This window comes from Podarcis muralis, chromosome 8 (assembly GCF_964188315.1).
Source record: "Podarcis muralis chromosome 8, rPodMur119.hap1.1, whole genome shotgun sequence".
In the NCBI taxonomy this organism is placed as follows: Eukaryota; Metazoa; Chordata; class Lepidosauria; order Squamata; family Lacertidae; genus Podarcis; species Podarcis muralis.
This window is the reverse complement of record NC_135662.1, coordinates 27,126,352-27,247,582: the sequence shown is the minus strand read 5'-3', so window position 1 is coordinate 27,247,582 and position 121,231 is coordinate 27,126,352. Positions and strand designations below refer to the sequence as shown.

General features: G+C 42.5%; 5 protein-coding genes across 15 annotated transcripts; 3 read left to right on the top strand and 2 right to left on the bottom strand.

Annotated features, from left to right (window-relative positions):
- Positions 1-12,463: 12,463 nt before the first annotated feature.
- Positions 12,464-31,642, top strand: LOC114600448 (Y+L amino acid transporter 2-like). 6 transcript variants are annotated; one of them, XM_028736572.2, is made up of 10 exons: positions 12,464-12,822; positions 17,985-18,509; positions 21,392-21,517; positions 21,900-22,044; positions 22,200-22,323; positions 24,649-24,752; positions 26,808-26,904; positions 27,958-28,107; positions 29,530-29,713; positions 30,163-31,642. In XM_028736572.2, exons 2-10 carry the CDS (start codon positions 18,005-18,007, stop codon positions 30,252-30,254), a joined length of 1,527 nt encoding a protein of 508 aa, XP_028592405.2. In that variant the 5' UTR covers positions 12,464-12,822; positions 17,985-18,004; the 3' UTR covers positions 30,255-31,642. The 6 variants fall into 6 exon arrangements, with proteins under 6 accessions (XP_028592405.2, XP_028592406.2, XP_028592404.2 ...); XM_028736571.2 differs by lacking the exon at positions 12,464-12,822 and adding an exon at positions 15,473-15,672; XM_077932868.1 differs by lacking the exon at positions 12,464-12,822 and adding an exon at positions 16,085-16,224.
- Positions 31,643-40,968: 9,326 nt separating this feature from the next.
- On the top strand, positions 40,969-54,037 carry OSGIN2 (oxidative stress induced growth inhibitor family member 2). 4 transcript variants are annotated; one of them, XM_028736567.2, is made up of 6 exons: positions 40,969-41,455; positions 45,015-45,169; positions 47,036-47,172; positions 48,223-48,414; positions 49,400-49,491; positions 50,929-54,037. In XM_028736567.2, the coding sequence occupies exons 1-6, from the start codon at positions 41,412-41,414 to the stop codon at positions 51,968-51,970; spliced, it is 1,662 nt and encodes a 553-aa protein (XP_028592400.1). In that variant the 5' UTR covers positions 40,969-41,411; the 3' UTR covers positions 51,971-54,037. The 4 variants fall into 4 exon arrangements, with proteins under 4 accessions (XP_028592400.1, XP_028592402.1, XP_028592399.1 ...); XM_028736569.2 differs by lacking the exon at positions 40,969-41,455 and adding an exon at positions 41,622-41,808; XM_028736566.2 differs by lacking the exon at positions 40,969-41,455 and adding an exon at positions 41,822-42,071.
- Positions 54,038-57,446: 3,409 nt separating this feature from the next.
- Positions 57,447-79,570, bottom strand: NBN (nibrin). The gene is made up of 16 exons (XM_028736564.2): positions 79,398-79,570; positions 78,784-78,917; positions 78,016-78,164; positions 76,914-77,073; positions 75,773-75,876; positions 72,083-72,200; positions 70,115-70,305; positions 69,245-69,342; positions 67,993-68,122; positions 64,736-65,023; positions 63,688-64,123; positions 62,041-62,124; positions 61,279-61,434; positions 60,263-60,376; positions 59,750-59,799; positions 57,447-58,473 (listed from the first exon to the last, which is right to left on the bottom strand). The coding sequence occupies exons 1-16, from the start codon at positions 79,432-79,434 to the stop codon at positions 58,446-58,448; spliced, it is 2,277 nt and encodes a 758-aa protein (XP_028592397.2). The 5' UTR covers positions 79,435-79,570; the 3' UTR covers positions 57,447-58,445.
- Positions 79,571-80,465: 895 nt separating this feature from the next.
- Positions 80,466-90,956, top strand: DECR1 (2,4-dienoyl-CoA reductase 1). 3 transcript variants are annotated; one of them, XM_028736562.2, is made up of 10 exons: positions 80,466-80,589; positions 82,751-82,938; positions 84,795-84,852; positions 84,986-85,072; positions 86,200-86,347; positions 86,600-86,699; positions 88,116-88,188; positions 89,683-89,829; positions 90,236-90,298; positions 90,737-90,956. In XM_028736562.2, exons 1-10 carry the CDS (start codon positions 80,518-80,520, stop codon positions 90,794-90,796), a joined length of 996 nt encoding a protein of 331 aa, XP_028592395.2. In that variant the 5' UTR covers positions 80,466-80,517; the 3' UTR covers positions 90,797-90,956. The 3 variants fall into 3 exon arrangements, with proteins under 3 accessions (XP_028592395.2, XP_028592396.2, XP_077788992.1); XM_077932866.1 differs by lacking the exon at positions 80,466-80,589 and adding an exon at positions 80,591-80,698; XM_028736563.2 differs by lacking the exon at positions 89,683-89,829.
- A 5,346-nt stretch (positions 90,957-96,302) lies between these two features.
- CALB1 (calbindin 1) lies at positions 96,303-118,406 on the bottom strand. The gene is made up of 11 exons (XM_028736561.2): positions 118,191-118,406; positions 117,541-117,617; positions 112,120-112,191; positions 104,702-104,785; positions 104,539-104,595; positions 101,641-101,718; positions 100,283-100,338; positions 99,474-99,513; positions 99,308-99,361; positions 99,097-99,168; positions 96,303-97,703 (listed from the first exon to the last, which is right to left on the bottom strand). Exons 1-11 carry the CDS (start codon positions 118,270-118,272, stop codon positions 97,590-97,592), a joined length of 786 nt encoding a protein of 261 aa, XP_028592394.1. The 5' UTR covers positions 118,273-118,406; the 3' UTR covers positions 96,303-97,589.
- Between the last annotated feature and the right edge of the window lie 2,825 nt (positions 118,407-121,231).

The window sequence follows — 121,231 nt, the reverse complement described above, 5'->3', positions numbered from 1 at the left end:
AAGTCAGAGTGGATCAGGCATAGGCAAACTTGGCCCTCCAGATGTTTTTGGCCAACAACTCCCATGATCCCTAGCTAACAGGTCCAGTGGTCAGGGATGATGGGAATTGTAGTCCCAAAACATCTGGAGGGCTGAGTTTGCCTATGCCTGGAGTGGATAATACTGGGCTAGATAGATAAAACAGACTGATTTGACATATGTCCTATTGACTGAAAGTGGGTCCCTACAGGGTGTAGTTTTACCAGCACTTTAATCAGAGCAAGTCTTTTCAATGAAGCACTGGAAATTCAGTCTATGTGCTTGGTTTTTTCTTCTTCTAATGTGTTATGATCTGCTGTGAAACATTTTACAACTGCATCTATCAATAGCATTAGCTGACTTGGTGAGATAGTGGAAGCAACATAAACTTGAATGAGTTCTTGGAATTGGTAAGTACTCCGCAGAAAATCATCTGGCGCAGATGAATAAATATCACATGTGGTAAGTTGTGTTAAACCCATTATGGTATTCCCTGCCCAAACTATGAGGGTTTAACTGTGGTGCTTGTCTGACAGGAAGACTGTTTTTGCTTTAATTTTATTTAACAAGAATAAGACAGAGATTGCAGGGCCTTTTACTGTACACTTTTTAGCACCAGCTAATGGCATTTTTGTTTAGGCAAGCCTATCTAGATATGTACAACGTCGGCATCTGCTTTGCAGCGTATTGTTGATTTTAACTAATTTTTATTTAAATGGTTGCTTTAAACTTGTTTCTGCTGTTGGTTTTCTTGTTTTGTTAGTTTTGTAAACCACTTCAAGGTTCCATTGCAACCAGAGGGGATATAAACCTTGTAAAATAAATACCACACAAATATTAGTGGCATGCAGCATGAGTCGTGCATGCTAGCTGAGGATAATGGCAGTTGTAGTCCAAAGTACCTATAGGACATCAAGTTAGAGGGGAGGCTGCTCTGCAGACATCTGGTCTCCCAGCCCAGACTTCATTATTTCACTGCCTTGAGAGTTGCAGCTTCTCGTCTGCCAATGCTACTTCCTTGTTTCCTACTCCTGTTGTTGGGCCAAATTTGACCCAGAGCTGCCTTCCTCAACCTGCTCACTTCCTCCCAATCTTTGTGAGGGCAGAGCGCTTTCCTTGCACACTGGCCTTGAGCCAAAACAGCTGCTTTACCCCATCATCCCAGCACTGAAGAGACCCTGGAAACCCCCAGAGGCTAGGTGAAGTTAAGCGGGGGGGGGGGGCACATCTGATTAAAAATATATGAATAAGGACAAAATATTCCTCTCTTGTGCCCTGTCGGTCTACTATGATGTCAGGCATGCCAGCTTCTGTGACACCAATATATGGGAGCTCTGATCACTACACACATTCCAGATACAGTGGTAACTTGGAAGTCAAACAGAATCCGTTCCGGAAGTCCGTTTGACTTCCAAAACATTCAGGAACCAAGGCACGGCTTCTGATTGGCTGCAGGAAGCTCCTGCAGCCAATCGGAAGCCACAGAAGTCGTATCAGATGTTTGGGTTCCAAAGAACATTCGGAAACCAGAACAATCACTTCCAGTTTTTGTTAAAACATTCGACTCCCTAGGCTTTTGAAAACCAAGGTACGGCTGTACCCTTTTTTTGCACTCCTCTGTAGAACCACAGAAGGCTGTATGTTTAAAGCAACACTTCCCACTAAAACAGGGGCAAGGAAACTCTGGTCCTCCACATGTCAACGAACTTTCATTCCCACCAGCCCCAGGCAGCATAGCACATGGTTAAGGATAATGGAAGTTGTCATCCATCGACACCTGGAGGGCCACCAAAGTAAACTAACAAATCATCTGTCATGAACTGGCAGGACAATGGAGAGGAGGCAGAGGATCCTTGCGAGGGGTGTAACTTGGACTGGGGACACACCGGGGCAGGCAGGGGATGGGGAAGGAAGTACTCACAGGGTGACGGAGGATGGAGAGGGGATGGGGGGCAGTGCACATGAACCAGAGCAGCAGGACCTATCATCAGAACCAGAGGAACCGTCTCCACAAACATGGAAGGCTCTGAGGTATAGGGAGCAGCGGGCGGGGTGCTCTAGGATGTAGGCAACAACCCACAGCCCAGCTCACTAGCTAGCCAAGAGGGGTTTGCTAGCTCTGGAAGGAGATATGTGATTCCTTAGCTGGAGTAGGCTTGGAGCAGGTGAGAGTCACATACCTCATCAAGCCCAGATGCTGCAATCAACGGGCAAAGCGCAAAAGGAAAGCAGAGCTGAGGGGCTGTGTCTGCTCAGCTGCCCATGTTGAAGGACCTCAGCTTGGATGCTCCAGGATTTCGGTGGCACTGGGCTTTGGTTTGGACATGTGGATTGACCCTGGACTGAGGACTTGGCATGCTGGCTTGCTGCCAGGTAGGTCCAGGGGTGTTGCTGAACTACAATTCCCACTAACCCCAGCAAGCTTGGCCCAGAAGGTGGCAGCTTAAGTTCAGCAACATCTGGAGAGCCGGAGGTCCTCCACTTGACATAAGCTGGCTGTCGACCAACATGTGGCTGCCTCTTCCATGGAAGGGCTATGTTCCATGGAACATAAAAAGGTAAAGGTACCCCTGCCCGTACGGGCCAGTCTTGAGAGACTCTAGGGTTGTGCGCCCATCTCACTCAAGAGGCCGGGGGCCAGTGCTGTCCGGAGACACTTCCAGGTCACGTGGCCAGCGTGACATCGCTGCTCTGGCGAGCCAGAGCCGCACACGGAAACGCCGTTTACCTTCCCGCTAGTAAGCGGTCCCTATTTATCTACTTGCACTCAAAGGTGCTTTCGAACTGCTAGGTTGGCAGGCACTGGGACCGGGCAACGGGAGCGCACCCCGCCACGGGGATTCGAACCGCCAACCTTTCGATCGGCAAGCCCTAGGCGCTGAGGCTTTTACCCACAGCACCACCCGCGTCCCTCCATGGAACATAGATAGTCAACAAAGCTAGTGGTTTAAGAATGACATATTTTCACAGGAAAGTGATTCATCTACCAAGAAGCTCCTGCTCATTACTGAGGAGCGTCCTGAGCTGCATGCTCAGATCATGTGTGATGGGGCTCCCTATCACCCCACATGAACTGAGAGTGCACTTACAAAAACCCATCACTTCCTTATAGCTGTGGGTTACAGGGAAAGATGTATTTATTTAGCCACGCAGGCATTTAAATACTGCCTATTCAACAAAGTTCTCTCTGCGGTGGGAGGTGTGCAAGTGTAGCCTGACTGCGCAGAAACCCATTCCTTCACAAGTTGTATTTCAGAAAAGGTTATCGGTCAAAGCTGTCAGTCAGAGCCTCTGATTATTTTCTAAAGAACCTAAGGCTCCCCTGAACTACTGTTTCAAAATCACATATCATGGAAACATAAAATTTAAATACAGGAATGGGCACTCCACTCTGGATCCTGGTAAAACTACCAGAGACATACTTGTACAATTCATATATGGCTAACACAACAAATGTTTTAACAACATTTCACAAACCATTAAAACTGGAATGAATGCTTGATAAAAAATTTTAGTTACCTTGATCTCGTAGATGTCAGTGAAACCAAAGTGCATGAATCTGAGAAATCTGGTTTATCCGGTTTGTGTACTTTCCTCCTAAAGTTCTGGGATATTTTTCCTTGATCACAGCCTCCAGTTACATTCTTTTCTAAATTAGATTTTGATTCTTTCTGATGTCTTTCTACTGTGGCGATGGTATAGAAATAATACAGGGCTTCTTATTTACAATTGGTTGAAAATATGTAATAAGTAAAAAGTACGTTTTCAGGAAAAAATAAGCCATAGTGCTTCTCCCCCCCCCGCCCCCCGCAAGACAACAGGGTCATGATCCAAAACTTCTAAATGCAGGAGCTTCCTGTCCTCTTCCATGCCCTGTGTGCGTACATGCACATAAAATTTATTTTCCCATGGGAAGATTTTTTCCCCCATTAAAGGAACAAAAATGCTTTTGCATGAGCATACTGAACATGCGCATGACTGCCTAGATTTCCACGTCTAGGCTGCAAATGAAACATATTAATGTACATTAATTCCACATCCATGATAGGAACATAAGGAGCTCCCTTATCCGGAGTCATCTTGGATAGCCACAGGCATCATTGGCAAGTGGAGCAGAAATTTACAATTCTTTCAGCAGCTGGCTCAGTTTAGGGAGCCACACTTTGGGGATGGGGAAACAAGGAGAGGCGTGAGCACTTCCAAAACGGCCTTGGTGCTCAGGTGCTTGAGGGTTTCCCAAAGCATCTAGATGGTCCTTATGAGAACAGGATGCTGGCCCTGGATAGCTCAGTTGGTTAGAGCATGGTCTGATAATGCCCAGGTTGCAGGTTCGATCCCTGTATGGGACAGCTGCATATTCCTGCAATGCAGAGGGTTGGATTAGATGATCCTCAGGATCATCTAACTCAGGATCCTCAGGATCATCTAACTCAGGATCATCTAACTCATCATTCCAACTCTACAATTCTGTAATTCTCTAATCCTAAGACTAGATGGGCCAGCTGGCTCTTGTTATGTACTTGGTAAGCCTGCCAACATTTGGTCTGGCTAATTTAAGGATAGATTTATTACAGGACCAGGTCACGACGAAGAGGCCAAAATGAGCAACGGTAGCAGATTCAGTGTCAGTGTCAACTGCTTTGGGTCATGACAAGTGCCAGCGTGAAGTCAGATGAAAATGTATTTACTGTTAGCGTTTTTTACTGTTGGGCTATTTTGAAGGGAGAGAATGCACCAGAATGCCCATTCAGATCTAAAGCTAAGGCCATTGAGTCCCCTTTTGTGAATGGGGCAGAGGGCCCTATATAGTGTACTGGGCTCTGGAAATCTTCCCAGGACCTCTATGTTACAAACAAGGAGTGAATGATCTTTTGAAGTAAGGTTTTGGCCTTCTTCATTAGAAGATGGTAGACTGCAGTGCTTCCTGAAGGCATGAAGAGAATTGTGAAGCACAGCTCAGCCAGTGTCCTGGGTTGTTGATGTTTTTGCATGCCTAAAAGTCAGGGAAGTTGTCTGCCTTCACAACTGCCTGTCTGCTCTGAGAGAATTCTGAAATGAACAGTTATAGTTGTGGGGCGGGGGGGGGGGGTGAAGGTATGAAACGCTAGTTTGATTTCCTCACCATTTTGTTTCTCCATTCTCCCCCATTCCATTGCCGTACAATTTAGGGTGCACACATAGGAAAATTCCTTGAGAGAAATGACACTTTATTTTGGCACACAGAACAATCTCTCAAAATGACCTCAAATATTCCTCTGCAGTTGGGGGAAGGAAATGGGGAGAGCTTCCCTCTTGTCTTTTCACTTGCAAATCCCGTTAATAAAACTGCCTGGGATGTTTGGGCTTACCCCTCCCTGCAAACCCAGTCTGGCAAGTTTCTGTTAAGCTGTCAATAGATATTAGTTTGTAAATAAAGAATTTAGAAACTAAAAGCAATGCCCTGGCTGCCCAGGAAATGCAATATCAGATATCCTGGCTGACAGGAGAGAAGCCTCAAATTTCTGTGGGACACCACCTCCTGTGATGTATGTATGATGCTTTTGAAGTGGTCTTGGGCTATGGAGTGGGCAATTTCAAAAGTCTTTATAGGGGCTTGCACACCATTGTTCTGGGCCTCTCCTACCTCCTTGCAATGAGGGGAGGGAACTCTGAACAGAGAAATAAAGATCTGCCTTGCTTTCCACTGGATCCTGCCTCCATCCATTCTGCTCTGACCCATCATGGACTTAGGGAACTCAGAGTCCCACGGGGAGTTGAGCAGCAAAAGCCAAACCCCAATTTTTACATCACCATATACTTCATCACTTTTCCTTTTTCCATTAGTATTCTTTATCGCTTTCATTTGTGTTCTCTATTCCTTGAAATAATGTAACAGAATAAATCTAGCAGCAGCAACAGCAGCAGCAGCAGGATTTATAAGGAGTTTTGGAAGGTTTGGTGAGTCACAACCGTGGCAGGCCTGACGTACAGTGCAAGAATGCAGGAAGCTGTAGAGGGCAAAGGTTTTGACAACAGCAGTCTCTTGTGACGTAAATGGAATACAGAGTTTGGCTGAGGGAAGTGAGGCTTTGGCTCAATTATGGGGTCACCAAAGTGTGGTTCCCATGATACAATGTATCCTGGAACTCACTGCTAGACGAAGAACTCAAACTCCCAGCTTGGTTTCTGCCCAAGACTTTAGTGCATAAATCAGGTCAGTACATAGGCAAAGCACCAGAGACGGAGCTAACTGCTCCGGCACCCAGAGCAGCGTGCACCCGGGGGTGGGGCTAGTGTCCCAGGGGGCGGGGCTAGTGTCCCAAGGGGTGGGGTGAATGTCCCAGGGGGGCGGGGCGAGTCTCGGGGGGGCGCAGCCGTCCATATTCCACGTGACAGTCCTTCTCTTCTCTTTACCAGGCTAAACATACCCAACTCTCTCAATTGTTCCTCATAAGGCTTGGTTTCCAGACCCTGGTAATCTTGTTCACTCTCCCCTGCAAACATTCTTGTCCATATCATTCTCAAATGGTAGTGCCCAGAGCAGGACACAGTACTCCAGATGTGGTCTGACCAAGGAAGAAAATAGCAATGCTATTACCGTATTTTTCGCTCTACAAGACGCACCAGACCACAAGACGCACCTACCGTATTTTTCGCTCGATAACACGCACCTGACCATAACACGCATGTAGTTTTTAGAGGAGGAAAACAAGAAAAAAAATATTCTAAACGAAACAGTAGATGTATGATTTTTGTGGTTCATGCTGTGGCCACAGACATGTGATCTGATGGTGAGTTTGGGGTGACCCAGTGCAAAAATCCTGAGGATCCATGTGGAACCGTGCTTTGTAACCACGTTTTAAGAGGGGAGGGAAGGAAAAGCACTCAATGGACAAGGAGCACGCGTGGGGGGTGTGGAGAAGGAGCTTTTCTGTGAGCTGAGCGGGGAGGGAAAGAACACTGTTGCTTTAAAGGTATACTTAAGGTATTTGCCCTGTGCCTGGGGTTTTTTCCATTTAACAGTTTGCAGCCTTTTCCTTCTGCTCCTTGTTTTGAGGCAGAATAGATTTGAGCAAGTGAGGAGGACTTGGATTGCAGGGGATTCGCCATTAGCTGTGTAAAAGCGCTCCTCCTTGCAGCCTGAGTGATAAGCAGCCACCAGCAGCAATAGAATGGAGCACAAAAAAGCGGTAGGGGCACTAGGACCCAGACAATGCTCAAATCTATCCTGCCTGAAAGCAGCTGAGAACCGGGGGATAGCCTTTTTTTTTACTTCCTGGTTTTCACTGCGCTCGTGGCTCAGAGCTCCAGGTTGGTTTTTTGTTGTTGTTGTTTGCTGCTGGTTGCTTAAATTTTATCCTTCCTGATCCAAGCCCTCCTGTCCCTCTGCAGCCTCATTGCTCCGTTTAGAGAGCGCGCGGACCTTTGCTAGCTGAGGCTGCAGCAGCTGTTGCTGGCTACTTTAAAAGCGCTTGCTGGTTTTGAACCGCCTGCCTTCTCCCGGCTCGCTATGGCTCCGTCTGTCCCTCCTCCCGTGTAAGCGGCTGCTGCCCGCTTTGCTGCCATGGCTCTCCTTCCCTCCCTCCTCCCCGGCTCCTCCGTAGGTAGCTTTAAAGCAAGCAAAGGAGCCCCTCCTCCTGGCTATAAGGCTATAAAGCAAGCAAAGCTAGAGCCGTGCAAAGCCCTGCAAGCGGCTCCCGCTTTGCTTGACTGACGGCAGCCACGGCTCCGATCCAGTGCATTCGCTCCTTAACACGCACAGGCATTTTCCCTTACTTTCTAGGAGCAAAAAAGTGCGTGTTATGGAGCGAAAATTACGGTAGTTTTTGGAGGAGGAAAACAAGGGGGGGAAATATTCTGAATCCCAGAAGCCAGAACAGCAAGAGAGATTGCTGCGCAGTGAAAGCAGCAATCCCTCTTGCTGTTCTGGCTTCTGGGATAGCAGCGCAGCCTGCATTCGCTCCATAAGACGCCCACACATTTCCCCTTACTTTTTAGGAGGGAAAAAGTGAGTGTTATAGAGCAAAAAATACGGTAATTCCCTTGATTGGGACACTATACTTCGATTGTTGCAGCCTAGAATAGCATTAGCATTTTTTGTTTGCTACATCACATTGTTGACTTAAGCTGGTGGTCTACTAAGACTCCTTTTATATGCCTGTTGTCTTTGTCCGTGGAGTTTTCTTGGCAGGGATACAGGATTGGCTTGCCGGTTCCTGCTCCAGGTGGATCACGTTTAGTCAAAACTCTCCACTATGACTTGTCCATCTTGGGTGGCCCTGCACAGCATAGCTCATAGCTTCTCTGAGTTGTTCAAGCCCCTTCACCACAACAAGGCAGTGATCCATGAAGGAGATCCTGAAGCTGAGGCTCCAATACTTTGGCCACCTCATGAGAAGAGAAGACTCCCTGGAAAAGACCCTGATATTGGGAAAGATTGAGGACACAAGGAGAAGGGGATGACAGAGGACAAGATGGTTGGACAGTGTTCTTGAAGTTACCAACATGAGTTTAACCAAACTGCGGGAGGCAGTGGAAGACAGGAGTGCCTGGCGTGCTCTGGTCCATGGGGTCACGAAGAGTCGGACACAACTAAACAACTATACAACAACTAAGACTCCTAGATCATTTTCACATGTGTCTCCCATCTCATATTTGTGCGGCAGATTTTTCCTGCCTAAGTGCAGAACCTTACATTTGTTCTGATTGAAATTCATTTTGTTAGCTTTGGCCCAGTTTTCCAACCTCTTAAGGTCATATTGAACCCCAATTTTTTTGTCAGGAGCATTGGCTGCTGTTTTCAAGAGGACCAGGAATGAGCTTTTATATTTAAAAGAAGTAACAGACGCACTGTATGTAAGAAGAGAATGGTGGTCAGCTGCAAGAATGGACTTACAACAAGTGAAGGGTCAAGTGGATATTAAAGAAGAGATGATGTGGCTACAGGAGGAAATGATTATTTTTAAGAAATTGTATTAAATTAAAGTAATTTGGTTTGATTTGCAATAATTTTGAAAACTAATAAAAAATATATATTTTTTTTTTAAAAGGGAATGAGCTAGATGGCTGGACTGTAGGAACGAGAGAAAATAACTGGAAAAGTGCACATGTATTATGCTTAGTAAACCAGGGTTGTTGTTGTTGTTTAGTCGTTTAGTCGTGTCCGACTCTTCGTGACCCCATGGACCAGAGCACGCCAGGCACCTCTGTCCTCCACTACCTCCCGCAGTTTGGTCAAACTCATGCTGGTAACCTCGAAAACATGCTGGTAAAACTCGAAAACTCATGCTGGTAACCTCGAAAACCAGGGTTACCATATTTCAAAAAGTGAAAATCCGGACACAAAAGTTGCTGAGCTCTTTTTGGCAAAGTTGTTGAGCTTTTGTTTTGTTTTGTTTTGTTTTTTGCAAATAATGCAATCTTTAAGCTATTTATAAAATAAGGAAAATCACCCAAGAAATCAGTACTTCCAATACTTCCAATATGGGCACCCACCTATGTCTGGGTCTTAGATATATCTAAGTCACCTCCAGACTGACAGAATTCAGTCACAAACATTCAGACACAACCAATCCACTTCTTCTTCTTTTTACAAAATGACTTTTGTGGTTAAGAAAGCAATGGGGAAATGCACTACAATGTGTGGGATAAACATTTAATTAACAGGAAGTGTGAACCAGTGTGAAAGCAAATCAAGGTGGAATCAGGTTGGATGCTCCCTGCCATGTGACAGTCCCACAAACAAATCAGAATGAGCATTGGAGCCAACACCTAGGGGCCGAGGTCTCTTCAGCCCCCCAATAAAATATTTGATGGGGCCTCCCCCCCACAAGTTGATGAACATTGCCATTCAGATGGGGTGTGCACACCACATCATATGATTGATTATGCAGGGTGGGGCTTACCTGCCCCTCCAATATTTTATTCAAGTTGGCACCCCTGAGAACTAGTGCTGTATAAAGACTAGGCATCCTCTAACCTCCAGGTAAGCTTTGTGCAGCAAATCAGGATGAACTGTATAATAAGTTCACAGACTTCAGCAAAAAAAACCCAGCCAGCTTCCTTGTTATATGCAGGGAAGGATGGTGATCAGACATCCATCTGCTGATCACCATGCAGAGAGAAACATAGCTAGAGTAACTCTCCCCTGCAATGCTTGAAGATGAGAAGATCACCACTGCTTTCTGCTGGGCCAGCAGCATCATATGTGAGGTGTTTTGCAGCTCACACTTAGCAAGAAGTGCCCCCACAGGCAAGCAGGATTCACAGTTTCTTTTCCTGCTCAATACATGTCTGTGTAGATGGGGGACACCCTGTTTTTTGGGTGGGAAAAGCTTTCTGAAACTTGAATCCTAGCACACATTTGCCAACCAAAGCAGGTGCAATACATGGTATCATTTTACTTTCATTCTTTCCCCCTCCCCCTTCTTGCTTAAAATAGGACAGCCATTATGGTGATACAGGAGGAATAGAATTTCTCAGGCCTAGAAATAGGTTTACAGCAATGAGCCCTCTCAAATTACTATTTTGCAATTGCCTTCTTTTTCCTTTTAATTTTTTCTAAGTATTCCACATTATTCTCTCTCTCTCTCTCTCTCTCTCTCTCTCTCCATATATATATATTCTCTTGTAATTTTGTCACTGAAGCTTTGCAGTCCATTCAAACTAGTATGTGACCCAGGTATTTAAAATAAAAAGGCATGTGTGGTAATAAACATTTGGAAAGACCACCAAACTCATATCCCAAATTCTTCTCTGAGAACTTGAGGCCATTTTGAATGCAAGAACATTCCCGTCAGTTGTTAGATTCAGATATTTCATGCAAATTTCTGAGATATGACTACTTTCGAGGCTTATTCAGACCTCTGCTGCTTTCCCCTGGGGAAAACCTGAGGTTTAGTGCTGAATCAGAACAAGCGGCAATTGGGTTTTTCTCATATTGCCATTTGTTCCAATCAAGCACTAAAGAGCAGGTTTTCTGGGGGAAAGCAGGGCAGAGGCAAAACCACTTGAACCCATGTCAAGAAAGCATGGGACAAGTGGAAAACTGCATGCACCTGTGGTTTCTAGGCATTGGGACAAGCAGAAGTGTGAGTGAGCCCTTAGTTTAGCTAAACAAATAGATATTTCTGATTTTCCAATATGGCAGCTTTTCTCCAACACGGAGTTTTTGGAACTTTCAGGATGGTTATCATGACTCTGAGATTTTCAGCATTTACTCTAAATCAGTGTTTCCCAATCTTGGGTCTCCAGTTGCTTTTGGACTACAGTTCCCATCATCCCTGAGCACTGGTCCTGCTAGCTAGGGGTGATGGGAGTTGTAGTCCTAAAACCGCTGGGAAACTGTGCTTTAAATGGCTGGGCTGTGTTGGTTCAGTTATTTATTTTTGCAAATTGCACTGTATACACAGCAGGTCCAGTGCACCCATGAGGCATGAAGAAATGGTTGTCTCAGGACCACAGACTCTGGACAGGTGAGAGGGGTGACGGCAGGCATTGGCGCCACATTTTTGCATACCCTCACGCCCATCCCTGGCCTCCTTTCTTTTCCCGCAAGGCCACCTCCCAGCAACTGCAGAGAAAGAGGAGGCAGGGTTGGCATTTTCCATTGTGCCTGGAGTGGCTCGATTTCTCTCTTGACTCATAGGCTATTAAAAGTTGGGCGTGATGCAAGAGTTGGCTAGACAATAGCTGAAATCATCTCAGTAAAAGCACACCAGCAAGGGCACAGAGGAAGCCGCCTTAAACTGAGACAGATCATTGGTCCATCTAGTTCAGTACTGTCTGCCCTGACTGGAAGCAACTCTCCAGTCGCACACACAGGCTAGCCCCTCCCTAACTCTGCCACTGAATTATGGCCATGCACACCAAACTAGAGAGCCATGGCTGACGGCTGTTACCTCTGGGAACCAGCAGGGGTGGGAGGAGAGCAGCCTGGGATGTGGTAAAAGGTAAAGGTACCCCTGCCCGTACGGGCCAGTCGTGACCGACTCTAGGGTTGTGCGCTCATCTCACTTAAGAGGTCAGGAGCCGGCGCAGTCCAGAGACACTTCCGGGTCACGTGGCCAGCATGACGAAGCTGCACTGGTGAGCCAGCACCAGTGCCACACACGGAAACGCCGTTTACCTTCCTGCTATAAAGCGGTACCTATTTATCTACTTGCATTTAGGGGTGCTTTCAAACTGCTAGGTGGGCAGGAGCTGGGACCGAACGGCGGGAGCTCACCCCGCCACAGGGATTCGAACCGCCGATCTTACGATCAGCAAGTCCTAGGCACTGAGGTTTTACCCACAGCGCCACCTGCGTCCCTGGGATGTGGTACCTAGTGGGAATTAGAAGCACCAACAAAGCATGACTTTATATCCGAGCCGTCTTATCTGTCCTTGGTTACTGCTGGGTTGATGATAAATCCTGGCAGCCAGTATGCATGAAGGAGAAGGTGGAAGTTGGGGAGGGAGAGCAAAAAGCGCTGGGAAAATAACCAACAGACGCTTGGGGAAAAAATAACCAAGGCAGGGCCTGACTGGCCTGGGTCATATCCCCATGGCTACAGGCTGCTCAGTAAGCTCCTTCCAGCTGCTCTTTGACTTTAGGAACACAAATGCATTCCTTGACCCTGGCCCCTTTGTTTTGACTGCCTCATAGCTCTCCTACACTCATTAACTTCCTAAGCTGCTGCTCAGAAGACACTGGCCAGGGCTGTTTTTCTGTTCGGTTTCTTCGACTGCATTGCACTTTGCTTCATTCTGGGCCTTGGCTTCCATCACATCAGTTCCAAAGAGGAGCCTTTATCGTTTTGGAGGACAACAGGTCAGGAAACCTTGGTAAGTCTCTCTTTCTTTTGTGTGCATGTGTGTGTTTAAAAAAATCATAGAGCATTAAAAAGAAAATTGTAGGATTTCTCTGGTGGAGCATCTGTTTTGCGGGCAGAAGGTCTCAGAGCTGGTCCTTGGAGTGTCCCCTGCCTGAAACCCTGGAGAGTTACTGTCATTCAGTGTAGACAATACTGAGCAAGGTAGACCATTGATCTGCAGCTTTCTGTGTTCCTGTGCTCAGATACCAGTGTTGAAATGTAACATGCACCTAGAAGTGTTCCAACAAAAGGGAGAGAAAAGGAAGCTTTCAGTACTGCAAAGTTTGCATGGGATTTTTGTCCTGGAGCAACAGACCATGAGGAAAAGTTGTGGCATTTGAAACTTCTTAGTTTAGAGAGAAGTAGAGTAAGAGGTGACATGATAGATGCTTATAAAATGATGTGTTGCATGGAGAAAGCAGATAGAGAAATCCCCCCTCCCTCTTTCATAACGCAAGAGTTTGTGGGCATCCAGCAAAGCTGAATATTGATGAATTCAGGAAAGATAAAATTAAGTACTAATTCACAAAGTGCATAACTAAACTGTAGAGCCCACTCGCACAAGAGGCAGCGATGGCCACCAACTTGGGTGGCTTTTAAAGAGGATTGGACAAATTCATGGAGAAGACTTTGCAATGGCTATGTTCTACCTCCACTGTTGGGGGCAGTGATGCTTCTGAATACCACTTGCTGGAAGCCGCAACAGGAGAGAGTACTCTTGTGCCTGAATGCTGCTTGCTGGTTTCCCAGTGGCCTCTGGTTGGCCACTGTGAGAACAAGATGCTGGAGCAGATGAGCCATTGGTGTGATCGACAGGCTCTTCTTGCATTCTTATGTCATCTATGTGGACCAACCAGGGATAGAGATCTTCTCCCAATGCCCCAGTTTTTTTCCTCCCATCTGCTTGTCTTCAGATGAGGACACGGTGAACATTGGGAAGGGGGTGCAGTGACCATTCCACCACTGTTCCACACCATATTTGAGGGTCTGCATGTTGCGGATCAAATTGACCCAAGAGAAGAGGGAGGTTCCACCAGCTTAATTTAGGCACATTGAGCGGGCTTCCCCATTTGTCACTTCTTGCTAAAAAAAATATTGTGCCCCTCTATTGTGGAACTCCATGTTTTCAACCTGTAAAGAAGATTAGTCTGAGTGAAACTGACTTCCCCAAGGTTACTGAGCAAGCTTCATACTTGAGCAGGGATTTGAACCTAGATTCCCTACTGGGAACAACATTTTATGCAGCCGCCAGCAACCTAGCAACCAATTTAACCCATCCTAGGGCCAAGTCTTGTGTTCCTTTTTCTTTTGACTCGGGGATAAAAAGTACCCAAATTTATATCAATTCCCATGCAATTCCACTGGAACTGGAACGTTTTACCCCCATTACAACCTTACTCTACGATCTCTGACTTAGAAAGAAAATATCCAAGTACCTGTGCACATTTCAATGGCTGGATTTCCCTGCAATAAGAACTGAAGTGGAGGGGACAGAGATTTTGCCCATTGCCATTTCTATTTTTATTGCAAGGGAACATGGACACTTGAACCAGTGCACCATATTCACAATTGATGGGGCTGCTCATCTTGTAGCTGACTATAAACAATTAAGTGGGAAGCAGGCTTTAGTGTAATCTCCCTGGAGTCCACAGGAGTGCTCCAAGTTTCCTCTGGAATGGGCTGACTTCTGCCAGCCTTCACCACCCTGGTACAGCCGGACTTAAATATATAAAATGTACACAGTAAAAGAAGCATATATCCTTTTGCTGAGCAAGTTGTTATGAGCATGTCGGGACATTCTCACACATGTTGTTCAGGCTTGGTGTGAGATCCTTTTCTTTATCATCTCTCAAGCGACTCATTTTGACCCATTCTTTTTAGACCTCTCCTTTATTTTGCTTGAATCTTGTCCCTGTAGTCATGTAGTTCTTTCCTCCTGAATTTGCCTACAGCTGTGTCTGTGGTCACCCCCCCAAAGACATCACAATATATTTCAGGTTGTTTTGTTTTCCCTAGGCTGTGTGCTGTCCTTAGGAAGTTTCAGGATGTTCCTTTGTGATGGAATAGACACCTATAGATCAATAAAGCAGCTGGAAAGTATACTTGAATGTGAAAGTGGCTCTGAAAATGGATCATGATTCTGTTCACGGAACTGAATCCCATTGATTTAAATGGGGTTTTCCATGTGATATATTTTGAATTAGTGTCACATTTCCATTGTAACCTGGTTTACTGTGCTACAAAATAAGCCAATTCCTGGCCTCTCCACCTAATTCTGCTGATTTGAGTCTGAAGTAAGGACACACAAACGCTTTTCTGCCTCCTGCCCACACATAGTCTTACTTCCACTTGCTCTGGAAATTGATGTTTACACCAGCACCCTCTGCAAAATACAATGTGCCACAGTACCATCAAAGGTGGTCATGAAAAAAGATTCTAAGAATGTAGAGGAGGGGAAACATAATCGACTTGGCAGTTTCCTTTGTCTTCAGCAAACATCAGTGAATTTCCTAGAAATTCTGGGGGGAAAGGACTTGGCTATAGCCCTGGCAGTTGTTGTTCATTAGCGAACTTGAGCTGCTTGGGGGAAAGCAGTTTCCTTGATACGCTGCTGCTGCTGCTGCTGCTGCTGCTGCTGATTTTGGTTACCCTGCTGTGGGGATACAAATAGCAGCACACAGAGAAGGGGGCATTCATATTCATATCACTTACCCTTCCTGCCAGGCAGCTGCTTGCTTACTTTCAGTCTTAGCTCACTCTTGAGTTCCTGAAGTTACAGCCATCTTCTTGTTAAACAGGGCAGGACATCAGTGATCCATGGGTAAGCATTAACCGTCCTCTGATATTTATTTACCAGCTGTAGATCAGAACAATAGCTTCCTTTTGATATCGGAGATGGGGTGTTTGAAGGGTAGAGCATGTGTCGATTTAGAGTTTACTTCTAAAAATTGTAGACAAGCTGAAAAACCAGGTCTTTTTATTTTCCTATCGTGGAGGGGGGTGTTCAGCTTTTTACACTGGATAATAAACGTAAGTCCAAACTGCAATGTGCTTTTTGGATGAGCGGCTTATGATATGTCTTTGGGAGGGGGTTATCTCTTTATGACACCAAGCCTTGTTTTGCACACTTGGCTTCTTCCCAGCTTGGCCTGTGTCCATACAAGAAACACTATTCTTCCCAGCTTGCTTTTGGACATGCTCAATAGCTGTGTTTTGAAGTTTGATACAAGCAAGCACAACTGGCTTTCCCGCACGAGGGCTGACGCCATGCCTGGCTCACAACAGCTGTTTTTAACAAACATTTACCAATCAATTACTGTATTGCATCAATGATTAATGGCATTGAAAACAAAACAAAAACCAGAAACCCAAGGTAAGTTAATCTAGAGTACTTTCTTCTGCTTTGGATGCACAGTCATTGGCATGAATGAGGTGGAAAGAATCCCTAGTTGATGATTCAACTTCCCTTGATCTTAAAGTAAGGGATGTGCTATAAGTGGGAAAAGCAGCAGTTACCTCAGATGAACTAAAACTTGGCACTGCCAATTTGTGGAAAGCACACAGCGTGTCTGGCAGACATTTGTGGCAGCAGAAAACTGCTCCCTGTTCAGTCCATGACAGTTCAGTTGAAATAACAAGTCTGATTCACATGAGCAACCTTGGGGGCAACCATCTGGAAACAACCTGGGATCACCTCTGATTGTGTGAACAAGCCCTATGTAATATTGTGCTATGGGGTTTCTTTCAAAATTATATTTTGATACAAGATAGAACAGTGATCAGTAACCAGATTGGTCAGTGAGCCATTCCTCTACAACACCCCTAAGTTTACAAGGCTATAAACAAACTCTAGGGGCAGGGATAGTCTTTTTCCTTGCTCCACATGGCTGTGTTAAATTATGACGTGGTTGATGGCAGCTGCACAACTTTCCAGTTACATTCACACCAACTGGAGTAATGGAGGATTTTGCAGGAGAAAGGGGAGGGTGAGATAGTAAGTGAACAAATCTAGCTGATATGGTTCTGCAATGGCTGAAATGTTATCCAGGCAGAGCCCACTGTTGCAGGCAACACCAAGAGGAGGTGTTTAATTAGAGGTGAGCAACATAGCTGTCAACGTTTTCCTTCTTTAAGGGAAAGTCCCTTATTCTGAATAGGATTCCTCACAAGAAAAGGGAAAGGTTGACAGCTATGGTGAGCAACCTCGAGCACAGGGACTGTTTGCGGCCCTCTAGGCCTCCATACCTGGCCCTCAGAACTCTCCCCAGACCACACCCTTCACTGGTCTTGCTTCCTGTCTTGAGTGGCTTTGCCTTACAGGAAATTTATCCTTGAGTTCCGATAATGCCTCTTGATCACATGGAGCAAGGACAGAGTGTTGTGTGTGTAGAAACTAGTTTATGGTACGAAAGTAAATTTTTCATTAGTTGATTTGCCCACATTTGCCTGTGGCCCCATCCACCACAGGTATGTGGCCCTCAGAAGGCTGTTCAGGTGGGAATGTGGCCCTCTGCAAACAGTTTTATCATCCCTGGATTTGATGAAGTCAACAGTAGTAGCTGGTGGCCATTGGGAGTGGTGGGGCAGAAGGCAGGGAGTTCAAACAGCACAAGGAACCATAGCCAATGAGAGGCAGAGCCAAGTAGTTCTGGCTTTGCTCCCATCCCCATTCCAGCTCTGTTTGACAAGGACAACACTGAGATGAAGGAGGAAGCTGAAAGGCAGTACGACTTCTGAACTGGTGGTGAGTAAGAAGGCAAGGCATTTGGGGTCTGCTTGAGGGCAGACTGAGGTAGGTGGTGCACTGCCCCATTGGGCCAAGCACTCTTTAGATCAGGGTTGCCAGCCTTTTTCGACCAACAGCATTTCTGTATGCTAATTTCACTAATATTATATATATTTTCATGCAAACTTTCCCCAAATATATGCATTTTTTATGTGCATGATATGAGTAGAGAACTGTGTCGCAAAATTTGGATAGAACAGCTGTATTTCGGTTCGCGTTAAAATGCGACTCAAATCCAATTTCCCCTTACACCACTATGCGGTTAAAACAGCGACAATACGATTCCTGGTTCTCTATGTCCTGCCAGCTTTCCAGACAAAACATTCTCTTCTTCTCCTCACTTCCAGGTAATGATTAACTGAAGATCATGACAGGCTCCTGGACGACGTGCTGCACTAAAAAGAGCAGACCCAAGAATGGATTGCATGAATTGGATTCAGTGGCCGAGAACAAGAAGGAAAAAATGCAGATGAAGCAGGAGATCACCTTGCTGAATGGCATTTCTTTGATAGTAGGGAACATGATCGGCTCGGGGATTTTTGTGGCTCCCAAGGGGGTTTTGATGTACAGTGGCTCGTACGGACTCTCGCTCCTCCTCTGGGCCCTTGGTGGGATCTTTTCACTGTTTGGGGCACTCTGTTATGCTGAACTGGGGACATCCATTATTAAATCAGGAGCAAGCTATGCCTACATTCTAGAAGCTTTCGGAGGCTTTATAGCCTTTATCAGACTATGGTCTTCCTTGCTCATTATTGAGCCAACAACTCAGGCCGTCATTGCCATCACTTTTGCGAATTATATTGTTCAGCCGATATTTCCCTTCTGTGAGCCACCCTATGGAGCAGTTAGGTTGATTGCAGCTGCCTGCATCTGTAAGTAAAATTCTAGCCCGTCAATGCAACCATTTATTTTGATTAATGCAAGTTCAGGCCACGAACTGACAGTTTCACGTGTCTTCCGAGGGAAGGTTGCATACTAAACGCCTAGGCTCCTGCCACTGAATCAGAAGGAAAAGTCTGGATTCCAATAGACTTGATAGGAAAATGGGATGTGTGTGTGTATGTTAAATATTAAAGCAGTTTAGTAGCCATCTATTAATTACAGGGCTACGAAAGAAACAAAGATTTTTGCCCCAGACCCTGGAGAGTCATACATTGTAGGCAGCATGGGTCAGAAAGCACCTGGTTTTCCAGGGTTTTTCTAGTGCTTCTCAGATATTAGAGATAAAGAACAACAGTATTCACCACCTTTTTCTGAGGAATGAACATCTATTGTTAATAACAGAATGCTGGGATAGAGAAGTCAGGAATGGGGAGCCTATGGCCCTCAAGATGTTAGTGGACCACAACTCCCATGATCCTTGACCCCACTGAACAGGCTAGCTGAGGCTGAGGACATCTGGAGCAAAACCATCTGTTTCCCCATCCCTGAGACAGACAGCAGTGTGATCCAGCAAGACATCATTTTGAGGTGATGGTGGGAGGATGATATTATTATACTGGGTTTGTAGTCTAAATGCTTACTCTGGGAACTGCAGCTTTGGGAGGAGAATAAAGATCTCCTAAAAAAAAAAGCTCAGCACCCTAAACAAACTACAGCTCCCAGAATTCATTGGAAGAAGCCATGCTGCTTAAAATGGTATCACCGTTCTTTAAATGTGGCCCTAAGACATGCTAAGGCATTCAGGTTGAACAGTTCCCATAGCATTAGCCCAAAAATGCTATTTGGGAAGGATATATTTTTTGTCATCGGATATGACAGTTCTGGAATCTGTTTTCATTGTTCCTTTTATTCTTTTACCAATTATGAAAAACTTGAAATTTTATTCTTAAAAGCTTTTTAAGAGCCCCATCATCATCTGAGGCCAGAATTTCCCAGACATATCTGGAATACTGCTGTCTCTAGCAGTGTCCGGGCAGAAATCAGTAAAAAGCTCGACTTTTCTGTCTTTTTCATAGCAAACTGCAACTTCGTCTCTGAATGCTAGAGGGCACTAAAAGAATGTTCTCATCATGCTCTTATCTTGTTAGTGAAATAATTGGAATTGTAAAAATAACACTTGCCCCCACCTGAAAACAGTTTCGGGTTATTTGTTTTGCACTCATATGGACAGCACTGTTTGGTGTTTTAAAATTTTACTTGGATTGCCAACCAAAAACTAACCATGCATCAATCTTAGCTTTCTGAAAAGTATACCTACAAAATTTGTGGGTTTTCAGATGACTGTTTGTCATACCCTTAATTTATATTTTTAGGCATACTTTTTTTAAAAAATGTGAATAAACCCTTTGTTCATCTTCATAACAGTCTTTTAAGGTAGGTCATTTATTATGTCTATTTTAAAGATTGGGAACTGAGGCTGAGTGACTTGTCCAAAACCAAGTCAGTGTCACAAGTAGGACTTAAACCCAGCCAGCACAATCCTATGCATGTTTATTGCCAAAGAACTTCCACTGTGCTCACTGTGTGGCACAAGTTCTCCACAACCAGCTCTATCAACTGGGGCTGTATTGGGTGTCTGTGCATTGACATCTTGGCACAGGAGGGAAGCCAAGATGATCAAGGGTCTGGAAATGAAGACCTATGAGGAACAGTTGAAGGAGCTGGGTATGTTTAGCCTGGAAAAGAGGAGGCTAAGAAGAGATATGATGGCCATCTTCAAATATCTAAAGGGCTGTCACATGGAAGATGGAGCAAGCTTGTTTTCTCCTTTTCCAGAGGGTAGGACCCAAACCAATGGATTCAAGTTACAAGAAAGGAGATTCCGACTAAACATCAGAAACAACTTTCTGACAGTAAGAGCTGTTCAGCAGTGGAACAGAGATGGTGGACTTTCCTTCCTTGGAAGTTTTTAAGCAGAAGTTGGATAGCCATATGTCATGCACAGTGGTGCCTCGCAAGACGAAATTAATTCGTTCCGCGAGTTTTGTCGTCTTGCGATTTTTTCGTCTTGTGAAGCACGGTGTCGGGAAAGTTTTGGAAAAGCTTCAAAAATCACCAAAGTCTTTAAAAACCTCAAAAAAGGCTACCACACCGCGTTCTATGAGTTGCTCCCCGAAGTCAAGTCGCAACTGTATTAACAGTGTTAAGAAAAAGGAAACAAACTTGCAAGACGTTTCCGTCTTGCAAAGCAAGCCCATAGGGAAAATCGTCTTGCGAAGCAGCTCAAAAAACAAAAAACCCTTTCATCTAGTGAGTTTTTGGTTTTGCGAGGCATTCGTCTTGCGAGGTACCACTGTGTTATCTAGTTGAGATTCCTGCATTAGCGGGGGTTACACTAGATGACCCTCAGGGTCCCTTCCAACGCAACAATTCTATGATTCTATTATTTTTCTTTTCTTTAAATTTTCTTTTCTCCCTATTCTTGTTGAGTCTGTTGAGGCATGCTTAGAAAATGCAACACTATAAAACAGATAATATGCAGATCCATTGTTTCCTTACTGAAAAACTGACTTCATTCCAATGTCTCTCCAATCCTGCCTTCCATCTGGGAGGCTACAGTGATTAATCAGTGGCTGTCCAAGTATTATTAACTCCTATCCGGCCCAGCATAGCTCATGGTCAGATCCTGATTCAAATGACTGTTTGTTTCAGGTCCCCACCCCACATTTAAGTCCTTATCATAGCCAGTTGATCTCTTCTGCCGTTCCAAAAAAAAAAAGGTTATGTTAATTGAAAAATGTCCAAGTCATCAGTATTCTAATGAAGTACAGCTAACTGGGTTTATCTAATTTGTATCCTGTTCTCTTATTAGGCTCCCTGACCTTTATTAACTGTGTCAATGTGAAGTGGGGAACCAGAGTGCAAGACCTTTTCACATATGCCAAAGTCATGGCCCTTATTGTGGTAATAGCTGTGGGTCTTTATAAAATCACCCAAGGTAAGAACTTACTTTCTGTGTGTAAATATGATAGCAAAACTGAACAGCATATAGACTCTGGGCTGGCTCATACTTTAATTCTGGGCTATTATTATTATTACTATTACTATTACTATTATGTTCTTCACACATGAACCAAGTATCCCAAGTATCAAGTGAGAAGTTGTTACGTGAAGCAGGAATATTCACAGACACACCCTATAGTCAATGCTGGCAGGTTTGTGGATGCCATGACACATGGTAAAGGCGATATGAAGCTACTTTCGTTCAGCATTTTCATGTAGGGAACATTCTGATTCTCCCCCTGTTTCCTATAAGCTACATATTGGTTGTGTGTAGGCATGTAGATGTAAATAACCGCAGGCTTCTGATGTTTTCACAGGAGAAACTGATAACCTCAAGGAGCCATTTGAAGGCTCCACTGCAGATGCAGGATTCATTGCACTTGCCCTTTACTCAGCTCTTTTCTCCTACTCTGGATGGGATACACTGAATTTCGTCACGGAAGAAATGAAAAACCCAGAAAGGTATAGATGCCTGTCTTGGGTCATACCATTCTTGCATTAGGTGCCGAAGTTTTATGGCTATTTCAAGCAGGCCATTGTTATTGTTTTTCTAATGTGCCTCCCCTTTGGTTTACCCTTCAGTTGGTTGCAAATAACTGTTTTGTTTCCTTTTGCAGGAACTTGCCCCTCTCCATTGCAATCTCAATGCCCATCGTGACTATCATTTACCTGCTGACGAATGTGGCCTACTATGTTGTACTGGACATGCCTGCCCTCTTAGGGAGTGATGCTGTGGCCGTGGTACGTTGCAAGTCATGAGTTCATAGAATCGTAGAGTGGGAAGGGATCTCAAAGGACATCTTGTTCAGCCCCTGCCAATACGGGAGATTCACTGCTATAACATCCTTGATAGGTGGCCATCCAGCCTCTGCTTTAAAACCTCTAACGAAAGAAAGTCCACCATAGGCTCACCATGGACTCAAGGCTCAAGAAGTTGTAGTTCACATCATCTGCAGGGTCCAGGTTGTGGAAGGCTGGTTCTTGTCTTCCACTGTGTCATGTAATTCTGCTCAATATTGATCCAGGGCAGATTCCAACGTATAGTTAGCAGAGTAAAAACATAAAAACTCATCGCAGGATTCCCAAAAAATAGACCAGAGGCAATTAATGTTCCATCCAGCAGAGCTTTGCTGCTACTGAAGGCAAATGAGCAGACTGGTCACAAATCCAATACATTCAGGGTTGGCACTGTCCATAAGAAATCCAGTTGCATCAAACTTAACTTAAACTTTAAAAAGGTAAAGGACTCCTGACAGTTAAGTCCAGTCGCAGATGACTCTGGGGTTGCGGCGCTCATCTCACTTTACTGGCTGAAGGAGCCGACGTTTGTCCGCAGACAGTTTTTCCGGGTCATGTGGCCAGCATGACTAAGCCACTTCTGGTGAAACCAGAGCAGCGCACAGAAATGATGTTTACCTTCCCGCCGGAGCTGTACCTATTTATCTACTTGCACTCTGACATGCTTTTGAACTGCTAGGTTGGCAGGAGCAGGGACCGAGCAATGGGAGCTCACCCTGTCGCGGGGATTCGAACCTCCAAACTTCTGATCAGCAAGCCCAAGACTCAGTGGTTTACACCACAGTGCCACCTTCGTTTCCCAACTTAAACTTACAATAACTTATTATAAGTCTAAATCTTAACACTAAGCATACTATGTACAGAACACCGCACCAGAAGGAAAAGAGAAAGTGAATCCAAGACTCCTCCTTGCCTATTATTATAGTCAGCATAACTATGACAGAAAAAGATAACAGAACCAGTTTAAGCCACCTGTACTCAGCTTCTGTGAAGGAATAACCCAAACATCCGGAACCTTCTGCCTGTTTCTTTCACACACAGAAGCTTCCAGAACCCTCTTGAATTAATTAGAATGGGAAAGATCTCTACTCATCAGATCAATACTTTCTGTACTAAGAAATGCAACTGACACACTGCCCACCAGTACCTGACAAAAATGTCAAATTCTGCCCAAACTTACTTCCTTCCTTCCTTCCTTCCTTCCTTCCTTCCTTCCTTCCTTCCTTTCTCTATCTATCTATCTATCTATCTATCTATCTATCTATCTATCTATCATCTATCTATCATTCTCTCTCATGTGCACTCAAACTTCAACAGCCAGGAAAACATGTCTTATTAGCATAACTGACTCCATTAGTGCAAACTGGCAATTTTAGTTGAAAATCATAATCACAAATTACATATCTTGAAAGCATGCATTGGCATAGGCATTAAACTGTCATTCCAAGTGTACTAGGCTTTAGGAAAGCATCTCTTAACCAAATTAGATTACTGTACATTTTATGCCCAGTTCTTAAAACTATTATAGGATTTAAGGAGTCAATGGGGGCCAACACAACAATATTTTTGTGTTCAGCCGTTGTCTGAAACCCATAACTGTTGATCCATCAGATCCAGTCTGTTACCTAATATCCTGGATTGTGTGGCCAGCTCATATCCAGTTCTTGAAATAGTGGGAGACTTCAAAATATTCATGCAATTATACATGGAAGGTATGGTACATGAAGATTTGGTTGCAAGCGAGCCTAATATGCAAGGCTGTTGCAGAATAATAAATCTGGGCCCATACATCTGTACTTGTTGACTGAATGCACGTGTAGCTGATTTTCCCTGTTGTCTGCTTCCAGAGGGGTGAAGAAGGAACCCTTCCTTGCATCTTATAAATATATTGCAGAGCATACTGCAGAATGTACAGTTTATGTAATAATCTCCTCTGCTCTCTTGTACACAATTTAGGAGTTCACAAAATCCCACAGTGGTGATTAAATCCCACCACTGGGTTGTGATCAATCTTTTAAATACATATTAGTTTCACTTTCTCATGTTGTTTAACCATCCACTCACTGGCAATTTAGCTGTGTGTGACAGATAACTGAAATATTATTAGTGTGGCTTTTAAAAAGCTGTTCCAAGATTATGGTGGGGCATTGTTGTCAAAAATGAGCTCGCCCGACTTTGTGCTTGAGCTGTAAATTTCCATGAGAGTTGGCTGGCATTGGGAAACTAGCTGAGTGAGCCTGTTTTCTTTTCTTCTTTTTTCTTTTGCAGACTTTTGGTAATGAGACTCTTAGCCATGCTAAGTGGATCATCCCGATTGCAGTGGCGATGTCTTGTTATGGAGGATTAAACTCATCAATTATTGCGGCTTCCAGGTAGGTGACATTCAGAAACTAGGACTGTGCAGATGGAGCCAGTACCATTCTGCCAGAAATGATTTTACTGAATAGAGTATCATACTGCTGCAACTTAGCGAAGCTTCTGTCACTTTTTCTCTTATAAGCTAAATGGATCGTGCTCCCGCCCCAAGAAAAATCCAGCAGTAAAATGGCTGTAAAATACAATTGAATGTCAGTTCACATAGTCAGCTCTTACATCTGAAATTCTGCTGTGTAGAGCTAGTCAGTTTTAGGCATTTAATAACAAGGATTAATTGGCTTTAATTCAATTGCACAATAATTATAAGAGGATACATAGCAGTGTGTATTCTGTTTATCTTTTTGAATTTCCTATGTGAATTTTTAAAAAAGCTGTTCAAAACTCCAGATCCTCATTCCACTGAAAGCTGAAGAGCTTAGAATACTGTTCATTGCATATTATTAAAAAAATAATAATACAAATTAATGGTAATTCTGCATACACTGGTAACTCCGCAACATGGAAATGACATGAGACTGAAAAGGACCTCAAAAGCACACTGCCACCTGGTGGTCTACTTTAGGAATGCAGAAACCTTTTACAGTGGTACCTTGGGTTACATACGCTTCAGGTTACATACGCTTCAGGTTACAGAATCCACTAACCCAGAAATAGTGCTTCAGGTTAAGAACTTTGCTTCAGGATAAGAACAGAAATCGTGCTCCGGTGGTGCAGCAGCAGCAGGAGGCCCCATTAGCTAAAGTGGTGCTTCAGGTTAAGAACAGTTTCAGGTTAAGAATGGACCTCTGGAACGAATTAAGTACTTAACCCGAGGTACCACTGTATTGCCATGCCTAATTCCACTTAGGCCAAGCATACAGCACCAAGCAAATATTCTCTCATAAGCCGTATAAACTCTTGCCTTTTCATCACTCTCTGTGACAAATAATTCAGGAGTTCTGCAAATAGTTCTGCTGGCGTAACAAGCTGTGGGATGCGAGTCCCCCTTGTCACCTGGCAGCAGGTATGGAGAACCTTTGGCCCTTTTCTGAACTACAATTCCCATCATCCCTGGCCATTGACCATGCTTGCTGCGGCTCACAGGAGTTGAAGTCCAGCATCATCTGGAGGCCCAAGGGTTCCTCACAGCTGCCTTGTAATACTGATACCAGGGCTGGTGCAAGGCATTTTGCCGCCTGAGGCAAAGGAAAAGATGGCCAGTTCCACCTGGAGACGGGCAACTGAATTTCCCTTCAACACTGCCAACAGAGCAACACCCTCTGGCGTATCTGAAGACAGCAGCTTAGCTGGGGAGGGAGAGTGTAGGACACACACAGAGAACTCTACCATCCAACACCTTGCCACCAATTCCTGCCCTCTGCATTTTCTGCCTCCTACAGTCTAACAGCAGGGCCGGCCTGGACTGAGACACATGAACATGTACCATTATGCCCATGTTACACTGGTGCAATGAGATCCTACACTGATTTTTAGGGCACATTTAGCCATTCCTTGCTGATAACAGTGACTATGGGCTGATTCAGAAGTAGTGAGTCTGGTGCAGTTATCATTTCCCCATGACCGGGTCCAGTAACAGGAATTACATGGAACGGATGACATGGGATCTCTCACCTTAGCACAGCAATTGTGGAGTAACCACTTTCCAACAGAGGAAAGTGTCTGGCACCAGAGGCGGTTTTAGGGTGGCACAGCCGGTGAGGTGGCACTGGGTGCCCATGCTGCAGGGGACGCCACAACAATGTTATAGACTGGAGCATGAGGGGTGGGGGGACAGATTTTAGAGTTGCATGGGGTGCTGCTTAAATTTGAGAGCCCAAAGTCTGCCACTGCTGGCACCTTCATCACACGGCTTTTGGCAAATGCTTAAGACGCGCCTCTTTATTGAGATGTATATTTTTAGGACCTACCTCACTTCTGTAAATTTTATTTTGAACTGTTCCTAATATTGTGTAATATTGTTTTTTAGTATTTCTTTAGAGAGCCATGTCACATGTCACCTTAGAATATAATAAGACTGTGCACTGATAAGCCTTTTTTAAACCTTGCGGCAGGCTTTTCTACGTTGGAGCCAGAGAAGGACAACTCCCAGATAGCCTGAGCTTGATTCATATAAAATGTTTCACACCTGTTCCTGCCCTCGTTTTTAATGTAAGTGATTACAAAGTGTAAGAAAGAAAAACTCATTTTCATTTACAGTGGTACCTCAGTTTTTGGACATCTCCGTTGCCGAACATTTCGATTTTTGAACGCGCCTCAGAAGTCAAATGGCTTCCATTGCATGTTTCTCAATTTTCTCAATGAAATTTGCAGACCACCCTTTGTACCTTGGTTTTTGAACATTTTGGAAGTCGAATGGTCTTCTGGAGTGGATTACGTTTGAAAACCGAGGTACCACTGTATATTTGTTTCGTTCTGAAATCTACATTCAGTGCATTCTCAATCCTACCGGTACTGCATGAACTCAGCCAAGCAAACTCACTCTGTTCTTACCAGGCCAGTTCCTTGTTGTCATCCTCACAATTAAGAACACACTCATAGTAATAGCTAAGTACAGTGACTTTTGGATATTCCCATCCCTATTATACAATTCCAAAGGGGATCACATCATCGGTTGTATATGCAGATCCTGATCACTCTGCGCGCAGTCTTGTTTGCTGGATGCAAGCATCTGGCCAAGGGATCTCTTTATGCAGTGATCAGATGTGCAGGAGGACTCTGATCTGCTTTCTTGTTGGATCAGGGCACCTGTGACCATATCCAGGGCTCTTTTTCTAAAAAAAATGTTTAGGGGTACTCTCATTTTGACTCAAGAAAATCACCATTTTATAGTTCAAATCGGGGAAAATACAGTAAATGGACAAAAGTACAAAGATTCACAAAATGTTTAGTGGTATGCATCCCCCTATGTCCCCCCCCCCCAGAAAAAAGCACTGCCAACATCACAAAATATCATGCAACCATAAAAAAAGAAAACAAACTGTCAAATGATTTAAAAATAATCAAGGACAAACCCTTGGAAGAATTTAAAAAACTGCATGTGCTTTTGCAGAAGATTCCCAAAATCTCAAAAAGGTTGCAAAATGTTTTTGTCAGGCTTTAAGCAAAGAACATTGTGTGTAGCGTGTTATCAAGTCTGTGTTTAGAATGTGGTGTTTAGGAAATTATATATCTCTCTCTTTTCTTTTTGTTATCTCTTTGTAGGGTTTAATGACTTTGATTTATCTCCTTGTGGAAGATGTCTTTCTGCTGATTAATTACTATTGCTTCAGCTATTGGTTCTTTGTTGGGTTATCCATTGCAGGGTTAATATACTTAAGATATACCCAGCCAGACAGGCCAAGACCCATTAAAGTAAGTAAATAGCAGAGCAGAAGCTTCAAAATGTGTGCATAGGTGTGAATGCGTTGCAGCTTTGCTATCAAGAACGTGTAGAGTCACATTTTCTCCTGCTTAAAACCCCTTTAAATTTGTGGTGCAAACTAAATTGGTGCTTGATACCCATCTTCTCCTGATAGCATTGAGGTGAGAGAAAAATTTCCTGGTCAGACCATGACCTAGAAATATTCTGAGCATCAAGTGCAGTTATTTATCTTTTGGAAGCTGCTCTGAAAATAGTGCTGCCAGCATCTCATGGAGGAAAAGGCTATCGATGGCTTCTAGGCATGATGGCTACAGTCTACTTCCACTATCAGAGGCAAAAGTGCTTCTGAATACCAGTAACTAGAAATGGTAGGAGGGGAGAATGCTCTTTCGCTCTTCTGCTTGCAGGATTCCCTCTGGCATCTGGTTGGCTATTGTGAAAACAGGATGCTGGGCAAGAATGACCATTGGCCTGATCCAGCAGGTTCTTCTTATGTTCAGCAGTGACACAGTTGTGATCAGGCATGCTATGGAGATTCCATTTTTAGTTATCATCGCTACTCTCCTGAGTTATCCTGCCTGAGTATTCATACCCCAGGACAGCCTCCCTCAACCTGGTTCCCTATGTACTGGGGGAAGCTGAGGGAAGCCATAGTCCCAAACATCAGGCTGATCGCTCTAGACAACTGTATCCTTAACTCAACAGTATTTCATGTGTATACTAGAACTTAGTGTCAGGAGTTCAGTCTACACTCGAGTAGGACTCTGGCAGAGACACATGCACGACTGGCATGTTCCCTCCCTCCTCGTCAATCATTCGGGAGCTTCATAAGCTTTCTTCAGCCCAAACATTGCAGTGACCGATGTCAATCGACACTGGCACACTTAGGGATCCGCAGAGTTTGCGCATTTCGCGTGACAGAACTCAGCATTTTGGCTAATCTACTTTACATATAACACACACACAGAGCGCTGCAACATGGCTCCCTCTCTAGCATCAGACAGCAAAGAGAAAAAGAACAATGGACAATAGCTCCACTTCACGGAACACAGTAGCACAAACATCCTGTCTCCGTCACTTCCCACTCTGTGGAGTCAAAGCATATACTGTCATGTGAAAGACAACAATCCTATGACTGCAATCACGGAGCAGGAATTCTAACACCTAGTATATTGCAATGTTACCAGCTATAGAAATGCTTACATAAAACGGCGAGGTTGTTGTCAGTTGCTGGGAATCACTGGCGGAGAGAGTGCTGTTGCAGTCATCCAGCTTGCAGGATTACAGGCATCTGGTTGGCCACTGTGAGAACAGGATGATGAATCAGATGATGTTATTATATGATGTGGTGTCATGCTGCAATTTCCCCACAGCCTTTCCTATAACTTGCATTCCTCTTTTTGTACCTGCAGCTCAGCCTCTTCTTCCCCATTGTGTATTGCCTGTGCACCCTTTTCCTAGTCATAGTCCCACTCTTCAGCGACACAATCAATTCCATTATTGGAATTGGTATAGCACTCTCTGGAATTCCCGCTTACCTTTTGGGAGTCTATTTACCCGTAGAAAAGAGACCTTGGTACCTGCGAAGGCTTTCAGGTGAGAAACGTTTATTGTATTTAAAATGGGGGGTTTTGTTATGTAATTGGAAGTACTCCGATGCATGCTGAACTGCTATTTAGGCAGCAATGCATTATGGCTTTTAGTGGATTTTAAAGTATTTATGTCAACTGTTATCTAATAGTCATATCACTCATTATCCCAGGGGTAGCAGACCTGGTTTTCTCCTGATGTATTTGGACTGCAGTTCCCATATGACCCAGCCAACATGGCCAATGTTCAAGAATGATGGGAGTTGTAGTTCAACAGTATCTGGAGGGCACTACATTGGCTATCCCTACAATATCGTAGCCCCCTTTGCAATGGCCAGATTGTCCTAATGATGGAAAGGACTGCCATGCTCACTAGGTTTTTGATATTAGGCAGAAACACCCTATATCATTGAAGTTCTAAATTTCATAATTTCATATAATTGTTTTATCTTGTAGCTACAGCCACTAAGTATGCCCAGATGCTGTTTTGTTGTTGTCTGACTGACCTGGATATTGAAACGGAGACATCGGAAACCAAAGCCAAGTAGAACAAATTGGACTGTTTTCTCCATCTGAAGACTCCGGCGTCACTGGGACATGTTCCCTTTGTCTTCCTGTGCCATGCCAAGCCATGCACAACTGTATTGTGCATCATTTTGATGTTCCTTAATCTGTGCTGCACTCTTAGTCTTTCCTTTGTCTGATTACCAGTTCATGAGGATGTCTCCATGCTGATTCAATAGCTGGTAATTATACACTATTTGAAAAATAGAAGGTACATTATATAGGAACAAGCAATAAGTGCTAGGATTTCTTTAAGAAGCTCATTATAGATGTCTTCAGGTTGCCAATTGAAAGTAGAAGTCTGGGAAGGAAAACGTAAAATGTTGTGAAGAGGAGGAACTAAAAATAAATGCATTTCCAACCTCAACCTTTTCCCCAAAAGGGCATAGGAAAAAGCACCCATGTATTAAATTTTTAGTTCTAAGGTGCTGCAGGGCTGCAAACCTATGCCCAGGAGCCCAACTGAACTCAATGGGACTTCTGAACAGAGCTGCTCAGGATTTTGCTGTAAGACTTTTATACAGAGAACGTGCAAATTCATTTCATTCAGCGCTGGTTAAATCAAAGTAGTAACACTGCAGTCTGAATCTGTGGGGAACTACATTGCGGCAATGGACTATCAAAATCGGTGGAAGGCTATCAATGATACAGCAAGGAGTTGCCCTGTGCTCTTGAACTGATCTTTGTACACCTGATCTTCAGATTCAGCACCAGTGCAGCACCTGCCATTGGCTGTGTTGCACCCAGTACATTGCCTTACTGCAGCAGTAGACAATGTGGTGGCCCCCATCAAGTCCCATCAGCCCCACATCCCTTATGGTCCATGGTCAGGGCTCTCGTCAGGCAACGACTGGAGGCCACCACGCTGGTGACTTCTGCCTTAACCCCTTGCAGGACACCATTGTGCTACAAAGGAAGGCATGTTCAGCGACGATCCAGGCAGTGTCTTCAGCAGAATGGAAAGCATTGTTGGAGAAGCACAGGTGTTCTGTTATGGATACAATTCTGTACTCAGGATTTATAATCCTCCTTGACATTTTTTTTATTCCGAGTGTGGCTGAGCTGAGCTTGATGTCTTTATCCCACATGCCATGCTTAGGATTCTTCTTTTGCTAGATGTCTCTATACTACCACAGCTAAAGGAGCAAATTGTGCTGCCACTGATAATTATCTGTGCCGAACAACTACCGCTTTTTCCTTCTGAATATGCAATTGACTGAATAGAATGAACACAAAGCATAAACTGATCAACATTTCCCCCCCTTCCAACCAAAGCATTTTTTATTACAAGCAACGCATGTGGTATTTACAGCAGAGGGTGACTGCCTGTTAAATATGCTTCTGTTTTGAATAAACTTGGGTTAAAAAATGATGTGAATGTTGTCTAGAGATACTTGTGCCAAAGCACGTGTGATCTTTGTGTTGTATCTTTTTTTCCCTTAAAGAATCAAAATTTGTAAGTAAAAGTAATTTATTTCCCCATCCCACCAAAAACACAACCACCCCAACTCACTTCAAAATTATAACTATCTTGATGAATGTTCCTTGAATATCTGCATGTTCAGAGAATATTTGCTATTTGACATCAATATGACATCCAGTCGTATTTGATATGTATGCAATCCTAGCTCGTCCACTAAGCTTCAGAAGGGTACTTTGGTACCTGTGGTTCATAGATCAGGTTAGATCATAGAGAATTTCAGTGCCTCGGGTTCATAATGAATGGTGCAATCCTTCCAAGCCAATTGCTTCTGTACCTCCCAACCAGAGGCTAAAATAAATCAGTAGAGTATGGAGTCTCACAGTAACTAAACCAGTCTCAGCAGGAACCTACTTAAAACAATCACTACTAGATATAGTGTCAGTCTTCGTGGGAACAATATAGACTGGACTCCAGATTAAGGTAAAGGTAAAGGTACCCCTGCCCGTACGGGCCAGTCTTGACAGACTCTAGGGTTGTGCGCCCATCTCACTCAAGAGGCCGGGGGCCAGCACTGTCCGGAGACACTTCCGGGTCACGTGGCCAGCGTGACATCGCTGCTCTGGCGAGCCAGAGTCGCACACGGAAACACCGTTTACCTTCCCGCTAGTAAGCGGTCCCTATTTATCTACTTGCACCCGGGGGTGCTTTCGAACTGCTAGGTTGGCAGGCGCTGGGACCGAACGACGGGAGCGCACCCCGCCACGGGGATTCGAACCGCCGACCTTTCGATCGGCAAGCCCTAGGCGCTGAGGCTTTTACCCACAGCGCCACCCGCGTCCCTGGACTCCAGATTAGTTCTCATCTAATAGCATATTTGACTGACTTCTTAAGAAAGCTCACTGCTTTTTCCCCCTCCCAAAATCCCCCCCCTTGAAGCTGCTTTAGCCCCCACCCCCCATTATTCTTGTACTGACTGAATGCCCTGAAGCTACTTAACTCCACACTTTTTCCTCTGGCAAAGGATGAGGGAGAGAAGGGTTGACAACGGCATCATTTGTTTTTTGTCCTCAGGTTTTAAAGAACAAATAGGCCTTGCTTATGTGGCTAGGGGATATGTGAAATCTAGATAAAATTAGCACTGTTGTTCTTTACCTAGTGCCAAACATTTTACAATGGGGGAAGGTGTTAAAACAAATAACCGCTGCTGAAAAGTTTACTTTAGTTGTTCTCAGAGTAACACCAGGGTGTGGGAATAGGGAACTTTGAGTCATTCTTAGAGAAAGCGTTCTCTCAGAATGTTGGCAAACACGGAGAACATTTCATTTCCTTTGTAATAGAAGTTAAGTTGACTTTTGGGAAAAGATGAAAGGCAAATGTTGGCAGGGTAATAACTGACAGTGGCAGCCAAGACAGTGGCAGAATCAAATGCAGAGCGGCACAAGTTCGGATTAGTGACACTGTGGAGTAGAACTGGGAGCTCATTTTGTTGAAAAAAAGAGGGTTCAGAAATGACTTGCATCCAATGGTGACTGACTGGTAAGCAATTGTATATGCGGGTGGCGCTGTGGGTTAAACCACAGAGCCTAGGACTTGCCGATCAGAAGGTTGGTGGTTCAAATCCCCGCAACGGGGTGAGCTCCTGTTGCTCGGTCCCAGCTCCTGCCAATCTAGCAGTTCGAAAGCACGTCAAAGTGCAAGTAGATAAATAGGTACCGCTCTGGCGGGAAGGTAAACAGCGTTTCTGTGTGCTGCTCTGGTTCACCAGAAGCGGCTTAGTCATGCTGGCCACATGACCTGGAAGATCCCTCGGCCAATAAAGCGAGATGAGCGCCACAACCCCAGAGTCGGCCATGACTAGACCTAATGGTCAGGGGTCCCTTTACCTTTACCTTACTTACACAAAAGATAGTTAGCATTCATTCATTCATTCATTTATTGCATATGTGCAATATGAGCTTAAAAGGAGAGTCCACTACCTTCCAAGGGAATCAGTTCCACTGTCAAACAGCTCTTACTGATGTTTAGTCAGAATCTCCTTTCTTTTAACTGGAGGGAAGCCATTGGTTTGGGTCCAATCTTTTACAGCAGGAGAAATCAAGCTTGCTCCATCTTTCACATGACAGCCTTTTAGATACAGTATTTGAAGATGGCTATTCTCTTTACCGGGACGCGGGTGGCGCTGTGGGTAAAAGCCTCAGCGCCTAGGGCTTGCCGATCGAAAGGTCGGCGGTTCGAATCCCCACGGCGGGGTGTGCTCCCGTTGCTCGGTCCCAGCGCCTGCCAACCTAGCAGTTTGAAAGCACCCCCGGGTGCAAGTAGATAAATAGGGACCGCTTACTAGCGGGAAGGTAAACGGCGTTTCCGTGTGCAGCTCTGGCTCGCCAGAGCAGCGATGTCACGCTGGCCACGTGACCCGGAAGTGTCTCCGGACAGCGCTGGCCCCCGGCCTCTTGAGTGAGATGGGCGCACAACCCTAGAGTCTGTCAAGACTGGCCCGTACGAGCAGGGGTACCTTTACCTTTATTCTCTTTACCAGGTTAAACAAACCCAGCTCACTCAACCATTCCTCACAGGGCTTGATTTCCAGACCCTTGATCATCTTGGTCACCCTCCTCTGCACATGTTCCAGCTTGTCAATATCCTTAAATTGTTGTGCCACAAACTGGACACAGTATTCCAGGTGTAGCCTGACCAAGGCAGAATAGACTGGTACTATTACTTCCCTTGATCAGGGCACTATACTTCTGTGATTGCAGCCTAGAATAGCATTAGCCTTTTTTGGTGCTGCATCACACTATTGACTCATGGTAAGCTTATGGTCTACTAAGACCCCTAGATCCTTTTCACATATACTACTAGCAAGCCAGGTGTCCCCCATCTTATATTTGTGCAGCTTGTTCTTCCTACCTAAGTGCAGAACCTGACATTTGCCCCTCTTGAAATTAGTTTGGGCCCAGTTCTCCAAACTGTAAAGGTAATATTGAGTCCCAATTCTGTCTTGAGAGCCAGTGTGGTGTAGTGGTTAAGAGTGATAGACTCGTAATCTGGAGAACCGGGTTCACGTCTCTGCTCCTCCACATGCAGCTGCTGGGTGACCTTGGGCCAGTCACACTTCTTGAAGTCTCTCAGCCCCACTCCTTCAGGTAGTGATAAAGCGGGATATCAAATCCAAACTCCTCCTCCTCCTCTTCTTCTTCTTCTGCAGCATTAGCTACCCCTCCTAGTTTGGTATCATCTGCAGATTTGATGAGCATCCTCTCAATTCCTTCATCCAAGTCATTTATAAAAATCTTGAACAACAACAGGCCCAGGAAAGGAGAGGTGTGAAAATGTCTTATTATCCATTACCACCCATTTCCCGCTTGTAATAAAAAGTCCATTTGCAAAAGACGGCTATCTACTATTCTAGCTGGGTAGCTGCAGACAGAAAATAGCAGTTAAAAAAACAACAATCAAGGTTGAATTTCTTTTTATTGTAACCTATTAAACACCCTTTGATGCACATAAATGTTCTTTGCTATATTTAGTGGGCCAGATCACCAATTTGCTTCTTCTAATGGTGTCGGTGGATGAAAACCTAGCAACAGGGCATACAAGGTCAAACTGCTATTGGAATAAAACCTGCCACCACTGGAATGAAACTACTTTCATTAGGGGGAAATGCATATTACGCTTTTATGAGCTGTCCCTTATCTCTTGCAGAAAGCTTTCATATTGCTTATAAAAAATATGTAATGCCAAAGGAGTATTCTGAGTTTGAGGAAACCTCCTCAGCAGCAGAAGTAATTGCTAGGTGGAGAAATTATTTCTCCTCCTCCTCCTCTTCTTCTTCCAGAATCTTATTAATCTAGATTTTCAAGATAGCCTGCAAAAGAAAATGAAAAAAAATGAAACAGATCAAAAACATCAGAAACAATGGCAATTATCGTAGCAACAGTAAAAATACAAAAAGCAGTAGATATAAAATCAGTTAAAATCATGGGGATTTTTTTTTAAAAAAAATGTCTATAATGTGGCTCTCCAGGCACCCTGTCACATAGCAGCTTGTAAATAATATTCATTATTATTAAGAAAGCCTACAGAGTGGCAGGGATATACAGAGAGAATGACCTCTGGTGGCAGACTTAACAAACAGGTAGGTTCCTTTTTTTGAAAAGGGGACAAAGCTAACATTTTCAATGAATATATCCCCTCCACAGACACCTCTGTGATGATGACGGTATTAAAATATCCTGTTGTTCTTCAATGAAAGAGAAAAGGGGAGACCAGATAGTATCAAAGCTATCTTTTTTGGAGATACAGATAGGTAGCCGTGTTGGTCTGCCATAGTCAAAACAAAAAAAATTCCTTCCAGTAGCACCTTAAAGACCAACTAAGTTAGTTCTTGGTATGAGCTTTCGTGTGCATGCATGTATCTGAAGAAGTGTGCATGCACACGAAAGCTCATACCAAGAACTAACTTAGTTGGTCTTTAAGGTGCTACTGGAAGGAATTTTTTTTTTTTTTTTTTTGGAGATGCGCTTGATTAGTCACCAGTGGTATGTGTGGCATTCTGATAGAGCAATACTCCAGATATTATTAACCCAAGCCTCTATTGGTATATTAGAGGTTTCCTTCCATTGTTGGGAAAAGGAAAAGTGGAGGAAAGAAAGTGGCAGTGATGAGGAAAAGAAAGTGGCAGTGATTTATGCAAGGGCCGCTGAATTCGTGCCTGGCTTGGAGCAACGCAAACACAAAACCAACACACAATAATGCAAGTGGTGTACTAAAAGCTGAACCCGCTAGAAGCTGTTCAGTGAAGCTTACTCCCTAAGTAAATGTGTTTGGGACTGCAGGCTTAGCTGCATAGGTTTTCGCTCATGGTGGTTTTCGATTAACAGACCTTTGATCCTTAGGAAGATGCAATTATTCAGCCATTTATATTGTGTTAATCAATTTAATAGAAAGTGATCCTTGGGGGGGGGGAATCAAAAGTGCTTACCAATTAAAAATAGTGTCTATGGAAAGAAAGCAATGGTTTTGACCTTTCTACTGTTATTGAATGGTAAATAAAGGCATCTATTGTTGGAGCTACAAAAATGTCTCGTCTGTAGTGGAAGGGATTTGTTTATGGAATGACAGACTGTGTTCATTTCTATTTTTAACCAGGCTGCTTGTTTTTATGTAACTAAAGGGCCAATTCCTGCAATTGCTTTGGGGATTATTTATTTATTTATTTGTAAACATGAAGCCTTGCCACACAACCATATTATTTACACAATAAATCTGCTTTGTTAGTGCAAGATACAAGTATTAACACCTTTCCTTAGCAGCAAATCTACAATACTATGTTATTGTGCAATCTCTACTCCACAAACCAATTTACTGCAGAAGAGCCTAGACTACTTAATTAACTTTTCACATTGTTATCAGTCACTTTTTACATTATTGAATGTAATACAACCTCTGCATCACTTTTGAACTACCCATATTGGGTCTGGCTTCCCACTTGCGAAGTGGGAGCCTTGAAGCCAAGTTATTTAAACATTAGCCCGATCCAAAAGTCCAGTGCAAAGAGCTGGTGCTGACACTGACAAGGCTCTCTATGCTGGCTATCAAATGTATTCTCCCAGAGCCAAAGCATTGGTAGCCAAAACAGACTGTTGGCTCACTATTGGAGAGAAGGAAGAGGCCAGGAAATAGGGGATAGAATAGAATGCCCTGGAAAATGGCATGGCTTGAACACAGAAGAACTCCACTGTGTCAACATTTTATTACAGGTCCAACTTGTTGAACCCTATTCGCCAATCTAAAATATGTGTGAAGATGACCCTATTAACCCTTAGACTTGAACAGGAAGCTGTAAGAGCAAACTAGTTTTTCATAAATTGCTCAATTAAAATTCTATTAGGATTCATTCAATCCAAATTATTATCTTGAAACAAAACTTACAAGAAAATGTGTTAAAGGTTCTGTTTTTTAGGACTGATCAACCATAGTATTTGACTATTTGTGCTAGCATTTGTGTTTAAAGAGTAGGCTACAAATTTTACTGAAAAACAGTAATGGATAACGTTCATAGCCCTTTAGGGTTTTTTTATTTTAATGCCCTAATCTTAATACTTTTAAGTCCCATCGCTTTGTCGCTTATATTCCGTGTGATATAAAGATGAACAAATGCAGAGGAATTCACTGAACACAGCATATTGCTCAGGAACTTGCATGGCAGACTAAAACACTGCTGTTCTGTTTACAGCATTGGGAAAGGAACAATTAGACATTGAATCTAATAATCCCCCAGTACATGTGCCAGGAAATCAAATACACAGAGAATTTTAGAAAAAAGGATAAACTGTACTACAAGGGATAGTAGAATAATGGAATTATTCTTCACCAGGGAAGCATTTATATTCCCATGACTTATTTGCATTTAATCTTCCTGAATATAGGTCTGTAAAAACTCTTTTAATTCCATCAATCTTTATTTTTTTAAATAAAACAGGTTATGGTCATTTCCATTGTGCAGCTGTGGTTCATTCAGCTACCATCCTATGCTGGTCACTACAACATACAACTTTTGGTTACCTTGGCCTCCTTGCCCTGCTGCCGAAATCACACAACTGCCTAACTTGCTTTTTACCTTATTTGCCACTGCAGCTGATGTCAGGAGTGAGCCAGCAGTAATCAGAATAAGTGAAGTCAGCTCTTTATGAGAGAAAAAACAGGATCTTTCACAGGGGTGCCAGGCCTAATGAGCACAGCAACTCTGTCTAAGTCCCCTCCTCTCCAGCGTTTTCCCCAAGCAATCTGAGACTGTGCCTGTGTGCCTTTGCTCCTTTCACTTCATGCCTTTCTTGGTCCTGGGAGCCTGGGGGAGGAGGGGAGCATGGTACAGGAGGGAGAGACGTGAGCTTCTATACCAGCCTGACTTATCTCTACCTCTTGGCCTCCCTCCTCTCCTGCTTCTTCTGGACTTCTCTCTGACACAAGACTTTCCCAGCTCAGTTACCTCTTCAGCTTCCGACACCTTCTTCTCCCAGTCTTCTTCCTCTGACCACTCATTGCCATCCCACCACCACTCCCTAGGCTTTGAGCCTTCTTCCCTTGGAGGTTCCTCAGCTGGTTCCTCCCACCATTCTTCTGCCTCCAACCAGTCCATGACATCTGAGATGCTTTGTCAGGCAGGGCTACCCTCTTGCTTGTAAAATGCTAGTATAATTGGTTCGTTATTTTGTCACTGATATCCAGATGATCCAGGGAAGATGCAAATGTGATATTCTTCGGTGGTGCTAATCAGGGGCGCTGACTTATAAAAAATATTGGGGGGGCCCATACCGGGGTCCATACTGGCGGCAGGATGGCAGTGGTGCTTTTGCATGCAAGAACCGGCCTGCCCTCCCCAGGCTTCGCGCCGGGAGGTGGCCACCCCCTCCTACCAACGTCACCTTAGCCGAACCCAGAAAAAAAGCCCCGCTCCGGCGGCGGGAACTCCCGTCCCCTCCATTCTCCCCTCACCCCGGTCCCTCGCCGGCGACGAATACGCCGTTCCTCGGCCCCGCGGCTCCATTCCTTTCTAAAGTCCCGCCGCTGGGGGTCTTCCTCTGACTGACCGACCTGCCCGCCCCTTCTCAGGAGCTCCCGGTCACTTTGGGAGGCGCGTGCCGGAGTCCCCTGCGCGGTTTTTGGCAAGGTGCCTAATAATTTTCTTAAATTATTGGGGGGGCAGAGCCCCCCCAAACGAATTTTTGAGGGGGCTCGGGCCCCCTCAGGACCCATGGAGTCGGCGCCTATGGTGCTAATAGTTTTGGTCAAGAACTGGTCTGGTTCCTAAATAATTGTGCATCTAACAGATTTTTTCCCTCACTAGGATACAATTTATTTAAAAAGCTCACAATCAATGCTAAATTTTACACAACCACCTTGTGATTGGGTGATTGCATCACTCCGAGAAAGAAAAGTTGGGGAGATCAGGATTAAAATGGGGGGGGGGGAGCCATTACCAGCAGTGGGATGTTCTAGAAGTTCTCTGATCATTGGTTTGGCACTTGGCAGAACAGTTAGAGCTTCTGTAATGGGTATACTTTTGTGATTATCTCTGCACTAATATGTACAAGACAGCTGAAGAACTCGCAGCAGCCCAGTGTCTTTGACCCACACATCCTGCAGGAAGTGGTGGAGTCAGAAATGGTGAGAGTTGGTGGGGAACACAACCTTCACCTTAAATACTGTTTCCTCTCTCAAAGGTTCCACTAAGTATCATCTGACACATGTAGGACGAAGCCCCACTGAAAACCCAAATTACCGTACTTAGTGGAAAAGCACTGACTGTTATCTGTTAATAATACTTCAGCTGATGCCCCCACCCCACCCCAGCACTTAATAGCTGGGAATGAGGCACAAGATGTCAGGCAGGGGACATTCAGGACCCAGAAGCCCAGGTGCTCTCTCATGGAGGCTTCCACCTGCCCAGGAGGACAATGGGAAAGAGATAAAGGTGCTTAAAAAGATCCTTTTGGGAATTACAGTATAGGGACAGCACTACTCAAACGGTATATAAATTTATTCATGTATGTGACTACAGCAGCAAGAATTTTACTTGCCCCAAAATGGAAAGAAGTCCCAGAGAAAGAAGAATGGATACAAAAAGCTTATGGAATATGCAGAAATGACGAAACTTACCGGAAAAATAAGAAATCAAGATAACAAACTTTTTATATAAGAATGGAAATGAACTGTAAACGGAAAAGAACACTGGCAGGATTACTGCAATAACCTGCAGTTTTTATAAGAGTATACATTTAAAGCAAATGAATAAATGAGGAAATGTTAATTTGGAATATGCGGGGGGGGGATTAAGAAACCGCAGAAAGAGGGGGAAGTCGAGTTTTGAAATGTCAAAATGACTGTAAAATTATTGACATGTATGAAACTGAAAATCATAAATAATAAGGACCACCATTTCAGCTGTAAAACTATAGCAGCAGAAGTATTTGCACCGGCTCCCTCAGGCTCCGCGTGCCTACACGTGAGAACGTTGTTCGGAAATGGGGAAGAGGGTGTTGAAAAGAAGAAGCGTGTAGAGAGACGGTGACATCCGGCCGAGTTTATTTTGGGAGGGGGTGGACAGAAACTAAGGAAACGGTGCCACTTATGGAAACCAACGAGGCGTCGATAAACCCCGATGCATTCCTCTCCCCCCCCCCCAACTTTCGACTCCCTCGCGACCTCGCTATGTGCGCGGCGTATCTACTGCGCAACCCCCATCATTTCCCGCTCGCCGCCGACTTTCATCTCTTATCACATGGTGTCGCCGTCAAGCAGCAGCGGCAGCGGCCGTTGTTGGGGAGAGCGGTGCTCCTTTCCCCGCCCCCCTCGGAGTAGCGGCTCCTCCGCGGAGGACCGCGAGGAAGGCGTTGGCGGGGGGCTGAGGCGCCTCCCTCCCCTTCCTCCGCCGCCGCCGCCGCCGGTGCCAGGCGGAGGCTCCTCCCTCGCTCCCGTGTGACTGGCCTAGTGCCGCATGTGAGGCAAGAAGGCGGGAGGGAGGAGGAGGAGAGGCGCCCGGCCGACAGCGGCCCCCAGTGCGGCGGCGGCGGCGGGAGGGAGAACAAGAGGCGGCGGCGGAGGAAGAGCAGCAGCAGCAGCAGCAGCAACTGCCACATCCCCCATCTGCCGCCGGGTGACCCGCCGCCTCGACGCTTCTTCTCTTCCCCCTCCCCCTCCCCACCCCCGTTAATCCCTCATGACGGTTTGGTGCTGCCGGTGTTCCCTGGCCGGTCACTTCAGGTAAAGCTTATTCGCCAGGCCGGCCGAGGGAAATAGGTTTGTGGGTCAAGGGGGGGGTGGGGGAGAGAACGGCGTGGAGGGGGGAGAGAGAGAGAGAGAGAGAGAGAAAGAAAAGGCTCCTTCCATCCTCCCCTTTCTCTTCCGGCTCCTCCCTCTCCTCTCAGAGCCGGCGGTTGACGCGATGTGGGAGTCCGCGCGGGATGCCTTCCTGCCCGCTGCTGCTGCTCCTCCTCAGCCGGCCGGCCTGCGCTTCACTGAGGAGGAGATGGAGGAGCAAAGGAGGAAGGTCACGGGGTCGGCCGGGGGCGCGCGCGTGCGCGTGCCCGCACTCTGTAAGCGGAGGAAGGGAGAAGGTGAGGTGCTTTGAAGAGCATCCTGGAGGCGCGACTTGGGTGGTGGTGCTGAGGAGGGAGTTAGAAGGGAAGGTGCATGGTAAGGTGTGTTGCTGGCTGATGCTCCTAAAGACAGAGGGAAGGGAGGAAGCAAAGCAAAGGCCCACCCAGACGAGCCACACAAAAAGGAACATCGCCTTTCCGTAGATGATGATGGCGGCGGCGGCAGATTTCTGAATGGCCAAGATGGGTCGTGATTTGAAATGTTGTTGCATGACAAGCAGGTAGGCTTGGAAATCGCCTCTCTGCAGCACACATGGCATTTATGTGCACACGTGGTTTTGTGTGTGTGTGTGTATACACATAGTGGGGTGTGGGTGGCACTGTGGTCTAAACCACTGAGCCTCTTGGGCTTGCCATTCGGAAGGTCGGTGGTTCGAATCCACACAATGGGGCGAGCTCCTGTTGCTCTGTCCCAGCTCCTGCCAAACTAGCAGTTCAAAAGCACACCATTTCAAGTAGATAAATAAGTAGCGCAGCGGTGGGAAGGTAAACGGTGTTTTCGTGCACTCTGGCACTCGTCATGGTGTCCCGTTGCGCTAGAAGCGGTTTAGTCATGCTGGCCACATGACCCACAAAGCTGTCTGGGCAAACGCTGGCTCCCTCGGCCTGAAAGCAAGATGAGCGCCGCAACCCCATAGTCGCCTTGGACTGAACTTAACCGTCCAGGGGTCTTTTATATAAACACTCACATGCCACCTCACTTGTTTGTGTATACAGTATATTTGTATTCTATCTTTCTTCCATGAATAAAACAGCAAAAGAGGCTTTGGGCACTTTAAAATACTTAACACGTTCAGTATGGTGTAAGCTTTTAGAGACGAAGGTACGCTTCACTTCTGGAGATTCTTCCATGATGAAACTAGTTGTAGGTAAGATACTTTGCAGGTCTACCATTTTTTAGGCACTGATCATCCCCATTGCTGCTTCACTTTAGTCTTTTAGTTCTTGAGACCATTCCATGAAACAGTATATGGACTGGGAATTTCTGTAGGCATGTCTTTAATGTTGGGTGGAAGAGAAGAGAAAAATTCCTTTCTATTCTTGGATTTTGATTAAATATTACAGTTGCAGGCTAAATTTATGGATATAGAATGGAGCAAAATGATACTTTCTGGTAGTCAACTGGTAAAAGAATGTCTTCAGAAAGTTAGGCTATCCTAGACTTCAAGTCCCAGACTATCGTAGAGCCATAAATAATTTTACCCAATGCCCATAACTCATAGCCTGTATCTCTGGAAATTTAAATTGATGGGTAAATAGTAGGTCAACTGTGAAAGGGTGTTGAATACCTCATCATGGTTTTCTGATTTTTGACAAATTTCATAGGGATCTTTCAGATGTTACTTATAGTAGCTGACACCACCCAAAAAGGGTATGCAGTCATTTGTTTTGTAGGTTACAGTGCAAACAATACAGTTGCATTTTAGTTTCTGCTGTAATTTCTGGTGGTGTTTGGTGTAAGGTGGCTGGCTAGAATATTTGCTAGTGCTATCGTTCTAATTGTCTTGGCATAAGCAAGCATAACTTAACTGCCATATATTTAACAAACTCTTTTAAACAGATGTTGTGTTATGTCATATCCTGTACTTTAAATATCTGAAGATATTTCCTGTGAAGATGGATGTGTAACTGTAATAGACTGGTATAGTGTAGAAAAGGTGTTATTGATGCTGGTTTTTACTGGTGTATGAACAGAATGAGAGTCCTGCTGGAGCAGACCTGGGGCCCATCTAGTTGTGCATCCTTTTGTCCACAGATGCCTGTAAAAAGCCCATAAATACTTTTTTCCTTTAGCCTTTAATGTAAAACTCCATAGATTACAAGGGAGGACAGCAGAAAAAGGTACACTTGTCAGCGTGCAGACATTGTGGTTTTGCAAAACAACATAGCTTCCTTTAGTTTGTAGCCACAACAGAGATGTGGGGAACCTATTAAGCTTTATTGAGATATATTCTGCAGTAGAGTACCGTAGGTGCCTATATTTAAGCCATTTAAATGACCTGATGGTTGACAGCAAGCATAGAATTGGTTCCATTTATCCATGGTTTCTATTATTTTAACCATGAATTTGCCACATGTATGGCACTGCAGGGTTTGTCCTAAGCTTAATCTGTATCTTTAGCTGCATATAAGTATGTTTGCATGCATGAATGTCCTGTGTGATTTTTGGTTCCAGGGAGGCAGACAACTGTATTCTGGATGAGGTTATATGAGCTTTACCAAGGAAAGGAAAATGCTTGAGGCTGACATGTGCCGACTGTAGGACTGTGCAAAAGCAGTCCTAGAGCCAGCAGTGCCTGCTTAAATATTAGCTTAGAGGTGGATTTGATGGGAAATACAATTAGTGTCAGAGTTGGCAGATTCCTGGATTGTAGGAGGAGGGAGGGAACCAATTGCAGAACTGTACATTTCCATTTAAATTCTTGAGAAAGCGCTTGCATTGCACTTAGATTATGCAATGATTTATTCTTAGAAGCTATTTTGGAACCAATTCATACATTCTTCTTAATAAATATTTTGGTTTTGATCCAAAGATCCATTGAGTGGCACTCAGTTCATGGGATACTCTCTCTGGTGGTAGGGAGAAGGCAATTGTTTCCTGATTCCCCTTGCAGGTGCCCCACCAAAATGTGCCCTGGAGGATTCAGGAACCATTTGGAAGGTGGGGGGGAAGGGGAAGTCAGCAAAAAACACCTCCTCCATTCTACCAATGGGTGTGTCCTCTGGGTTCAAAACACAAATAGAAGGAGCCTTCTGTAGAAGAGAAAATAAGGATCCAAGTCACAAACATTAGTTAATATATCAAAAAAATAATATAGCTTCGTAGACATTTAAATGTATGACCAGTTACCCCTGATTATTAGTTATAGAAATTGTATCAGACAATTTATTGTAAAAGAAATGTGTGTCACTCAACATGCACACTCGTCTGTCCTTTTGTAAACGTATATGGGTAAAACCCCCTACTTTTTCCCTGTAGGATTCCAAAATAGCAGTATCAGTTTAGGAAAAGGCAAAGTGGATTTGCAACTCTGAAATTTTCCTAAATGCTGACAGACTTCCTTTTGCTTATATATAATCAGGCCAATGACTTTATATTAACTTAAGTTTATTTTATTAAGAATGTGTTGGAGTGATGAACTGATTTTTTTCCTTTTAAATAGAAACTACTGTAGCCCTGAAACCGAAGGACACTTTTTGAATTCCTTAGTGCAGTATTTTGGTGACAGCTTTGGGACGAATGTTAAAACAATGCCCTTACTAGAAGAAGCTACTCTACCTGTGGACCCACCACTGAGTTTGCCAGTGGTAGTAATAGGTGAGTTATTCTCAGAATTTCAGTATATGATTAAGAATCTAAAAAATTGAATGTGTTTGAAATTTATTAATTATAACTTAACAACCTTGCCTTATCATGGACTGCTTATTAAGTTGTGATATAATTGAGCATTGTAGTTATCATGTTATACAGGTATAGTGTGATTTGATGCTGTTGGAAAAATATTTGAGCTATAATGGTTTCCTTCATAACTGGGAAAAAGGTAATGTTGTATAGTAGAATAGGAATTGCCAAAGTGTACCTCCTTGTCACTGAATCTAGCTCTTTGGGGCCCTATATACCCATTACATGCAACCTGGTCATGTCTGTAAAGGAGCAGCTGCTCTAATGCTCGCTTTCCTCTCCCAGCCCCATTTCTTTTTCCTTTTGTATCATGTCTATTTGATTATGAGTCTAGCAGTTCAAAAGCACACCAGTGCAAATAGATAAATAGGTACTCCTGTGGCAGGAAGGTAAACAGTGTTTCCATGTGCTCTGGTTTCTGTCACATTGTGCCAGAAGCGGTTTAGTCATGCTGGCCACATGATCCGGAAAGCTGTCTGCGGACAAATGCCAGCTCCCCCGGCCTGAAAGCGAGATGAGCGCCACAACCCCATAGTCGCCTTTGACTGGACTTAACTGTCCAGGGGTCCTTTACCTTTACCTGTGCTTTATCTTTTTGTATCTGAACAGCACTTCAACAAAAATTAAGCACTTTTTAAAAAGTATCTAACAAGAACATAGAAACTCATGTAATCAAAATGAGAGGACTCAAGCACCTCCACTTTTTAGGGAGAGTAGAGTGTTTCATCCTTAGCTGTTTTTCTGTTTCCAGTTGGCTGCCCCTCCTACTTCGGGTTGGGGAGGAAACAACTTGGGAGGCCAGTTTTTGAATGGCAAAATAGCTTTGTCTCCATATTTGGCGACTGGGAGAGTATCTGTAATTGGGACTTATTAAAACCATGAAACAGTGAAACAAATTCCTTGCTATACAGTAATTGGAATAAAATATGTAGCCTGCAAAGATGTAGGATGTTTTATATTAGATGTTAACCTAGAAGTGAAAGTGGTTTGGATTATACTGTTGAAGGAGGAAGTACTATTATTTTATGATATCTGAGGTTCTATGCTGCCCTAGGATCAGTTTCGGTGACATGATGCTATGCAAATATTATTCCAAAGTGCTGCAGATGGTTTTTCTGCCTTTTCACAACACAAGGTATCTCATTGCTAGGAAAAGAGTCTTCCCCACCCACCCATGACACTCCTTCAATTTACAATAGCAACAAACTTGTTTTGTAAAAAGTAACAAAATAAATAGTAACACAGATTTGTAATCAAATACAGGTTCAAAGCAATTACATTATCAACAACTAATTACCTATAAACTAATTAAAACTATATTATATTGTGAAATAAATTTGTATATCAGCACAAAAAGCTGTCAAAAAGCAAAGAAACTTCACATTAAATGAAAAAGTAATCTGGTTCCACTTTAACAGTAAAAGTAAAATTTTATTTTACATGTCTGATTATCTAGCCAAATATGTGTGGACCCAAGGGACTTCTAGCTCTTCTGCCACTATTCAGAAAGTTAGTAACCAATAAGCAGATCAGTGTTGGTATAGTCAGAAATTCAATGATCAATATCAAGGTAATATACTTGGCAAATAATATTCTAGACTATATTTGCAAAAATACTAGGCATCCTATAGCAAAAGCTGAGCTCTCTTAAATTCCTTGATCACAATGAGGGGAAGATAAGCATGTCTTTCATGGATTAAAGTCATTATCTTGGTCATTATCTTGGTCCAGATTACAATTTTAAACTTTAGTAAATCTTATATCATTTTTAAAATACCATAGGTAATGGACCATCGGGAATTTGCCTCTCATACATGCTGTCTGGATACAGGCCATATTTGTCTCCTGCAACAGAACATCCAAATCCTATTTTGCATAATAAATTAAAAGAATCTAGTCATCTTTCTATTGTTGATCAGGTAAGCTACCACTTATGAAATTACACATTTAATTGCATATCAGGCCTGGAAGAAAAGTGCATTACATATATAATATACAATTACATACTCTTAGCTTGGAAAAATTAGTTCACATTTCTGTTGTGCATCATGGTAGAAGCAAAGTATTCTGCTTTTTTCAGGTTTTTCAGTGTCAAATAGGACTTGGGGATCCAAAATGCCAATTATTTTTTTATGACTGTGTATTTAAAATATAAGAACTGCCTCCAAAATATATCTTGTTTGGCACTCTGCCTCCGACAGCAAATGTTGCCAGGAAGTTCTCATTACCAAACCTGGTAATGAGAAATGTACTATATCTAAATACAGAGGCCCAATGTTTAGGCATTGTGTCAAATAACCATTAATATACCTGTGTTCCATGAACAACAGACTTGTATCACCTTAAAAACTAACAGATTTATTTTTGCAGGAGCCCAGAAAAGGGAGATCTGTGACCCTGCAGGTGTTGCTGGACTACAACTCCCATCATCCCTGACAATTGGCCATGCCAATTAAACTCTGACAAGAGTCCAATAACACCTGCAAGGCCATAGGCTGTGAACTTAGCTGATGGGGTTCAGTATACATCACTCTAATGAGTGATATGACAGGGATGAGCTATTGCTGAAAATGGTTTTAGGCATCATGAAGCCCACTTGGACTTCCCCAAATGTTTAGTCTCTTTTCATCAGCTAAAAAGAGACTAATCATATGACATACAGAAAACATACTATCAATTCCTTGTATCAATTGCAGCTCAAACTTGATTCCATTAAAATCATTCCCAAGGGTTTAAGTGTGTAATCCGTGGGGAGAAGCCAGATGACATAATGAAGCTTGTTTGCACTCATTGTGATCAGGAAACCAAGGGATAAAAGCAAACAATTAGTACAAGTTTGGTACATCTGATATCTATATATAGCCAGGCCTGAGAAACATGGTATAGAGAGTTAAAGCTCTTTTACTGCACATTATTTTATATTCTAAGGGAAAGTTACATTGCCATTTAAAACTGTCTTCTCACATTAGGAGTTGGAGTACTTGGCGGAAGGTCTAGAAGGACGCTCTTCGAATCCTGTTGCAGTTCTCTTTGACACACTGCTTCATCCTGATGCTGACTTTGGATTTAACTATCCACCTGTTCTTGACTGGAAACTGGAACCAGAGCACTATATCCCTCATATGGTGCTTGGCAAAGGACCACCTGGTGGTGCTTGGCATGTGAGAACTTTTTCCATTTTGCTGTTGGAACCACACTTGATCAGAGAACTTCAGCTTACATGTTGGCTATGGGAACAATGGGTACCTACCACACATTGTTCCTGATTGGTTGTAAGTCCTGTGGCATGTACCCATTTCAAGAGGTTCATGTTTTGGCGCTGCATCATGGGGAGTGTCTTAATATTTTAAATGAATAAACCAATGTGTAAAGAATTCCCAAAAACTTCACATACTACATACCTATTTTGTAAATGATCTTTGTTCTCACTTCCAAAGGCTTACATTTTTGTGCTTGCCTTTTGTAGAAAACTAGGTATACGTTACGCTCCTCGTATTAGATTTTATGGAGGTATATATGTTTCTAAAAGGATCAACACTTAGTTACACCCTGAGTGAAGTTACATCACTTGATTATTTGGGCCAATACAATGATAATATAGCACAGACCATTTATCACCTTCCCACCCCCCAAGGACTATCATCCTGCACAATTAACTGCGGGCATTTTTAGTAATATTTTTTTGTGAATATTGTGGGGCTGCATAGTTGGCAAAATAGACCATGGAAGGCTAGAAATGAAGCCAAAGGCTGTAGGCTACCTGCTGTAGGAGATTTCCTCCTGACTTTATTTCCTTAGCTGTAATGTCTAGTGTAATTTGCTGTCGGGATCCTCTGGATCACTCAGGGAGTTCTCATACCAGCAGCAGATGTTGGGAGTTGAAACTCCATGCTGTCCTGAAGATGTGCATGGCAAGCTGTCCCAAACATTACAACTGGAATAAGAAGAGTTGCCAAGTTGAAGCTTTCTGCAAAGCAGATAATATAGCACATAGGCTGGTCCTTTAGAACATGATTCATGGGATCTTTTTTCTGTTTGTTATGAAATGAAGCCTAACAATTTAACTTTGCTCCTAGGTAGGTGGAATGAGATGACCTTAAGCAATATTTTAAATATTTTGTCCTGGTATTATTTTCTTTTCCATAGAATATGGAAGGTTCCATGCTGACTATCAGTTTTGGAGATTGGATGGAATTACCTGGATACACATTTAAAGACTGGACTGCTACCAAGCGAAGGTGAGGACTGTAACATTCTTGTAATGACTGATGGAGGGGAAATTTGCCTCTGTCAGTGGATGGAGAATCAAAAGTTCCAATGTTTCTGTGATCTGTTTTTCAAAAGTACATTTTGTACATGTAATTTAATAATTCTAACAGCTTGTAAACAATGGGCTACCATTCTGACACTTAAGCTTAAGACATTTGATTTAATTTAATTTAATTCATAGATTAGATAACCAGGGCTGCTGGATGAGATGGGACACCGAAGAACTGACTGCCAAATTTTCTACCTCCCCTATTTTTGAAAAGCTCACATAGTCTCGGCATTGACCTCTGTGTTTTTGAGAATTCAGTGATCAACTTAGCCTAGCATGTTTTGGCTCAGTTTAAGTACTTCTCGTAGTTGTGAGCAAAGGAGTGCCAGTGGGTTCCGCTGAATGTGGTAAAAATCCATGATTTCAGAATTTAAATCTGAACTTAGCTGCTCATGATTTAAAAATTCCCTCTTGGGCAGCAAATTTAGGAATTTTTTTCTTCTTTGTTGAACATTCTATAGACTCTCATTTGTTGTTGTTTTTCTGGGAAAACTATATCATAATTTCCCTGAGACCAAATCTTCTGTTACTACATAATTCTTTAAATATGTTTGATGCCTGCATTCATAGCTAGATTGATTGCACTGCCAGTGGTTTTCAGACTTGTATGTTTAAAGAGCTAAGTAAAAATAATAAACTAGCTTTTGGGGGTTCCGGGGGATAGGACCTCAGGTATATGGCCTCACATTGTTATATATATTCCATATGATCTACAGCCCTTCCATTCAACACAGGGGCTGGAAATGTAAATACTAATTGAATTGCAATATGTGGTTGATTGACAGGTGCATATGCAAAAGTCAGAAAAGAGTTTGAGCCATCACTCACAAATGTCTGTGCCTTGCTTCAAACGTCATGCTTTGAGAGCCACTTTCTGCATCTGCACATAACAGAAAGCCAAGAATCTTTGCTTAACAACCCATACTATACTGAACTGAACATGGATGCAGGACCACCATTTCTCCTGCTTCACTCCTCCCCTGTGTGAGCAGGGAAACAAACCAGGAAGATGATGGTTTAGCATTATGTTCAAACTCGTGTTCATAGGTTTATTTTGCCCTAAAAAGCCAGGATTCATATCTCAACAACAAAGCATACATTAATGCTGGTTAACCATCCTGGCTTGTTGGGGCAAAACAAATCCAGTATAACCAGGGAAAACATTTCAAAAAATAAATCATGCCAAAAAGAAAGAACAAATGTACTGATCTAATACAAAAACTGAAAATTCTTTCTGTAGCAATCTGACCTGAATATGGCCGTACAGTCACATTACAAGTTTAAGGAGGTGTTCCTATGGTGAATGTGAACAGTAAACTAAATATGAATCATCAGATTTTATCTTTATCTTTTTCAGAAATATAAAGTGTGACAGAGTTCTGCCAGAGCAAATTGCTAGCTATTACAAGCACTATGTTAAAGTCATGGGCCTTCAAAAAAACTTCAGGGAAAACACGTACATAACGTCTGTCTCAAGGCTTTACCGAGAACAGGACCATGAAGATGAAAGTGAAGTGAGTGAAGATGTTTTGCCACAACATTTGCAACTGGAAGAGCAAGGTGGACAGACTATACTGATCAAGAGAAACTGGGAAATCAGAGGTTATCAGAGAGCAGCGGATGGCTCTCATGTGCCATTCTGTTTGTTTGCTGAGAATGTTGTTCTTGCCACTGGAACTTTTGATTCTCCTGGCAGACTCCAAGTAGAAGGTGAAGACTTTCCTTTCGTTCTGCATTCCATATCTGAGTTTGGTGCTGCTGTCGACAAAGGAATATTATGTGGGAAAGCGGATCCAGTCTTGATCATAGGTGGTGGACTTACAGCAGCTGATGCAGTTCTGTGTGCTTATAACAACAACATCCCTGTAATTCATGCATTCCGTAGGAGGGTTACTGATCCAAGTTTGATTTTCAAACAGTTGCCTAAAAAGCTTTACCCCGAATACCATAAGGTCTACCATATGATGTGCACTCAGTCAGTCACTACAGACTATAATTTGCACCATGCTTATACCAGTTTTCCAGAACATCGGGTCCTTTCATTTCAGCCAGATATGAAATGTGTCCTGCAGAGTGCCTCTGGATTGAAGAAGATCTTAAAGTTCTCTGTAGCCTTAGTGTTAATAGGTTCTCATCCTAACCTATGCTTCCTGAAGGGCCAAGGCCAGGGTATAGGCCATAACCCAAATGAACCAATTACGTGCAAGGGTAACCCTATTGAAATTGATCCATATACATATGAGTGCACAAAGGAACCCAATCTTTTTGCAGTAGGTCCACTGATTGGAGACAATTTTGTACGTTTTTTAAAAGGGGGGGCACTGGGCATTACACGGCATTTGGTCACGAAGCAGAAGCATCAACTCATAGCTGAAAGAGAAGGAGATGGAGTTCCCTAAACCAAACAGCCATAGACATCATCTAAGGAACTACAGGCATATGCTAATAACTGACCCATAACATCTAGTCATTGGCAGCCTTGTTTTTGTTATCCATAAGTGTTCTTCATACTTTCATTGCCTTGTAGAGAATGAGACTACAGTATTCCAGCCTGTAAAAAATTGTTTTTACTGGAATTGCTTCCAGTTAAAAGAAACAGTAAATGATTATAAGTCGTGCAGATTTTATTTGGTTTTGTACGCTGATGAGAAAATATTTACCACTCTAGAGAAAAATGGTTTCTACTCATGAACTAATAGTTTTGCTATATAAAACTAGACCATGGTTGAAATATAGAAGCTTTTCTTTAAGACAAAGTAAAAAAAAATATTCAGCAGTTGATTTGCAGCAAGTACTTTATTTTACCCTTGGTTGTTGTGGGAAGTATTTATAACTTTTGAAATGGCCTGTAAAATAAAGATAGTTGCGAACGGAAACAGTTAAATGATACTCCAGATTGATATTCCAGCACAGTTGGTAGTTGGAAGCAGTTGTCATAAGTACGCAGGCATGCCATATGAAATGTAGCACACTAGCCTCTTCTACAGTGGTGTAAAATGAAGTACTGCTTATGTAACATCGTTATGAGGGATCGCATAATGGATTTACTGCTGTAGTAAAAATATTAATGCCTTGGAAACAAAGTGTTTTATATGAATACCCTGCTCTGTCACAGGACTTTTATTTGTAAAAGGTATTTTCATAACAGCTCAGCATGGAAGTCTTGTTCAGATTGAGCATCACAGGATTCTCAACATTCAAGATGTGCCTGATCTCTCTGGTCTCAAACAGAACTAGTGTTGATTGGACGCACACAGCCCAGTCCAGAGATGACTAAACTCACCTTTAGGTCCCTTTGAAATTGCTTTTTACCGTGCACATCATGTTCCAATGTCGTATGTAAAGACAGGGAAACACCTGTAGTTTTCATTACTGCAGATCAACAATGATGAAATAAAAGTAGCTTGATTAAAAGAATTGCAGCAATAAAAACCACAAGAAAAAGGATGTGGTTCCTTACACACTACTAAATGATGTGAATTATGAATACCTTAAGTTCTAAAACTTTGATTTCAAAGGGTATTAAGCATACTTTCTTTGGATTTGCCTGTTAGCTGCATTCCCTGTGTATATGTGTCAGTTCTGCATGCAAGCAGTTTTCCCTCACCTTCAACACACAAATCACACCTGACTGCCTTCAGTAGTTTCCATAGTCAGCTCCCTGTGCATACTGTTTAACTGTTGGGGTTTGATTCATTAAAGAGAACTTTTAAACCTATGTTTGCTCACAATGGAGGAAACATGAAAAAAATGTGATCAAAATATAATTTAACAGTAATGTGTTTAATTTTGGGGACTAGGATTGCTCTACCACTATGAAGGTTATCAATCACTCCTAGCAAGGGAAAACATTTGCGGTAATTCAGATTATTCTCTTATGTGCTCTGCAGTATACGATAGTATTTCTGGGTTCATGTTGCACAAGGAGCCTAAACGGTTGTACAAAATTAAGTTCAAAGTTCCTTTTCCTTTTTTGCAAATCTGCCAGTTTACCATTTTGGGAGTTGAACAGTAAACTAAAATCCCAATGCATATGGAGAACTTCAGGGTTTTTGTTTTTTTAAAAAAATTAAGCTGCCTTTTCTCTCTTACACACACAAAGCCTACTAGCTTGGACTTGGAACTCAGGCTTTGAGGCCTCAGAGGCACATACAAGTTAAGTTACTGTAAGCCAAAGAGGCAACACACACTGTTCTTGATAGAGCTTGTGATTATACTGGGATAAATTGGGGGCATTTTGTTTTCTGCAGAGATCCCTTTCTGAGCAGCAAATCACTTTTTAAGCCTGGGCAGTTTAAAAAGCAGATTGGAGATTTGGTAGTTTGTTGTCTTACGTTCAAGGGAAAATGGGGCAATAAGCCCAAATGCATTTATGCATCTTAATGATAGCTGCTGTGTATTTTGTTACAAACTACCTTTGAAAAGAATTGTGAAATAATTCAATAAATGCAAAAGAATAAGGACTACCCAAAGCTAATTCATTGGAGTACTTATATCTGCTCGCTGTTCTGCCAGAATACAGCATTATACCAGTTAATATTCCCTCTTCCAAGCCTTTGGTAGTGCAGAAAGTTTTAGGATCTTGCAGATGTTTCTAAATCAAATAAACTAATAAAAATACTTAAATGAGGTTCCGCCCCCTGGAATAAAGCCTCCCCCCCCCCCAATAAATCCTGGCTGTGCCCATGACAATCTCCCTATAATATTGGTGTAATATTGTATGTGGTGTTGCACTCACACTGTAGTGTTCTCAGTTTATTATTGCCAGGAAGAGAAGGGCTCTTTGATAAAACCACAAGTAGAATGAAAAGGGTAAGATTCACTAATGAACGCAATATAAACAACCAAGCATGTGCTGTTTTGCAACACATGACGCAGCTGAACAAGTTACATGAGTCTGTTAGCCTCTTAAGTCGATAGTTCTCAACCACCCAGATACTAATGTTAAGCTTCTCTTTGCAAAGGTGCTTTGCTATGAAATTAAATACGGATTGCAGGTTGTTTAAATTGGTGGTAATTTTCAAAATAAGCCTCTAGATTGTGAATTTGTTTTATTGACTGAAGTGATACCAAGAAATTATGCAAGTGCTTTTATGTAAGTAGAAATTAACTTAGGGCAGGAAAAGCTGTCAGTTGCTGATATTTTTAGAAGGATTTGGTTTTGTAAATTGACAGTCCTTATTTTAAATCCTTGGAGGCAATAATTTATAATTAATTGAAAAATTGTAATAATGGAAGTCACATGTGTGACTCAAGACCCAATTAATGTAGAAGGACATGACATCTTTAAACTCCCTAGGTCAGAGTATTGTGAATGGAAAGCTATGTGTCTCTGGTAATGAAGGTTATTCCACTTACTTCTTTTAATAGAGAATTTAAAGGTTATCTAACTCAAAATGTGTCATGGTTGTATGTAATTTGCTTCTTTTTTCACAGAACATAGTATTTCCCATCCATGTGTGTACTAGTTCAAGAATACCCCACATCTGTAGTGTAGGAACAGTTTCTGAAATTGGACATACAGGTCTCAGAACTGAGGCAATGATCAGCACTTTCTCCCACATAGTATAGTACCACCAAATGGCCTGTTTTCGCCCAGGAATGAGGGAAGACTTTCTTTTACACCTGCTTAAGCGTCAGGCTCAACACCAAGAACAGCATCCTCAATAATGTTCTAATTTTCTAGTTCACTGTTCTACAGATTTTGTGTAGAGGTGGCTAAAGTAGTTTCACTATAATGGCTTGATCTGATTAAAAAGATGGAATCCTCTTTCCAGCTATTAGTGGCAGTTCTAATTCAAATATAAGAGGCATGATGACAGAACTGACTTTAGATCAACTTATTTCAAAACAAACTTGTTGCTAAAGCAGAAAAAAAAAATTTAGTTACAGGTTAATAAATTTAGACATCTTGCAAAACACAAAATCTAGACATAACATGCTTAGTGGAAAATTCTAATGTGTCAGTAGACACAATAGTACTTTGCTTTCACCAATCAATTACAGGGACTTACTAAGTAATTTGAGGGAACTTACTAAAATGGAGTAGGTAAATGTGTAAGCATTTGAGCTAGCAAGAACCAAGTCAAGCGTACAGGAAGTGTACACAGTTGCAGAGGGGACTGTCATATACTTCCTGATCAAATAGACTCAGACAAGTTGGATTGCTGGCTGTGGGTTTTCTGTTGCTGAGACCTGCTTTTAATAATTTATTTTCCAAATGTTTAAAATGTGCTAGCTGCCACAATATTTTGGAAATGGCCTAGTCATTCAACTGGCAAATGTAGCTTTTCTACACTTGGGTTATTAAGGCTAGCAACTTGCACACTGTGCTGGCCACAATTCAGTGTTGATCAATTGGAAGTGATTTAGCCACACCTGCAAGGAATGCTGTGCTAATAAAATATGCAACTCATTAAACTAATCTCCCTTGTTTTGTACAATGGTGGCAAGTGAGATAATGGCTGCCAAGGGGTGTGATAGAAATTGGGGTGGTGTAATATTTCTAAAGGCAATAGGGAGGGGGTGGTAAACACTGAACTCCAGTGCTTAGCAACTATAATTGTTATTGCCAGTGCCTATACTGTGTGTGTATTTCAGGTTATCTCCAAAACGAGGGCTAGACGTTGAAATTTATCTACAGTCATACCTCAGGTTGAAGTTGCTTCAGGTTGAGCGTTTTCGGGTTGCGCTCCGCAGCGACCCGGAAGTAACGGATGCCGTTCGTATCCAGAGGTACCGCTGTATTTATTTTTAATAGATTTTACTACATACAAAAATTTGCATGCACAGGATCTGGGAAACTATCAGTTATTACTTTAAGGCTAGAGAAATATAGATTGATAAACCCAGTTATTTTCATATGTGTCTATGGCTACAGACTTGATCTACTTGTACAAAACTTGGTAGCCACTTTAAGGGTACTGCTAAGAGTTACCCGGATGCAGGTGGCACTGTGGTCTAAACCACAGTCTAAACCACAGAGCCCTAGGGCTTGCCGATCAGAAGGGGGGGCTCGAAGTTCATGATTATGAAAGAAATTGACTAATAAATATTTGACATCATTAGCAGCCATATATCTTTTTCTACGGGTTGGTATATAGTCTGCAAACCAAGCAATTATGTGTGTACAGAATACTTTATTAGCATTTACCAGTCATTCTTACCTGTGTTTCTGGAAAGAGTTATTCTTAAGGGAAATCACCAAGCAGCTGCAACCCAAATAGATTTCTCTCCCCCACCCCTTCGATCCAAGGGAAAGTGCTCTGTATGGGTACTTAAGCACAAAAATTATCCCCAGAAAAGGCTTATTGCTTAGACTGCATGCATGGACTGACTGGAAGCATGGAGCAAATGTTTAGTCTTCATAAGCATTCTTTAGAAGAGCCTTCCCCAACCTGCTGTCTGCTAGATGCTTCAGACTTCAACTTCCATCATTCCAGACCATTGGCCATGCTGGCTGAGGCAGATAGGTATAGTAGTCCAAAACATCTGGACAGCATTGGGTGGAGAGATGCCTGCTTTAGACTCTTAAAAGGCATTACCTGTTTCAACCAGCTTGGCTAAGCCATGCATGGGAGCAGACATGTGGATGTGGTATATGCTAAAGATGGTCAAACTGATACTTTCCTAAATCTAAGGAGTTTATAGGACACATCTGAGGAGAAGTATCCGTTTTACTTTCCTCTGATTTAACAGAAGTATGGCAGATTTGGGCCTATTGCACCCTGTCTCATGTAAGGCACCAAACAGATGTAACACCACTTAGGCAAAATAAACTAATTTGAAGACAGCTGCTCTTATTCCTATCTGCAATAGGCACAAGTCTTTGTAAGCATCAAAATTCTGAGAAGCAAAGAAAAGATTTCCCATCAATATGGAGACTAATAATTTACTAAAAGGGTCAAAGCCAGTTTGAGAGATGCAAAACGGTACAGAAGTGAGCAATACTCATGTTACAAATCCCGTGTTGCCATTTGACAATTCTGATAGTCATCATACCATACAAAAAATAGGTTAAAACAAATGTGTGGGTTTTTTTTAAAAAAAGAAACAGATTTGCTTTGATAAAAACAAAATTTTGGATAGAGAATGCAAGTTGAAAAAGGATTTCAAAGGCTTTGTGTGCTATAACTATCGATGGGCAAACTCCCCTTAGTAAGTCTCTGCACCCTCCCTCTCAAACTCTGAAAATAACTTGGGCCCTTTCAAATCCAGTTCTGAGCCTATTTGGTCTTGATTTCATTGGTAGTACAACAAGGTTTGATCCTTCCTGCAACTTTCCCAATGATATCCAACGCTCCTTCAACCACCTTTCTGTGTCCTCCCGTATTTCTGTCCCCTACACTTGTCTTTGTTGCTGCTCCAACAGGGGCAGTGAAGGCAGGGCAAGTGAGGGAGGTCTCTCTTCTCTCAGCTTCCTAATATCTAGCATGCTGCTAAGGCTGGATGCCAGAAGTACTATTGAATAATGTCATTTCCCAAGTGCTGCTAACATGAGTCAATAGCCATTAAAGCATGAAGCCACCATAGTGTCAGGGATGGAAGAGATACTTCTTTTATTCACTGCCAGAGCAGCAAAACGTAGGAGGGGGTTAAATGGCTTCAGTTCTACTCTAGTTTGAATTTTAATGCTATCTTTGTATCGAGCATTACAAAGTCGGCCTAGACCAGTCTTTCCCGCTGTGGGCAGATGGATCCATCACTAGCTGTAACATGTTTGAAGAACCGTTCAAAGTCTTGCATCCTTTCTTGAATATGAAAAGCAGGTTTTCAGGAGGTATGATCAGCGTAAAATTGACTCTGATGTTGCAATTTATTGCCAGCGGGCCAGGCAAGCTTTTCTTCTGCTGTAGGTCTGATTCAAGGCACACCTTATCTTCTTTTTACATGGGGATCATATCTAAATGGAACAAAAAAAAAAATGCATAAATGCCTGGTTCTGAAATCCAGTAAAACTGAAAACACAGTCACATGACCTGCAAGTTGTCCATGAAGCTGACTGAGTGACCATAGACCAGTCATTGCTTCTTGGCCCAACCTGCCTCATAGGGTTGTTGCAGGGTCACAACAACCTGAGCTTGGAAGGAAACTGGAACATAAATAAATAAAACCATTAAGGAGCAGTTGAATCTCAAATCCATTAGCAACAATGCAACCCACTGCTGAAACAGTCGTATCTTTATTGCTTGTTGAATATTAAGCAGTGATGAGGCCACATGGGGCCAGTGTGGGAGGACAGTCTACAGTTTAAGTATCAGAGTGACTGAAAAGGCCCACATGTTATACCTCTGATGGCAGAACACAGAACAGGGTCTCTGATGGTGATGTGAGCACATGTGCAGATTGTATCGGAGACATTTCTTCTGTCATTAAGTCTCAGACCCAAAAAGGGTGCCGACATGCCCAGCGGGAATTTGGGACTGCCTGAACCAAGGGTCTCTGAATACTTGTGATATGGCATATTCCCCAAGGAGAGTGGTCTTTGCCAAGGAACACATAAAAGGAAACAGACTAATCCAGGGTGAATTAACTTTTTACTTTGATACTTTCTGGGCAGTCTATTGCTGCACAGTGAGCCATGCATTATCATGCACACAGCTTCTTCAGATTTCCAATAGACTGAGTGTAGAAGTTTCCACCGTATGATCCGAGGCTTCCTGCCTATTATCACCCAACAGCAAGAGCAGTTTGCAACTGACAGCAAAAATTATTGTCACATCAAATTTGTCAATAAAAAAAATGTTAATTAAAAATTCTCATCTTTGGGTTTTCCTTCCAGAAGCATAAATGGGGCAAAGTTGTCCTTGCTTCTCAATTCTGATTTTGGTCTGCTCTGAAGAACCAGATATTAATTTGGTGTATTTATTTATATAGTTAAAAACTAGCTATGTCCATTCCATAGTTTGTTATTTGTTGGAGGGAAGAACAGGCAGTCACATTCAGTTTGAGCAAACATACAATGAGTCCTTGGACTCAGCTATACAGCTGCAAATAAAACGTTTTAAGTGTTTTAAGTGCAATATACAGCACAATGTGACACTAGATGGCAATGGAGAGCCTTATGGAAAATCCAATGTGTTTTTTAAAATGCTTTTAAAAAAGCATTTTCAGAATGTTTTTATATGTGTGTAAGATTCCTCCCTTGAGTTCATTATGGGGAGGAGGGGAACCCTCACCTGAAGAGGTCATCTGCAAGCGAATCTTCTTTTGCTTGGCGACTCTGTTCCTAGAAAAATAAATGATTCTTTGAGAACTTCTGCCAAATATGAACTGCTCTGAACCAGCATGATTTGGGTGCAGTCAGGCATTGACACATAAATACAATGGGTGGTATCCAATACTGCATGAGCACAAGGAAACAAGGGATATTCCCTACCGTCTCCGCCCCACTGCATACTGCCTGCCCTGTGCCAAAAGGTCTCTTCTGAAGATCCTACAAAAAGGCCAGGGATGTGAGGACAGTGAGGCTGCAGTGGGAGTGGGGAAAATGAGAAGAGGCCGCTTGCAAGCGGTCTCCAGCCAATTTTCCACGATCTTCCACTCTCAATGCAGCCCCTCACCCAGCCAGTGTATGAAACACTGACCTACAGCTCATGATCATGACCGTGATAGCTCAGCTGGGTTAGAGCATGGTGCTGATAATGCCAAGGATGCAGGCCATTTGCTTTTAACTACTTCTTGCTCCTCACCTCCATTTCTTGCCTCAACCATTCTTCCATCTCAGAATTCTTTCTAGCATGATGAGCTATCAGATCCGATCCCCCAATAATGTATGGAAGTTGTCCTGCTCCAGGATAAGCTACCTGTCAAATGGAAAGATGCATTAATCTCAGCTCTATTTAACTCAGGTTTCAAACTGGGGCTTCAATGCATTTACAAGTCTCACTATGCAAAGATGGAACCCGAAACAGCTACTTACTCAATTCAGCTTCAGAGAAGCAGACAAGGGTGCCCTTTGTCATTATTGTATTCTATCATTTGAAGAAAACTTAGAATACATTAAATACAGTTGTTGAGTATTATTCGTTCATTCTAGGTTTGGGCTGTAGAGCAGGAGGCACTATACAAACTACGCAGGTTTTAGATACATTACAGGAATAATATTATACAGTTATAAATACAATTATCCACTTAAAAGTGTATATCTTCAATGTTTCTACTCAAGCTTAACAACATTACAAATGGATTCTGACTGATCTGCTCTAAGTTTGTCCTTTTACAATAACAATACCAATTTCTGATCATTCCCAAAGAATGCAATATAATTTAAACATAGAAGCATTCTGCTTCAAGATACCCTTGCAATAGCTTTTAGGACTACATTTAATTCAGTCCTCTATTCCCCAACACTGTACTGCAAACCTCTAGATTAAAAGACACACCGAACCAAACAAAACCAGAAGATGGTCAGATTTAGCTAATACAGATGTACCTCGAAAGTCAAAAGGAATCCGTTCCGGAAGTCCATTTGACTTCCAAAAAGTTTGGAAACAAAGGTGCGACTTGCGATTGGTTCCCGATTGCACAGGAGTGCCGGAAACAATAGCAGAAGCTGCGCTGGATGTTCAGTTTCCAAAAAAAAATGTTCGAAAACCGGAGCATTCAGTTCCCAAGGCGTTCAGGAGCTGAGGTACGACTGTATTTTTACACCTTTTCTGTATGTTCTAAGAAATATCCTCTTGTGAGTTTAAAAGCATGTACCAACCTTTTTAAACTTTTTAAAGTTGTTCAGATGTCCATAATCTATTTTTGCAGTGCAACGGCCATCTTTCCTTGGCTGACTAACAACCAATGATCTAAATTCAGTCAGCAGGAGCCTGCTGGGCAGATTGCTAGAGTCATTTGCACATCTATCAGGATTCTTATTTAGGAGGGGGGAAAGAATTAGAGCAATTACTGAGGTTATTCAAATCAAGCTTGTTTATTACAATAAACATTTATTCTTCATCATAAGATTGTAAGTACTGTACTTAGTCATCTATTTTCTGAGATGGTATTTGAAAACATTTCCAAACTTTTTCTAACTAAATCAGTTTCTTCAAGGAAAACCAAAATCTCCCTTTAGCCTTTTAATGAACTATGAAATATCTGCATCAATTTATACATTCAATATCTTCACACCTTTCACTCGTTTTCTACATGACAACAAAATTGCCTGTTCCTCCTACAAAGTAGGACAGGAAAATGGTTCTATTTCCTAGTTCTCCAGCAAAACAATCAATAGTTTCAATTGATAGTTTCAATTAATAATTGGGAGGGAAGGGAACAAATAGAATGCTAACAAAATAGTTTAAAGACAACTTTACAAGTTACTTGATGCCATTTTTTTCAGATATATTTTCAAAAAACTAAATGTCACTAGCCTCAATATTGGAGTATCTTTTTAATTTAAAAGAATGCATTTCCTACCACATTACCTATTGCAAAAATTAAATACACGAAACATTAGCATGAAGATATTCCTTACATTGGAGTCATTCTTTGCAGAGCCTGGTGATTCTTCTTTCTCTTGTTTCTGGTTTAAAACTGGAAGCAACTGCTTCTTTTCTTGCTGTTTAACAAAAGGTATTGGTAAATGTCTAATATATACTCTATACCAGTGTTCCCCAACCTTGGGCCTCCAGCTGTTTTTGGACTACAACTCCCATCATCCCTCGCTAGCAAGACCAGTGGTCAAGGATGATGGGAATTGTAGTCCAAAAACAGCTGGAGGCCCAAGGTTGGGGAACACTGCTCTATACCACTACAGTAGAATGAGGCTGAAAACTGTAGACTGAAAGCTACTTGCTTGAACTCTGGCTAGCATATGCTGAACTTGTCTGTCTCTGACTACTCCTCAAAGAGAGGAAATAACAAATGGTTCTTCTGTCAAAGTGTGTGGTAGCTCCCACACGAGAGAGCTGAAATAAATTACTCTGAATGAAAGAGTTCTTCAGCATGGTTTCTCCCAAGCTAAAGAAGCCTTCTATTCAACAGAATTTATTTATGGTCACAGCTTGCAAAAACAGAACTTGACTTGTTACCTAGTTCTTGGGTTTCCAAGTGAAATACTTTCACAGCTTTAAAGTATAAAAGAAAATAATCCCTTTCATTAATAAGAAACTTTAAAATTGCTGTTGCGCAGAGCAGTGTGGCTGATTTACTGTGGCAGCACAATAAAAGATGGATGTAAGAGAGTCAGTACATACTCACAAAAAATCTCTAGGAGAATAGTGTGAAGTTATTCAGGAAAACAATTCCAACCTAACCAAAGTAGGTTTTCATGAGAGGTCATTTTAACAATATAGACTTCGACATACACAAACCTGTGGTTTCAATGGGACATAAATGCTTTTAATTGTGCAGTGGATTGTGACTATTTTTGTTTTTGAACCTTAGGTGTACTAGGCGACCACTGTTCTTCCATGTAAAAGTTGTAAAGCTTTAAAGGAAAATAAACCTCTCTCTCCACTGTGAGTGTGAGTATACCAAAGGCCAACACTGGCAGAAACAGGCAGATTGCATTGAAACATCCATTTCATGTTCAATGAGCACATAGGAGTTTCTGTGCCCAGTGGCTTCCTTCCTTACATCAAGAAAGCATGTGCAAAAACATGAAGTACATGAAGCTGCACCACAACTGAAGCACATGGGGAAATCTGAGTATGCTAGAATGGACATGCACACACTTGGGGGCTGGGAAGGAAATGAGCACTACACAAAAAATGGCGAAAGCAACAAAAAGGAATCTCAACCTGAAGGGGATATTTATTGATACTGCCCGATGCTCTAAATCAATGATTTAAATATTTTACCATGTTACAGAATATTTAGCTAATCACTTTACCAAATATATTTTTAATCCATCAGTGGCTTGGCCCTGTTCTAAATGTCCCCCCACTTTGGCAGATCTGAAGAGTAATTCTATGAAGCCCACCCTCTAAAATTCCAGAAGTCTGAGTACAATATATACCCACCTTGTTATCCCTCCTGTAAAATGATATAAAGCATTTATATTCTTCCTTCTTTTATTGATAGAAATTCAAAATAATTTTATCTTTATGCTAATAGTCTAAAATTGTGGTGTATGGCATATCTATGTGTATGTGTATGAGACAGAAAAAAATGTCACTACCTGAAGTCTCCCAGTCTCCATATCTGAATTCTCTTCTTTCATTTCCAATTTCCTTTTCTTCTTTGCACCTTGAGTACTGCCTTCACCATGATTTCCTATATCGTCTTCCCAATCCAGTTCTTGGCTTGCAAAGACAAGTTCTAACGATGCTTCGTCTTCTATTGAGTCTTCCAATTCTTTTCTCTTTTTTGATGCAATAATGCTTTCATTATTATTATTTTCTAACTGGCTAGTCTCAGCAATAGGCTTTCTACTTCCACCTATACAGGACTCGTTTGTGTTCTGGTCCAAGGTACATGACCCCTTTTGAGATCCTCCTGCCTTGCTTTCCCACAGCCAAGAAGTTACAGGCTGAGTATGACTAGAAGCCAGCGATGACTTCTCCTCTATCTTTGCATATTTAGACTGTGATGTTTCTTCAACCTCATCCCTTTCCCTTGAATAGAAAGAAAAAAGCATTTTAGACTTTCTCTTCAAATTGAGGGAAAACCTAACATCGTGCAAATGAACATGATAGATCTCCCAACCCTCTAGAGCAAATGTTGCTGGCGCAGAGGAGGGAGGAAAGGGAAGCTAAATTCCTATTTGCAAAAGCAGAACATCACAAATGGATGTACACAGAAAGATCACAAACACACACTTGTTCACTACTTATCTTTATGATGAATAGCTATGACCCCAGACAGACTGAATCCAATCAAGTACAACTCAGATGGCACTTGTAATAATCATAGCAAGCATTTAACTGTGCACTGTAGTGTCTCTAATTTCAAATGGGATTCATCGTGATGGCATCCTTAGGAGCAATCAGCAAAAGTTTACTCATAAGCAAACTTATTTAATTAAAATGTAGCACTGATTAGCATTGTTCAGGCAAAGCTTCTTGGAGCCAGCATGTTATCAATATGCATTGTTTGTGAGGATTTCACTTATTTTCAGTTAACTATGGAACTGAAACATCTGAGATCTTTGAGAGCTAAGTAAAGACCCAAAATTAGGGAATAAATATTAGAACTAGCCTGACTGCAAGAGGTTTATGTGAACATACCTTTTTTTGGTAACTGTCTGGAAGTAGTTTTTAATTGAATTCAATTGCTGCTGTGAATCTCCCTCTTTATTTCTCCTGTTCCCTGACATTTTAGAGGGAGAGGGCGAAAGGCTACTCTGGTTAGTCTCGGGCCTTGCATTCAACTTGGGTAATGTAGCCCCAACATTCACAGTGCCAGTTCCTGCTGGAGTCTCATTAACAGTAGTTATATCCAGTGGGTAAGGTTTTTTCCTTTGTTCCCTGATAGGAGTTGTTGCTCTCTTTCTGTTCTCTCCTGACACTTCCATGCTGTGTAAACAAGGAAAAAAGGAGTGGGTCAGTACTAAGTCAATGACTAAAATCTGTACCATCACATTACATAATCTATAATCCATTTCTCAGATTTCTGGTTATTCTGCTGATCCCTAGAAATGTGAGGTATTTGTAAGGTCCATGCATGGGTTGCACCTAAAGATGAGAATTTCTTGCTAGATTGAAGCAAAGATGAGAATTTCTTGCTAGATTTCTTGCTAGATTGAATTTCTTCCTTTTTTTTGCCAGCTCCCAGGAATTTGAAATTTCTCTACCATCATCTGCTATAGGAGTAGTCAGTGGCGTAGCATGGGGGGTGCAGGGGGGGCCGGCCGCACCGGGCGCAACATCTGGGGTTAGGGCAAATCCATGGGTTAGGGGGCGCAAATCCACAGGTTAGGGGGCGCAAATCCACGGGTTAGGGGGCGCAAATTACTTGCCTTGCCCCGAGTGCTGACAACCCACGCTACGCCACTGGGAGTAGTAACAGGCCTGATGGCAGTGACTGATATAATCAGGCATTGGCTGAGGGTCCATGAGCTCAGATGGGCCCCTCATTAATCTCATCCTCACTTGGCCACCCACCTCCCTACCAGGACTCTGAAATGGAGGCATAGTAGTAACTGCATTTTAGAATGGCAGCTGCTGAGCTCCCCTACATGGGTGCATGCATCTTTGTCAGTTCCTTAAAGGGACTTGGGTACAAAGCACTAGTAAGTATGCTTGCAAACAAAGGGCATCGTCACCGGTGCTGTATGTCTATGAGTTTGCTCCTGCTAATCTTGGGTGGGTTACACACACTTAGCAAATGAAAGGAAAAGGAAAACCATTTCTTCCCTTTCCATTGTTTGCTTGCTTTCGTCCACCCTATTCCTCAACTTGCCCACCGAAATCACAGCAGCAAGGCAAAATTGCAGGAGAAGGGCAGGGCCTGAGGAAGAAAAATCTGCTCCTTTGCAAAGTAGGCGTTACCCACCAGTTTCGGTTGGGGTTGCTGGAACAAATTCAAAAGCGCAGCAGCACACACATGCACACACTCTAGTAATGCTTCCAGACACTATTTTTTTCTTCCATCTGGTACATACCAACTAGTTTGCTTTCCTTCTGATTGATTGCTTCCTTCCTTTCTACCCTATTTGCACTTTCTTGCTTTTTTCCACCTGTCCCTCTGCTCACTTTTCTCCTCCCTCAAGCTTCCTATGCTCCCCTCCAGCAGCAGCTTCAAAAATGACTCTCTTCTTTTTTGAAAACAGCTGGCTGTGTCAATAATAACTGGAACTCAGTAAACCCTATGCGATCTATGAAATGCTAATATGACTAAAGCTGCAGTCCTAACCATGTCAACACAGCAGCGCTCCCCGGTAAGTGGAATTAGGACTGCAGCTTGAGCACCTGAGGACCTCACCAATAACAGTCTGTACAGAACACCCTGCTTAATTTTGGGAGGTGAGGAGAGAGGAATCAGGGCTCAAATGCATCAACAAATTCCACCTTCTGATCAGCAAGCCATTAGTTCCTAAATGGTGCAGAGGCAAGATTCCAAAGCTACAGCGGACTACGGGAGAGTTCAACACTGCCTCTGCATGTTGATCCCTATCAAGATGCCTCCTGTAAGTTTGGTGCGACTTTAGCTGACTTTTTTTTAAGAGGAGAAATAAGATCCTAAAATGCCACTCTTCAGTCATCAAAAACATTCCTTTGTTCATTGTTTGGAAGATGCAAATAGTTCTGTCACCAAAGCAGCTTCCATATCACTTGTAAATCTTCCTGGATTTATAGTGCAATGCTATAAATGCTTACTCAGAGTGAAGCCTCATTGAGTTCAACAGAGGTTACTCCTAGGTAAGTGTATGTAGGAATGCAGCCTAAATATTCTAAATCTAAAATGCAGCCCTAAATGCATTTACTAAGGGTAAGCTCACTGAATTCAGTGCGACTTTTGAGTAAACATGCATAAGATTATACTGTTAATATTATTTTAGCATGCATTCTCATTGATGTGAATGATTTCAGAAGATATAAGCCACAATCACTAAATATGCATACAGTGGTACCTCGGTTCTCGAACATCTCAACTGACGAACATTTTGGAATCTGAACGCCGAAAACCCAGCGTTTTTGAACGTGCCTCAGAAGTCGAGCGGCTTCCGCTGTGTATTTTTCAATTTTCTCAACTGAATTTGCCAACAGCCTTTTTGCCTCGGTTTTTGAACATTTTGGAACTCGAACGGTCTTCCGGAACTGATTACGTTCAAGAACCGAGATACCACTGTACTTATGTAGCAGCAAGTAAACACAACAGGATGCATTTCTGAGCAAACATGTAGGATTGTTTTAATTCTGTAGTGCTGAGTAATGGCTACCCTTGGTTCTGATTTTCCCACCATCTGCAATTCTCCCCTCCCCCTCATTTCATGTGTAATAAACATTCCACATTTTGCACAATGTGGCTAAGGATAGTCTTGCTCTATTTCCCAATTGTGTGTACCTTGAAGTTATATGTCAAGGCTAACACTTGACTGGACAAGACCCTGGGCTGGCCTTGGACAGTGGCTAGAGTGTGGGCCACACTCCTCTGAACTGTTTGGAAGAAGGTGGAATATGAATGAAATAAATAATACTGGTTTGTTGAGTGCATGTACACAGAAAAGCAGTATACAAATAAAATGACTGAAGTGTGTTTACATGAAATGTTGCATTTTCCCCCCTGCCTTAAAAACTCCAGCAGGCTTTTTGTTTTTTACAAAAGACAAGACAGATGCAGTACTGAAAGTTACTCTCCATAAACTAGGAGTCCCTGTCTTTTGTAACTTCAGAAGATTAGAAACTCAAGAATCTACCCATGCAGTTTTTGGCACATGATGAAGTTTTCATGTGAAAATAAAGGCATCACAGTCAGACTAACTGTGGCTCATGAAGCCATATTTAGAAAGAGCAAATCAAAAGAGCTCCTGCTGGTACATTACCATGTGTCCATCAGTTGGTCCATTTCTGTGTCAGCTACATATGCTGCAATGGTGGGCATTACTGTTTCATCTACTACACTTTGAGAAAGGTTTGGTCCTGTAACAAGTGGTGCTGATGTGGGTTTTACACCTGCAGTTTAAAAGCAGCAAAGAAGAATAAATGTTAACATTTTAAAACTATATAATTCATGCCATTTCAGACAAATATTATTCAAAAATATATTTTTGGGCAACTCTTCCTACTAAGAAGTGTCCATTTATCTCCCCATCTTGCTTCTTCAATACAGTGGAACCTCGGTTTTCGAGAGTCTCGGAAGCCGAAAGTTTCGGAACCCGAACACCAAAAACCTGAAAGTAATTGCTTCTGTTTTCAAACGTGCCTTGGAAGTCAAACGGCTTCCAAGGTGCATTTCTCATTTTTTTCAATTGAATTCTCCAACCATTCATTGCACCTCGGTTGTTGAACATTTCGGACGTTGAACAGTCTTCTGGAATGGATTACGTTCGACAACTGAGGTTCCACTGTACAGTGGTACTTCGGGTTAAGAACTTAATTCGTTCTGGAGGTCCGTTCTTTACCTGAAATTGTTCTTAACCTGAGGTACCACTTTAGCTAATTGGGCCTCCCGCTGCCGCCGCCACACGATTTCTGTTCTCATCCTGAAGCAAAGTTCTTAAGATCACCATGAACACATTCAGCATCAAGTTATATTTTCATCAAATCCCATGACACACACACATACATATATTCAAACTGAAGACATTAAACAAGTCATATAGTTTAAATACTTGATCTAACTACTGTATTCAATACCAAAACCTAAAATATAGTATACCCTCTTACTTAAAATTCTATTGCATGACGTTTCTGAGCATCCTAAAACTAAGGGCCAGTCCAGAACTAATACTCTCCCGTGGTCAACCATACTTAATGAATTGGGAGCAAGTCACATTATGCTGCAGGGGAAAAGAATGGAAGTGAATGAAAGTGAGATTCAGCTTATTTGCTGTCAAAATTGGATACTAAAACTCTGGTGCTTTTTACTTTTCCAATTGAAAGCTATTTAAAATCTGTTAAATCTGCTAGCAAAAAAGATGTAGGGTCATCAGTAACATAAGGCTATCTGTTATCCTAAAACAAAGCACTCTTAAATAATATGCTCCCTCTTTTAAGCTGTCTGCTGAATTCAGTTCCTTAAAAGTAAAAAATGCAGGACAAAGATTTTTTTAAAATATAAATTTTAAAAATTACCTGCATCTAGTGGAGTTTGAGGATTACAGTATGTTTTTGTGGATGAAAAAATAACTGCTAGACCAATTTCTGCCTCAGATATTGTCCTCCATTGCTTCCTATTAGAAATAAAACACACTGTCAGAAAAACAAGTGGAAGTCATTCACCAAATAACATCCTTGGAAAATAATGCTAAAACATTACAGTAAAGGAACAGACTATCATGCAGGATGCAACCTGTGAATTGGCAAGGGATGGATATCAGTATTTGTTTAAAAAATATATGGCATTCTAACAAGACTCTGGGCTGGGTTATAATGAAGGGTGAGCTAACAATATTTTAAATGAATAAAATGGTCCAAGGGAAATTGTCAGTGAAACATTTAATTCTAGTAACCTGCTGTTTCCTGCCTACATTCATTTATATTCAGACTGCACATGTATAACAAGTCTGGGAGACACTCCAGATGTTGTTAATTTATAATCACTATGTATATACTGCATTTTATTGAAGCATCTCAAGGTGACCGAACCCAGTTTGCCATCAAACCCCAGCATAAGTGCTAGTGGTAATAGGAGCTGTAATTCACATCATCTGGAGGACCACTGTCCAGTGGTGTCCAAACAGTTTTCAAAGAGGGCCATATTTGATGAAGTGGAGGGCCGTGGGGGCCGAGGAAAGGGCCGACCAAAATTGTTGAGCTTTTTTTATTCTAATTCAGCTACAATCATTTCTTGCATGTGATAGAAATCTGTGGACTTACTTTAACATTAAATGTGTCCACATATTTTACAGACCCTATTTGTAGATTTGTATTCGTTATGGTTTGACAGCCCCTCCAACAACAAAAAACCTCAGTACTCAATTACTAATATTTCAGCAATCCTACCTTTGGAAGGCAGCTGTGATTCTATCCATCCATTTCCTGTCCAAGTCAGAAATGGATCCTTGAGAGTTTGTCAACCCTACTTCAATGACACAAATATCAGGTGCTACCAAAGAAGAAACAATCTCTGCTTCCTCCGTTATCAGTTTCGCTTCTCCTCCTCCAAGTTTAATTGCTGCACTCAGTTTTGCAAACTAAAATTAAATACAAAGCCCAAAGGTTCAAAGAACAGAGCTCACATTAATATGACACATTTCTATAATAAGCATACCATTTCATAACTTAAGAGGCAATGTAACCAATATGAGGACTCTACAAGTGACAATAAATGCAATGGTATATACAGAGAATGTTACAAGTGTGTTCATTACTATTTCAAAGGTTTCTTCTTTATTACCATTTTATCATATTACCTTGTCTACAAAGACTAACAACTGCAATATGGAACCTGTGATCCTCCAAATGCCGCTGGACTACAAATGCTGCTGGCTATGCTAGCTGGGGTCGATGGAAATTATAGTTCAGCAACATCTGGAGAGTGACAGGTTCCCCATCCCTGATTTATTTCATACAACTTGAGTTCCTTTAGCAAGCTAGGAATGAGTCAGGCAGGTTCTACATTCTAAAAAATTCCAGAGTACCCACTTTGGATACTACATTGTACACACAGTAATGCATGTGGGTGCATGCAATGCAATGGGGGGAGACATGGGAGGAAGTGGGCAAACCCAAGACCTTCTTCCAATCAGAGAACAAGCCCTTGGTGGTCTTTCAGCCAGTTCTCTGCTCACTTTTAAAAGCTGTATGTTCAATGTGCCTTTTGTTAACATGAATGCAGCTCAACTGATGACTCTGAATAAAGACAAGTAGAAAATTGACTGAAAAGTCAAGTTCTGAGCTCCAATGAGTACAAAAGTCCTTAACTTGGGTTACAAATGTTCATATATCGAATAATCTAATTTAAATGTATTTGTTACTTTTAATTTTCACTGCTCAAGTTACTTTGAGGCACTTGAGTGAAAAAAATTTTGGACAAATAAATAGTAGGGGCTTTTTTTATAAGAAGAAGTATGGACACATCAGTGGCTCCACTCACAACATCACAACCCCCAGGGACCTAATCTCAACATCTGCACACTGAGCATGGACATCTGCAAAACGGCACCTATGAAAGAGTAGCTGGACATGCATATGTAATCCATGTGAATGGGGATCCCTGTGTGCATTCACACACTCGATGTCCATGGATGTCATGAATAATAATAATATTAATATATATACCCCACGGGTATATATAATAACGGGTGGCGCTGTGGGTAAAACCTCAGCGCCTAGGACTTGCCAATCGTCAGGTCGGCGGTTCGAATCCCCGCGGCGGTGTGCGTTCCCATTGCTCGGTCCCAGCGCCTGCCAACCTAGCAGTTCAAAAGCACCCCTGGGGGCAAGTAGATAAATAGGGACCGCTTACTAGTGGGAAGGTAAACGGCGTTCCGTGTGCTGTGCTGGCTCACCAGATGCAGCTTCGTCACGCTGGCCACATGACCCGGAAGTGTCTGCGGACAGCGCTGGCCCCCGGCCTATATAGTGAGATGGGCGCACAACCCTAGAGTCGGACACGACTGGCCCGTACGGGCAGGGGTACCTTTACCTTATATACCCCATCCATCTGGCTGGGCAGCTCACAGCATATATCAGAAAGTACTAAAACATCAAACATTAAAACCTGCCTTCAGGTGTCTTCTAAAAGTCAGAGAGTTGTTTATTTCCTTGACATCTGAAGGGAGGGTGTTCCACAGCCAATACTGAGAAGGCCATCAGTAGGCCAAGCAGTGCAAACCTTCTTCTCATTATTGCATGTGTACAACATTTAAGGAGGGCTAATGAGTACACAAAACCTGTGCTATTAACATAATCTCTGTAGATAAAAGTATTTTAAATTACTTCTGTCAAGCTTTGAACAGTGTCAGTTACCTGCTTAGCAGTTAGAAACACAAACGTTTTTCCTTTGAATATTGTTCTTCTTATGGGAGAGGTTGCCAGATCTAATTTGTTATTCTTAACACTCAGCTCATCAATAGGAGGGTTAAAACTGTGAATGGAAGAAATGATTGTAAAAATGTAGCTTACATTTTAAATGTCATTCATTTCTACATTGCTTACCTAGTTTGAGTACATCTGTTTTTCTATCCAACATCTAGCTGGTTTACTATGTTATACGCAGTGTTGCAGACAGTAATCTTGAGGCATTATCCATTTGCACACAAGCTCAACAATAAAGGTCTGCTTCTTCTCCACCCATGTAGCATGTAGTCCTAGAGCCCAGGAATCACTGAACACATGTTCATTTTTTTCTCTATCCAGCCCCCCCCCCCCTTTGCTGAACGCAATCTTGAAGTCTGTCTTGGTCAAAGGCAAAGACCACAACCATGCACCCTAATATTTGATTACCTATTTGATTATCTATTTGATTAACAAAAATCTGAAAACTCCACAGGCACGTTTTTATGACATGCCCACTGTGTTTAACCTGTCTGCAAAAAAAGTTCAAAGGTTTAAATAAAAGTTGTGAATTCAAATTACATAAAAAATAAAAGCTGTTCCATACAGTTTATATGGACAGTAGGTCCTCTCTAGAGGCAATATAAATTTTAGTTTTAATTGAAGATCAAAGCATCACAAAACTGTTAATTTTATTCATCAGCAGAAATAATTTAACATTAACCTGATCTTAGATTGTGAATTGAGATGTATTTTACCAAGGCAATTATTAACTACATACCGTATTTTTCCCTCTATAACACGCAGATTTTTTCTCCTAAAAAGGAAGGGGAAATGTCTGTGCGTGTTATGGAGCGAATGTGTGGTCCCTGGAGCCAAAAAATCAAGCAAAAGTCAAATCGCGAGTCACAGAGAAGGGAAACCTGAAAAGAGGAAGTGGCAGCTTTCCTGTATTCTGCCTCAGGGTCTTACTGCCCACCCTCCTCTGTTTCGTTGCTGTGATTGCTGAAACGGAACAAAGAGCAGGGAAAGCCCCTCCCCTCCAGGCAAGCAGAGGGGAAAGTGTCGTCTCTGTGCTCCGGTACTGCTGGGGGAGAGGGAGAGAGAGTGGGGGAGGGAGAGGGAGAGGGGGGGAGGGAGAGGGAGAGAGAGAGAGAGAGAGGGAGAGGGAGAGAGAGATGGCTGGCTTGGGGGGGAACTTTTGCCTCCCACCCGTTAAATCCCTCTCCAGCATTCTTAGCCAGCTGCTTCTCTGCACACCCCTCTCATGTCCCTTCTTTGTTTTTCCTTCGCTCCCCACTTAAAATGTGGTTACAAAGCATAGATCAGCATGGAGCCTCAGGATCTTTGCATTGGGTCACCCCAAATTCACCATCAGATCACATAGCATGTCCATGGCTACAGCCTGCACCAAAAAAATCACGCACCCACTGTTGCCTGGGGCTGCAATGGTGCAAAAACGTGGTTAAAAAGCATGGATCCACATGGATCCTCAGGATCTTTGCATTGGGTCACCCCAAATTCACCATCAGATCACATAGCATGTCCATGGCTACAGCCTGCACCAAAAAAATCACGCACCCACTGTTGCCTGGGGCTGCAATGGTGCAAAAACGTGGTTAAAAAGCATGGATCCGCATGGATCCTCAGGATCTTTGCATTGGGTCATCCCAAATTCACCATCAGATCACATAGCATGTCCATGGCTACAGCCTGCACCAAAAAAATCACGCACCCACTGTTGCCTGGGGCTGCAATGGTGCAAACACGTGGTTAAAAAGCATGGATCCACATGGATCCTCAGGATCTTTGCATTGGGTCACCCCAAATTCACCATCAGATCACATAGCATGTCCATGGCTACAGCCTGCACCAAAAAAAGCACGCACCCACTGTTGCCTGGGGCTGCAATGGTGCAAAAACGTGGTTACAAAGCATGGATCCACAGGGATTCTCAGGATCTTTGCATTGGGTCACCCCAAATTCACCATCAGATCACATGTCTGTGGCCACAGCATGAAGCACAAAAATGATACATCCACTGTTTCATTCAGAATGTTTTTTCCCTTGTTTTCCTCCTCTAAAAACGATGTGCGTGTTATGGTCAGGTGCGTGTTATAGAGCGAAAAATACGGTAATTTATTTTTAAAGCAATGTTTTGTTAATGTTCATATTCCCAAGAGTATTTGCACCACTTCAAAAGATATTACCAAAGATATCTCTATAGCAACCTGTGAAAATGAAGACGAATCAACCCGCATAACATCCAAAAATATCCTGTCATTTCCCCAAGAGCTCATAGCAACGAGTCAACAGTACAACACTTTGCCAATTAAATATAATTATACTTAATCTTCCTCACCATGGGAAGACTTTGCTTCACCTAGTCTGAAAGAGGAAATAGTTAAAGACCATAGCTGAGGAAGTCTTAACTGGATCGACATGAATTGGGAAGTTACAAACCAGTATAGAATCCTCCTTTCCTAGACAAATAAATAGACTTTGGCTAAGCAGCTCCAGATACCCCAGGGTGGTGTTTTATTTATTTATTTATAATACTTGCATCCCACCAAAAGGCTCTCAAAATGGCATATATAATAGATTTGCACAATACAATCATTTTCAAAATGATTTGCACATGTAACCAGAAATAGCATGGTGAGAGTTGATAAGAGCTGGAGTACAGCAACATTTGGAAAGCCAATGATCCCCTACTTCTGCACTAGCAGATTACAGAAGGTGGTGCTGGGAGACAGATATTTTTCCTTATAGGAGTTTTTTTGTTGAGTTCCACACAAGTCTATGCTATTATTTGTTATGGGAACTTTCTTGTGGAGTTCCACATGGGTCTATATAAAACTACGGAGAAATGTTGCCTGGATTTTAAAGTGGGTTGTCACCATGCCATCTAGCTATTTCTCCCTGCCAGGTAAACCAGGCACAATGGATGAATGACAGCCAGAAGTCAGTAGTAGGTTTGATAAGGGTGAGTAAGTTGAAATCCGGGCAACATGGTAGGAGGTTCCAGAATCTGAGAAGTTGTGAAAGTGTCTGTTCTGGTTACTCTCTACTTAAAGAAGTATACAGATGCAAAAAGAATTGCAACCAGTCAGTAGACAACAGTGGGCCAGAAATAGCAGTATAAAGAGTAGCTCCTTATAGACTTTCCTAAGGAAAAATCAACTATAGCAGCACCATTGTATAAATTTACAAAATGTTTCTGCTATACTTCAAGAACGTAAATGTTCCATATAATTCTGAATGTGTGTAAACATATAATGATTTAATCTGACGGCATATAAAATTACACTATGGCATAGATATCTATAGCGTGTATGTTATGCATCATATTCAATTCATGAACGTGCATGACTTGAATATGGTTATATCCAGTGCTTTCTTTCTAAAAAATAATGTTAAAGGGCACTCTCACTTTCCTACTCATATTAAAATACTGCCCCTCAATGAGGCCAAACTTAGATTCACAAAATGTTTAAGGGTATGTGTCCCCCTGCGTCCCCACAGAAAAAAAGTACTGGTTATATCTAAGCAGGGCATACTCCAGGAGTTTTTAAAGCCAACTGCTACATAGTACAACATAATAGTCCAAATTATAATTATCAAATCCTTTTTAAATCTAGGGTGTATATTATAAGGTATTACCTTTCAGGTGTCGGTAACTGCTGTTTCGCCTGAATTGCTTTTATTAATTCATCAAAATACTCTGGCTTCACAATTGGTCGACCACAGATCAAGGCACATATTGCCTAAAGATAAAGCAGATAATCACTACCATAATTTACAATAGTACAAAAACGCTGCACGCTCTCTCTAACCTGTCTTCATTCCCAGCCTTTCACTCACATCTCTCTACCCCAGTCTCACAACCCACTGGTTACTGGTACCCTCTTAAAACAGAAAACTACAACCCTTTTGCTGCCATTGTCTGTGGACACCATTCTCACTGCCTTATCAATTCCTCCCATCAGCAGCACACCTTAATGCCCCATATAACAACGAACTCTGCCAGGATGGTTACCTTCCCATCACTCCCAAACACATCAATACCAAACTGAGCCCCAGAAATTATACCAGGCTTCCTCAACCTCGGACCTCCAGATGTTTTTGGCCTACAACTCCCATTATCCCTAGCTAGCAGGACCAGTGGTCAGGGATGATGCGAATTGTATGAAAACATCTGGAGGGCCGAGGTTGAGGAAGCCTGAATTACACTCAACTCCTAAGTACTTCTAAATCATTCATCTCCTTTACTCATATGCTTTACAGCAGCTTTCTTGCTAACTCTATACAATTCAACTTCTCTTCTCACTCCTGCACTCGAATCCAAAGATTTATGCCAAATCCACACCCTCCTATGTCCTAACTTCGTTGTTTTTATCTTTCTATTAAATTGTTCATTGCATGGCCATCAGTGTCAGCTCCACATCTTCTGGAATGCCAAAAATACACTCCCTCTTATTTGTCTCCATAATGGCTATTTGTAATCCACTACACACCTCTAAGAGTAAACCCCAAGGAACATATTGGGACTTCCAAGTAATTATGTGCATGACTGCATTGTTAAAGCTCAAAGATGCCTCACAAAAAATGTCACAATTCTCCAGTGCCTGCTGCCAGGAAGTCTCAATTTTCCAATGAAATATTAAAGTGAATTGACAGGAAAGGGAATATGAAAGAACGGTTTGTGGCATATAGGACTACAGACCCGTTTACTGCAATGCACAGTTCAGAAAAATCAGTATTACGCTTGCATATCAGATGCACTTGAAATGTCACAACTCACCTTAACTGTAAGTTTGACTGAGTCCATAACAAGATGAGTACATCCTTCTTTCCACTCATTCACTGCATGGCCTCCCAGCTGTAGAATATTTTTACTTAAAGCACTTTTCTGTGAAACAGCTAAGCACGAAGAGCACACTACCAAAGGCTCATAGAGTATTCTGCAAAGTAGTGTTAAAAGAAACACACAATATTATTACTTTATTTAGTTAAATAATAGCAACTGAGTGTGTGGTCCTTTACAGGGAGAGGTCCCTGCCCTGAAGAGCTTATCAATCTAAATTTGACACGGGAAGCAACATAGTGGTTTCAGTTGCATGTAAAGGTAAAGGTAAAGGTACCCCTGACTGTTAGGTCCAGTCGTGGACAACTCTGGGGTTGCGGTGCTCATCTTGTTCTATAGGCCGAGGGAGCCGGCGTTTGTCCTCAGACAGCTTCCAGGTCATGTGGCCAGCATGACTAAGCTGCTTCTGGTGAAACCAGAGCAGCGCATGGAAATGCCGTTTACCTTCCCTCCGGAGCGGTACCTATTTATCTACTTGCACTTTGACATGCTTTCAAACTGCTAGGTGGGCAGGAGCTGGGACCGAACAACAGGAGCTCACCCCGTCACGGGGATTCGAACCACCGATCTTCTGATCAGCAAGCCCTAGGCTCAGTGGTTTAGACCACAGCGCCACCCGCATCCCTCAGTTGCATGTACTTAAGCTCAATTACAGGTTCAGCTACAGTGAAGCATAGCATCTAAGGGGCTGTGGCAAAGGTCTTATAGAAAAGGTGCAATTTGAAAGAAGTAAGAGTTGGCACCATGACAGTGTTCTAGGAGGCATTTCCAACTGTACAGAACAGCTAAGGTGGAATATCTGAGGCAACAGGAGGCCTTCAGACAGTGGAGGGAGGCAGAGCTACTGAAGCAAAGATTATGGCAGGAATGTATCATGATCTAAGAGTAGAGACATTTGCAAGGGAACTCACACCCTTTGTAAGATTCACAGCTGAGAATGACTATTTTTGTCCATTTCTAATTAGTCCTCAGACATATTCCACGACATTCAAACAAGCATAGCCATGAACATTTTAAGATGAGCACAAATTGATCTTACCTGTACTTGCTTCCAAAGACTCCAAAAGTGACTCTGTCACCGGACCTCAAAGTTCTAGTAGTACCATTTGCTAGTTTTTCTTCATTAACAAAGGTACCATATTTAGAAGTGTCTTTTAAAGTTAACACAGGAAATGTAGAAGACTGAGTCTGAAAATAAAAATAACATTTCAGGTACCAACAATAGCAACTGAGTTCATTTTATCCAAACCACACATCGTGGTTTGTTGGGAGTGTAATAATCTATAGGCAATATTTACTCTTGGCTTACTGACTGTGGTTTGTTGAAGCAAAACAAAACACAATTATTCATTTGGATGTAACACTAAGGAAGGGATCAAATGTTTTCCCTACGTTTCACTCAGACAGAGGGCTTGTTGGCAAACCATTATCTATAGTTTATTGTGATACGCAAACTGGGTCATTGTGTTTTTTGTTTCTAGCATTAACCCTCTATCTCAGCCTTCCTCAATCTGGTGCTCTACAGGTGTTTTGGACTATAGTTCTAAGTGACAGCCAGCACAGGAGTCTTAGCCCCAAATACCTGGAGGATGCCAAGCTAATAAAGGCTGCTATATCTGGTAGCTACTTTTTTCATTTGGTAAACATATTGAGTAAAACACATCCAAAACATAATCTTGTTAGATGAGGTCTAAAAATCTGGGAGCAGTAAGAAATCTGTGACTTGATTTCTGTCATTCTATAACTGCAGAAATTATGATAAAAATTGCATGATGCAATTTCATAATGTTGTACATTTGGTACTTACAAGGTTCACTTGAGGGTGACTAACTGAAAGGACTGCATGGCTTCGGCTGATGGACTGATCCGCTTGAATTAAAATGGCACAATTTCTACGTCCGACAACATACTCGACACCAACTAAGAGGTGGTATGACTGTCCTGAAATGGGAAAAACACAAGCAAATTTTAATTAACCTGTGATGGTGTAACGCCGATTTTAATCTTTATTCATGTGGATGGAGAGCTGGAGACAGGACTTTTGCCACCCCTTCCACCTTACAGCAATGATGTGGAAAACCTGCGGGGGGGGGCCCCCATGTTTTGCTGGACTACAACTCCCATCATTCCTTGCCCTTGGCTATGCTTGCTGGAGCTGATTGGGAGACGTGCTTCAGCAATAGTTCCCCACACCTGCTCTCAATGCGAAGCCCACCCCCCACCTCCCAGTTTCCCAAAGTAAACATCGGCTAATTGGCTAACTGCCGCTTCTCCAACCCGCCCAAACGCGGCGAGCCAGGACAGGCTGAACCAACCAATCAACACGCAGAAGCCGGAAGGCGGTAGAACCAACAGGCGTCAAACCGGAGTGAGACCAGTTGCCCAGGACACGCCCCCTCCCCCTCAGGCTCCGCTCCTCACCTGGCCCGGACTCGTCAGCTGGGCTCAGCTTCCACATCCTGAGCCGGAAAGAAGCCGGAAGGCCCGGCCCGTCTCGCCTTTGTATCTTCACCAGCTTCCCCAGCCCCTCTTCTCCACCTCAGAGCAGCTGCCCGAGGCGACGCACCTCTTCTCTGCACACCGCGCATGCGCCTTTCGAGGAGGCTGGCACAGCGACGACATCGCGAGAGCCCAGACTGAGAGAACAGCGCCTCCTACAGAGAGCGGAGGGAAGCCCTCCGACAATTGAGCGCATGCGTGACCTTTTCTCTATTTATTTATTTTTTAAGCAAGTTTAGTTCTTAAGAGAACAGAAGTAGGAAAATAGTTGAGACGCGGTTTCCCGATTCCCTTCGTTTTCCCGGAATGTTGAAACCAGACCTGTGTCTCAATCTGAAATATTACAAGTCTAAGCGGGGGGTGGGGGGGTGTGGTAAGGGCAGGGCGGTTGGTGGGCGATTTCCCCCCCCCCCCCAATCTGGTAGTGAAGTGACTTCGAAGCAATCCACTTCAATTTATTGCAGCCTAACAGGATGGCCCCTCTGACATTTGTCGCGCACGTACTCGCGCACACATGAATTTGTAAATGTGTCTGTGCTTGGTTATCTTGGCAGAGAGAGAGAGAGAAGACCTGAAATACAAAACAAAACTGTATGTAACATTTTACATTGAAATAACGGGACAATCCTGGATGAATACAGGACAGGGGGCAACACAGGCTGATGAAGGTTACGCAGCGGCCAGGAAAGGCACTCCGGCTCTCCATATGACTCCACTTCTGCGCCTGCTTGCTTGAAAAGGTTGGATTGCTGATCGGGGCCTGGCAGCTCTAGATCATTGATAATCTGCAGGCAATAAATAGATCAAGCTCATTGATAAATCTGCAGGCAATAAATACATCGGCGCAGTGGCCATTCAAGTTTTCCGAGGGGTGGGGCGTGGCCTCTCTGCCGAAGGGGGCGTGGTCGAAGCGTGCGCGTTCCATCGAGCCCCGCCCTTCAGCTTCTCCTTCCATCTCTGATTGGACTTTGAGGGGGCGGGGCAGGCGGGGGCGGGGCTTAGAGGAACTCTCTGTTCGGACAGGGCTCAGAAGTAGGGAAAGATGGCGTTGGTGGCGGTGCTGCGTGGAGTGCGGGCCAGGCTAGTCCCGCGGCTGCTTCCTTCACCTGTGCGGGTAAGGTGCTCTGTGCTCCGCCTGGATATGCATACGCTGGAAATTTGCCGCACCTCCCGACGGGAATAAGTGGTGTAAATTTGCGAAACATCTGCCTTTAAGCTATACAGTATGTATAAATTTGTTTATGCATCGGATGGAGGAGCAAATCTCCCCCTTACATAGAAAGACCCCTCGTCTCCCTGGCTCTGCTAGTTTTCTGCTTGCAAGGCGCTGTGTGTATATGCAGGGGTGCCAACTTCAATAAAATGGGGGGGGGGCAGGTAAGCCCCACCCCGAATAACCGATCACATGACATTACACACGCACACCTTATTTAAATGGGAATTACCCTCAAATTCTGCCCCTAAGAATTGACTAAGAATAGTGTGTGTATATCTATATATCTGTATCTTAATTACTTAACTAAAGGTAAAATGTCAAAAAACAAAAGGTAGGACAGCAGAAAATGGGACAGCCTTTAAAGGTGCTGAAAAATACGTTCATTCGCAGGATCATGCCAAGATTAATCCACTTATCAGCAGATGTACCAGCAGCAGAGAACTGTAATGCCACCACTGCCATTCTGCAGTGTTTAGTGGGTGGGGTATCAGCTGCTCAGATTTTCATTCCAAAATTCCACAGTAGAAAAAGCTCCTTATGCAGGCTGAAGCAGCTTTTTGGACCCCCCACCCCACCCTTGTGGCTAAATAGGAGATTGCTTAACTGGCATTTGCTCAGTACTTTTCCAGAGTCCGGAGCTCATTGTAATGATCTCCATTGGTTTCAGTGGGAATTGTTTCAATACTGAAGTCCACAGCATTTGAACAGTTTACTGAGCTCAGTTAAGAGGCTCCTTGGCCAATCCAGAGCTATTTGTTTGAAGCCTGTGCTCTAAATGGAGATAAGATCAGGCTGCAGGAATGTGAACTTTGAACCCGGTGTTTGAGAATGACAGTTTTCTTTAAAAAGTTGTTTTCTTAAGCTGTTATCAAATGCGGGATAGCATGAATGTCCAGCACTCACTCAAATGGGCTGGGTAAGATGTTTTGTATTTGTTCATAGAGAGTTGGTATATGGTTAAGAGAGAAGCTCATTAGGCAAGCAACTCTCAGGTCAATTCTCCCCCTCCCACAGTATGGGGAATTGCTGGTAGGGCGAGTGCTGTTGTGCTCAGGTTCTGCTTGTGAGCTTCCCATGGGCCGATTGACCACTGTGAGAACAGATGGACCTTAGGCCTGATTCAGAAGGGCCTAATAAATAAATCAGATTTACTTTACAGAGTTGATATAATGTAGTTGTCGAGAATCTCTGCACCACAGCACTAATTAAACCCCCCAGGCTTCCTTACTTCAATCATCCCATGGGTGGGGTGACAGGGGGGAGATTAAGGATCTGGTCTGCTGGCCAGAGCCAATTCTTCACTCATGCTGTAAAGTTTACAATTAGATAATGCACATAAAGCAGGGGTCAGCAACCTTTTTCAGCTGTGGGCTGGTCCACTGTCCCTCAGACCATGTGGTGGGCTGGACTATATTATATATATTATACAGTGGTACCTCGGGTTACATACACTTCAGGTTACAGACTCCGCTAACCCAGAAATAGTGCTTCAGGTTAAGAACTTTGCTTCAGGATGAGAACAGAAATTGTGCTCCGGCGGCGCAGCGGCAGCAGGAGGCCCCATTAGCTAAAGTGGTGCTTCAGGTTAAGAACAGTTTCAGGTTAAGAACGGACCTCCGGAACGAATTAAGTACTTAACCTGAGGTACCACTGTATATGCCCTACAAATAACCCAGAGATGCGTTTTAAATAAAAGCACACTTTCTACTCTGATCTGTGATATTGTGTGTGCTGACGCTGGTCTGTGACTGTATTAATAAATTCATTCATTCATTCACTTTCTACTCATATAAAAACACACTGATTCCCTGACTGTCCGCGGGCTGCATTTGGAAGGCGATTGGGCCAGATCCGGCCCCTGGGCCTTAGTTTGCCTACCCACGACATAAAGTTTTCAACTTGTAAGTGCTATACACAGATGCTAAGTATTGCTATTGGTATTCACATCAATGGTGTTTTTTTAAAAAATAACTATATCCACAGTAGCTTTATAGCTGAGAATTATCTAGGTTTTATTAACCTGTAAAACATGGTAAATTGTCTTCTTTCCCTTTTTCAGCTTTTAAGCAATGGAACAAAAGTAATGTATCAAGCTGATCGTGCCTTCGCACCACTTCAGAAAGTGATGCTGCCATCAGATACTTTTCATGGCAAAGTGGCCTTTATCACAGGAGGTGGCACTGGCATTGGGAAAGGGATGACAGCTGCTCTTTCTGCTTTGGGAGCAGAGTGTGTTATAGCAAGCCGGTAAGAGCATCTTTTGCATTTTGCATGATGTAGTCTTTTAAGATGGAGGGTACAGTTCTCAGTATGGAGTCCTCTGCACACTTACTTGGCAGTAAGACCCACTGAGCACAGGGAGGAAGCAAACACATTTAGGGTAGACGTGTTAGTCCTACTCAGTGGTGCTAAGGTAACTTAGGCCCATTCATTTTAACTTCGTGGGATGCAACTCTAGGATTGCGCAATGGATTCTTCTGGTTTTTTTAAGCAGTTAGGCAATATTTAAGAAATCCAAGTTCACTGAGCAGTGTGTTGTGAATTGACACTGAAGGACCATTCAGACAATCACACCAAGACTCAGTAGTGGATTTTTGTTCTGTGGGGTCCTTTTGGGGGCGCCGTTTGTTTACCTAAATAAGTGTGACTGTGCCCAAAAACATGACTGAACTAAATTCATAAGAATGAGTTAGCTCCATTTTCCGCCCCTGTTTTAACCTTCGCCCCCATGTCAACACCTTCTCCCCTCTCTTTTTGTGCCACAACCACATGGTGACCTGCATCTTCTTATGCTGTTCAAAACTGAAAAATTTCCTCTCAGTGTGCTTTACCCAAATTTCTGCTGTTGCTTTTAAACATCCACTTTTCTGCTTTCAGTGTTTCTCCATTCTTGCTTTGGTCAAACTTGTCCCTCTCTTCCGTTCCTCAGCTGCCTCGTGTGAAAGAGATAAAGGATGCAAAGCCCTCAGATATTCCGCTGTTTGACGCTAGTTTACTGAAGCCTCTGCTGTTGTTTGAAACCACCATTTTCCTCTGTTATCTCCATCCCTCCTTGATTCAAATTCATGCCATCGTTTTAAACTACCACTTCTCCCCTCTCAGTGCCCTTCCCTTCTTGATTGTGCAGCCTGCCTTCTCTTTGGCTCCCACTCTAACTTCATACAAATCCATTAGGCAATACAAATCCTCCAATAAGGGCTGTGCAATGACATCCTTACATTTTTATGTGTACAGTAGACACTCGGGTTGCGAATGTGATCTGTGCGGGAGGCACATTTGCAACCTGCAGCATCTGCTCATCCACGGGTTGCGATTCGGTGCTTCTGTGCATGCGCAAAGCGTGAATTAGCGCTTCTGCGCATCCACGACCGCCGAAACCCGGAAGTAACCCGTAACCTGAAAAAACGCAACCTGAAACGTCTGTAACCCGAGGTATGACTGTATAGGAAAATATTATTAAACGGTACTTTTTGTTTCTGTTTAATGGTATAATATTGAGAGAGGCAAAACACTTCATCCAAACATGAACTTTTATTTGAAGGAACAAAAAGGAATAAAAAATATTTTGAAAATCGTAAAATCTTCATAGATGTTAAATTCTCCTGGGATATAGTGGAATGTAAGTAACTTTACTCCTTTAAGGGTGCAGGTAATATTCTGTCCAAAGTTTAACATAGCCTCTGGGGTTTAAATTGAGCAGGGGGAGGGGGGACATGAATTTTGAGCATAAGAAATAAATGGCATGAGCAGGCACTAAGTGTATCTGCCGCCCCAATGAGAAACCTCTGTTTGTATTTAATAAGATGATTCCACAACAGCAACTTCAGTCTGAAATAGAACTTACTGCGTTGCGTCCAATGCTAGTCCTACTCAGAGTACACCCACTGAAATGAATTAACATTAATAACTTAGATCCATTAATCTCAGTCAGTCTGCTGTGAATGGGAGAAGCATTGGACAAAGCTCTTCATTGTCAGTCTGCCACATCACACATGGAATCACTGCTAAGCTTTTACCAAAACGCTAAGAAAGAAACCCCAGAAGTTTGATGTACAGTATATGGTTGTAATGGAAACTCAACCGTAATGTGTAATTATTTATAGGAAACTTGATGTATTGAAACAAACAGCAGAAGAAATTTCTTCTAAAACGGGAAATAAGGTATTGTTAAATAACAAATGTTATTAATGGTGCATTCAGTCATGGGATTTTATGCATGTAAGAATATATTTAATTCTTTCTTTTTCTCTTCTGCTGCTGGTAGTGGATATATTGATAATAGTTTATTACACAGGTCCACGCAGTTCAGTGTGATGTGAGAGATCCAGCATCTGTTAGCAATGCAATTTCTCAGTCAATTGAAGTGGCTGGACATCCCAGTGTGAGTATCCTAATTCAAAACTTTAATTAATCATTACCGGAAAAAATCCAACTCAGTGTGCATTTAAAAAAAACACCTTCTAAATGTAAGCAAGCTAATGAATTGAAAAGGATTCTGAAAGATTTTAATATTTTCAAAAGTAATGTTCAGTTGAATCTACCCATAGAGCCAAATCCATGGGAATAGTTCCCAGGGAGGACTGAGCATGCTCAGTGGCCACACAGTGCTTACTGACAGTTGTGAAGGCAAATAGATTGGACTATCCTGGAAGAAGGTGTGGCTGGTTGCCTGGAGCTCCGCATGAGAGCACTCACCGCTTCAACATTTTGCTGCAGCTCCAACTTGCATCACAAACCTGTCGGAATTAGCTTGTTAAAAGTTTTGAAAGCAGTGGATAGGAGATTGATTTTTTGTTAATGGAGGGTTCCACTGCTCTAATATACTTCTTACTGGCCAAAGGGCAGTTAGATAAAGTCACCATCTCTTTGTCCGTGTCTTGTGAGTTAAACTCAAGAGGACAACTGTGGTTGACTGGCGTTGCTTGCTTGGTTGGAACACATACTGGAATTGATGTGAAAGCTTTTAAAACCCAAATGGTTACTTGGTTTTTCTCTGCGCTGCTGATTTTTGCTTTTGCAAAAGGTGCTGGTAGGTTATACTGACTCGGAGTGTGTGTACCTCTAAGCCAAACCATGGCTCAGCACACATGAACCAAGATGTGGTTTCCTGGACTGAAATTGTCACCTGAAGCACTGCGCCACCAGTCCTGCTGCTGCCTCCCTAGTTGAGGTTAAGCCACAATTTGGATTAGCATTACGTCTGAACACAGGCTTGTAGTTTGTCTTGCTCCAGACAAACCACGAGCCCTGGTTCAGTTCTAGCACAGAGGCAAACCATGCCTTAGCCCCAAGCAGTGGGCTGGCAGCAGGACCAGGGAATGAGCAGGATGGCTCTGATCTTCCCTCCAGGAACCTGCACTCTTGTCATTTGTGCTAAACCATGTGTGAACTGGGCCACTCTGTTTTTATGTAAAAATTCTCCTGGAATTTCTGAAACCACCACCGAGTATCTTAAATGTGCAGAAGACCGATTTCAGCAAATATTTAAGCTTTCTTTCTCTCTTTCAGGTTATAATAAATAATGCAGCTGGAAATTTTATATCTCCTTCTGAACGTCTTTCTCCAAATGCGTGGAGGACAATCACAGATATTGTTCTTAACGGTACTGCCTATATAACTCTGGGAATTGGAAAAGAACTGATTAAAGCACGAAAAGGTAAATTGAGATTGACAGAGCTTGTCCTTTTCTTACTGAATACCATTTTGGACAAGAAATAGATTTTTTTGGGGGTGGAGCCTTCTTGGAACCCTGAAAACCTCAAGGTTTATTTTCATAGAAGTAGAGAATTGTAGAGTCCAATCTCCTCTGTCTCTCTCCTTCATTGATTTCACCTGTTTTAGGAGACTGATAATTTGGAAAGGAGAGCAATACGTATAATAAATTTTTTAAAAATCTTGCATCTTCCAGGAGCAGCCTTTCTAGCCATCACCACAATTTATGCAGAAAGTGGGTCGGGGTTTGTGTCGCCAAGCGCTTCTGCCAAAGCCGGCGTTGAAGGCCTGTGCAAGTAAGTAATCTGTCAGCACTTGTCCCCCTCATTTTTTTTTTAAAAAAAACACTCCCTCTTAAGGCTGAAATAGACCAACCCAAAAGAGACAAAATTGGAGCGAGAAGCGGCTGTTTGCCATTATGGTGGGTTCAAAAAATTCATATTTCATTGGGTTTTTACTTTATTTTAACAAATCATATACCATTTAACCACAGTACAGTGGTACCTCGGGTTAAGTACTTAATTCGTTCCGGAGGTCAGTTCTTAACCTGAAACTGTACTTAACCTGAAGCACCACTTTAGCTAATGGGACCTCCTGCTGCTGCTGCGCTGCTGGAGCACAAATTCTGTTCTCATCCTGAAGCACAGTTCTTAACCTGAAGCACTATTTCTGGGTTAGCGGAGTCTGTAACCCGAAGCATATGTAACCTGAAGCATATGTAACCCGAGGTACTACTTTAACCTCAAAATTTTTTACAAGGAATACAATACAAAAAAGGCTAACAGTGGTTAGAACTATAAAATCAGGCTTCAGTTAAAATGCCTGCTGGATTAAACTAATTATTCAGTAGGAGCCGGAAGTTCAAATCCGAATGGCTTCATATAGATGTTAAACAGCATTGTGGACAAGATTGTACCCTGCTGTGGTTCATAGTACAAGGACCGTGGTGCTGAAACAGTCTCCCATTGTTGCTTTCTGGACATGGCCCCGTAGGTAGGGTAGGATAAAATATTAACCCCAATACCCATTCTGCCTAGGCAGTCCAAGAGGATACTTGATCAAAGGTATCAAAAGCAGCCAGATGACCAGAGTCGCATTCCAGCTGTCGAATGCATTCCCCAAACTGTGCTTGAATCAGAGGCGGACTTTGGCCTTTCAGTGCCCTGTGCAAGAACAAAATTCGGTTCCCCCTGCCTCTTGCCTTCTGTTCTGCTCAGTTCACCAGACCATAGCTGTGTTGCCCAGCAGCGCCCCTGGGTGCTGGGTGCTGGGTGCTGAGCCCCTTAGGCTCAGCACCCAGTGCAGCAGAACCAGTCCTAAATCTGCCTCTGCTTGAACTATGATTAAAACAGATCCACGTGATTCATAACCTACAGGAATTCCTGCATTATCCTCAGTGGACGTAGCCCACAAACAGGGTAGGGTTACAGCACAGAAGGGCAACCTTTGCCCTAGGGGCAACCTTACTTCATGTTACCCCAACACCCGCTGAAGCTGCTTCATTTGTCTATCCCATCAGAGTTCCTTCTTTCCTATTCACTTCCTCCTTATTTCCCCACGACTGTTTTTCCCCTCTATGTGTATAATTCTTCTCCATTGGGAAGGGACCTATGAACAGAAAACCTAGTGTGCAAGCCCAGATACATTTTTATTTTTACTTCTAATCCTCTTTATATGCCGAATACTTACAAAGTCTCTTCATGAATTTCTAGGTCTCTTGCAGCGGAATGGGGTAAATATGGCATGAGATTCAATGTGATTCAACCAGGCCCAATAAAGACTAAGGTACATGATCATGTTTTGTAGCCATTAAATAACTGGCCGAGACATCAGATTGACTTTAGTGACTGGGTCTCTGAGCCCAATTTCAGTTCTACTTGAGACAGATCTCATAGCTGCCTTGAGCACCATTTTGTGAAGGAGAGGTGCAAATAAATACTGGTTTAAATAGAACTTGGAAGCACATATAATCATTATCCACCTTCATTCTCTCTTTAAAAAAAACAACAACTTTGTACAATTATATACCACTTCATCAAAGGCCACAGGACAGTTTACAATGTAGCATAATAAATAAAACATAATAGGTTAAAAAAAAAGGTAAAGGATCCTTGGACGGTTAAGTCCAGTCAAAGGCGACTATGGGGTTGCAGTGCTCATCTCGCTTTCAGGCTGAGGGAGCCAGCGTTTGTCCACAGACAGCTTTCTGGGTCATGTGGCCAGCATGACTAAACTGCTTCTGGCGCAACGGAACACCATGACGGAAACTAGAGTAAACGGAAACACCATTTACCTTCCCACCACAGTGGTACCTATTTATCTACTTGCACCGGTGTGCTTTTGAACTGCTAAGTTGTCAGGAGTTGGTGCAAAGCAATGGGAGCTCACCTCGTCACGGGGATTTGAACTGCCAACCTTTCGATTGGAAAGCCCAAGAGGCTCAGTAGTTTAGACCACAGCGGCACCTACATCCCTAAATAGAACATAATAAACAATATATGTCAATACGTAATACAGTGGTACTTCGGGTAAAGTACTTAATTCGTTCCGGAGGTCCGTTCTTAACCTGAAACTGTTCTTAACCTGAAGCACCACTTTAGCTAATGGGGCCTCCTGCTGCTGCTGTGCTGCCGGAGCATGATTTCTGTTCTCATCCTAAAGCAAAGTTCTTAACCTGAGGTACTATTTCTGTGTTATTTATTTAACATAGATAATCTCATGTCATAAATTATTATCTACTTACCCCAGTTATTATCTAACTTACACACTATACATATCTAACATAGGTTTTTTGGGTTGTTGTTTTCTGGCTCATTAAGGAGTATTTTTCTGCGTGATATGGTTGCCTGGGCAAAATGTATGACATTTAGTGTTTCAGTAGATACAAGTCTACTAGATACAGATAGGTAGCCGTGTTGGTCTGCCATAGTCAAAACAAAAAAAATTCCTTCCAGTAGCACCTTAAAGACCAACTAAGTTAGTTCTTGGTATGAGCTTTCGTGTGCATGCACACTTCTTCAGATGTGTATCTGAAGAAGTGTGCATGCACACGAAAGCTCATACCAAGAACTAACTTAGTTGGTCTTTAAGGTGCTACTGGAAGGAATTTTTTTTGTTAAGTCTACTAGAGTTACCCACATTATTTCCCCACTTGACACTTGCTTGATCTGTGCTACACAGTCACTTTACTTTTACCCATGATTGTTAAGTATAAAACTTTTTCAGATAGCCTCTAGCAGAGTTCCGAAAGCAATAGTTTCTCTCAATAATTTTCCTCAGGGAGCTTTCAGCCGTTTGGACCCAGAAGGTGTGTTTGAGAGAGAAATGCTCAAGAGAATTCCTTGTGGGCGTCTGGGAACAATAGAAGAGATTGCCAATCTTGCCACCTACCTCTGTAGTGATTATGCAAGTTGGATTAACGGAGCAGTAAGTTATCATTCTAGTTGCTAGGGGTGCCCGAAGCTCATTGCTACTGATGCTAGAATATTGTGATCCAGAAGCCATTTCCACCTGGTCCCATTAGAGGGGGCTAAATGCTTTCTTTGGGGCTAGACAAGCTCCATGCAAATTCATTGGGAAATACTCCTTTGACTTCTTTAAAATTATTTGCTGCTTTAGTTGATGGAAAAAGCAGCTTGTGCATATTCTAGCACAACTAGTTCTGTTGAATGATGCTTTCCATTGTGTTTTTACTAAATAGAAAACATTAATGACTCAAAAGTACTTTATTTGGCCATGCTAGGTTTCCTTAGCGTATTGGTTCAACTGAAGCCAGTTCAGATTATTGTTGGGAGTGGCTTAATGGGGGAAAAAATGTGCTTTAATCTTGCAGGTCATTAGAATGGATGGTGGTGAATACGTCTCTATGGCTGGAGAGTTTAATCACCTAACCAAGGTAATAACTTGCAAGTTGGATCGGCAAAAAAAATGTTGCAGCATGCTCTGTGCCTTTTTGAAATTGTCATTCTGCCTTCCGATGTCACCAAACAATGCTCAGATTTCATTGGGCAGTTTTTTCAGGGTGTTTGTGTCTTCACTATCCCCCCCCCCCTTTAACAGAGTTTGTAAGCCCACACCCCTCCCACACCCTTCTAATACCTCCCTCTTGTGCATGGATAATGTTGTTTTGGCGATGTAAGCACTGGCACTCACACCTGAACATCAGAAATGTAGAAAATTATATGTTTAGGGTTCAATCCCACCAAAAGTAAGCTTTTAATCACGTTCATTTCAATGGGGAAAGATGTTTGATTGTGCCCATTATGTCTGTATAAAACTCAAAGATGGAAAAAACCTGTAGTATCTCATCTAAAATGTTTTATTTCTATGCTAGGTTACCAGTGAAGAATGGAATAAGATGGAAGAAATGATAAGGAAAACAAAAGGCTCATAACTTTCTTTCAAACTATATTTTTTATATAGAAATTCAAGCACTATAAATTTCACTAATGTTGGTATTAATTGACTGACTTTTATACGTTTTCAAGGCTGAACAATTTTAATTTACATACAGCACAATATTAAATGCTTTTCAAACAAGCATCGTAACAGAACTTGATCAATAAGGTGTGGTTTCATTTGGGGGGCTGGTTTGGTATGTGATATTAAAAAAAAAACAACTTTGTTTAGCATGCCAGTTTAGAATGAGGCCTCGTATCTTGCCTGAGTTTTGGTTTTAGAGTTTGAAGTCAAGCAATTGTGTCAAGCAGTTCTGCATCTCAGGAGAAACTTCAGTTATTATCAGGCAACTACGTATATGAGTAGGAGAGAGACAGCACTTCATCCCACCCACCTACCCACAACTCCCTATATTTGTGGCAATATGGCAATATTGTGAGAATATGGTCATCATCTGATCTGTGACCCTGAGATGCAGTGATATCATGGAACGATTGTTGAGGTGACTGCATCAGTAATCAAATGCAGTGGTACCTCGGGTTACAGACGCTTCAGGTTACAGACACTTCAGGTTACAGACTCCGCTAACCCAGAAATAGTACCTCAGGTTAAGAACTTTGCTTCAGGATGAGAACAGAAATCACGTGGTGGCAGTGCGGCGGCAGCAGGAGGCCCCATTAGTTAAGAACAGTTTCAGGTTAAAAACAGACCTCTAGAATGAATTAAGTTCTTAACCCGAGATACCACTGTGTTGACAAAACCACACAGCTTCTATGAAAAAAAATTTAAGGTGAATTTGACTGGGGAGAAACTCACACAAGAGCTGGAGCAGCTGTACCATTAGAACAAGGATGTGGAACCTTTCCTAGTTGGCAGTCCAGATCCTTAATCTTTCCACAAAATTTGGCAGATGGGCAGGAGCCAAACGCAACCCTCCAGGCCTCCGTATCTGCCCTTCAGAAATCTTCCTGGGTCACACCCCTCACCAGTCCTGCTTTTGCACTCTTCTCGAATCGTGGAATTGGAAAGGACCCTGAGGGTCATCCAGTCCAGCCCTCCTGCAATGCAGGAATCCCAATATGTGTTCCCCCATCCAGTATGAAACAGTACTGGACCCTGCTTAGCTTTGCAAATATGCCTAGCAGCTTTATTGCAGAATGTATGTTTGAACTGTTACAATTCCTCTTGCTTTCCTGGAGAGAGGATATAGAGCAGGCATAGGCAAACTCTGCCCTCCAGATGTTTTGAGACTACAATTCCCATCATCCCTGACCACTGGCCCTGTTAGCTAGAGATGATGGGAATTGTAGTCCCAAAACATCTGGAGGGCAGAGTTTGCCTATGCCTGATATAGAGGGATGTATGCAGAAACTAGCCTACTGCACTAAGGTACATTTTACATGCATTGCTGCTCCTGCTTTTGTCCGTGGCTATGCCTACCCACAAGGTATGTGTCTTCCACAGGGAATATGCACCTTCAGCTGAAACGGGTTTCCCACCTCTGCCCTACAGATTGGTAGGGATAGTTCTTCTTCAGGACCGGCTGTATTCATATGAAACTTCTTTTATTTAGAGTTGAGGCCATTGGTCATTCTAGACCCAGGATTGTCCGCTCTGACAGTAGCTTCCCATAAGACAGTCTTTTGAACCAGAGATGCTAAGGATTTCTTTTTGGTCTTCCGAGTCAAAAGTGGCCACTAGGTGGAACCATAAGACAGGAAGGAAAACCTCCAGAAGCACATTTCAGGTTATGAAAACTCATAAAGGTCTTACACAACCTGTGCGATTTTCAGCCTCCCTACCTATGCAAGCTGAATTGCTGTAGGGAAATGAGCCCAGTAAAACTTAGGTGGCATCTTGAGCTGCCACCAGCATAATTCCATGGTACTGAAAATGTGTAGAATATTTGAAATGAGATTTTTTAAAAAAAAAAACCTCGTAGAAACACAAAACAGGCACTTAAATGTGTTGTCCAGCAGTTAGATATATGGGAGGACCACTTTGAAAAGCTAAACCTCCCTTCTAGAAAAGAAAACAGCCAGTAAGTCCCATTGTCACCACAATGTCCATTTACTCCTATTGCCTCCAGGTTGGCAACTGGGAGATGAGGCACAATTCGTACCTTGCAGCGGCCAATGTGTGCTTTAACGGCTATGCAGGAAGGGGCAAACTTTCGATATAGTTGAGAGCTACCAAGAGTCAAGATAAATGGAATGAAATTGACCGGAGGCAACTGACACACTGGGGTTATATGGGGCTTGCAACTACCCACCACATCAGTGTGGGTAAGTGAAACCCTATTTTCCTGGATTGGACAAAAGAAAAACTTCATTTGATGTTTCAAATGAGGAGGGGATGGCTTTCTGAGTTCTTGTGGAATTTCTACTTTTTCGTATGAATGTAAGTTGGACTTAACTTCTAAGCGTAGCGTGACTTGCATCCTTATAGTTTAACTTGTAGCCATAAAATGCAGTAAAAGAAAATGGTAAATGATCTGCCTTGGCCTGATTTACAGAGATTCACAGCATTGGCTGCTCCCATTTGATGCCGATGGGATTTGCAGCCACACAGCAGCAGGGAAAAATGGGGCACTTATATTTAGGTGCTTAATTGTGTATTGCTGTGCAACATGTTGCTCATCTAGAACTGATGGTTCTGATCGGCATGAATATTGATGCTCGTTGTGATTGCAAAATGTTAGATGGTAATATATAATTTTTTAATAGCGCAGGTGATGAAAATGGAAGCGAGATTTTGCTTCACCCAATGACATCGCATATGCAGCTTTTCAGTCTTCTTGCTGATGTTTCGCGTAATTTATCAGCCAGCAGAAAATTTGCACCATAGACATATGATGGACGTTTGCTGGAAGCATTTAAGCAGGGGCTGTCAAGATACCAGTCCATCTGCAGCAGTGGGGCATCTGTGGCTCTCCAGATGTTGGTCTGCTCCAAGCTTCCTCAACCTCAGCCATCCAGATGTTCTTGGCCTGCAACTCCCATGATCCCTAGCTAGCAGGACCAGTGGTCAGGGATGAGAGGAATTGTAGTCTCAAAACATCTGGAGGGCCGAGGTTGTGGAAGCCTGGTCTACTCCCATTATGCAGCTCCAGCAGCTGGGTGAACACACTGAGCTGCTTTCAGACTATTGTTTCATTAAGCCAAATACTATCTGCTTTGGCTGGCAGGCTATGCAGCCCAAGAATTAGAATTGTAGAGTTGGAAGGGACCCCAAGGATAGGTAAAGGGTAAAGGGGCCCCTGACCATTAGGTCCAGTCGTGGCCAACTGGGGTTGCGGCGCTCATCTTGCTTTATTAGCCAAGGGAGCCGGAGTACAGCTTCCGGGTCATGTGGCCAGCATGACTAAGCCGCTTCTGGCGAACCAGTGCAGCGCACGGAAACGCCGTTTACCTTCCTGCCAGAGCGGTACCTATTTATCTACTTGCACTTTGACATGCTTTCAAACTGCTAGGTTGGCAGGAGCAGGGACCGAGCAACGGGAGCTCACCCCGTCGTGGGGATTCAAACCACCGACCTTCTGATAGGAAAGTCCTAGGCTCTGTGGTTTAACCCACAGCACCACATCGCGTCCCTTCACCCCAAGGATAATAGAGTCCAACTCTCTTCATGGCAGGAATATGCAGCTGGCCCATGCTGGGATCGAACCCACAACCTTGGCATTTTCAGCACCACACTTCAACCCAGTGAGCTAACCGCCACTGGTCAGTGCTTGAAGGACAGCAAAGAACAAATTGAAGACTGAAGCCCTTAATTTTTGTGGCAACTACTTGGGGTGATAATTCAGACCTTCCCCACCACCAACACCGTTCTGCCTTAATACAGTCACAATAAGTGTCAGCCTCTGGAGGCCTAGGCTAACTTTATAGAACATGATCCTTTAAAGGAGCCAGAGTCATCAATGAAAATAAGGTTGGTGTCTTGCACTCTTTCTTCCATATTCAGACTTCTCGTGTTTTCTTAAGATGACGTCTATTTGAAATACTTAGCTTTTTGCATAATAAGGTAGCACCCTAATAGTTTTTATATCCCAGGGAGGCAGTGGGGTCCAAAATATCCTTTTCAGAGAAAGATGGAATCCTATTTCCAATGCTTTTCATTTGGGAAAAAGTTAAGCCCAGCACTGCTCTGATCGGTCTTGCATCATACACATTCACAGCATGAGGTTTCCCCTTTTCAGTTGAGCATGAAAAGACAAATCGATGGTTTAATTGTCAATCTAAGTTTAATCATATTGCCATTCATAATCATGCCTCTAGGCAGATATTCAAATCATTGTATCTCTTTCAGAATACAGTCATATTTTACATTGCATAGAGAAGTTAGAGGTGAGTGAGAAGGTGAAGAATTAGCTCACTCGGCTTGTAGCGGAATTGTCAAAATAGGCCACCGAACTTAACTAAGCCTCTTAATGCGTTAAGCCATTTTTTTTCACCTAGAGACACTCCTAATTTAGTACATATTTTCAGAAATGAAACAAGGCACTTGCTCGTTGGAGGCCATTTTGTATCTTTGCGAAATGACTTCTAGCTTTCAAAGAATCGTAGAGTCGGAAGGGACCCTGAGGATCATCTAGTCCAACCCCCTCAGCAAACCTGGAATATGCAGCTGTCCCATTCAGGGATCGAACCTGCAACCTTGGTGTTATCAGCACCACGCTCTAATCAACTGAGCTATCCGGTGGTGAAAGGATAAAATCAGCACCCTTCAAATATATATATATATATATATATATATATATTTATATATTTATATAAATCTCTTTGTAAGCATTTTAAATGGAATAAATTTAGCCCTGTTCATAAGCAGCGACAACCCCATTTATGGTAATTAACACAAATATACATGATTTCATATCCCTCTCTTCTAGATTTCTGGAGAAATTACATAGATTTAACTGGGATGTACAGCCACCACCTCTTTAACTTTCTAAAATTGGGCCCACGTTTTAAACCAAAGAACTGAACACATTGCACACATGGGAGTTCTAGAAGTAATGCAATTTTAAATGCTCGTACAATTGTTAATGTAGTCCAGAAATCTTACAGGATGCACTTTTTCAAAACGTTCAGGGCGATAATACTTGGATATCAGCGATTGTGTCTCCTTTTGCAGCCAATGGACATAATCCAGAAAAAAAATGAAAGGTGGTTTAAGTTCCAGGGCTGATAACTGAATGGGATGCCCAGCTCATGAACAAAATTAGCTGTGCTCATATAAAGATGCATAGGATTTTCATAACTTAGTCAGTCCTATGAATTTCAGTGGAATGGTGCCATGCATTGTTGAAATGACATGACTATCCCTGATTATCTCTCTCATGGAAATAAGGGTTTGGGCTAGATTGTGGCGACTGAGATTAACCTGGGCAAAATGCAAGCTTAACAGTGTTGTGGATCCTAGCTGTACAAAAGTGCAAGTTATTTCTTTACCACCTGACAAAGTAACAGAACATAGGAAGTAGACAGACTAGACACCAGCAGTCTTAGTATATTAAATTTAATTATAGATTACACAGAATGATGTAAAAACAGCAGTTTGCTAGAATTATAATATTCTGCAAGTGGAAATAGTTTTTAGAAAATGGATTGTTATATTCTCTGACACAGCAGCAATCGTTAAACATTAAAAGTTATAAAGAGGCCGGCTTGTGGTACCTTTTCTGCCTGCCTTTCCTCTGTTGTACACTTTTCTTGCCAAGCTTGCAGTTTATACAATAAGACATCGTTGTACCTGTTAGGCTACCAAGGTAGCTTAAAGGCTTCTCATGAAGTTAAATTCCTCAGTGTCCCAAGGTACTTGTGGCCTTGGGATCCGAAGTCAGGGGAAAATGGAAAGCTGCAAGACTGATAACTCGTTGGGAATTAACGCAATTAACTACAGCGCTGCTACATTCTCTAATATCAATGCTTGTTTGCCAGGAGCCTCGGACCTCACCCCCCCCCCAGTTGAAACACTGCGTCTAGCATCGTTTGCAAGGAACAGACTTGCTTTCTTGATCATTTCTTTAAAGTTTCCAGTAACTCCAAAGTCAGGGCTAACCTTTTCGGCAAGTGTGCCACGGGACAAGTCTGAAGTGGGCATGATTGCCACTCCAGGACAGCTTATAATAAGTAGCCCTTCCACGTCTTAAGAGTGGTTTTCCCTATGGTCCACTGACTTGAGCCGACAGGCAGCAGGGCAGCTCTGGAGAGGTGGGTATGAGTATAAGCCACAGGTGGAGCAGCTGTAGTCCTCTAGATGTTTTTGAACTACAACTCCCATCATGCCTAGTCATGCTGGCTGGGGCTGGTGGGAGTTGCAATCCGACAACTTTTAGTTTCCCCACCCCAGAGTTTCTCTCCACCATAGTGAGAAGAACCATTTCATGAATGGAGATCATTATTGCTGCTGCAGCCCCAAATGTCAAAGTACATAACAAGCCAAAAACAGTCTCCGTGAAATCTGAGTATTGAAATCTCCCACTCTTCTCTGTCTTAAGAGTCATTATTATTATTACTTTAAATGAATCGGAGTGGCCCAAACATAGACATCCTCTTTATCAACCTTGTAGTTACAAAAAACTGTACATTACAAACAGTATAGAAACAAGCTGAAAAGAATGCGCCACATATCCTGGCTAATTATCTATATGCAGTGTTAAATTTACAAGATATAAAAGAAAGTAAAGCCTACCCTCTTATAGTGCACAGTTATTGTTGTTGGGTTGTTGTTGTCATTTTTTTAAAGATATAATATATCACTAGTTAAGTGGAAGTAATCAGAGGGCTCTAATTCCCATCAGCAGAGAGAATGAGAGCAAGTTCTGTTCGGTAAAGCTTTCCTCCGTCGGACAAGGCCATGATGTTTTTCTTGTATGTTGCAATGTGGTTAATGTCTAATTCCTGTGAGGGGTTTTTGAGAGAGAGAGAATGCTTTATAACCAGCAGAGCCCAAGCACATGCACTTTCAGTATGGTTGAGAACAAAAATGGTTTTGAGAGTGTTGGCTAGACAGTTCTACGGATGATCTGCACACATGAGTAAATTATGCAACCACCTATGCAGGGCCAATGGTATCTGCCTCCCCGCCTCCCGCAACTGGTGTCCTTTCTTTCAGCAAAGTGCCAATCAAGGGGGGAAATCCCATACAGCAGCCCCAATCCATACGGCTGAGGTATCGCTCCACAGCACTGTGGAGTCACACTCTGGAAAATCTGCTCCTCTGTAAGCATGCAGGTGTGAAGATCAACTTGGAGTCCTGCCATTAAGGACTGCATCACGCTGCCTGAAAATATTTGAACTGTAAGCTTGTTCGTTGCTATACAGTAATCCACTCATGTGCTGTATCCTCTGGGCTGTTTGAAAGAGATGGTGCCAGTGGTTTGGGAGAAGGGGAACTAATTCTGTACTGAGCAAAACCAGGTAGTAAAGTGTCCCTTTTTTTGAAGCAGTATCATCAGTGCCCACTTAATACAAAGAAAGGCATAAGTAGTGTTTTTCTACTCCGCCTGCAGACAAAGGTCAGAGAATTGACAACACTTGCCCACTGAAGTGGTAGTATGAACTATACAGAAATGGGAAATAACTTGGGAGTAAAACTACTGCTGTTTGATAGGAGAAAGGGCTGTAACTCAGAGATAGAGCATCTGTTTTGCATCCATAAGGTCCCAGCCAGTTGTTGGTGTCTCCAGGTATGGCTGAGATCCTGGGAAGCCATGGCTAGTCAGTGTATACAAGGCTGAGCTAATGGCCTGACTCAGCAGAAAGTAGCTTCCTATGATACCATACCATCCAACTTTTGAGACCCTGGGTGAGTCATATGACCCACGCCTCGCTCTCACCCCCCAAAACACTTTTTTCCAGGGTGAGATCTTGCATGGCACTCAAAATGGCTGCCTTGATCTTGTGCCAAAAAAACAAAGTGTATTTTTTTTCCAGAGCACATGGCAGGTAAGTGAAATTAGAGTTATCTGTACACCTTCCTGCCATACGCCTGGATTTTCCAGGATATTACCAGGATTTCAAAGGGGGAATTGATATCTGGGGGGGGGGGGGGTGTCTCTGAAAGGTGGCGCTTTGTCCTGAATTTTAGACAAGCTAATTGAAAAATCATGTTTTCTTGATTTCTCAATGACTTGGGGTTTTCCTGGTTTTATCTTTTTGAAATATGGCAACCCTATCTTCCTGTTGTATCCAGAAACTGAAATATATTGAATTCAGAGCAACTACCTTAACTGACTAGATGGGGGAGGGCAGAGTTTAAGTGCACTTTTAATGGAAATAAAATTAGAATTACCGTTTTGTTCTTTTCACAGAGATCTTTCAGCAAAGCATCTAATTCTTGTTCATCTATGTAGCCGTTCCCATCCTGAAAACAAAAGACATGAGCAATTATAACTTTGCTTTCAGCTGCTTTCAGCTACATTGTTTTTTCTTGCAGAACACGTAAGGTCAGAGATCTTTTAAAAATAAAAATGAGTTATAAATATTGTAGGTAGTCTACTTACTGAATCAAATGTATCAAAGGCTTTATTAAATTCCTTCCCACACATTTTGACACCCTAATTTTAAAAAAAGAAAACAGGTATTAGAACAGTAGTGGTTTGGATCACTACTCACACATATAATTTATATTATGCATGTTCAAACTTTTAGGAGTATCGTGTTACATACCTGAAATTTAAGGAGAAAGTTTTCCTGTACTGGGAGTAATCTTTGGAGAAAAACACAAGCAGAAGTCAGAACAATTGCTCAGTGGTTACAGTAGGAACTTGAACTGCATATCTGGAAAATGTATAAAGGCAAACCTTTTCAAGAAACGAGAGAGGAGCTGACCTTGACAGCTGACTGGGAAATGGTTTACTAAAATGAGCTGCAAAACCCCAGTACATTTTTTCATGTACAGTGGTACCTCGGGTTACATACGCTTCAGGTTACAGACTCCGCTAACCCAGAAATAGTGCTTCAGGTTAAGAACTTTGCTTCAGGATAAGAACAGAAATCGGGCTCTGGAGGCACGGCGGCAGCAGGAGGCCCCATTAGCTAAAGTGGTGCTTCAGGTTAAGAACAGTTTCAGGTTAAGAACGGACCTCCGGAACAAATTAAGTACTTAACCTGAGGTACCACTGTAAAATCCTTCTTTGTAGGCTGCTTGTCCCATTCAAACTTTCCCTTAAATTTTATTTATTTAATTCACTTGTGGATTGTATTTTAGGGGGGGGGGGATGCAATATGCTTTGTAAACTGCTTTGATAAGCAACATACAACAAAAATATATATATTCAGCACATTTTCTTTCTACAATATAGGATTCGTCTTTGTAATGAAAGAGTTGAATACTGAGAAGAAGAGAGGTTTCTAGCCCAAATTTTTGCAGTTCGTAGAAACTGTTTCTCAGCCACATATGGCCATTTCCCCCTTTCATGTTTCATCTGCTGACTGGTGCTCATTTCATTCCCTCACCCTCTTAGAAGAATACATACCTGGCCATTTCAGTCAGTTCCAGTTTCCCATCATTGTTTTCATCAAACATCTTGAGCTGAAAAGGGAGGGGTTGTGTGAACATTTTTCTCTCTCCAATAACAGCAATAAACAACAACCAAAAACAGTTAACATCGTCACCTGTCTCTTAATGCCTGTTTAGTGCAAGTGAATTGGCCTCTAAGAGACAGGTGGGTATTTTAAAAAATGCCTTGTTTCTGTGGTCATTTTACAGTTAGGTTTCCTCAAACGTGCTTTCACCCTATGGCTGCTTTTATAACTCTTTTCATTGGGCTGCATCCAAAGTTCATTGAGTAAAGTCCTGCTCTTGGCTTCTGCCTGTGTCCCCAGAAAATCTGTTTTGATAGGTTGATGAGTCCTCCAGAAAAGCATGGAAGATGGTGGAGTGAGCAACAAAAGGAAGTGGCAGGTATCTACTATCTGGGGAAGGATTGTAGCTCATTGGAGAGCCACTACCAATCATTGTAGACAATACTGAGCTGGATGGACCAGTGATCTGACTTGGTATACAAACAGATTCCCTATGTTTCCCCTCCACCATTAATGGAAGCCTCTGCTGCATCCAAAGTTCACAGAAGGGGACTTTTGGATGCAATATATTACAGTTGTACCTCTACTTATGTATCCCTCTGGATACATAAACTTAGAGTTGTGAATGTGGCAAACCTGGAAGTGTATTACTTCCGGGTTTCGCCACATGCGCATTCGCAGAAGCTCTCTATTGTGCTGCACGCAGAAGCGGTACCTCCAGATACGGGACTTTTCAGGTTGCAGATGGACCCCTGGAACAAATTAAGATTGTATCTGGAGGGTCCACCGTATTTTGATTCGGAATAGTCCATCTTCATTGTCTTACCATTTTTTTAAAAACTGAGACACCTTAAGCACATGTCAAAACATTTCATATGCAATAAAAGAAGGGACGGAGAACATAAATATCACAGTCAAACAATAATTTGCCAAGTTAATAAATCTATTAAATTTGCCTCTCTTTTTTTGTCCTTGTAACAAAACCAGCCAGGCATTCACATGCACTGGTTTTCCATAGCAAGAGAAGTATTGTGATTTTGTGTATGAGAACTTGCACACACTTCGTTGAAATGAATTAAGGCTACATTGCAGCCATACCTGCTATGTTCCTTCGAATTATGGTATATCTATCGGAGTCTCCTTTTGCTACTTGGTATCTATGAAGCCTATGCAGCAAGCTAGTTCACAATTCAAATAAGGGATGGGGAAAATACAGCAGTGAGAGAAGATCCTAGCTTCTAGAACAGATACGCCTTAATATGTAGACAGGGAGCTAAGTTCACTGAACGAAATAGCTTCCTCCTCTTACCATGATGTCTGTATATTCTGACAGCTTTGTATCCTCAATCTGCTTGTTTGCTTTCTGCAATAGGTCTTTCAAAAAACTCTGAAAGAAAACAAACACGAGTGGTAAGTGTAAAAAAAGACAATAAAACCGAAGGAAGGCAGTAAGTTGCTTTGCTGACCTTTGAAAAAATACTGTTTTTCATCTAGGAAACGACACTTGTTTTCCCAGGAGACCAGTCAATTGTCCTAGTTCATAATGACATTTAAAATCCTTATTAAGCAAGAAGTCTAGAGAGCTGGGGAATTGCAAATGCCTATTGCCTGGAAGCATCTCTCTCTCAAGCACACACACCTGTTCTAACCTCTTAATATTAGTCTTTGGAGTATTGCTACTTTTCCTATTTCAGACCAGATCTGCTGCTTCTTCCCCTTAGTTGGGGGTGGAGAGTCTTGCACTAAATGGAGCAGAGATTGATTGGTGGGGGGGTACAAGGCCCACGTTGCAGCACAAAGCTGATGGAACAAGTAAGCAGTGATTCCCACGAAGCCATTCCTCAAGAAAGGCTTGTCAGCGTGGATTTGCTTCACTGCCATGTTCCAGCCGCTTTCTTCTTCACAAGAGAAAAAGAGCAGCCAGTCTAATAACAGTTTTAAAACCAGGCCCCTCAGTGGAGGTGGGGCAGGCAGATTTAAATCTAGAGCTTTAAGAGCATTCAGTGAGGGCAGAATTTAGCCATCAGACAGCTGATTTGTGCTCTTCTGGCAACTACCCTTTCGAAATTTTGTGCCAGCGTTCCCCAACCTGCAGTCTTCCAGATGGTTTAGATGTCAGCTCCCAGGGACATAGACAATGGGCAGGGGTGGCTATAGCTCAAAACATCTTGAGAGTAGCTGGTTGGGGAAGTATTAAGCCCACACTGGCACCAAGCCAGAGTAGTTTCCCAGGCCTTGACCTGCACCAAGCAGCCTGTAGGCAACCTTGGCGGATATATGAAGTTTCCCTTGGTCAAGCTTAACTATTAGTCCAAGACTGTTGGCCTTACAGCAGCACTTCCCACATCTCAAGCCCTTAGCACTGCTTCCCAAGAGCCTTTCAACTGGAGTTGCCAGGGACCTTGTACACACACAAAGCAGGTGCTTCATAGTGAACTATAGGCCTTTGCCGCCTTCTTCTGACAACTATGCAATCCACTTTGGTTTGTATCAAAATATCCAGAAAACTCGGGGATAATCAACAGGGATTTTCCTAGACCATCAGTGAATAACTTTCCAAATATTGGGCAGCCAGCCAGCCAGCTTGTAGCTCAAGACTCTCTAGATCAGCCTTTCTCAACCTTGGGTCCCCAGACGTTTTTGGACTACAACTCCCATCATCCCTGGCCAATGGTCCTGCTAGCTAGAGGAATCGTTTTGTCAATTTGTCATTATAGGGAAGGTAAAGGGAAAGGAACCCTGGACGGTTAAGTCCAGTCAAAGGTGACTATGGAGTTGTGGCACTCCTCTCGCTTTCAGGCTGAGGGAGCCAGTGTTTATCTACAGAGCTTTCTGGGTCATGTGGCCAGCAGGACTAAACCGCTTCTGGTGCAATGGAACACCATGACAGAAGCCAGAGTCCATGGAAACACCATTTACTTGCCCACCGGAGCGGTACCTATTTATCTACTTGCACTGGTGTGCTTTCGAACTGCTAGGTTAGGCAGGAGCTGGGACAGCAACAGGAGCTCACCCTGTTGTGTGGATTCAAACCTTCTGATCCACAAGCCCGAGAGGCTCAGTGGTTTAGACCACAATGCTACCTGCATCCCTAATTTGTCATATGACATGATTAAGTGATTTCCCTATGCATAGAAACTAGCTAGGCAGAGAGAAGGCTAGCACAGTGTTTAGCTTTCTAGTTAGCTACTACCCATCCACCTCTGCAGTGGTGACTACTCAATCATATAATCCCCATCTGTGATCTGCAGTGGGATAATCATGAACAGTTAATGATGATGATGATGATACTAGCAGGGCCATCTTAAGCATATCTGGAGCAGTGGTGCAGAGATCCCTCTGGCGCTCCACCCCCCCCCCCCCATTTCCCAGAGTTGTTGACCTTTTCCCAAGCCTCTGCGGGGATCACTCTCCTCCCGCAGAGGCTTGGGAGGCAAGCTGCCCACCCACCAGCCATATGGTTGACGGGGCACAGCTGGCGGGCGTGCAGGAGGGAAAGGGGAGGCTGCTAGCAAAGCCGCGCAGCTCCCCCACTCACTGGGGCACCCCTGAGAGGCCGGTGCCCTGGTGCAACGCGCCAGTAAACCCAATGGGAAAGACGGCTCTGGATACCAGGAGGAAGGGAGTAAATTGACAAAAACCACAATCCTTTTAAAAATGATACAGAGGTATGTGAGTTATTGTTTTGCAATATTGAAGATTCCTGTCGTCTTTAAACATTCACGGTTCTGTATCACTGGAATGCGAAGAGCACAGTATTAAGACTGCATTGGGTTGTGTAGCCCTCTAATTTGAATAGCTTCGACCCAAAATGCCTTGGAGACAGCTTCTTCCCAGGCATCTTTCAGATCTTCTGAAAGTGCCTCTTATTAATGACACCAGCCATACATCACGTTACAACAGCAAAGATTCAAAAAGATGCATGCCACCACAATCACCACAATAGGGGAACTTGAACTCTCTGCAGAACTGCCCAGATCCTGAGCGCCTTAAGAAACACTGCAAAACAGCCAGGGCCATTTTGAGGGGCTCAACCGTTAAGTCAGGAAAGGGCTTTAAAAAAACCACACCAAATTTCTTTAATATATTGTATGTTTTGCTATGTCTTTCTGTTCTTGCAATTTATTCTGCTACCACTCCTGGAAAAAAACCTTTGGAGTAGGGGCAGGAAATGCATATTAATAAATAAACATAGATAGCTTCTTACCTTAAGTTCTTCAGCATCAATATAGCCACTATGGTCACTATCATATTTTCTCCATGTCTGGAATTGAGAAGTTAGCCATTAAAACTAAATCAAGCACAACCAAAAACATTTCTTTCAACCTGGCAATTTAATTTTACAAAATGCAAAAATGTATATAGATTACCTGCATGAAGTCTTCACTTGATTTCAGCTGCTGGCACCTAAAGAATAAGAGGAAGTTTTCTTCTGTTGGTAATATCTGAGCAAGCTGTAAAAGATTTAAGACTGAATTATATCAATTGTTCGTCAAATAAATGTAATACATACTACGGCTTTAGGAGAGAAAAAATGTTTTAGAAATTCAAATAACTTGCATATTTATCAATGATCTGCAAATACCAAGTACAATCCACCAGGATTTTCTGTGCATACCACATTGAAACAAACTGTTGCACGATAAACTGAAATTTCGAAATATTCTATGTAATTATGCTGCCAAAGGAAAGAAGCAGAAGTTCAGTCTATAATATTTGCAGACAGAGCCTTCAGTGGAAGACGTTCTTCCATTCCACTTTTGGCTCCAAGCTGCTGCAGAACTTTAAAACTGCTGCATGTTTTCCTTTAATAAACCTGAATTTTGTCACAATATTCATTTTTTCCCCTTTCAAATAATGTAAAAGTATATGAAGAATATATCTAGTCCAACATTTTGCTCCCCCCAGTGATTAGCCAAATATCTAGGAGAAACCCACAAGCAGGACATGAATGCAATAGGCCCCTTCTGCTGTTGACCCCCTGTAACTTCTGTTCAGAGCTATATAATTTTCATGACTGAAAAGGCATAAAAATATAGTTTGCATTGAATTATGCAGGATTGTCCGGCAGCCGGCTTGGGGGCTATGATGGACTGTGTCTCCCTGGTGTTTGATGGACAATCAAAAGCAAGGCCAGCCCAATACATTTTTGCATTTGAGGAGAACTGCAAACTGGTGCCTCCCTCTCTCCTCCAGGGAAGAAGGGGCGAATAAAGATCTATATCAGGAAAAAGGGGGGGGGAGAGAAATAAATATCTACATTGGGATCTGTTGCCCCATGGATCCTGCTGCCTGAGGCAGTTGCCTCGCCTTGCCTCAGGAGTGGGCCAGCCCTGATCAAAAACTTTCTTTTGAAATGGTCTAATGGTTTCAACCAGCTTCAGATATCAAAGTGATATTTGGGGGAATCTTCACTGCATTCCAAGAATCCCTTTAAATTACAGTTTTTGATGGGACACAGATATGGAGGAAAAGGAAGTGCCCTGTAGTTCTTCCACTGCACCGCTGTCTCATAAACATAATATTCACATTTCACATCCAGCAAACTGTTCCTAAATCAAGAGCTCCTTTCTGCATCACCAGGACTGCAGCGTGTGAATGTTCTATTTCAGACAGGATGGACATGAAAGGGAACAGGAAGTACAAGGCCATTGTGCTTTCTGTCCCTCCCTCCCTCCCATCAGTGCCATGTCCAAAACTGTCCTTCAGTGACTTCTGAGGTTTGGACTTAAAATTATGTCACTTTTGACCTTCTCCCTTGTCCCAACCCCAAGTTCAGTTCCTTGCTTATTGCCTTTACCTGAGCTTCATGGCTGCAGTACACTGGGACCTTAGTTGTCCCCAGCTCCCGTCTCCTAATCCACAGGCTCTTGCTTTAACACATTTAGATGAGCTAGAAATAGAATGCCTTTGTCTGGAGGGTTGTCTTTGCAAAGGGTTTCTTATAAGCACAGTTCTCAAAGCATAACCTCAATATCCTCGTGCTTTCCTAAGTATTTCAGAAAAGAACTGTTCAAGTTGCCCAGACCAATGGGAGACGCTGAAAGCCAAGTACTGAATTGCAATGTTTGGTATTTAGATTTTTTTAAAAAAAGTAAACTCAAGGTTTTATTTCACATAAAAGAATACTTGAAATGGATGCTGACTTTCACATGAAGTTTGAGAGAACTAAGCACTCAGGCAAACGAACATTCTGGCAGCTGACAACCTTCTAATGCCACATGGGAATTCAAAATATTTAATTTTCTGCTTCAAATTAGAGTGGTGAACCAATGCTTTAGTAAAATCAATGCATAAGCTGACTCGGGATACTTCCACATCAATATGTCACTTTATCTAATGATTATCCCTCAAATATATCGATATATATTAAGAACATTTTCAGTGGTTGATATCAAGGTCCAACTTTCTATCTGTATTTTTAAAGAATGCTGCTTGACAATGAGATGACAATCTTTTTTTCACCTCTTTAATACAAAAATAACAAAGTACACACACACAAAAGAATAAAAACAGAGAAATGCTAAAAGTGCTCATCCACCATCGTAGAGAAGTATCCTTCCCCACCCTACTAAAAGGCGAGCACCAAAACAGGCCGTAAATAATCTCATATAACAATCTTAAAAACCTGGGAGAACAGGAAATGTCTTTGGCCTGGTGATTAAAAGTTGACATTGTTGGTGCTGCTTGAACTTCCACAGGGAGAGGATTTCACAATTGGAGAGACACCACTGAAAAGACCTGTTTTCTCTTTCTATTCAATTAACGAGAACAGAGGAAGCCCCACCAAAGCTATCAGAGCTTGGCATCATTGGGCACCTGCTGAGCCCCTCACCCAGTAGGGATGGGGAATCTGTAGACTTTCTGACGTTTCTGAATTGCAGTTCTACTTCAATCCCAGCTAGCATGGCCAATGACCAAGGAAGATGGGCGCCTGTCACATTCCCCATCCCTGAAGTCGGCTGCCCTGCTGCCAGCCCATGGAGTCTCTTGGCCCTGTTGCTGCTCCACCTTGTGATTTCTTCATCTTCACCTGCCCTCTCTGAATGAGCAAATAGTGAAAGGAGCGAGGAGAAGGAGCAGCAACCTCTGCACACATGGTTCTCTCTCTGGGAGGGGGCCCCCATTGGGCCCCCATGGAGAAGCAAGCAAATGGCCAGTGGCAACACAGGAAAGGAGGAGGGCAACTCCCTGAAGCAAAAGTCCCACAAAATCTGGAATTAGCACAGAAGCACAAGACAACATCCAAATGCACCCACCCCTCACAGTTCTGGATGTTTAAAATCAGGTGTGGGGAACCTTTCGCCATCCAGATATTACTGAACTCCCACCAGCCCAAGCGGGGATGAAGGGAGTTGTCGTTCAGCATTTTTGGGTGGCTAAAGGTTCCCTACACCTGTTTTAAAGAAATGAATCTTCCTGGGTTGACTTATTCAGTATTGTTTCCGAAATAGATGGAGACACAGACATCTTGCAAAGTTTATTGGGGTTTCTGTGCTACTGCAAGTGCTCCACTGCTGTGTATGTGTTCTTGCACAGAAGCTGCACAGAGTTCAGTAATATATGAATATAGATGACAAACCATGCTAATTAAGTCATCTGTCTTTACATCTCTCACAGGCTGATACAGTGATTATATATGAAAATGCAGCAACTGCAGCAATGTTGCCATCAGTAAGGAAGCAGCTTTAGAAATCGGTATGGATGTGACTTTTAAAAATTGCTCTTTATACAGTCTTTCTTGGAATTCTGCTTGAGAAAGATGGATCCAGCAGCCAAGATTACTTTTAAGAAACAGTCTCTACCTTTTAATTGAGATTACAGGATTCTGCTGCTGCCCATCTCCGTTTACCAAGCTGCAGTGCAAAACTCCAGCTGAAATATTATAGCAATAGTTCAGAGAATCTGCCTTGGTATAACCGGAAATAAACTGCTGCCAAGGCAGTCTTGTGTATCTCTTACTTTCAGCATTTTAATTTGTCTCTCTGAATGTGAACTTTTGTATGTTTCAAAGATTGGAATGAGTCCTTGTGGGAAGTTTTGGTAGAGCCAAAACGCTGGAGTGGATTATATAATCCAGAATGGATTCATCATGGCTCAGATCTCAGTGTGACAGGAAGTTAATAACGCTTTGTACAGCCTGAGTCTTCTGAGTAACAACAACACCCCTTTGCCACTCTGGACACAAGCTGGCCAGGTCCGCTCAAGACAGTGTGTTGCTCAAGTCAAATACAGGAAAATGCCACACTCATGTACATCCATGCACATCCAATGTACAGAAGATGTACATTTGAATCTTATTTGTACATCGCCAATGGCACAGCATCCTACACTGCACCAGAGAACAGCAGGCTAGCACAGAATTACACTCCCAGCTCTGTCCGCTCATCACTCCTTAGCACTAGCTGCCTCACTCTGTCTAATGGTAGGGCTGGCACTGAGACTGGCCCAAATGGCACTGGGGAAGATAGGGAACCAAATGGAACTACAGTATGCCTTCGAAGTCTCCAAAACACCACCAATATATTGTTGCCTGTTGTGCCGCCGGGTATTGTATTCTCCGTTACTGTGCTATTACTCCAAAGTTCCAAAACCGGTTGAGTCCTGGATCTGCTAAGGAAATAGCTGCATCCCAGCCTAGATTCAAACTGGTGACTAGTAAGAAAAGATGGAGGGAACGACAGAATTAAGATTCTAATGCAGAGAACTGGGCCAATCAATTACTGGGCGTGGATCATAGCACGTATTTCACATGGAGGAGGTTTCTGGTTCAATCCTCATTACATAGGAACCTAGTAAGCTGCCTCATACCAAATCAGGCCATTGGCCCATTTAGCACAATATTGTCTATGCTGATTGCCAGCAGCTTTCCAGAGTTTCAGGCAGGATTCTTTCCCAGCCCTACTGGATATGCCAGGGATTGAATGCAATGCAAAACTGGTATTCTACTGCAAAACAGGTATTCTACTGAGCTACAGGGTATACTGAGCTACAGTATACCCAGTCTATAGGATTCTGTATTTTGGCAACTGGAAAGGCATCTGAGAACTGGAGAGATGCTGCCACTCAGAATATTACGCTAGATGGATAAACAGAACTGGTTTAAAACAAAAACAACAACCCAACTTCCTATATTACGGAAGGGTACACTTGGTAGAACAGTTCTTCCACCAACACATGTATTACAGATCAACAAATTATCACTCATTTCTGCAGTCCCAGAAAAAAATCAGAACACTGATTATTAGTGCCTTATGACCCACACCAAGTCATACGCAATCAACTAGCCACATGGCAGCCTAGTAGGGAATCAGTAAATCTCATGGCTTTGCCATTTGACTGTATCTGAAAAATGACAGGGTTTCCAAGCACCACATAGGTACCATGGATGACTAATGGGCTACGAATTATACAGGTCTGCCTTTAGGAGTGAAAGTGCTGTGGAAAAATGTTATTCCTAGAGAGGAATTTATTCTGTTCTGTAGTGAAACAGGTTTTAAAAAATACTTCTTATGTGGATTACGAAATGAACTTCTAGTTTGCATTCTGTTCTGTCGTGAAATGATTAGATAGATAAATAGTGTTTGTGTACACCCTTTTAAAAAGCAAAACAAAACAAAACAAAACAAGGAAAAGGTATATTTCCAACATTACATCCCTTCCTCCTACCACCCAGCCACCTTTCCCTAGTAGAAAAAAGGCTATTGAATCATTCAAACATGGAATGATTGCAGGTTGAGAATATGAAAGGATGGGCTTTTGAAACCCCATCTCGGTGCAGGCAGTGACTTGAACAAATAAGCTGGAGTGCTGGGAGGGGGAGCCTTTTAGAAGAACAAGTGGCTTGTCAAATTCTACACATTAGCCCGAGGGCAATGGATAAAAGCTCAGGGAAGAACCACACTAATGCAGGCTCCTGAAGATGCTCCCAGAATTTCCTTTAACTTGAGCAGCAGCAGTGCTCAAAATGTCTTAAACTATTCAGCTTGCCTTTTAACAAGCTTAAATATTGTCTCACAAGAAAACATATTTTGGAAACAGAAGGTATCTTGGGCCACCTTGGAGGAGGAGAAAAATCACAGATAGCGAGGGGTGAGCTAGCCTGCATTCTTAAATGCTCCTTTAAATTAAAACAAAGCAAAGCAAACTACAACCCACACCCTCCTAAAACTGCATTTAGGTGATTTATGCTAGGAAATAAATTATGCCAGTCTCATTTTCTATTTACTAATCAAGAATGATGGTTGTACTAAAGATTACATAATTCTACATCGTTATCTTTTCTCAGAGGTAAGTCCCAGTGAGTTCAAGTGGTCTTACTCCTAAAGAAGTGATTCTTAATGCTATTTACTGCTTTTATCCTGCTGTATGGTTTTCTTTAGATTAATCTTCCTCTGACATTGTTTTTAGTAGTTCTGATGGGGTTGTTCTTTTTGCCTGAAGATTCATTTCCTCCATCTTTCATAGAATCTCTTCCCTTTGACTCTCCAGTTCCCTTCATCCTTTTTCAAAGGATGAGACTCTGCAACTAGAGCTGTCTTTTTAAATATCTATACCATAAGCTATTGAATCTGTCTTGAACTTTTGGATTCATAATTCACTGTTGAATCAATAAAAACAAGTACATCACTCTATGAATGTATTTATAGGACTTCACATGCACAACTCTTGTGAAGTTTCATTCTATGCACGTCTACTTGGACAAAAGTCCACATTTATTTACAGTCTACATCTTAGTTTTCAATGAATGGCTATTATAATATTCAGATTTATATCAGCAATCAGATACTTGGTCCCTATTAACCTTTCTTACTGACAGCAATGGCTATTGAGAGCATTCACAAGTGAGATAATCACATCATTCGAGAATCAACCTTGTATGGTTTTACCAGTGTCCAGTGATAAGTTATTGGAGCAAAATTAGAAACAAGAACTCTCATTTCTTGCCTATTATCACAATGACTGACATCTTTCTCAAGTGAAGATTGTATTTTTACAGTTATTTTAAACAACAGAAGCAAATTTCAAGATCAAGCTAAGCTGGTTTGCAAAGAAGATCTACTGTTTTCTATGAATGTTTAATGTTTAATGAATAAAGTTTCAATGAATGTTTAAAAAGGGCATTATATAACCAGTCAATGGCTGAAGCTGCTATACAAGACCAAATCCAACACACTGGGCATGATCTATCCATACCTAAGCATGTTTAGGCCTCACTGAGCAATATGCAGCAAACTCCAAAAATGAAACAATATCATTCTTCATATCGTTGTTGACTCAAATTAAGTCCATACCGGAAAGGTTTTTGCTGTGAGGTTTCCATTGAAAAGCAGTTTTAGAAAATGTCAGCCTAAACAAGATACTATTCAAGCAGCTAAACATTTTTGGCAATTTGAATTTCTTAAAAAGAGACGCCCCCCTTTTGTCTCTGCTTTGATATTTCTAACCTGTTTTCTGTGATGATTTTGTTTATGCTTGATTTTGCATTTATTTTGTTGTTGTTGTTGTTATGCAAAACAGTCTCAAGATTAAATGCCATCAAGAACTGAGTTGTTGTTGTTTACATGGATAACTTCAGAATGAAAACACTGAAATGTTTTCGTAATAAAATGATGATAAGTTCATAAATTTCATAATAAAAGATAATAAAATGAAGAAAACCATTTCCCAAGAAACATCAAAAGCAAATAATACAAATATTTGCAGACAGGCTTATATCACTGCAGAACTATGACCAACATGAATAAACAAATTCATTAAATGGCAGTAAGTAAACCAGTTAGCTTACCTCTACAATTCCTATCTTTCCATCAGAACTTGAAAACTGGTCCACAAATTTTTTCATTTCTGGGGTCAGGTCCTATAAATGTGCAGTACAATGATTATTACTTAAAAGAAAGCCAAAGACACAATCCATTGCAGGAATGTCTCCTGCACAATTTCCACAGAAATGAATGGTGCTAAAGGAGCTTCCCAGAAGGTTGTACCCTATGCAGTTTCTTAAAACTAAGGAGTCATATAATTAATTACGAACGTATCCTGTTGGTTCTGCCATGTCTAGTAATATCCTGAGCCTAAAACCATGTGCCTTAAGGGCTTTAACTGCTCCAAAATTAAACACTAAGCTGCAGAATTTCTTCTTTCAGATTTTCCAGAATGTTGTTAAATATAAAGTTATACACAGTGGCATATAATTTTTTTTTATATCCAGAAATGAATGCAAAAACATTGACTATTGTGCTTTCCCGCCATTTAAAGTCTCCCCACCCCCCTTTCTTGGTGATACTTGCATCGCTTTGCAAAAAGGTGTGAAAAACGGGCCACAGCCATGTTGCTGAGGCAACCAGGTGAGCACTCCTTCAGTCCTTCCTACTTGACTAGTTGGGACAGGATATGGATCGACATGTGCATTTGGATTCATATCCAAATGAATATTCCATTGGAAATGATGCAGTCAGTATGGGATACATCCTCACCTAAATATGCATCTCTATCATTCATTCTACCCTAGATGGGCAATGGGGGCAGAGTCCCTCTTCCTTCCCCATTGAGAGTGTGGGCAGTGGGAGGGTTCCATTTGCACTCAGTGATATCATCACACAGTAAAATCTGATTGGTTACATAACCCCATGATGCCACCATGTTCTTGACAGTATCTCCGAGAAAAGAATCATGCAATGAAGAGGACTTTTCCAGTAAAAACCAAAATTAGCACTAGCTGACAAAGAACAAAAAGGACACAAACAGGCTGGAGGAAATGTGTAAAAGAGGAAAAGGTTGAGGTTTTCCACTCACAGTTTCACTTGCCTTAGAACAGCTGTTTTTCCTTACAAAAATTCAACCTCACAAAAATTCAGCCCAATTTAAACATGCAATTGCCCTCTCTTTCTCTCTCTCTCTCCCCCCAGCTAACACAGAGATGATTAAAACTATTTCCAAGCAAGTAAATATATAAAAACTATTAAGTTTCTAGAGCATTAAGTTTCTTAACTCATAAAACAACATCAGTATAATTCATTTTATGTTATGGTGAATGTCCAAAATTTGTCCTGGTTTTACATTCATGCATGAATTCTGACCATCTCAGACAAATTTAATAAATGTATGTGGAATGCCATTTTATGAACATATAGCAGTGAATGTTGACAATCACATTGAACCGACTGTCAACTCTGACAGATGTATCTCTGAGTCTTTTGACGTTTATGAAATTTGTCTGGGCTTGTCCGCATTCACTTGTCACTGTTAACATTGATCAAATTGTGGACACTCACAGTAGCATACACTGTCTCTCATCATCACTACAAATTTCATTCAAAAGGAGTTTGTTCATAATAACCATCGGTGTTTTCTTCAGTTTAATAAACAAAAACCTTCCTTCCACAGTTCCACTACCTGGCTATGAGATGAATCACATATCTAAGATGAATCACATATATGAGACAGTGGTCCATTGTCAACTGGGTGTCAATGTCTGTATAGTCTGAGCCTGTGTATGGACTCAAAAGTGAGTCATACTAAATTCACAGGGACCTCTTCCCAAGCAACTGTGCGTGAGACTGCAGCCTTTGGACTCAGAGCCTAAGGATGTTTTTTTGGAAGTCAGCCCCACTGAAATCAGAGGCACTTCCTCTTGAGAAACTTGCATAGGACCAGGCTGCTAGATGCCCTGCACCGCTGAATTCACTTCCATTTTCCTACCAGAAATCCACACTAGTTATTTCAAATGTGCAGTGAAAACAAATAACACTCTATTCTCAAAGATACTGAAGTGAAAAAGATTGCTACTGGCAGGTATAAAATTAGCACAACTATGGAAGGCATCTACAGGCACCGCTGAAATATTTTCTTAGATCTTATTCGCCATGAATAATAGATCCCCGAACAATGCACACTTCGCTATGGTCTATTTCCCAATTCTGTGGTGAGCAGTTTGAGTTTTTAATGTGTGTGTCCCACCCCCATAAGAAAGGTGTGTTTGTATCCTTGCATGCATTGTACTGAAATTCAAGCAAGTACAGCAAGGTGGGTAACTCAGCAAGGGGACCTCTACCACTCTTTGTATTATTTGGGAGGAATGGAGTGTTCCACATGGAGTTCAGGCACCTATACTGCAGAGGCATTAAAGCCCAGAAAGGCCATTGGGTCAGCTCCAACATCTCCATCTCCTCCCTGATGTCCACATAGTGAGGCCAAACGTCTGAAGGAAAGATTCTTCATGTGTACATTTGAACATGCTTGGAATCACCTCCCAGATCAGGGACTCTAAGCAATCAGAACCACGATTTCAGGGAGGATTCTAAGGGAGTTCAGTTGAATGCATGAAGATCCCTTCCTTCAGGCCTTCCTGTTCAATGTTGAGAGGTTAAAGAGGAGCCCCTGAGGAGCTGCCACCCCAATACTCCATACTTTATTCCTCCATACATTCTTTGAATGCCCAAGCAGGGCTTAAGAGAAACATAATGATTATATTATATCCAAGCTACAACTAGTTAATGATTAAGCATCAAGTTGTTACTAAGCAGCTGTGTTCACACTTCATTGTACTGGGCACTTGTCAGTCAGGCATAAAGCACAACTGAAAGCAGATCTTAAGACAAATCTTCCCCAGAAGTCTTTGGGAATTGTTTCTGGGCAGCAAGATGATGCACAAAGCAATGCATTTTCAGAATTTATTGATGAGGTAAATTTGAAGCATGGAAGATTAACTATATAGATTTTTGGAGCTTCTGAAACATCTTCCTTTACTATGCATACAGTCCAGTCCTATGACTGTTATAAATACTTAAGACTCACCAAACTCTGTGAGACTTACTCACAAGCAACCATACGTAGGATTGTAGAAGCCTTATTTTCTTTAATTTATTAGGGGTTAAGAATTGCAGAAGGAAAGAAGTTCTCCACAGGGCGGGGAGGGGGCAACTTTGGCAGACCTACAGAATATACGCTGCATATCCTACAGGGGAGTATTCATTTTCACCCATTAATCCTACCCACCAAGTCTATGCCAAAACATAATTAAGACAAATATATTACAAGTCATGAATATTGAGAGGAAAGAGAATTAAACAGTCTTTTTTAAACAACAAAAATCCAAAAAAATGGAAATATAGACAAGATATGCAAGGTGAATGAGATTTAAATTTAAGTTGTAAAACTGCATTAAGTACTGTTGTTAAGGGAAAGGAACAAGAGCTTTCTGAAATGCAAGCAAAATTGAAGTTTTTGTTGTGTGTGTATGAAAATAATGGTAAAACCACAAAAATTGCTTAGAACATACATTAATTTTGCCCCACACCGCTTTTGAGAAAGGACACGGAACTCAAAAGCTGCTTGAAATAGTATCTAGTGAAACAAGTTGTGTGAACGAAAGAAATATCTGCAAAACAAGCCTTTCAAATCCAAGAATCAGCTTAGATTTGAAACCACTGATAGTCTGACATGCATTAGTCCAGGAAAGGAGAAAAGCTTCAAGGATCAAGAAGCTAAGAATGATCCAATGAGAGAACTGAACTTTTGGTGCTGTTCTTTTCAGAAAATTCCAGAAATAGTCTTGTCCAGAAGCAATGTCAATGGAAAACTGAACAAGAACACCTGAGCACTTTCAAAGCAGGCATAAAAAGGGAAATATAACACTGTGGGTGGCACAAAAGAATGTGCCTACAGAGATTTTATATATCACTTTGAGAGCACTTGAATTTGTTAATAGGAGTCTGACACCATTTTCAAACCTGGGGGAAAATGGGACGAACGCCTTATAAAAAATGCAATCTTTTCAGTTGAATGAAGAACTTATTAAACAGAGAGTAGATTTAATAGTAATTGCTTCTAAAAATAAATTATGAATGTGTTTTTCTCTTATGGAGATGTAGACAATGACACATATTGGAAAGGCAAAAGTGAAAACAGTGCAGAAACCTCAAAAATAAAAAAATATATATATGATAGGAACCAGCCATCACTTCATTTGAAAAATAATTGAAGTTATTACAAATCCATTTTTGCATTGCATCTTCAGGTTCTTGATAGCAATCATAAATATGTATTTTATAATGCTTGATTACAATTTTTGTAGGCAGCCTCAACTGTACACAAATAAATTGTAAACTTGTAGATAGACCCAAACTTTTACTTATGCAGTCAACTCACAATCATTAAAGGACAGCTCAAATGTATTTTAATATTGGAATAGTCTTACAGGAACTGTGTAAATATTTTACAAATACACATCCTTGGTAATATACAACATCAGTCAAATTTGAAGTACACTGAACAGTTGAATTCAATGATCTTAAATTCATTGATATCAGTCAGTCTATTCCAAGTGTGACTTGGTCAGATATCACTGGATAACTTCAGCTTTATTTCAAGGGACACTGACTATCTTTCACAGCTGAGCTCTCTTAATTGGATTTTCATTGTATTTGGCACATAATCTTAAGCCTGACTCTCAATACTTCATTTTTCTTATTTCTCTGAATGATATATTCATTAACTAGCAAGCCTATTTTCCCATTTCCTTTTCCGATAAGAGATAGTTTCTTATTTCAAACAGGGATAGCAGTTAATATGTTTTGCATTATTTTAAAACTTTTTGCTTAAAATTCCCAAACATCTCCTACCTTTAATGCCAAATAACACATCAATGATTACCAATTTAATCACCCCCATTTCCCCCAGTAAACATGTTCATCACCTGCAACAGTCAGATAGCCCTGTTTTGTGCTAATATTCCACTATCCTAAAACCAAACTATTATCTAATACAGTATCTAGTTAGTTCTAGTTACAACTAATCTGCAGATCTGTTTATTGGCCACCAAGGGGCAGAAATGTATTTCAGCCAACATATTAACAATGCATCCAGCTAATTTTGAATTTCTTCTTAACCACTGGGGTGGGGAAAACAGAGGAAGCAACAGAACAATCGTTTCCTTGCACCTTTTTGTACATCACTTGAAGAACTCCAGTATCACCTGGTTTACTCTTGTAGAAGGACCCAAGAAACTTTCTTATCTAATTTCCATCTCCCCCAGATTTCCCAATGTCACTTTTCCTTTGATAATCGCTAGGTCATATTCACCTGCACTTTACACCAGCGGTATGCACCCAGAACGGGTGCCGCCTCGTTGCTGGAGTTCACCTGAGGATAGTTCCTCTACTTTAATGAAGATGAGATAAAGCAATGGGGGAAAGAAATCTTAACATACCAAGCCCGCTTTCTTTCGCGCCTGCTGCAATTCCTGGATAAAACACTGCAGCTCCTTTCCATCCATGTACCCATTGCCTGCAACACAAAGAAAAGGGAGAGCATCGCTCGTTACAGCTGCGGAGGTTTAGCTCACTCTCCCTTACCAGCTGGAAAAGGTGGGGGGAAGGGGGGCACTTGCGCGTTGAAAAACAGCGGTGCCTTTCAACGTGTTTACAGAACTTTCATCTCTCTCTGTCCCCAAGAAAAGCAACATCGCCAGGTAACTTCTAAGGCTATGCATTCTTTATTGAGTGGGTGCGCTTGAACTTTTGAGGTGCCTCCAGAGAGGAAAACGAGGAACCCTGCTCCCAAGAGGGTCCGCTCCCAAGGCACCCAGAGACAGAGAGACAGAGAGAGAGAGACGAACGGTGCAGTTAAGTCTTCGCAAACGCTTCCCGGTCGTTGCAGCCCGCGGGCAAAAGTTCTGGCGCGCGCGCGGGGCAAAGTTTTCCTGCGCGCGGCAGAGGAGTGGCGAGGAAAGTCCTCTTCCCCCCGGGGGCCTCTGTCTCCCCTGCCCAGCTGAGCCCACGGAGCCCCTCTCCACCCGCTCTTGGGTGCCAAGGTGGGACAGGTTGAGAAGAAGGGGTGGGGTGGGGGGGTTGTAGTCACCATCAGCGTCGTAATGACGCCAGATCTCGAAAAACTGGCTTGCTGAGATCTCCACGCCTTGTAGGTAAGTCTCCGCGGCCATGGCGTGCACCTTTGGGTAGAGGAAGGAGAAAAGGCGGCGACTGGTGGTGGCGGTGCTGCTGCAGCTGCTGGAGATGTCGCTGTCCGCGGTGCTGACTCTCCGCCCGGGCTAGTCACTCCTGGGCGATCTCCGCTGAGCGCGCTCTATTTATCCAGTGCTCCACTCGCCGAGCCACGCCTCCCGAGCGCTCCCTCCCCCCTGCTATCTCCTCGTATTGTTCCACCTCGGTTGCTCTTCCCCGTTCACAAAAGGAGAGGAGGCAGCCTGCCCCTCCCCCCCCCCACACCACTAGGGACCCAAAAGTGTTAATAATTACACCGGTGACATCATGGAGGTGTTGGGTGGAAAGTGATAAGGATGGCCCAATTCAGTTTTTTCCTTCCTCTTTGCTTACCAGTTCTGGTCTAGGCCAAAGGTCCAGCTAGACCAGGGTAGCCAATGCAGTGTCGTCCGGTGTTGTTGGACTCTGACTCCATCAGTCTTAGCCAGTGCAGCCACCGGTCAAGGATGATGGGGGTTGTGGTTAGTATCTGAAGGGCACCGCGTTGGCTACCTCTGATCTGGACCAACATCCTGTTTGCTGTTTTAACTAGTGAGATGCCCACCAGCAGAATAGAAAAACAGCCTTCCTATTCTGCACCCCAGGAAGAGGAATCCTGTGGTATACTGCCACTGAACTTGGAGGTTCTGTATAGCCGCTATGGCCCATAGCCATTGATAGACTTCCTCTCTGCAAAGGCATCTTTTGAAGACATCCAAATCATGGACACTTGAGGACTCTGTCAATTCTTAGGGAGACCAACTGTCAGCCTCAACTACTTATCTGTGAATCTGGAGTAGCAGTGGTCCACAGTACAGAGCTGTTATGAAGGTGAATGAAAAGTTTATCCACACCAAACCTTGATACAGTGGTACCTCGGGTTAAGTACTTAATTCGTTCCGCAGGTCCGTTCTTAACCTGGAACTGTTCTTAACCTGAAGCACCACTTTAGCTAATGGGGCCTCCTGCTGCCGCCACACCGCTGGAGCCCGATTTCTGTTCTTATCCTGAAGCAAAGTTCTTAACTTGAAGCACTATTTCTGGGTTAGTGGAGTGTGTAACCTGAAGCGTATGTAACCCGAGGTACCACTGTATTTGGTGAGCTATGCATCTAATAAAGAAACATTGTGTTCTTCCCTACCATCTTCACTGGTGGGCATGTTCTATCTTCGCTGGTGTGCATACTTTTTGTCTCCTCAAAAATCTTTTATGACCAACACATCCATTAGTCCTTTCAAAGGAAGGTTACCCCATTAGACAACTTCCGATAGCATGTGAAGCAGAATCTCTAATTTTTTTGTCTCTCTGGTAGATTTAGCCAACTGCTCAAACTGTTGCAAATAAATAATAATAATAATAATAATAATAATAATAATAATAATAATAATAGCTGCCCACCATTTTCCTTGAAACATCCGATATCACAAAAATGGATGAAACTAGAAGTAGGCAGGCACTGGCAAATGAAAAGGGCCCTGGAGAATATGGGAAGGCAGTATTAATTCAAAGGGGCAGTTTGTTTTGGAAAACACCTTGATGGGTTTTGTGGCTGGGATGTTGACATACTGGAGAAAACCATCTGCACAATTGATAAGTGATTATTGAATTCTGTCTCAGAGCTTTGTGCATTGTATGCCTGCATCTCACAGCTTTTTTATTTCCCATTATATTTAGCAGTTCTGACTAATGCCTGTATAAAATTAGGGTGCCTACTTGAAACAGCTGAGCGCATATTAACTACCTTTTAACACATTTAAACCACTTTGGGGTACTCATAATTAAAGCAATGAAAGGTGGATTTGATTTCCTGCTACTCTTCTATGAATATTGATAACAGATAAGGGATTATAATTGGTGTTACTGGTTGTATATGTAGAACAGAGTTTGCCTCCCCCCCCCCCCAAGGCTTGTGGGCACATTTGAGTCACACTCCCCCCGATCCTGAGTCAGAAAGAGAAAAGGGGCACACATACCTCATTTTTACAGGGAATCTGGGTAAAAATTAGATCCAGTAATCTGAGAATCTAAAAGCACATACAACTGAAAGAGAGTGTAGAGAAGAAGAAGAAGAGGAGGAGGAGGAGGAGGAGGAGGAGGAGGAGGAGGAGGAGGAGGAGGAAGAGTTTGGATTTGATATCCCGCCTTTCACTCCCCTTCAGGAGTCTCCAAGCGGCTAACATTCTCCTTTCCCTTCCTCCCCCACAACAAACACTCTGTGAGGTGAATGGGGCTGAGAGACTTCAGAGAAGTGTGACTGGCCCAAGGTCACCCAGCAGCTGCATGTGGAGGAGCAGGGAAGTGAACCCGGTTCCCCAGATTACGAGACTACCGCTCTTAACCACTACACCACACTGGCTCTCAAAGAAGGTCACTCTTTCAACTTCCTCCTGCAGACTCTATATACTGTTCAAAGATAAAAGGTGAATGACTCTCACCACTTCATGACCAAGGGGATGTGCCATGGCTCAGAGACTTAACAGGCACCGGGTACAACCTCAAGGGCACCACAGTGCCCATGGGTATCATATTGGAAACCCCTGATGTAGAACCAGGAAGGAGCAGTTATACTGAATTCATCCATACAGAAGGTTCATGATCTCATGTATGCACCCTCAGGTCTAATTTCTGAAGGAGAAATCAAGGCTGGTACTTCTGTGTACCATAAAGCACACAGCACATTGTTAAAAGCAGTAGCTGAAGCTTCACTGCTGGCTGCAGTCACAAAGAATCTGCAAGTAATTTTGTTTGACATCGACACAACGCTCTCTACCATCTCCTTCACCATTAGCCTAAAGCAATGTCTCAGAAAGGTTTCATGCTGGTACTGCTCTGTGCTAAGGGATGGATATTTCTATTAATTGCAAAGTTCCCTCAGCACAGGAAATTCTCCTGGCCACTTTTGGGCATGTGATAATAAAA

Coding starts and splice junctions, on each gene's coding strand:
- LOC114600448 (XM_028736572.2), top strand. CDS start 18,005: ATGACAGGCTCCTGGACGACGTGCTGCACTAAAAAGAGCAGACCCAAG. Junction 21,518..21,899: donor TCTTTATAAAATCACCCAAG/GTAAGAACTTAC, acceptor ATGTTTTCACAG/GAGAAACTGATAACCTCAAG. Junction 28,108..29,529: donor ACAGGCCAAGACCCATTAAA/GTAAGTAAATAG, acceptor TTGTACCTGCAG/CTCAGCCTCTTCTTCCCCAT.
- OSGIN2 (XM_028736566.2), top strand. CDS start 42,025: ATGGCCAAGATGGGTCGTGATTTGAAATGTTGTTGCATGACAAGCAG. Junction 45,170..47,035: donor TTTGCCAGTGGTAGTAATAG/GTGAGTTATTCT, acceptor AAAATACCATAG/GTAATGGACCATCGGGAATT. Junction 47,173..48,222: donor ATCTTTCTATTGTTGATCAG/GTAAGCTACCAC, acceptor TTCTCACATTAG/GAGTTGGAGTACTTGGCGGA.
- NBN (XM_028736564.2), bottom strand. CDS start 79,434: ATGTGGAAGCTGAGCCCAGCTGACGAGTCCGGGCCAG. Junction 61,435..62,040: donor CTGCAAAGAATGACTCCAAT/GTAAGGAATATC, acceptor CTCCTAAATAAG/AATCCTGATAGATGTGCAAA. Junction 60,377..61,278: donor ACTTTAAAAAGTTTAAAAAG/GTTGGTACATGC, acceptor TCCATTTGACAG/GTAGCTTATCCTGGAGCAGG.
- DECR1 (XM_028736562.2), top strand. CDS start 80,518: ATGGCGTTGGTGGCGGTGCTGCGTGGAGTGCGGGCCAGGCTAGTCCCG. Junction 82,939..84,794: donor GAGTGTGTTATAGCAAGCCG/GTAAGAGCATCT, acceptor AATTATTTATAG/GAAACTTGATGTATTGAAAC. Junction 88,189..89,682: donor CAGGCCCAATAAAGACTAAG/GTACATGATCAT, acceptor AATTTTCCTCAG/GGAGCTTTCAGCCGTTTGGA.
- CALB1 (XM_028736561.2), bottom strand. CDS start 118,272: ATGGCCGCGGAGACTTACCTACAAGGCGTGGAGATCTCAGCAAGCCAG. Junction 104,596..104,701: donor CAAGTGAAGACTTCATGCAG/GTAATCTATATA, acceptor TCTCAATTCCAG/ACATGGAGAAAATATGATAG. Junction 99,514..100,282: donor GAACTGACTGAAATGGCCAG/GTATGTATTCTT, acceptor TTTTCTCCAAAG/ATTACTCCCAGTACAGGAAA.